The 120,541-nt window shown below is 40.7% G+C and overlaps 3 protein-coding genes and 1 non-coding gene across 6 annotated transcripts; all 4 read right to left on the bottom strand.

The window, feature by feature from the left end:
• Positions 1 to 1,703: 1,703 nt before the first annotated feature.
• On the bottom strand, positions 1,704 to 13,541 carry ecrg4 (ECRG4 augurin precursor). The gene is made up of 5 exons (XM_007885066.2): positions 13,342 to 13,541; positions 10,623 to 10,725; positions 5,578 to 5,625; positions 5,228 to 5,379; positions 1,704 to 2,442 (listed from the first exon to the last, which is right to left on the bottom strand). Exons 2-5 carry the CDS (start codon positions 10,690 to 10,692, stop codon positions 2,284 to 2,286), a joined length of 429 nt encoding a protein of 142 aa, XP_007883257.1. The 5' UTR covers positions 10,693 to 10,725; positions 13,342 to 13,541; the 3' UTR covers positions 1,704 to 2,283.
• A 6,853-nt stretch (positions 13,542 to 20,394) lies between these two features.
• Positions 20,395 to 25,552, bottom strand: otos2 (otospiralin 2). Its single transcript, XM_042334080.1, is given in 5 exon segments — positions 20,395 to 20,623; positions 20,625 to 20,686; positions 20,689 to 20,745; positions 23,925 to 23,954; positions 25,501 to 25,552. Coding segments are annotated over 5 exon segments (231 nt in total). The 5' UTR covers positions 25,505 to 25,552; the 3' UTR covers positions 20,395 to 20,545.
• Positions 25,553 to 36,648: 11,096 nt separating this feature from the next.
• nck2b (NCK adaptor protein 2b) lies at positions 36,649 to 107,455 on the bottom strand. Of its 3 annotated transcripts, none has more exons than XM_042334077.1 (5): positions 107,274 to 107,455; positions 57,801 to 58,043; positions 46,294 to 46,386; positions 43,101 to 43,822; positions 36,649 to 37,954 (listed from the first exon to the last, which is right to left on the bottom strand). In XM_042334077.1, exons 2-5 carry the CDS (start codon positions 58,024 to 58,026, stop codon positions 37,760 to 37,762), a joined length of 1,236 nt encoding a protein of 411 aa, XP_042190011.1. In that variant the 5' UTR covers positions 58,027 to 58,043; positions 107,274 to 107,455; the 3' UTR covers positions 36,649 to 37,759. The 3 variants fall into 3 exon arrangements, with proteins under 3 accessions (XP_042190011.1, XP_042190012.1, XP_042190013.1); XM_042334078.1 differs by lacking the exon at positions 107,274 to 107,455 and adding an exon at positions 72,326 to 72,336; XM_042334079.1 differs by lacking the exon at positions 46,294 to 46,386 and having other exon boundaries at positions 107,274 to 107,454.
• On the bottom strand, positions 74,515 to 74,698 carry LOC121848959. Its single transcript, XR_006085100.1, has one exon. It is a non-coding gene; the product is annotated as a U2 spliceosomal RNA (small nuclear RNA).
• Positions 107,456 to 120,541: the final 13,086 nt, after the last annotated feature.

Genomic DNA, 120,541 nt, shown 5'->3' with positions numbered 1-120,541 from the left:
CTGAGTGTAGACTTGCAGAATTTATTCTCAATTCTTAACAAAACGTCTCAGAATAAGTGAGCGTAGAAAAACAGTCATTGAATTAACAGGATAGAAGAGAATCCCATCACTACTGGTTTACTTTGCCTTAAATTAATTTCTTGATCATGTTTCTATTTTGCAATGGACCCCTTTTATAATTAAACTGGAGTCCTGTAGCTCAGTGGTTAGAGCACTCGCTTTGCAAGTGAGAGACCTGAGTTCAATTCCAGGCAGGGCGAAACCTTGGGCAAGTTTCCTTACTCCACACGCCTAATAATAATCCCTCCAAAACTAAAAACAATAATTAAATTGGTCATTTTCAATCTATGACTGTTTGTGGGACATTGCTGTGCGCAATTGGCTGCCGCGTTCGCCCACAAATATACAGTCAATTCACTTTACAGTGTGTTCTGTGAAGCGCTTTGGGACGTCCTCCTGACGTGAAAAGCGCTATATCAAATGCAAGGATTATTATTATTATTATTATTATTAAACACTAATTGCCTATCAGGGGTTTACTAGATCAAGAGCTGTTTGTGTCGCTGACTTTTTAAAAAAAATGAAATTAAAATGTAAGTCCTGCGATCGTTTATTAAATTAACTTTTGCTGAATTATTGTCTTCGTCCAGGTGACTATCAAATTTCCAGAATACATTTAGTTTTAAGCACTCCACTCTTAGTCCAGACATGGCTTGGAATGGAAGTTCCCTTTATTCTTTCCCCAATAATGTGCCTTAACCCCAAATTCAAATGGAGATTATCCACAGTATTTTTTTATTCCCCACATCAGCCTTATTGAAGGCTTCTCAACATATAATTGACAATTTAGTTTACCATATTGTGGACAGTTTTATGCTGTGGGTTCATACACAAAATGAAGCTGGGTTGCGACTGACAGATTGGACTTTTATCCCATCATTCTGGGCTGGATTTGAATCTGGTCCATAGCTGAAAGTTTAGTAATCTTACCTTTCTAAAGAAGCACAGTCTGTGTCAGGTCCCTATCCTGAACAAAACTGTATTCTTCAAAAGGTTGTGATGCACAACGATAGTCTTGTTTTCTGCAGGTAAACTGGAATTAATGCTTTTTTAAAAAGTGTAACAGATGAACAAAGCAGAAAAATTAAACTCTGCAACGAGAGTTGGTTTCTATTGATCGCTGAGTTACATTCTACTGTTCCTTATGAGCTGAATTATGGATGATTAGTGGTTAGAATTTCAGTAAATGTGCATTGTGTTTCAATTATGACAGGATTTTTCCATGTGGCAAGCAAACTTGGAGTCGGAATTGTTTTTGTTGTAAACTGATTTCTTATTGAGTTTTCTATAAGTGGGTCCCACTGTTTGCTAGTTCTGTGGACACTAAAACAGGAACCTTTCTTTCTGATCTTCAGATTGTATTTTAATTGACAATAAATTATAATAATGAAATTACAAAATGAAGCTGTATTTTTTTATTATTACTATTAGTTGAATTGTCTGCCAAGCATAAATTTGAGTACTTTTTAAGTTTTAATAAAAACAGTTTGCTGATCTATATTGAAAGCTTCTATAATTCCTTGCCATTATCTCCTTAGTTAAAGATCAGTTTTAGTGCCATTCTAGAATTATTCTATCTCAAGGTTTGATTACAATACTAATCCATATAAATTAATGTTAAAAAAACACAGCATGTGTGCAAATTGCTTGCTATCCATTTAATAGAAGATTGCATATTAACATTTGAAGCCATGGTACAGTAATTGGATTGCATTAACAGGAAATGTAATCAATAGCATTCAGTTTAATCAAAACATTCAGAATACCTGCACCATTCTCCACAGCACATCATGAGGAAAATCATTTTTAAAATTACAAGAAGTTAATCCAACATTTAGTAACTTTCATCTTATCCTGTGATTTTCTGCTTTTCTAAATGGGTCTTGCAATACCCAGAGTAAAATTTAAAATAAAAAGATATAAAAAAAAGACATTAAGACATTCAATCTCATCAGTCTTTGAATTTTAAAAAGCACCTTAACAAATCCTTCAAGAAAGTTATAGGATATTAAAAATACAATAGATTTTAGTGGAATGTAAAGATAAATTAGTCTTAGGATTTGAGAAAATATTAGCATTTATGATTTGTTATAATGTAAGTATAAAGGAAATCAAATTCCTGCAATGCAACTTTAAGGGAAATACGTCAACACTCAGGAAACACACCCACATGCAGTGTGCTGACAGATGAGGAGCTGTACTGATAGATTCTAACAGGTTGCTTTAATAATCGTCGTAGTTAACATCAGCACCATAGCGCATGCTCCGAGAATAGTGTGGACCCATTGGAGCATTCTCATCATAGTGGTGGTAATAGCGAGATTGATCGTGACCACCGCTGCGTTGTACATTCATCCAATATTCAATGTCATCTTCAAATCTCTAGAATCATTTGAAAATAAATATTAGTCGATCCTTCTTCCACCAGAATTTGTTACAGTAATTGCAGAGGTTTTTATTCCACAATTAAATGAAATATCAAGACCGAACTCTCTTCTCACAAAATGCAGTCCACATGCCATAGAACTGTTCAGTTTGAGTAGGGAAGAGAGTAATTGATTATGAAACACTTTTACCATGATAAGGTGCATTAAAAAGGGAAAAAAATCTCTTCTAAGTTGATGTTCTCTTTGACCGTGCCTTCAGCTCCCCTCTCGACTCTCTTCCCCCTCCTCGCTCCCTCCCTTCCCTCCCCTCACCCTGACCATTTCCCCGCTCCTCGATCCCTCCCTTCCCTCCCCTCACCCTGACCATTTCCCCCCTCCTCGCTCCCTCCCTTCCCTCCCCTCACCCTGACCATTTCCCCCCTCCTCGCTCCCTCCCTTCCCTCCCCTCACCCTGACCATTTCCCCCCTGCTCGGGTCATGACCCAACTGTGCAGTGCCTTGGGACGTCCTCCTGACGTGAAAGGCGCTTTATAAATGGAATCTTGTTGTTGTTGTTGTTGATGTGTTTCTCATTCTAGCCTATCAGAATTTGCTACATAAAAGAACATCCTGTCTCCCACAAGATTACAAAATTGGTCTGAGTGTAAAAGACCTATCGATCTCAACCCTCCAGGACACTCACTCTACCATCCCAACACTGCATCAAGCTGCTTTTCAAATTAGTCCAATGTCCTAGTTTCCTCCACCTTTACTGCAACCATGTGTTAATTACCCGTTGCATTGAAGAAAATCTTCCGGGTATTATCCCTGAAATTGCCCTTTCTAACTCTAAAGCTATATCCTCTTGTTCTGCTGTCATGATACATCCTAAAATAATGATCTGGGTTTACTTTTTAATCCCATTTAAAATGTTGTACACCTCTATGAGGTCCCCTCTGATTCTTGTTCTAACTTCAGTTGAATGTCAACAAGACCGAGGCTCTCCTCAGTCGCTGATAGCATCACCATCCATGGTTGCACACTCCACCTTGCTAAGCCAGTCCGGAACCTTGAGGTCTTGTTTGACCCTCAACTATCCTTTCTACCCCGCATCTGTGCCATGACCCTCTCTGCCTTCCCCCACCTCCACAACATCGCCCGGCTCTAACACTGTCTCACACCATAGGCCGCCAAAACCCTCATACACGCCTTCATTACATCGAGGCTTGACTATCCAAACTCACTGCTTGTCGGCCTCCCCAACTCCTCCCTCCACAGGCTGCAGATCATCCAGATCTCTGCAGCCCATGTCCTCTCCCGCACTAGGCTCTGCGACCCTAATACCCCCATCCTCACACGACTCCACTGGTTTCCATTCACACAGAGGATACAGTTCAAGATCCTGGTCCTCACCTTAAAAGCCTTCCACGGTCTTGCTCTCCCCTACCTCTTGACCTCCTAACCCTCGACTGCTCAGCGGGTTCTGGCGTGCTTCACGTCCCCAGCCTTGCTTGACCCACTATTGGCGGGCGGGCCTTCTGCCATTCTGCACCCACCCTCTGGAGCTCCATCCCGCAGTCTCTCCGTCTTGCCCCCTCCCTCACCACCTTCAAGTCCCACCTTAAGATCCTCCTCTTTGCCCATGCTTTCGATCTCCCCGCTTAACCCCCTGCCCTCCACCCTTCCCCACACCAACCCTTAGCTTGGATCCGTAACTCTTGTCTGTCCAGCCCCTTGGGACGTCCTCCTGACATTAAAGGAGCTATACAAATGTAATTTTGGTGGTGTTGTCATCGTTCTCTCAAGACTGCAGAGCCCTGTCTTATCTAATCATTGCTCACAGCTCATTCTTCTAACATTAGAAAATCATCCTCATTGCTCTCCGCTGCACTGCCTCTGGGGCCTGAGCAGAACCCTTATGTCACGGTGACCAGAACCATATGCAGTGTTTAAAAGAATGTGCTGCTATTGAGATGTTTGCAAATGAACACATGCTCAAAAAGACCTTGTCTTTATATAATACATAATATTATACAGGTAAAAATGAGAGATTATGTACAAATTCAGATGTGGCAACTTGAAAATTATAGGTCAAACTGCTGCCCTGCCTGAGATCAGCTAATTCAGCACAGGCAGGGATTTCAACTTACAGCCATCTGGTTTGTGTTGCCTGGTTCCTCCACTATTGGGAATCCATTGATATACAGGAGAAAAATACATATGAACAACCATTCCTTCCCCCTCCCCCAACCACCAACTCTGTTAAAATGCCTCTGAGTAAAGGTTGGTTTCTGCAGATATTGTGACAATCCTTCTGACTCCTTGGGTTATTTTAAACAGGAGGTATCAGAAACGTTGTCTCAGAGATACATAACTGGCTTTTGGCGATCAAGCGTTCATAGTGACGTCACTTTTTGATCCATTATGTCGGCGCTTTCTGCCATTGAGATTCAGAATTTACCAGGTTGGATTGTTCCTCCACTAATACAGAACGCGTGAGAACATGTCAGACCATCATGAGATAGGTTTTACCCCTCTGCTGCTGTATTGTTGCAGGAGTAATTTGAATCGGCTGCAACACCCATCCCAGTATTTCCCTGGGGGAATCAGCATTGAGACACTGCACCTCCAGAATCTGAGTCTCCCACAATTTGACAATAAGCACCACTGATAATTATCATAACACTTACCACATTTTTATACAACCCACTGTATTTAACAAGATTAAGTGGCAGTGATCATTTGTATCTGAGAACTAAAATGGCCAACAGGTTTGAAGGAAAAGTTCAGCCGTGACTTACCTTTTCATTGAATCCCATGTTAATAAACTGTTGGTACCACTGTTGGACGTCCTCACGGGATCTGTCCCACAATTGACGTTTTGGACGCTTCAGATCATTCAAAAACTCTTTGGCCTTGGATTCAGGCACTGAAAGAGTTGCTCTCTCTTCAGCTAGAACACAGCGCACAGTTAAAATGACTTTTTAAAAATAAATAAAATTATTGATTCCATAAATATTTGTCATCTTAAAAATCATTGATGAAATACTTTGTAAACTTAAGGAATCCATTGAAAGAAAGTTATTTGGATTTCTTTTTATCTCATGCAGAGAAATTAACTTAATTCCAGACCAAATTAGATTTGTCTCACCGCTTCTTTTTTGCATTATCTTGCGGAGTTTGTTTCCACTTGAACCATCTAAAAATAAAACAATAAAATATGATAAAGATTATTCTATTCAGATAAAGAAGTTTCATGTAGAATTAGGGTTCCTTCCATTAACCAGGCCGCAGCCTGCTTTGGCTGGTAACACTCTTACCTCTAAGTAAGAAGTTTGTAGGTTCAAGTCTTCCTTCAGGATACTAAGCTTCTACTGAGTCTAGGCTGACATCACATGCAGTGTTGGCAGTGTGCTGCAATGTCTGAGGTGCCATTCTTCTACAACAAATTACAGTTTAATGAGGCTTTAAACCATGTGTCATCTGTCTGTCCAGGTGGACGTTAAAGATCCTATGCATTACTTAGGATTACAAGAGAAGGGGTTTCTCCTGATGTCCTGGACAACAATCCTCCTGAAAAAAATTGGTTTCTTACACTACTGTTTGTAGGACATCGCTGTATATACATTTGGCTGCCATGTCATAGTCACTATACTTAGAGTAAAATTTTGTGGAGGAACTTTGAGATGTTTTGGCAATGTAAAACTATAAGCTGCAGTTCACCTCTAAATACACAGTCACTTTTCTACAATGTATATATTCTTAACTCGAGGGTTTACATTAGCACCTTCCTCAAGAGACTGAAAAGGCTGGACAGATTTCATTATAGGATAACGTTTAATGTTGCACTTTTATGTTCACTTTAAATCACTTGAAATTCATATTAGCTGAAAAAAACATGACTAGTGTTTTTTTTATTTTGTCAAAGCACAATTTCCACTGGGGAAAAACACACTGAAATTTAACATAGGATTGTGATCCACACTTCAGCCCCGTCACTGATTAAACCTAGAAAACACGTAGAACCAAACTTGGAGGATTTGAGAACATGTCTGTTGGGACACCAGACATTGCATTGTTTTAATAGACATTTTCACAAATCAGAGAGAAAGAATAGCCTTAAATATTTTTGACTGCATAAAGCAAAGCATTTCATAGAATCATAGATAACAGTTAAAATCAATTTGTCTTCTTGCCTAGCTTAGTCTTTTGTGCTTATTAATATCTCGGGATACAGTATATAGTTTGGGACATAACATGTAAAGAGACTTCCAGGGTAATGGAAGGCAAACTAGATGGACCTTGGTTTTCTTTTGCCTAGCTTACATAAAGACAGACTGCAAGAGTTTTTATAAATATATAAAGAGGAAGAGGCTGTCCAAGGTAAATGTGGGTCCGCTACAGGCAGAGATGGGGGGAATTACAGTAGGGGACAAAGACATGGCAGAGTCATTAAACAAGTACTTTGCTACTGTCTTCACATTAGAAGACACTGAAAACCTACCAAGAATAGAGGGGAACATTAGTGAGCAACTTGGGGGAATTAATATTAGTAAAGAAATGGTTTTAGGTAAATTGTCAGGTCTTAAAACTGATAAATCTCCTGGACCTGGTGGCCTACATCCTAGGGTTTTAAAAGAGGTGGCTACTGAGATAGTGGATGGCTTGTCTTTGATCTTCCGAAATTCTCTGGATTCTGGAACGGTTCCCATTGATTGGAAGATTGCAAACGTAACACCACTATTTAAGAAGGGTGGGAGAGAAAAGATGGGGAACTATAGACCAGTTAGTTTCTGGTAGGGAAAATTCTTGAGTCCTTAATTAAAGATGTTGTTATAGGATTCCTGGAAGACCATAACAAGATTAGGCAGAGTCAACATGGCTTTACAAAAGGGAAGTCATGCTTAACTAATCTTTTAGAGTTTTTTGAAGATGTATCTAGCAGGTTAGATAGGGGGGAACCAGTAGATGTAGTATATTTAGATTTTAAAAAAGCATTTGACAAAGTGCCACACAAAAGGCTATAGGTTAAGGCTCACAGGATTAACGAATGGGAACATATTAGCATGGATTGAAGAGTGGCTAACGGGTAGAAAACAGAGAGTAGGGATAAACGGGTCATTCTCGAATTGGCAGGATGTGACTAGTGGAGTGCCACAAGGATCAGTGCTTGGGCCTCAGCTATTTACAATTTACATCAATGATCTAGACGAGGACATTGAATGTAACGTATCTAAATTCGCGGATGACACTAAACTAGGTGGGAGAGTAAGCTCTGAGGATGATCCAAAAAGATTGCAATGGGATATAGATAGGCTAGGGGAGTGGGCGAGTAGGTGGCAGATGGAATTTAATGTGGGGAAGTGTGAAGTTATTCACCTAGTTAGAAAAACAGATTATTTTCTAGAGGGGGAGAGATTAGATAGTGATAGTGTTCAGAGGGATTTGGGTGTCCTTGTACACCAGTCTCAAAAAGTTAGTTTGCAGGTGCAGCAAGCAACTAAGAAGGCGAACGGCATGTTAGCGTTTATTGCAAAAGGTTTAGAGTACAAGAGTAGGGAAGTCTTGCTGCAACTGTATAAGGCCTTGGTGAGACCGCACCTAGAGTTTTGGTCTCCTTATTTAAAAAAGGGACATACTTGCCCTAGAGGGGGTGCAGCGTAGATTCACTCGGTTAGTTCCTGGGATGAGGAGACTGACCTATGAGGATAGGCTGAATAAACTAGGGCTGTATTCTCTAGAGTAAAGAAGAATTAGGGGAGATCTTATTGAAACATACAAGATTCTTAAAGGGCTGGATAAAGTAGACACTGAGGGTCTGTTTCCCCTGGTAGGAGAATCTATAACCAGGAGTCACAGTCTTAAAATTAAGGGTCAGCCTTTTAAAATAGAGTTGAGGAGACATTCCTTCACTCAGAGGGTAGTGAATTTATGGAATTCACTACCCCAGAAGGCTGTAGATGCTCAGTCCTTGAACATCTTCAACTGATAGATTTTTAAAAAATAGAGGGATGTGGGGATAGGGCAGGTAAGTAGAGTTAGGTCTGAAGATCAGCCATGATCTTATCGAATGGCGGGGCAGGCTCGAGGGGCCGAATGGCCTACTCCTGCTCCTAATTCTTATGTTCTTATGTTCTTATTCTTACATTCTTATGTCTTCATTTTGTTTAGCATGTTGCTGCTACAAATCAAAATCTGTCTTTTTCATCAATTACGTAGCACAGTGTTGGGCTGTTAAAGTACGCCTTCTCCACCGATAAGAGCATTCAAGTTTCTGGAAAATCTCAGACACTCTTGTATAATGGGCAAGTATTTGACACAGATGTGTTTATCTGATCAGCAAGGCCAGCAGAACATAAGATCATCATTGTTGCAAATTACAGGCCCCAGATGTTTTCCACAAGCCCAAAGGGAATATGCAATTCTAATTCTAGGAGCAAATACAGCAATGCAGCTGTCACCTCGGCATCAATTCATCACTTATCCACAGTGAAAACAACCTGATGTATAGAAAGATCTGAAATCTTTCCATGTAGTGTCAGCTCAATAAATTAATTGGAGATGTTATTACATTTTTTGCATCAAATCCCTCATGAAATGTTAGATATTTCTCCCCATAAACAGTCCTGAAGTAAAAGGGTGTGCAAAAAGGGTATCATGTATGACTGGGCCATATTCCTCTTGTTGAATGTTAGTCTCTGAAGGGTCAAAATCTAACTATAGACAGTCAGAAGCTTCTTTTAGGATAAGACTGATACCCTAGTTCAAGCACAATTAGGTTCTCTTATCAGTCTGGATGTGTCAGCCATATACAAACATTAATTTCAATGGGAAATGGAATTCATACACAATAGTGGAAGTAGCTAGAGCAATCTACAATAATAATTTTTCACAATATTATTTTACAATAATAATTATTTTACAATAATAATTATTTTACAATAATAATTATTTTAAATACAATTTTTCTTTCTTTTAGACAGCAAAGATCACAAACTTCAATGATTCGTGGATGCCAACCCCTCTCCTGACCCCATTCCTCCACCCAATCCCACTCCTTACCATATCTTCACTATCCCCTCTGACCTCCCACTCTCTGATCCCGAACAATCCGTCCTCAGGAAGGCCTCAATTTAATCTCCTTACGCCTCCACCTCAATGAATTTTTGATCCCGACATGATGCTGAGATCTTCTTCCACCGCCTCCGCGCCCAGTTTTTTTGGTCGTCTGGTGAAAGAACCTCTACCTGGTAGAGGCTGAACTCCAACTCTCTGACAACTCCTCCCACCTCCCCCTGGACCATGACCCCACAACTGAACACCAAGCCATCAGCACCGAGACAGTCAATGACCTCATCTGCTCTGGGGAGCTTGCTCCCACAGCCTCCAACTTCATAGACCCCAAACCCGCACAGCCCACCTCTACCTCCTCCCCAAGATCCATAAGCAGGACTGTCCTGGGAGACCTATGTTTCAGCCTGTTCCTGCCCCACCGAACTGATCTCCTCATATCTGGACTCCATTTTTGCTCCTCTTGTCCAGGCCCTACCAACCTACATTTGTGACTCTTCTGACTTCTTCCGCCACTTCAATAATTTCCAGTTCCCTGTAAGGCTGAGGAGTAGCAACACTTTACCATACATTTTATGGTAAATCTTTGTGAAGCTTGGAGACATCTTGACGACATGATAAGGAGTTAATATCAAAATGCAAGGGTTATTATTAGGATTTTATTTTCTATTACCGCTGAACAAATATACAAGATATTCCACAAATAATAATCTTTGCATTTGGCATAGCATGTTGGAGAGATGTTTCAAAGCACTTCACAGGATTATTGTGACTGTGTATTTGTAAACAAATGCAGCAGCCCATTTGCACATAGCAATGTTCCACAAACAGCCATGAAATGAATGACCAATTTTATTTGCAGGATTATTGGCCAGGACACTGGGAGAAATTCCCTTCTCTTTTCGAATTATCCATCTGATCAGGCAGATGGTACCTTCGTTTACCGTCTCATCTGAAAGATGGTACCGCTGACAATGCAATGCACCCCCAGCACTTCCTACATGAGTTCAAGTCATAATATTGAGCTTGAATCCACAATCTTCTGACCCAGAGGCGAGAGTGATACCACTGAGCCAGGCTTTACATGCATTAAATATGATACTCATGAGGTATACATTTACCCACCTGGGAATATGAAAGTCATCAAAAGCACAGAGAGAATCACAAAAGAAATCTGGAAGAGTTGAGAAGACATGTTGCTGCTTCCTGATGAGAGTTAGTGACCAGACTGTTGTGAAGAAATAATATTGAAAACTAATGAGAGACATAGCAAACATTGATTCAGGTCAATTTAGACATGTGTACATTCTGACCCAGCACCTGTGCTAGTCTTATTGCATCCTTCAAACCTAAAAGAACAGAGCTTTTCATACCATACCTTTTAAGCACATCGTAAAATTTATAGTAAAACACACTTAAGAATTTCACTGGTATATCCAAGCCGTGTAAAGATTTGTTAATTGCTTTGTTTTACGAGTCACTGTATCCAGCATCCAACTTTAGCTGTGCCGAAACCAGCTTTGGACCCAACCATTTGCATTAAGTCAAAGGCTGGGTGTTCACCAGCAGGTAGTTAATTCTGGTTCATCGCCATGAGCAGGATGTCAAACAGAGTGATAATTATTACATCAAAGATAGCATTTTACATCCCAATGGAAAGAGGCCACTCAACCCAGCATATGTGGCTGTTCTAATAATAATAATCCTTGCATTTCATGTAGCGTCTTAACACGCCTTCAAGATGTCTCAAAGCTCTTCACAGAATATACTGTAAAGTGAATTGACTGTATACTTCCGCAAAATACAGCCAATTGCACAAAGCAGTGTCCCACAAACAGGCATGGATTGAAGTGGATTTTCTTTTTTTTGAAGGAATTGTTAGCCACCGAAAAGCGACCCGCTAATCGACTAACAACCAAGTTCCTTCTTATTGCTGGGTAAACAGAGGCATGTGGAGTAAGGAAACTTGCCCAACATTTCACTCGAAGCTAAAGGCAATATTCCAATAGCCAATATCTTGTACAAAATTAACATTATCTCATTGATCTTAAATTCAATGCTTCTGTGCAGGATATAAAACCTAGAATTCCGTTTCCCTTCTTTTTCCACTTTTTTGGTTTTACTAATAGGCGGTTAAAGTTTCCATACAAATCTGAAGAAGGCCAGTGTTAAAAGAGTTTCTCCATTGCATTCAATCATTCACTCAGACAGGGGGAGTGTGAGCTGCAACACATCTGTGTGCTATGTATAACTTCAGAAGTTTCCTAATGTATTCATCTTCATATATACCATTTATATCAGTTAAATTTAATATTACAAATAGGGCAAAACAAAACCTAAATTAATAATACAGTGAATTGCAGGGGAAAATCTATCCTGTCTAAGAAATAGTTAATTATTCATTGTTTTATTTCTCCACTCCTGATTTAACAAAGTAGTTTTCACCACCACTGTGTAGTGTTCCAAAATATTTCCCCTTGATCTTTGTAGCTACTAGTCCATAGTTAACACATAACAAATTACAGTATCTATTTTTCTTACATAACAGTGTTACACGATGCAACTTTGTCTCACTGATCTGTATTAAAATTATTTGCTGAATACACATTACAGCAAAATCTATCCTCAGTCATTTTGGGCTACAGCTGAGGTTACATTGAATATAATCAGAAGTTCGAAGGGAATAGCTGACATTACATCATGGTGCTATTATCTTGATGAGATCTTTCCTGGGTTGTCCAGTGGGAAGACTTGCCATAAATTCAATAGAACTAATAGATTCCAACTTAGAGATTCACAGCTATGGACTTTTTTAAAAGAAAATCCAAATACCTACTTGACTAAATAAATACAACTATTTATCCTCCTTGATGGGGAGGTAAGGGAGCTGGACAAGCAGTGGGAAAGCTTGCCAGGCAGCAATATCAATGACAAGCTATATGGTTTTAGCTGGTTAGATTCCAGCATTACCTCACCCGCACAATCTGGGGTCCCTAAGCCTTGGCTCTTGCTAACCTGTGCCTAATCCTTTCCTGAAGCAGGAAGAGAGAGTGCATTCCATTCCAATAATCTACCTCTGGGATTTCCATGTGTAGGTGGGATACATGGAAATCTCAGTTTGGTTTGGATACTCTTTAGCATGGTGATGGGTTTCCACACGTGTCAGACACCCAACTGACCCAAAAAAAAGATTGGGGGCAAGACCATGTTATACAATAATTTGATAATTGACTTGGAAATCAATTGCAAAACTAATACTTTCTTTTTTTTTTGCACATTGGCAAACAACAATAACAACTTGCATTTATATAGCACCACTCAGGCAGGGGAGCATCCCAGAGCACAAAATCAGCCGTGGGAAATTATAAAACAGAAAACAATTTATTTAACTTTCAATGAATATACTAAGCCTATTCCCAGCATATTTAAAAAACACTGTAATTGTCTTTTCGGTCAGTTTAAATTCCCAAAAAAATAAGTATCAGAGAAATAAAAGGCTGTAAGAGTAAAAAGTATTAAATGCTATAAAAGAGAAAATCGAGGCAACACAACATATATAATACTGCAGTAACCACAACACAGCCCAAACTATGACAAGCTTTGACTCTTATCAAACTACTCGAGGCTGTCAATGACATTTCTATAAATATTGCCCTATACACTTTAAACGACTCTATTACATTTGTTAAAACAGCTTGTTTAGAAAAATACCCTTTGTCAGCTGAAAATAAAAATATTTTACCACTTCCGTGGCAAACGTTTGACTAGTTTAGCTTGCAATCTATACATCTTAAACTTTCTTCTGTTCCTCCTCCCAGTGGTTTGCAATGCATTGAAAGTTTACCTTTCACACAACAGATTTCCTTTTTCCCTTCTGTCTGTAGAAAAAACAAGTTTTCAGTGTGCAGCGATACAGAACAAACTGTTCCTTATTCTCTTCAGCACAGGTTGGCTCTAGAATGACCATCAGCTAGAGGCAGAAAAACTGTTGAAGCAGTCAGCTTGTTGGTGAGTCATAAGAAAAGAACTTTTGTTAGTCATCTCTCAATTCCTGGATTTGCAGTCTGATAAAAAGTTGAGAACTGGGCTGGGAATACTAATAATTTGAAACAGAGCACTGTTTCAAGCGATAGATTGCAAACAGATGTTTTTATGATGGATATCCCTAAGCATTTGACCTATGGTTTCAATTAAATAAAATTCAAAACATATTTGGAGCCTGAAATGAACATTCTCAAGAAAGATGAATTAAGTTACAATAATTTACTCTGTTTTTGATTTTTCTAGTTAAAGCGTGTTTGTTAAACCATGATTTTTTTAACATTAAGTACGCTCATAGTTGCATGCAAAGATTTAGTAAAATGCATGCTTGATCAAGTCAATATAGATATCGTTCATGTGCATAGAGTTTCAATTTAGCAGAATCTGCATGACTTTAGTAAAATAATAACAATTCTTGTATTGGTATAACCCCTTTCATGTCAGGAGGTCGTCTCAAAGCACTTCACAGGATTTACTGTAAAGTGTACTGGCTGTGTAGGCTAAGACACAGCCAATGTGCCACAGGAATGTCCCGCAAATAGCCTTGAAAGTATTAAAACGATTAATGTGAAACATAAGGACAGCTCATTAAATAACAATTGCCCCATTTGTTAGCATTTTATTGTACTGCAAATGTCTGGAAAGGGTCGATTCGACATTCATTGAAATACTGTATTGCCTTTGTACGGTAATATATTGTAATGCCATTTCCCCAAGTGAAATAATATTTTTTTTAAATGTTTCAGTTGTTACTTTGTTTAAAAATATTTTTTTTAGAGGTTTACAAATGTGCTCAAGGGATATTTTAAAGCTGATCTCCATAGCAAACTCCAACTAGTTATCCCTCCTTACATCTCAGGGAAGACTTGTTAAAATTGTATTTCAAAAGTTGTATTTTTTCAAAGCATCAACAATCTTCAACAGCCTTGTCTTGGAGCAGAACTTCAATCCTATTGAAGAATCCCATTCTACAGAAACAATGGCATAAAATGGGGACTGGAGTAAATCATTGGAACTAGCAAGTCTGTTCCATGATTTACAAAAAAATTCTTGAGCACAGAACGATGACTACAGGTTTTTGTTTGGTGAGCCAGGTGTCGGACATCAGCACTCTGCTTCAGAGTATCCATTCCAGTTCCACATATACTGTACATGAATAATCAACGTCATCTGGAATGCAATCTCTCCATGGAGGGATACACCGTGCTCAATATCACAAGATTGGTTTGGATTAAGAAAGCCCTTTGGCGCACTTGATCTCATTCTTCCAGAATACCCTCCACACTGACTTCCCATCACAGCATCAAGCTGTTTTTAAAATGAATCGAGTGTCCTGCCTCAATCACCCTTCCTTGCAATCTGTTTCACTTACCTATCCCAGAAATTATTAAGCACAGGTTGGCAAGAACCATACTTTGGGGACTGCTGGAGTTAAACCTACTGCAACTATGCAACTCATCATTGCAAATCCTATCTGTCAAGCTTTTGGCTGCTTGTTCAGCAAGGACCACCTTACCCATTTGGGCTTTGCCTTTTAAACAGCCAAGTAAGAAGAATTCCTGCTCCCAGTGACTCCTCCTCCAAGTCATACCAATGAGCCAGGTTGGTCTGGTCTGTCACAGTGCCTTGGTGTACTGTGCACTTACCTAGTTCAGTGCAGTCTACTGGGACTGCCACAGAAAATTGACTTGATTCTAATATTTCATTGCCAACCAATTCACTTTGGAGCCAGCTCAGCCCCAAAAGATACCCTTAATTCTTCATAAACAGAAAATTCAGCATTTGACTGCAGTTGACTGTTTGTAGGATAGTGCTATGCACCAATTGGCTGCTGTAGGTGAGTACAAATACAGTCACTACACTTTACAGTAAATCCTGTAAAGCATTTTGAGATGTTCTGATAAGGCACTAAATCAAACGCAAGTTATTATTATTAATTTCACTTCCCAAGCGTCCATCTCTCTTTCGCTTAAACATCCCAGTTAATTCTGCACCTATGACTTTCTGGAGCAGTAAATCGTACATTTTCACAATCCTTTTGTGTGTCCTAGTCCCAGCTGCTCTCCAGGGAATGTGTGCTGCAATAACTCACTCCTGACCTTTGCTGTCACTCACATTATTGTGTTGGGAAGCTTGAACATATCCTTTGTGTACGGATTGCTTTCATTTTACTTGGAATTTGCCTTCTTCACCCCCATGTCAGGCTCTCTTTCGCTCTCACTCTGTCCATCTAATTCTTGGATTGGACAAAGGGGGAAACACACAGACCAAAATGAAAAGAAGAGTGAATAAAACACTGGAACTGGAAGCCTGATGCACATTACTTAAAATAATAAATGCTGCTTGTCCCTCTGCATAAAAGAATACTTTGCACTTGGTACTTTTAACAGCTTTTAACCACAAAGCTACCATTACATACTAGCGGTGAATTATCTACTGGATTTTCTGAGGGACTGTCTGTTTCCAAATGATGAAATGAGAGCATTGAGTCTGTCTGTGCTTATTTTTCCCCAAGTCAGGCCAGATTCAACAAAGCACTACACATTTTTCCAATGGCACAATATGACTTCTAGAAAAAAATGATTTTGTTCCTCTAGATTTTAGTTTGGTTCATTCAGATTTTGTTTTACTGATAACTCAATAAACATTTATGCAAAATATAAGATCAATTGAAGGTCTTACTGTGGATACATTTACTACAACTATAACAACTTGCTTCTTTATATAGGCACGGTCGAAGAGGAAGGTCTTTAGGTGCGACCTGAAGATGGGGAAGGAGGGGATAAGGTGGCCGGATCGAGGAAGAGTTCCAGTTTCAGGGAGTAGTGGCTGCGGCCACTGATGATGGAAACGAGGGACAAGTAGGAGGCCGGAGCCAGTCAAGCGGATTAGTGTTGAGAGTTTCTTGACATACTCAGGGCTGTGTACAATAAGTTTGAGTTTCTGCCTTGAGTTGATATCTCAACATCCTTGTGTTGAGTTTCATATTGCATTGAAGGCTTGGATCAGACTTGAATCAGTTGTTGCCTTTTATGCCACTCACATAGAACTACACACCATTGAACATATTTTCTTGTTAAACTCTCTCAATTTAATTGCCTAACTTGAGGCTCATTTATAAATCCATTCAGTCCCCATAACTATGATTGAATTAATAGACATTATCATCTACTACCTCCAGGCTCATAGTGACTTTACATATAATTTACACTTAGCAGTTCTGAAAAGCACAGAAGCAGGGAATGTAGTTTTATAACATATGGAGAAAGGTAAGGTCAATTGTCTGCATGAATGAAACTGTAAACTAATATTTGTGGTGAAGGTGGTCAGTGTTGGAACACATACTTTTCTAACTTCCAGGGCTCAGTGTCTCTCAGATAATCTGAAATCAAGTACAAATACAAATTTACATTTCTACAGGGCCTTTATATAGCTGCACAAACCTCAGAAATCCGTTTCTTTGAACCAGTGTAAATGTTTACATTCCCTACACTTGGCATTCAGAATCTCTACAACGTCACCCTCTTGCTCTGAGACGCTACCCCATATGAAGACGCTATATAAATGTATTGTTGTTGCTCTTTCTGTTGGATTCACAAGAGAGTTATCTAGAGATTGAGTCAGGAGTTCTTTGCTTATTGCTGGGAATGAATTCCATGTATCAGCAGATTACAATTGTGCAGCCTCAGCTAAATGTGTGTTTAGTAAAATTGTTAAAATTTTAATTTTAAAAAGGAGTCAATTTCAGTCTCCTGTGCTCCCTATGAAACTATCTGCCAAACTCTGGTTTGTATTTAAAAAGAATGTGCCCATATGTTTCTCATTACTTAAACACCATCTGAGTGATCTTAAGTGAACTGCAAGTTGGTTTACGTTTGTCTACTAATGTGTGATTTGATTTCTGAAAGAGGTTGCAATCAGTAACCCAAGGCTTGAGGGATAGTAAATGACCAGTTTCTTTGTTCATCTACTTAATTTGTCCAAATTTTTTTCAATATCCATCAGTATAGCCTGTGTTACATTCTCAACAAACAATGTGTAGTGCACTCTTTCATTTTTGGTCTCTAGTTACACAATCCAACAGTCACATCCAACACCCTCAACTCAGTTTTCTCTGCTTCCTGCTTTTCTCTCCCTCCTGATCTCCCTCCATTGGTCCTAATTGATTGGTTCTTATTTATTAATTAGTATCCAACATCCTGCAGTGAACACATAGCTGTGCGTTTTCAAGAATTCTGATATCTTGTTTTACATCAGCTGTGTTACATTGTTGGAGATGCTGTTGCTTAGATGAGACATTAAACCTCAGCTGTTTATCTGGTTGTGTCATTAAACAATTCCAAGATTTGTAAAGCATCTTGTATTTTTTCCAGATGTCAATGTCAAATGCTCCCCAGTGTTAATGAAGCTCCTCTGATTTACTTCAATAAAAATTTAGTATTCATTTTTTGATGAAAATTTTTTGTGGAGTCCTGTAGCTCAGTGGTTAGAGCACTCGCTTTGCAAGTGAGAGACCTGAGTTCAATTCCAGGCAGGGCGAAACCTTGGGCAAGTTTCCTTACTCCACACGCCTAATAATAATCCCTCCACAACAAAAAACAATAATTAAAATTGATCATTTTCAATCTACGACTGTTTGTGGGACATTGCTGTGCGCAATTGGCTGCCGCGTTCGCCCACAAATATACAGTCAATTCACTTTACAGTGTCTTCTGTGAAGCGCTTTGGGACGTCCTCCCGACGTGAAAAGCGCTATATCAAATGCAAGGATTATTATTATTATTATTATTGATCATGGCCCCTCTTCCTTGGGTACAGTTCCCTCCCCAAGTGATTATCGTTCATGGATGAGTGGTGGCAGTGAGTGCTGGGAGGCTACTTGAATGTAGAGGGTGTCACGACTGAGCCTGACTCCTCCTATGGGCTGCCATACTCACACATAAACAGGAGAGGGTGCTGAAGAGGGTCCAGGAGCAGAAACCCTGACTGGTTTTCCCCTCCCTATCCCTACCAAGGGCCAATTTAGCTTTTCATGCAACCCCAGCTGAGATCAGCAAACTCGGCATGGACCAGGATTCAAATCAGTGAGTATTTAGTCCAAAAGCTGCCGCTCTATGGACTAACTACATCATCGGGACTGTCCTTCTTGGGGCATCCGCGTAACTACCTCCTCCTCTCCCCTACCATGTCGCCTATCACCTCCATTCCCACCTCCTCCCCCCATATACCCCCTTCATCACCCTTTTCCCCACCATCACCCAGATGAAGCCCTGCTGCCTCAACCCCTCCCCTGGCTCTGGTCACTCAACTCCCGCTTCTCACTGCTGGCTGACACAATCAACCAGTCCCTCTCCTCAGGTGCTGTCCGACTGCCCCTCAAAACCGCTATCATCACTCCTCTTCTTAAAGATCCCTCCAACATCATAGACTTCAGACCCATCTCAAACCTGCCATTTCTGGCCCAAACCTCTCCCTCCACTCCCTATTCGAACGCCTCCAGTCTGGTTTTCTCTCTGCCCACAGCACAATGCTCATCAAAGTAACACATTATTTTCTCTCTCTGTGTGACTAGGACTCCCTCATTCTTTACCTCTCCACTGCGTTCCCTACAGTCGATCACACCATCCTCCTCCAGCGCCTCTACTCCCTCATCCATCTTAGTGGGACCTTACTCGCATGATTCAAGTCCTACTTAACAAACCGACAACAATATATCTCAGCAAATGTTTTTTCCTCACACCCCCGCCTGGTCAGCTGTGGGGTACTCCAAGACTCCACCCTTCTTTTTCTTATCTACACCCTCCCTCTGGGTGACGTCATCTGCAGACTCGGGATCAACTTCCACATGTATGAGGATGACACACAAATCTACTTCTCCTCCAGCTGTAACTCCCAGTCCACTGATTTCCTGTCAGCTTGTTTAACGAACATCAAGACCTGGATGAACGCAAACTAACCCTAAAGCTGAATGTCAGCAAGACGAAAGCCATACTGATTGGCTCCCGTCAATGTCTTCTCTCCTGCAGTTCTAAACTCCTCAATCTCCCTAGGCTCTCTCTCAGACTCACTGAACCCGTGTGAAATTAAGGCGTCAGGTCCGATCCACAGTTTTCCTTTCTCCCCCACATCTGTTCCATGACCAGGAACGCTTCTTTTCCGCACTTACGCCACATTGCCCACCTCCGTCTATACCTCACACCCACTGCAGCCGAAACCCTCGTCTACGCCTTCATCAATTCCTGGCTGGACTTGACAATGCTCTCCTCACTGGTCTGCCCAGCTCCACCATATACAAGCTTCAACTAATTAAAAACTCCACCGTCCACACAAAACTCTGTAGCCCCATCACACCAGTCCGTGCCAGGCTCCCCGGGCTCCTAATTATCGGAAGGATCGATTTCAAGATTCTCTCACTTGTTTTCAAATCCGTTCATTTCCGCGCACCCTCCACTTCCCCACCTGCTGCCTCAGGCTCCGGCCTTCTGTTTGTCCCTCGTCCCCTCCGCTCCACCATCGGTGGCCATGCCTTCAGTCACTATGCCCCGTAACTCTGGAACTCTCTCCGTCAATCACTCCACCTTTTCCCTCCCTCCCCACCTTCAAATCCCACCTAAAGACTTCCCTTTTTGATTGTGCTTACAGTCACCTCCACCTTCCCTCTCCCCCTGGCTCGGTGTCGGATTCCGCCATTGTCAAGCATTCCGGGACCCTACCCCATATGAAGGGCTCTATATAACTGCAAGTTGTTGTTAATGCACTTATTACTTTGTCAGGAAATGAAAAGTTTAAGTCACCTTAATATTACAAGATTGGTGAATCAAACCGCTATGTAAATGCATTTAATTTACATCATTCCTTAAGTGTCTGAATGTTTTAATTACACAGTACATCTGTAAAACATTACAATATTTGTAGCAACATGTGCAGATTTCCAATGCACTTGCGCTTTCAGAAGAGTTTGTGCTAATTTCACAGTTATTTCTGGATAAGAAGTCAGAATACAAGGCCTATTCTTCGTGATCAGGAACTTTGTAACCCAGTTTGCTGGCAGATGGGAAGTGAGCCCAGAATTTCCAGAAAGCCCAGAGTGCGACTAATTTCATCAATCTTCACAAGCCCAGCCAGTCTGCGGAGATGTTCAACCCAGCAAAGAAATCCAAAACAGATCCGCTCCAGTAAGGCAAGGTGTGTCTTTCTCCAGCCTCAGCTGCAAAACAAAGCAAATTCACATTAATGTAAAATCTTTCTAGGGAACAAACACTAAAGATTCAGTACAGAATTAGAGGGCAGGGAATTGATTAAAGCTCTCTGAGGAGGGGCTGATAGTGAAATTAAAGATTGGTTACTTTATCTTGGTTGGTTCCCTACAAAACCTAACAATTGTGTATTTGTCAGCAAACAATGCAACAGTAGCAGCAATTTGCATTTATATCAGGCCCTTAAAATGGGGTACCATCTCACAGCACTTTGCAGCAGGCAATTTGCATAGAGCAATTTCCCACAAACAGCCAAAACGTGAATGACCAATTGTATCCAGAGGATTGTTGGCCAGAACACCAGGAGAAACTCTCTTCTCTTTTCGAACAGAATGTGGGATCTTTAAAATCAGAAGCAACAGAAGACTAAAAGTCTATAAACTAGACTCAATATTCAATAATGAGGCTTGAACCCACAACTTTATTCAGAGTCCTACCAATTAAACCAGAGATCTCATTACAGTGCATAATGTTATAGTAACACCACAGACTAGTTGAATTTCACCCAATCTATTCCAGATTAGAGCCAATTTATCCAAAGAATAGTTAATTGTCATTCCTTTATACAGTTACATTTTTGAAATGTGAATCAACCTCAAAACAATTTATTAATCATGTATTCATTTATACAAGCTTGATGATTTTAGTGCCCCCCAGAGATTAACTCATGTGCAACTCAGATTTCCTGGTTAGACACATGTTTCATGGGAAAGATTAACCTGGCCATCATAACAGATATGATCATATCAGTCTGCAGTATCTGGCATTTTCAAAGGATGTAAAACTGACCTGTAATTAGAGTGCTACAGTCAAGGAAAACCAAGTGCCAATATAGTGATGGGTTTTAAAATGACATAGAAATGAGTTAGAAAATATTTTTAGTTAAAAGAAAACAGAGCAGTAAAGACAAAAAATAGGGAAAATAAAACGAAAATAAAATAAAACAGAACAATCTAAAAATGTTTTACTTCTATTTTAAATTGTATTCCACAGTTACTTATTATCAGTGGTCTGTGTTTACCATTGTAGTAATAAATCTACACCAATGTTTGAAAAGCCTTACTGCAACAATGTTAGTTCTTCACAGTGATTTAGTTAAAATTTAGATAAGCATTTTACTTGCGGACTGGACTTTATTTACTAGCTAACTATCTAGGATTAACTTCTAATCCTGTGGAAGTATCACAGATTAATCCATTGTATTTAACAAGCTCAAACACTTTTTAAATACACTGAATCTTTCTGTGGAAAAAAACCCATATACCTTTATTGCAGAGATTTTTAAAAAAAAAATCTGAAGAGCAATGTTAATTCTCCTGCTATAATAATGGCAAAAGCACAAGATGTTTTGGGTAACCTCAGTGAAGATACTATAAAACATCCATGATTTAACAACAGTCAGCATTAAATGGTTCTGAACTAGGCTACAGAGGATGGTAAGCATTGGGAACCATTCCTGGGGCACTAGAGAAATTTTCTGATTGCCTGTGCATGGAATTGTACTCCGGCTCTGCTGGGGTTGGATGCTGTATAGTGCTGGGGTTGGGTGATGTACAGTGGTGGGATTTACGCTGTATGGTGGTGAGGTTGGATGCTGAGCAAGGAAGAAGAGAGAGCAAAAGGTGAGGGATCAAAGAGGTAGGTTTTGAGTCAAGATTTAAAGATAGATAGAGTGAGCGAGACAGACGGATTGAGGCAGGGAATTCGGGAAATGAGAGGTGTAGTGGATGAAGACTTGGCCATCAGTGGGGGAGCGGAGAGGCCGGGGGACGCACAGGGGTGGGGGGGTGGTCTGTGTTAGCTGAGCGGGTGGGCAGAGGAATGGGGTACTAGCACAAAGATTAGTACATAGTACTGTTATGTTTAAAATATATGCTGTATAATCCCATAGTAGTTAAAGCAGTCCCATGAGTAAATACAATCAAAGCAGATGTAAGATGTTAATTGTAAAAGCTGTTATCACTCTTATGAGTAAGTTTGTTGATTGAAGAACAATAAGGAGGGTACGGGATGCTGATTATGGAGAAGGAATGTGGTATTCAGAGACCTTGGCTACACAAAAGTGGGAAGATAGCTGAATGATGGTTTGGGGGCAACCGAGTCTGAACAACAGAACCAAGGTCGCAGTGCGGAGTGCAAAGCAGAAGGATGAGTGGAAAACAGGAAGCGGTTGCGTCCTGCACGAAGAAGAACCTTATATGGAGGACAATGGGACACTTAATTATAAATAAGGGTGAGACTGGAACTTTGGACTTGTCTTCGTTGGTGGGTTAAGCTGTGAACGTGCTGACCATAGAAGGGAAGTCCTCCAGTCATCTGGTAGTATTGTTTCATTACGCGTCTTTTACTATTGCGGTTACTCGGGTTGCCCAGCAGGGAAACTGACTTATGAGCTTTTTGTATTAAATAGAATTAGACTTTAGCTTTTGTCTAGTCTGAATTCTTTACAGTACATTCAGTCTACACCGCAATGTGAGCATGTCCTAACCAATGGATTGCACTTGTAATTTAGTTAATGGGTAATTATGTGAATTTAAACTGCAGTGGGTTTCTAAGAAATAACACTCATCTGTACATTGTTTAAAAATAAACAGACACTGCTGAAAAGCACTGCCCAGTTCATTTGAAAGCTCGCTTAATAGATTCACTATGCTATACAGATAAGGAAGTCTCAAAAATAAAAACAGAAGTTGCTGGGAAAACTCAGCAGGTCAGGCAGCATCTATGGAGAGAGGAAAGTGACTTAACGTTTCAGGTCGATGACCTTTTGTCAACTCTGTCAGAAAGGTCAGCGACCTTGAGGTACATTGGTTTTGAGGTAATGATCAGTACAGATGATTTTTATAGAATGGCGGAACAGGCTCGAGGAGCTGAATGGCCTACTCCTGTTTCTACGTTTCTATATTTCTAAATAGTCTGATTCTGTGCTGTAACATTCTAAGATTCTAACATCAGTGCCTTCAGGAAAGGAGAAAATTGGAAGGGAAAAAAATATTATTTTACACATAAAGGGGTATTACATTATTTGAAAGCACTAATCTCTTATGCTGTACTGTTCTCTGGCGTACACCAAATTATTTTACTTGGTAGCACACTTTATTGCAGAATGTTGCAAATTGTCAAAACGTACCACCTTCTTCATCTTTCTGATCAGCAGCTCCTGGGTGGGAAAGGAAAGACGCACTGGTTAATCCTCATTTAAGCATTACTCATCCATATGATTGATGGATAAGGTATTCACAATGCCTGCATTTAGAGTTTCCATTTAGACTAAAGAGAATCGGTTCGTGTTGTGAAACAATATACTGTGTCACTTGCACAGTGATGTCTTCAGGATGACACTTAACCGGTTTATCTTCTTTTTCCAAACCTGAGAATCGCTATTGAACATGCACATTACTCATACTACATATGTGCGTTATAAATAGTAACTTACATACACCTCTACATCTACACAATTAATGGAAAATAACCTGTGACCAATATAGAAATTAGAGGTGCTTCTTTTTGCTCCTATTATTTTCAAGATGGACCTGCGACTAAGAAAAGTAGCTCTCACCACAAGTAAAACAGTAAGTATTTAATATCAATGTCAATGGTAGCATTTAAAGTAAACCAAATGTGTAAAGTTCAACCACTCTCTAAGTGGTTAATTTTCTAAGTGCTTAATTTTTTTGATTATACTTTGTCTGAATACAAAGCACCAATGGATATTTACTATTTCCTTTTAACTTGAACACACATGCACATTGTTAAAATAAATAAAATAGCATAGGTTATTACTGACGTGTCCAGCTTAAGGACTGCCTTTCCCTTTAGGGTTTGGGCTTGCGGTATTGAGGACATGTATCTACTTCCAAGTCTCATTGATAATAATAATAATCCTTGCATTGATATAGTGCTTTTCATGACTTCTAGACGTCTCAAAGTGTTTCACAGAATAGACTGCAAAGTGAATTGACTGTATATTTGTGGGCAAAATGCGGCAGCCAATTGCGCACAGCAGTGTCCCACAAACAGTCGTGGATTGAAGTGACCAATTTATTATTGTTTTTTTTCTTGAGGGATTATTATCAGGCGTGTGGAGTAAGGAAACTTGCCCAAGGTTTCACCCTGCCGGGAATTGAATCCAGGTCTCTCGCTTGCAAAGCAAGTGCTCTAACCACTGAGCTACAGGACTCCATATTTGATGAACAAGACATACTGGTTATTGATCACCAATAATACCTTTGCTGCGGACCTGCCCAATGTTGCCAAGTGTATCAGAAAGTCAATTAAACCCCAACAAACATTGTATGTTTCTCTTCTCTTTTTCCTACACTGCAGAAGATATCCCTGAGTGGAAGATTATTAAACAGCAGAAGTCTGACAATAACTATTAGATTGAAGGTTGAATGCTCTATTACACAACACGCACTTTCTCTAACAGATATAGACAGCCAGAGTGACAGGTATCTGTTTTAATTTGGGAGATGCCTTTTTATGGCCTTTTTCCAAGCAGATGTCTAGCTTACTAGCATCACCTTTTAAATCAATCTCAAATTAATTGGAAGCTTTTCACTAATGATCACTACATCTGAAATACATCTAACTCTCATAGTCACCTACCCCTCTAAGGAGATTTGCATTATCTTGTTAAGGTCAGGAACACAGAAATATGAGTTATATAACCTGGGTTGCCTGCCAAACGATTTGAAGGTACATACCCATTATGGCTAGGAAAACAATCCAAACCTGTGCCCATTCATGGCTCCAAACTGACCTGAATCAATTCCAGGAAAATACCGGGTTTATGTGTTGGGTAATGTCATGCTTATTGTGGTCCTGCCAAGAAAATAGATGTTTACAAGTTATTCAAATCCAGACTGATGTGGCACTGGAATAAACAAAGCTAGAATTTGCATTAGAATACAACTGCAAAAACTACAGGCAGAAAGTTTTTTTTACTTCGCTGCTTTCACTTACCTCAGCTGGGAGGTTTGCAATTCATGTCCAGGGATACAATGAGAGTATTGAGGACATCTGAGTTTACATTTTACATCTTCCATCCAGATATATCACAGGATGATGAGATTTGCCAGGGACGTGATACAATTTTGACACATTTAAAATTCCAAAGATCTTCTCTCCTGCTCCCAATTTTACTTGAATTGTACCATTAAGATTGTGCTTTACTAATGTATCTGAACGCACCTTATATAGTATAACTAATTAAGGAATAACTAATTAAGTTAATTGTATAGTATAACTATAATTAGCCAAAAGTTTTAATGGAAATAAATATGAAAACATTAAGCTCAAATCTTTAGCAAATGAGTCTTGCAACCAACATACAGGGGATAAATGGAGAGAGATGAGGGTGTCAAAATTACAGGTTGTATTAACCACATGTAAATGCATATATACAGAAGTAATAACAGGAGACCTTACTAATGTAAAGAACTAATCAAAAAGAATACAGGCAATTTTGAAATCCTTTTCAATTTGAAGTAAGAGCCACCTGTAACTCCTTCCATACACCTGCATTTACTTATATTTACCTATAGTTAAATATTGCCTGGAGTTCAACTTCACCCTCATCTATCTGAGTTTGATTTCCAAGATATCAAATTCCTTGGAAGAATTACACCTGTTTATTACTGCTTGCACTATTACTATCTCAGTCACATTGCAAGGACAGCATATTTGGTGGTGAAACTCTGATGTTGGGAGTGGGGAGGTTGAGAGAATGTAAATACTACTGGAGCCACAGCACCTATTAAAGGTGATTTCAGAAGCAGTGAAATTCACCCACTCGAGTATAAACAGAGAGGGTGAGAATTCTTCTGGGCTCACACCGTTGTTCTCTTTTGAAAGCTCTCAGGTTTTTACAGCAAACAGTAATGGATTGAGCGATCAATTTATTATTATTTTTGAAGGAACTATTACACCCCAGAAAAGTGGTTTTTCAGGACAGCTGTCCTTCAGATGATATGTTAAACTGAGCCATGGAGTGAGTGATTACATTTTACTCAGGAGATTGTTCACCTGAGAGAAACTCCCTTCTCTTTTCAAATAGTGCCATGGGATCTTTTATGTCCACCTGAACAGGTAGATGGGTCCTCAGTTTAGCATCTCATCCAAAGGACGAGGATGTTTGTGGGATCGCTGCTAAAAACAATCACTGCACTTAACAATTGCTATAAAATGCTTTGAGATATTGTTCATATGATAAAAGCAAAAAGTTGCAAGTTCTTCAGCCAATTTGTCAGGCAATCTCCCTTGCTTTGTAATATCAATTGTGACCAACAGAGGGAGACAGTCACTAAAATTATTTTGTGAATCGCACGACTTTGCTGCCACAAGAGTTTTCTCCCAATCAATTATTCAAATCTCTAGAAATCACAAGGAGAAAGTGCTGGAAATACACAGCAAGTGAATGTAAAAATAATACACTTTACTTTTCTGGGAAACGTGTGATTTTTCCCAGGGTTCTGACCAACAAATAAAATTGATCATTCACTTCATGTCTATTTGTGGCCCATTGTTGTGCTCAAATTGGTTGCCACATTTGCTAGCAAAATATAGTCACTACACTTTACAGTAATTCCTGTGAAGCGCTTTGAGGGATCTCCCAATGTAAAAACATTAAATGCAAGGATCATTAATATTACAACAACTTGGATTCAGAGTCCTGTAGCTCAGTGGTTAGAGCACTCGCTTTGCAAGCGAGAGACCTGAGTTCAATTCCAGGCAGAGGGTGAAACCTTGGGCAAGTTTCCTTACTCCACACACCTAATAATAATACCTTCAAAACCAAAAACAATAATAAATTGGTCATTTTCAATCTACGACTGTTTGTGGGACATTGCTGTGCGCAATTGGCTGCCGTGTTCGCCCACAAATATACAGTCAATTCACTTTACAGTATATTCTGTGCAGCGCTTTGGGACATCCTCCCGACGTGAAAAGCGCTATATCAAATGCAAGGATTATTATTATTATTCATATAGCGCCCTCCACGCCGGATGGCATCTCAGAGCGCTTTACAGTAACGGATCCCGGGGCCGAGCCAGGGGAAGGGGGAAGAAGGTGACCAAAGGCACAGTCGAAAAGAAAGGTCTTCAGCAGAGACCTGAAAATAGGAAGAGAGGGCGCGAGGTGAAGGGGGTGAGGTGAAGGGCATGAGGAAAGCAGTTCCGAGCTTCGGGGCATAGTGGCTGAAGACACAGCCACCGATGGTGGAGCGGAGGATTCGGGGGAAAAGGAGGAGACCAGACCCGGTGGAACGAAGGCAGCGGACACTGTTGTGAGGAGAGAGGGGTTCAGAGAAGTAGGGGGTGTAGAGTGGAGGGATTTGAAGACAAGGGTGAGGATCTTGAAGTCGATCCTCTCTGGGATAGGTACCCAGTGCAGTCTGGCAAGGACTGGGATAATCGGGGAACGGAGTTTGATGTGGATAAGAATGTGGGCAGCAGAGTTTTGGATGACCTGGATTTTATGAAAGGTAGTGGAGGGGGAACCGGCGAGGAGGGCATTTGATCAGTCCAGCCGAGACTCATTAGCAGCCATAGAGGTAGACTACATTATCAGAGATGCCGTCCTTTGGATGAGACAATACACCAAAGTCCTGTTTGCGGGTTCAGATGGGAAAGAACTGAGGCAAGTCAGGTACATCAAATATGTTGTGCACAAGCACTCAATATTAGTTGATGCTAATCTGGATTCAGCAAACAGATTCTAAACTACCGATTAAAGACTTCAAAGGGTTCGGGACGAGAAAACACAATGTGTTGATATGTGCAGAAGTTTCTAAATATTTGACATGTACAATACAACTTTCCTAAACGAGTCACATTGTACATGGGCTGCGATTAAAGCCCCAGTGTAACAATATGCGTACAGAGGAACATTGTATCCACGTGCCAACTCTGTGTGTGCCCATATCGGCATTACAATCCAATAGAGGAATGCGATCTTGGCAAAAAAGAATGAATTGTGTTCTTGCATACAAGAGGCCCCGAACACAACCTTTACCACACACTACAAGTGAAGCAGTGGCGTAATTTCTTTAGTCACCCGGGACACAAATAGAAACCCTTCACAACGCTAAAAAGTATGCAAAACCAAACTGAGAGTTCCATGCATCCCACCTACACATGCAAATGTCCAGCTTGGAATGGAATGTGCAGCCTCTCCCTGGATGGCTTGGTTTACTTCATTCCACAGGTGTTAGGCACAGGTTGGCAAGAGCCGAAGCTTGGGAACCCCAGAGTATGCATTGTGACACTGCTGGAATTTAACCAGCAAAAAAACATATAATTTGCCATTGATAGCACTGCCTAGCAAACTCCCTCTGCTTGACCACCTTCAGGGCTTTGGCTAAGACCCACAGATACTGATAAGAATCAACATTTGGGTCTACTGCCACTTTCTCTTCCGTTCAATACCTTCAAGGTTCCCATGATCATGTCCCACTGAGTGTCCCAGTGCTCAAGATGGTAAGTGCAAAGTGGTAAGACTCCCAAATGATGTGCATATAGATTTTAACAACTTGATCTTTGCACAAAAAGGTTGAGTGATGTATTTGGGTCCTGATAAAGGGTCGTAGACCCGAAACCTTGACTCACTTTTCTTTCTCCATAGATGCTGCCGAACCTGCTGAGTGTTCCCAACGACTTCTGTTTTTGTTTCAAATTTCCAGCTTCTGCAGTATTTTGTGTTTTGAGAGATGTATTTTAAAGTTTTCAAGATATGTATACACATTAGCAAATATTATACAGAGCGCTCCATCAATCAGCAGATTCTATAAACAGTAAGAGACATCACTGGGGTTTAGAAGCCCAGTGGGGGCTATAGTTGCTGTGCCAAAGCAAGTCTATGGAAAACAGAAGACAATACTGATCCGGATAACACCAAATTGCTACCAAAGTATGCTCCAAGCCATTTTCAATGAAAGAACCAAGTAAAGCAAGTTGGTGATTAAACACACACCGAAACATCATTTGTGCTCCCAATGTTAGCAAAATTGGTCAATTGGGAGTTAAAACAAATTACATAATGTATTTACATAACATGTCTAGACAGATTTAAATCTTCTTAGACATTTTTGCTTGTTAAGCAGACAAAAAACAGGCCAAAAATGACCCAAGGTTCTGGAAATTGACATGAGTTCCTGCTCTAATGCATAATCGCCATAAAATACTGCCTGGTGAAAATTCACAACTAAAGGAAAAAGTGTGATATTTGCAATTAACTTCAAGTAGACCTTAATTATGAAGGCAATGTAACTAATTTGCTAAAATAAGTTAAATTTAGATTAGAGGTGTTATGAATCTCAGTTTGAAATATCCAATTTAAAAGTCTGTATTGCATCTATTAATTCACTAGAACTTCAATCGAAAGGGGAAAACAACTTCACATTTAATTCACACATAACTGATCAGACTTTTAAAAGGTGCTATTCTCTCTAGAGGTAGTTTGATAAATTGAGCATCACACAAACAAAACAATGTGGGTCTTCACATCAGAGGACTATGTACTTGTATCATTGGTCAGATACATGTTCATTTAGAATCAGTCGAGGCTAGATAAAATTAAAACAAAGCAGTAATGTTATACTAAAAGATAAAATCATTAGATTTAACATAGCATCTTATAACATCATTGAAATAAGAATAATAATCCTTGCATTTGAAATAGTACCTTATCACATCGGTGAGACGTCTCAAAGTGCTTCACAGAATATATTGTAAACTGCAGTGACTGTGTATTTTGTGGGTGAAACGCAGCAGCCAATTGTGCACAACAGTGTCCTACAAACAGTCGTGGATTGAGTGACCAAATAATTATTTTTTGGAGGCATTATTACTCCAGGAAAGCGATCTGCCAATCGACTCACAAGCGGGTTCAATATATCTCAAGTGTTTTTTTTTAAAAAATCAATATGTCTCAAAGTGTTTCACAGCATTTTACTGTAAAGAGTATTTTGTAGTAGGAGTCCTGTAGTGTAGTGGCTAGTGCAATGGTCTCGCACGTGTGAGAATCCGGATCCGATTTCAAGGTGGGGAGAAACCTTAGGCAAATTTCCTTGCTCCACATGCCTCTGATTACGTTACATTAAGTAGGAACCAGTTGTTAGTTGATTGGTGAATTGCTTTCCAGGGTTAATAAGCCCTCCAAAAAAATAATAAATTGGTCACTATTCATGACCGTTTGTGGAACATTGCCATGAGCAATTGGCTGTCGTATTTCGCCCACAAAATATAGTCAATTCACCTTACGTCAGGAGGACGTCCCAAGGTGCTGGACAATCAGGGATTTGCACTCAAGCAGGGGTTTGGGATCAGGACTGGAGGAGGGTATTGACCAGTGTTATTATTAGGTTATCAAGTGAGCTAGCTCCAAATGGCTGTTTTTAATCTAAAGCGCAAAAATTTGAAATATTCATAAGTTGCTCTAATATTAAATTTTAGGATTTATCCTTGTTATTTTGTGTCCTATCCTGATTTGTTGTACATCCACCTAATGTGAGATGTATTATACCAAATATAGATTATTATATCTGCATTCATTTTCTGTGTAGAATACACACACTTTATTGAAGATAGGATATGTGATGTGCATGCTGAATTGCACCTTTAAATATTAAAGATAAGTGAACAATTGGAGCAAGATCAATAAGGAACATGAAATGAAATTATTCACATCTTAAAAATTAGCAGAAAATAAGTGTTTGAATTATAATAGTATATTTCCAAGTGACACATGGAAACATTCTGTTGAATCCTTGCTACCTAACATTTCAAAGTCCCCCAACATAAGAACAGCATTCGCTCATGCTCATAATTTCCCTTGTGGTTTTGTAGCTTCAAATAGTGATCTACTAATGTCTAACTGAGACGACAGAGGAGCTCATTTATCTAGTTGTGTCAGGAAAGTGATCCATCAATCGGCAACTAACAGCGAGTTTCATTTGTTGAAATCTATTCTGAGGAATGCGCTGCGAGATCCCTTCATGGTTGCAATCAGTCAGATGCTCCCATTTATTTTATTTTTTTTACTAGTGAGGGTGGGAATACTTCCTGGGATCATTTATGCTCTTGCATACTGCACATCTGATTGAATCTATCAAGAGTCCATACAGATGTTTAACTCATAACACTCCTTTAAGTTCATGAAAATGAGTCAAACAAGACTCATTCGTCTGACAGCCAAAATGTGTGAAAGGTTTCTTAAAAATGGCTAGATCTGCTGCCAATTGTGTATTTGTCCAGAACTGACCAGGACTGCTTTCCTCCAGATTGCCTGGCTCCGTCTACCTGTGTGGGTGAGTACCCCAAATACAGCCGAAACATTCGTCCATGCGTTTGTCACCTCCTGCCCCTAGTCACCCTAGCTCCCCTATCCATAAAATCCAGTTGAGAAAAAATTCTGTTGCTCACATACTCAACAACAACTTGCATTTATATAGCAGCCTCACGCAGGATAGAAGAGCACTTGTCAGTGGCGGAGCACGATATCAAGCCGGGAAAAGTGACCCTAGGCATGGTCAAAGAGGAAGGTCTTCAGGTGCGATTTGAAGATGGGGGAGGAAGAAGCAAGGCAGAGGGATAGAGAAAGTGTTCCAGAGTTCTGGGTGTAGTACGTGAAAATGTGAAACCTGGAAGGAGAAGCTATTAGCGGATTCAAAGTGGAATAATGGTCAGGTGTAAAAGGCAGCAGAGAGATTGAGAAGGATGAGGAGACAGAAAGATCTCTAGTCACAGATAAAAGAAAACCATTTATAACTTTTGCTAAGGTTGTCTCTGTATTGTGGGCAGCAGGGAAACTAGATTTGAGGGGTTCACACAGGGAGGGTCAAGAGAGGAAAGTGCAAAGCAAACACTTGTTCCAGGACCTTGAAAAGAAAAGGAAGGTTGGAGATTGGACAGTAGATAAGAGAATGGCGATGGGTCAAGGGAAGCCTGAGTTTGGGAGAAGGGTGGGTGTAGGGTGGCTGAAATCACGGTTGAAGAGAGGTTTTAAAGCTGGTTTTGAAAGCAGGGAGACGGGGCAAGGTTCCAAATCGCAACATGTTGCAAGACAGCAGTGTGTGCACGAGAGGCGGGCGGGGAAAGCGAATCAGTTTGTCTGTGTTTTGAAAACAGCCTATTTTGATTAGAGCACGTTCCTCAGAAGATGTCAGCAGATGTCAGTTGCCTTTATTTGGACAATTAATGGATCACTGTAAGTACTGGTAATTGTTTGGTTTCTTTTAAATTTCTCATCTATGCCTCACATTCCAGGTCCACTGATGATCTGTCTACTTGCCTGTTAGACATTAAGACTTGAGCCAAAATTTCTTGCAAGAAAGGTGGATAAGACAGGAGCCACTCCCCTCAACACCATCAACGTCTCCTCAATTTTGGTTCTGACCTCAATCTCCCAGGTTCTCCCTCTCAAACGCACCAAACCACTGCACAAGGCACAACCTTGGCTTCCAGTTCAATCCTTGGCATTCCTTTCTCCCTCACATCTAGTCTCTGACTTTGACTGCTTTTCTTCATCTCCACCTCATCATCACCCGCCTGCAGCTCTACCTCACTTTGAACGCTATTGAAACTCTTATCCATACTTCATCCTCTCCTGGCTGGATTTCTGTAACGTGCTCCTCACTGTTCTCCTGAGCTCAATTCATAATATTCAACTTATCCAAAACTGCCGCCCTATACCCATCTGCATTAATCTCCATATGTCCATCACCACAGTCCTCTCCAGGTTCCACTGGCTTCCTGTCTCTCAGTTGACCGAATTCAAAATTTCACCTTCACCTACAAATCCTTTCATGCACCAACATCTCCGCTTCTATCCCACTCCTCCACTCCGATTGACTAAGTCAGGCTTGCTGCACATCCCCTATTCTACTTCTGCCACGATCGGTGGCTGAGGTTTCCAATTCTGCACCTCTAACTTCTGAAACTCTTAATCAACACCTCTGTCTCACCCCCACTCCCATCTTCAAGATGTCTGATGGTTAAACAGGTCACAATATGTGGGCATTTCCAAACAAAAGGCGCAATGTAAAACTCATACTTCAGAAGATAACCAGACGCTCAGTCCGATTCAATCTTACTCATAGAAAGCAGAAGTCAGGAAGTGGTCAAAGATTCTTCTTAGTCCACAACTGAGTCATTTGGAGAGTTAATTACATGGGTTACGCAACTGCAATAGTTATGTATTTTAAAAGCTGCAAGGTTTCAAGAGAAATGCTGAAAATATACAGCAGGTTAATCGTGCCTGAAAGGGAAATAGTTGAATGTTCTAAAGGAACAATCTCTACGGTTATCAGTTATCAAATTCAAACAAAGGTTCAACTTTTTTTAAACCTTTGGATCTTGGGTTTGAGTCCATCCTAGAATGTTGGGGGTGAAGGTTTTCATGCCCTGATGTTCATAAGTGTCCTGACATTAGGCACTCTCAGCGAAGTTCCTAGTGAACACAAGCCCACAGCACAAACCACAATTCAGCAGTTAGGATATTGATGAGAGGACCTTCATTGTGCACCCCACCTCATACCTGATTTTATAGTGCATGACATTGACTAGATTTGTTAAAAATAATCCTTTTTTCCCCACATTTTCACCATAGTAAAAACAAAATATTAGCATTTAACAGACCCTCACCGGATCAGAAAATAATTATTAATTTATCTTTAAAGCTAAAATGTACACATTATAAAGGATTTGAAAGACCATCTAAAGAGAAGCTACATTCACTATACTGTCTCCAACATTTAATGGCTTTGTTTCCCCGACACCGCATTTCCATAAAAACTAAATTCAACACTTCTGAGTTATTACATTAGTGGACATGAACAGCATTTCCAATGCCACCAACAATTATTTAATAATTTGTAAAAAGCAAATGGATATTGAAAATGAGATTTGTGATTATTACAGAATATTACACAGTGCCAAACAAAGTCAAGTTCCTAAACCTAACTTCACCCCCAGAAACATCTTTCAAGCTGAAATCAAACAAATTTGATTTCTGTAATACTGCATCTTAGCAGCTTACCTGAACCTGCTGTTGGTTTAACATAGGGAAGCGGATACTCATATCTAACCCCCTACCATCCTGCTCGCTCCCTCTGCTCAGCGGGCTCCAGTCTGCTTCACGTCCCTCGCCTTGCTCGCCCCACTATTGGTGGATGGGCCTTCTGCCACTCTGCTCCCCCCTCTGGAACTCTATCTGCAGTCCCTTTGCCTCGCCCCCTCCCATGCCTGCTGCAAGACACATCTCAAGATCCTCCTCTTCGATCTCTTTGCTTACCCCCCGCCCTCTCCGATACAGACCCCTAGTTCGGGTCTGAAACTCTGTCCAGTGCCTTGGGACGTCTATTCGATGTGAAAGGCTCTATAAAAATGTAATTTTGTTGTTGTATGCATCAATTGTGCTATTTCTGTCTATATAGGTATTGTAGTAGCATCCAACCTCAAAACAACTTTGAAAATTAAAAGCAAAAACATATATATATATATATAGAGAGAGAGAGAGAGCGAGAGAGAGAGCACAGCCAGTGCTGGACTACAGGTTAAATCACTCTTTGTGGAATTTCCAAGCTTGGGTCCAGAACTACGGATTTTTTTTAAAAAAGCTCCGCATCAACATCGTTTTATAATTTGATTCTCAAGAGATATTGGAACTGCGAAACAAGCAAATCTATAGTATGTGCAAATTTGTTTTACTTTAAACTAAATCAAAGGGAAAGTGTATTTTCCTCTCCCAAAAATACTGAAAGCCAAGGCTAATTGTTATTTCTGGAATATTCTCATAAAAAATGAAGGGTAACAAAATGATTTTATATTTCAACACAGTTGTTTCAAGTAAATCTAAAAAAAGTCATAGTACCATAGTCCCAGTGCATTGGGGCATCCTCCCAACGTGAAGAGCACTATACAAATGTAATTTTGTATTGTATTGTATTTCAAACGTCTTCTGCACCTGCAGCTTTAATTCTACTATTCAAGAAACCATAGCAACGTTTACAGAAACTATCAGTCACCTAATGGGGAAAAAAATATTTTATTTCACTGAAAATCCCCATTAAGATAATTTATTAAATTTATTTGATGGGTAGATCAGGTATTCTTAGAAAAATATCAGTATACATAAATAGAGTCTTTGAAACCAATTCTCCTAATAAATTAAAGGAAATGGATAAAAGGCAGAAGCACTTTGTAAAGATCAACTATTACCTGTATCAAAAGATTTGCTCCCAATTTTAAGCAAGGCTGTTTGTTTATGAACGTTTCAGAAGGATTTAGTTCCCAGAAACGGTATAAAAACATTAGCTAGTTAACAAGATGTGGGACGAAACAATTCCTTTTCCGAAAGAAAAGCAATTTTGTAGCACTAATATATAACACTTGCAGCAGTGAAAATGACTTACAGCAAATGTATTATCCATTATGACCTTGTCTTTTTTGCTTCATCTGCAAGTCCAGAGTTGAACTAAAAAGTTTTGCACTTTATAAATCAAACCGCACAAAGACATCTTATAGCAGAAATGGTAACTGCTGTTTGAATGATGCATCTTACAACATGTGAAAAGTGAGACCAAGTATCTTCAAATGATTTTAAAAGGCAAGTGGATGAGCAATTGAAAAGTAAAAACAAACATGGGGAAAAAGAAGGAAAGTCGGATTAATAAAAAAAGGTAATTTAGCAAAGACAAACTGCTCTGCCAGATCTGATGGGCTGAGTGGCTACTTTTTTGCTGAACATTTTCATGTTTAAATCAGAGTAATGTTCAAGTAAGTCAACCAATGTGTGTGTGTATGTGTGTTTGTGAATGGCAATGCAAACTACATACCCTATAATACTGTAGCAGATAAACTGAATTTTTTTTTATTGACAATCATTTAACGAGACGTGTGCATAAGGTTGACCTCGGCCATTATACATGTGGGGTTTATGGAGTCAAAAGGGGATTTTTTCCCCTTTGTTACACAATAAAGTACAAAAATAATATTCTTGCGCCCGCTTGCAGTGTAGACAGTGTAGACAATACATACATTGCACGTCTATTGCTAGTAACCCCCAAAAAGGATAGCTTTATTAATCTCATGTATTAATGTCAACAATTTGCTACATATTATGTCGAGAATTAAATATGTGTTGTTTACTTGAAACAACATAAGGGCGCGAGAAACAAGCATAATGTGAGTGGTACATCTGGGTGTACAGGTACATTGCCAAACATTTAATCTCATAAAGTACGCACATCTGATTTCCACTGATTCGATAAGAAAATGTGTACTCTTCGTCAGCTGCAATTACAGACCAAACTTCACTCTAGTTTTATTTCTACGATCTTACCATAGTAATCTAGAAAGTTAAATGTTAACAGTTTCATTAGTGCACTCTACACAAAATTTAGAGAAGGCGTAATATAGCAGAGAATAGAGTGCTTCTAGATTCTAGGAAATTGCATTAACTATTCGGTAAGCAAAAGCTACAGTATTCACTGCCACATTTTGTTATATCTACTTTTTTTTTGTAATTAGATGCAGCTTCAGTGCATTCAAACTGTGCCCAATGTCTTTCTCAAGAGGAAAATCATTTAGTGTGAGCATTTTTTTTAAAAAACTGATTAATTAACACTGCAATTTCAAGGAAGATGTTCCCCAATTCTAGCTAATTAAATGTACATTGGGGGAAATCTGAGCCCAGGCAAGAAGTGAGTGCTAAAGTGACCATCACTTAAAAAGTGAAGAGGTTCAACCTAACCTTTGGAAGGTAAATGCAAGTTCAACAGAATTAAGGACATACAGGCAAATAAACAGAAGGACGAAGACAAAAAAAATATAGCAGAGCATGATCCATAACAGCCCAGAAGGTGTTGAAATCTCATTGTTACAATCGGCTCTGCTCTGTGTAATCGTTCAGATCTAAGGCTTTTATCCATGACAAGCCTGGCCATGGCCAGGTGAGCAGTCTGCATCACTGCAAGGGTTTGATTAGATACAACTTCTCCCCATGTTCACTTGTGAAAATGGGTGCCTTTTTGTAGTGTTCCACTAACTCATCCATGGTGTTAAATCGACGCTGCCCGATACAGTACACGCCATCTGAATGCTGGACTTTGAAATGCTTGTTCTTTCCTGATGCTTTTAGCGAAATTGAGAAGTCACTTGGCTGCAAGAAAAAATAATTTATATTATAATTATAGATAACAGACACATTAATCTTTATAACAAAACTAAAAACTTTGCGCTAGTAATAGACGATTTTAGTGACTCAATTCTATAAGGATAAATTAATAAAACAAATATTGATTCTTTCAAAATAGGTTTGAAAGTAAAGATTTTATATTACTGTATATAAATGTAAACAGTCTTTTTAACATTTGGTCACTAAAGGGCTCACCACTGATCTTCAGTCTCTGAACAGTACAGTTAGTTCTCAAAGAGTAACAGAAGATTTATGTTGCTGACATTAAGTTAAATAAGTAAAAAAGCATAACCTATTGAATGAACGCTCCTTGGTCAATAAATAAAAATTCTTAATGCAGAAGAAAAAGTGAATGCAATGAAACTCGTTCTGGAAAGAAAAGTAACAAAAGAAATAACCATTTGTATAAACCGTTAATATGCCTTAGGACCACTTGCAGCTCGCCTCTTACAAAGAAAGGGCAGTATGGAAACAGGCCACTCAGCCCAACCACTCTTTTTACTCCGCACAAGTCCTCACCCATTCCTTACTCCTTCCCACACCCTTCTATTATTCCACTCTCCTTGTGAAAAGATTTACAAAGAATGTTCAGTCTTACACATCTCTTGCCAATAGTGGCCTTCACATCTGCTGCTCCAGGTGTTTCTGCATCAACACTGAAACCTACCTAGGCCGTGGTAAGATTGACGTATGGGGATTCAACACTGCTCAAAACAATTTTTGGGAAAGGTTTAAGCCACTTTACCCCCCCACCCCTTCCATTCTCTGGAACTCTCTTCTGAAATTCCTCTACCTCATCCATTCCTGTGCTGTCAAAACCCTTCTACAAATCTGTGACTGTGCCTTTAGTTACCTCTCCCCACCTTCATGTTCCACAACCTGTCCTCCCCCATCCACTTCAGTCCCCATTCTTCATCCCTCCCAAACCTCCCTTCATCTCCAACCCCATCTGTAATGTGCTTTGAAAAATTCTCGTAGGCGAAAAGCACTATGCAAGTACAATTTGTTGTTGCTCATTGGAGATAAAAGCACAGAAACATCTGGCAAGGCTCAGTCACCAGAGCACTACTCAATAACTATGATAAATGCAAAACCAGTTCTCTGTAGAGAATAGGCACTTCAACATCACAATGTCAATTTTGTAGTGGCAGAAGAAATCCTAAATACACGTCATTCTAGTGAAACAAAGTTCAAATGCTACAGAAACTATTCCATGGAGAATCATGGGCAAGAAACACATTTGATGAAGTGGAGGCACAAAACTGGACAAATCTGAAAACACTTGCATACAGTTATGCCACTTTATATAACATGTACAGCACCTTTCACATTCTCGATTTCTTTGCACGATTCGTTTTAATCACCGCCTAACTCATAACGCGGCTCCTCTACCCTCCATTACTCCCGCACTTATCGGCTGCACTGAACCACGGGAAACGTAGTATTGACTCGTTGCTGTGTGCGCAGAAGAACTTCATTTTCCACGACGCAATGTGATCACAACTCTCAAGGTGCACTGAATCGCAGGAAACGTAGCCTTGACCCATCACCAAATACATACCTACCGGCTGACTTGAATTGTGCGTGCGCAGTGCAGATTATTGATTAAATCAGATTTTATACAGATTGCCTAAAATCAGATTTTGCTCAAGTTATACTAAATGTTCTAGTCCCACACTAATTCAACTTACATGAAGTTTACTGTATCTTTAATTGGCTTTCAATTGGCTGCCGCATTTCGCCCACAAATATACAGTCAATTCACTTTACAGTATATTCTGTGAAGCTCTTTGAGACGTCTCGAAGACGTGAAAAGCGCTATATCAAATGTAAGGATTATTATTATCTTTAAGCTCTTGATTAAGGCAATATCTTCTCTGAAAGGCATCGATACGGCTTTATCAGAAGGGCTAGTCCTAAGTCTAGATCATCATGTACAGTACAAAAAGGTTAATTTACTCCAAAGCAGCAAGAACTTTGAGTACATAAATTAAATTCCACGAAGCAAGACTACCTACACATACATAAAACTTCCTGATGTAAGGCAAACTACACCTTTAGTGTAAAGTGAAGGCAACTATAAATTTGAAAGGCCCACGATAAAATAGAAGTAATTCTTGTCCTTGAATTCTTGTATATGATAAAGATACCCCTACAAATTATTGGAACTATCACTAAGCACTACTATTTAAATTTAATTAAGAAAGAAAGAATGCTTGGTGTCTGAGGGTAGTCGAAATACCATTCCCGCCCAGCAGAGGAGCTGTGCCGGTGCGTAAATAATATATAATAATTTTGTTTCACTTGAAGCAATGTTAACTAACCAGTTAAAGTTAAAATATTCTCATAAAATTCAGTAAAATATATTTATCTTTCTTTGGCTGCAAAATACAGTCAAGGACTTTCCCGCCCAGCAGAGGAGCAGCGTGGCTACCTCCCTCCCTCCCATTTCCATTTGCATTGGACGGATTAACTGTATTTCTGTCTGAATTAACTGGCATATTTGCAACAGGTAAGATTTGAAAGAATCGGGGCTGGGCAATTTGTTCGGTTTACCTGATGTCTGGGGTTAACCAGCAAAAGCAGATTCCCCTGTATTATTATTATTATGAATATGAGCCATCGCTAATTAAGCTGTATTCAACAGAGATTTATCAATTAATAATAATAACAACTGTAATAACTGCTCCTCTGCTGGCCGGGAAAGTCCTTGACTGTATTTTATCAATTATATGAGACTCTACCAACTCTTCAACATACTAGCAGAGAAACAGGCACAAATCTTTCTATTCAGTTTTTAAAAAAACTGCAACTGTTGGGGGATATTAAACAAGATTATTTAAACATTAAACATTTAATTACCTAGATATTCTGAGATCTTTGCATCCTCTGAATCATTGCCATACAAAAAAAAATTAATTTTGTAGGTGATAAAGAAAAAAGTCCCTTTTTCACAGGTTTCACTCAATCTGGAAATCTACCAGGCTTTCATAATTTAAGATGAATGAAGTTTAATATGTACCATCAGACCTAAGATGTCACAGTTGCTTCTTAACTTGGAAAAGTAAAGAATTTGGAAAAAAACAGATCATAAAGATATTTTACTAAACTCAAATATGAGTTTTCACATTTAGCAATAAGAATGTTGCCCTTCCCCTCAAAGAAGGTGGTTGTGCTTTCAGTGTATCTGCCCCACTCTCTGGACCTCCATCCCAGAGTCCGTTTAACTTGCTACTTCCCACACCTCCTTCAAGGTCTGTCTTAACACCTTCTTTGACTGCACTTTCAGCTATCTTTCCCCTACCCCTCTCGGGTGAAAACGTTGGATTGACCGGTGCCTTGGGACATCCTCTATACGTAAAAGGTACTATATAAATGTAAATTTTTATGCAAACACTAATCAGCTTTGTTTTTTTATTAAGTAAATAATCGCATAAGCCATAATATGTATATTTTCTGGTTGGGAAGTTTATCCATAGAATTTGATCAAAACTCTCACAAGAAGTTCAATCCTAACAGATAATTCATCAATGAATCCAGTTATTGTGGAGTCCTGTAGCTCAGTGGTTAGAGCACTCGCTTTGCAAGCGAGAGACCTGAGTTCAATTCCAGGCAGGTCAGGGCGAAACCTTGGGCAAGTTTCCTTACTCCACACAGAGCCTAATAATAATACCTCCAAAACCAAAAACAATAATAAATTGGCCATTTTCAATCTACGACTGTTTGTGGGACATTGCTGTGCGCAATTGGCTGCCGCGTTCGCCCACAAATATACAGTCAATTCACTTTACAGTGTGTTCTGTGCAGCGCTTTGGGACATCCTCCCGCCTTGAAAAGCACTATATCAAATGCAAGGATTATTATTATTATTATTGCACAATTGAGACTCCAGTTAAATTAGCCATTTAAATATAACAAAAATAATGTGGCTTAATTTTCATGTGTGATATTACTAGTTTAAAACTCAGTAGGAGGTAGAAGCTGCTTTTAACCAAAATGGATGCACGTTTGAACTCTTAACATTAAGGAATGGCCCATTCAATGTTTTCAGGCAATGACCAGATCCAATAGAAAATTGCAGAAATATTTCCCCCAAATTGTGTGGAAATTTGATTTTCTGAAAAATTGCATGGAATTGGTTGGTGCTGCCAGGAGTGCTTTCTGTCAAACTCGGGGGCGGGGGGAGAGAATGCAGGTCCGAAGGGTCAAATGGTCCGTTGTCAGCACTGAATGCAGCGGGTCACAACTTCCTGCCACTCAGGGCCGCCACCACACGCACACACGCAAACACACTCACACCAGGAAAAGCTGCTTTGTCTTTTTGAATAATACAATGGGATCTTTAACGACCGCTTGAATAATACAGTAGTGCTCTGAGATACTACCCTGCATGGAGGGTGCTATATAAATGCAAGTTGTTGTTGTACAGTAAACACCATCAAGGGAGAAGGGAATAGAAGAGTATGGGAGGAAGTAAGGATTGGCGGAAGACGTGTGTGGAGAATAAATAGAGGTTGGGCTGAGTGACTATTTTCTGTGCTGTACATTCTTTGTAAATCTTTATAAACCAACTTTTAAAATGATTAAAAGAAAATTTCAATCATTACTTGAGCACGTTTTGTCTAAATCAGTAGAGGTCTAGAGTAAACGCTTTAGTTCAATTTCAACATTTAAAACAAGCAATATATATATACACAGAGAAGGTAAGATGAGGCATTGCCAAATCATAAGCAACATACAGTATTTTAATATGGACACCATTAAAGCATTTGTCAATGTAAGAATAAATATGTTTGTAAAATAAAATAAACATACATAGGACATACATCAGAAAAGAGTATTTTGTACAACTGCAAATTTATTTCCCCCCCCACCCCGATAACCAAAAATATATCATTTGGGGTTACGTTAACATCATCTACAATTTTCGAACTTAATGCATCTTGTCTCTTTCTACTAAATATTCTCTCAATATAACAAGTTTTCATTTAAGCTGCTAAGTTATCCCTTGGAAAACACAAGACAAAAACAATTCAGTGACATTAAACAAATTGTGTAATGCAAATGTCAACATGTAGTAAAACCGAAAAGCAGAATAAATGGTACTTACCGATGATTCACTATCTCTAACAAGGAAGTCACCATCCATGCCCCGCTCATTTAGAACCATTTCAGCCTGGTGCCGCGTGACACTGCCATAATACCATTCTTTTCCAGCAAATTTTCCTGTAGAGGATGGCCCAGTGAGGCATATCTGAGGAGCATGTAAACTGCTCAGAGGAGGTCCATCGTTTAAGATTACTACGTAGTTTTTGGGGACAAGGCCAATTTGCCCTTTCGAATTTTGACACTTCCACCATTCTGGGTCATTCTCTGGTTTCTCAATCACATCCATGATTTCCCCCTTTTCAAAGTTCAGCTCCTCCTCAGTCACCGAGCTAAATGGGTAAAGTGTCTGCACCATATGAAGGACTTTCGTGGTTTGTCCGTTACTCACGGATGCTCCAAGTCTGGAAGTGAAGAAATTAGGGGAATCTGCAATGGCTTCATCACCTTCCTCTACAACATAGTTTGACGGAAACCAACCGACTTGTCCATTGTAGCCACCTCTCCACCAACCATCACTACATTTCTCCATAACAGTGACGCGTGTCCCCTTCACAAGCGACAGTTCATCATCTCTCTCGGCCACATAAGCAAACTTGACATTTGCTGGGATATTTAGATCGTATATACGGTCAGCACCTCCACCATTTGATGGGTATTCTGCATCCGTGCTTGGTGTGGGGGAAGCATCTCTTGCACTTGTCTTCCTTTTTGTTTTACCCAAACCTGTATGATAATAATGAGGGGGAAGAGGAGAAAAAAAAGTAACAAATTGCAACAAACTACAGTTGTGCATGTTATTCTGTTAGAGGTTTTTACGTGCTCGGTTTAAAAATAAACATCTACATTTGTCAGAAAATATCTGAAAACCAAAGGATTTTATGGTGCACTCTGGATTGTGGGCACCTCAGCAGGTATGAAAGCAATCAAATTAATCAAGTTATTGCTCAACATAGACCGATCTTCCAAAACAACATCCAGGTTAGGCTGTAGGTCGTTGGAAGAATTAGTTTTAAAAGCATTGCAGTCACCAAATGCTTTATTAGTACATCAGTTTGGGGGTTGACAAATACACAGCAATTTAATAAATATTTTAGAAGCATCTAACTGGTGACGAGATTTAATATTTCAGATACAGAGTTGCCAAGGCAAAAAAANTATTTTTATATTAATTGCTAGAGAACCAGCAATAATTAAATATTGTTCTATTTGAATTAGCTGAACAACAACAACAAATGACATTTGTATAGTAAAAACGGAAGTCGCTGCAAACACTCAGCAGGTCAGGCAGCATCTATGGAAAGGAAAGTGAGTGTACGCTTCAGGTCAATGACCTTTCGTCAGAACTTGACCTGCCTGGTGTTCTCAGCGACTTCGGTTTTTATTTCGGATTTCCAGCATCTGCAGTATTTTGCCTTTTGTACATTTTTATAGTGCCTTTCACATCGGGAGGACATCCCAAGGCGCTGGACAATCAGGGATTTGGACCCGAGCTGGGGGATGGGATCAGGAGGGGTGGAGGGCGGGGAGAGTAGGGGTGGGGGGGGGGCTACCAAAAAAGCAGTTGAAGTTTAAAGACACTTGGCGGGCATAGCATTATTTCATACAAAAATCAAGAAGAGGGCTAACATTTCCTTTTTGTGAGTATTGCAAAGCTGTTGTCTGTTGGCCATGGCGGGTACAATGTTATTTCTAGACACACTGCTGCGGAGAAACATGCGAGCTGTGCCACGACTGCATCCCAGTCAAAATCATTTGCAGCTTTTTTCCCCACCTGCTGGGTCAAAAATGAGTGAGAGCATAACCAAAGCTGAATTTTTATTTACAGGATTTCTTGTGGACCATAACATCCCTCTTGTTAGCAGTGATCATATTGGATCTTCATTCAGGAAAATATTCAGACTCAGAAATTACTGAAAGCTACGAGCGTGCTTTCACAAAAATGACCACATTTTACAAGGGGTACCTAAAGCAGTTGAAAATGCATGAAGTGTGATTGAAGACTGTGAACGATATTCGGTTTGGCATTGGATGTTGGTTCGAATAGGTTCGAGAAGTATTTTTCAATCTTGTTACATATGAACCAGAAACCGCTTTACAGTTAATGAGTTTTTAGATATGGTTTCTTGCACAACAAATAGATCTCAGGATCAACAACAAATTACATTTGTATAGTGCCTTTCAAGTCAGGACGACGTCCCAAGGCGCTGGGCAGTCAGGGATTTGGACCCCAGCAGGGTTTGGGATCAGGAAGGGTGGAGGGCAGGGAGGGTGGCCCAAGGCGCAGTAGAAGAGGAGGGTCTTGAGACCCGCCTTGAAGAAGGTAAAGGAGGGGGCAAGGTGAAGGGACTGCGGGATGGAGTTCCAAAGGGTGGGGCATAGAGGCTGAAGTGCCCTATAGTCGATGCTGATGCGGTCCATTCCTGATGTATTTAATGAATTAATAATAATCTTTGTAATATCATAATTTGAAAAAATTATCAATACACCAAAATAATTGGTTAAAACACAATGTAAACTCCGCAGTTTGAAAACCTATAAGAATCTAGTAAAGTTTTGCATTATACATAATTAGGATTCTGAATTTTAATGGTTTAATTTCTGCTGCAATTTCTTGCAAGATTTTGCCGAGGAAGACAAGCCAAAATGTTTAAGGCTTCCTTTGCTCATTACCTGCAACTTCCTGTAATGTAGGCAATGAATAAAAATATTGTTGAAATAACAGAAATAATGTAATAAACAACTATACATAACTTGGGATGCTGACAATGGTAACAGAAAAACTGGAGAAAAAGAAATCACTTAAGCAGAGGAACAACTGACATGGTTCAGAAACATTAGAGAATACAACAGATTTATATAGAAAATGTCTAAAATTCTTAAGTGTCACTTTTCACCTAGTGTGAGACTAAGTTGCAAGAACCTAATAGGTCAGAGATTCGGTTGCCACACAGTGCTTGTTTAACTGTCATCAATCGTCTTGCCTGGCAGTGTTATAACTGGTGTCAATAATTCTGGGCTGGAAGGGAGAGGGAGAAATTAAACCAAAACAGGCAGAGATTCTGGTCTTAGTGGCTATCCAGTGATTGCTCTGGAAAGAGTGTTTCGAATGTGAAGATTATCATTTGCTGAGGATAGGATCAGACTTGGCTGTGATTCTTCCCCCCACCACAGTTGAATAACCTGCTGACACTCACTGTCTTGGCTCATACATGAAGAATGGCCACTTGGGATCAGGTAATGGAGGGCACTTGACGCCCGTAGAACTATACCCCAGCATGAATCAGCGCCTTCAGAGAGGAGGAGAGAAAATTGAAGGGAGGAGAAGAAACACAATGGGTTACTTTTCAGGTATTCCCTCAAAGCGGTAGTTTCATGAATTATGATCGGAGAGTTTTTATTCATTAGTAAACACACAGTAATAATGTGAATATTAAATCCATCAAGCCTTTTGACAGAAATACCAACAAAATAAGGCTTCCCAATCACTAATGATGAAATACTGCTTCTTTGAGTAGAGGCAATCATATATTAATTCTAATACTTGATACTTGATGATCTACATCAGGGATGGCCAACGTGCAGCCTGCGGACTATTTTACACATGTACAATGCAGGCCACAAGTTGGCCATGCCTGATCTACAATACTAGTTTAGTTTTAAAACTTTCTGTTTTTAACAGTATGTGGTAAGTTCTCATTCAAAACAACAATGTCCCACAACAATGTGCCACAAACAGCCATGGAGTGAATAACCATTTTTTATCTGGAGGACACTGGGAAAAGCTCCCTTCTCTTTTTGAATAGTATCATGGTATCTTTCATGTTCACTGAAAAAGCATAAGGGACCTTGTTTAACAGCTCATCCAAAGGACAGCACCTCCGACAATGCAGCACTCCTCCAGTATTGCAATGAATGGCAGCCTAGACTATGAGCTCAAAATCTTGAGACCATATGAGAAATGCAAAACCAAAATTACTCTTTGCCTTGAGTTGAGGGAAAAACAAAGAACTTATGTTGAACGTGTAGGCTGATGGAAGCTTCCAATAATTTAATTTGCAATTTAAATTTTGTGACCAAACAGCAGAACTCGAACAATATTACCGCAAAAGGCTTTCCATGTGACAGAATTGCTGAATTTGCCCTACTGCTGAATCCACAATGCACTTTGTTACATACTACTGGAGAATATACCATACAATACCATTCATATTTGAATATGGAATGCAATGGCAACACATTACATTCCATATTCAAAAGTATGGAAATACAATTTGCATTGATACAGCACCTTTCACATTAGAAGAACATCTCAGAGCACTCGACACTGCTAGCTAAGGGTGAGATTACTATTGGCACAGTCGAAGATATAAGTCTTGAACGGCAGAAACCCAGCTATACAATAATTCTTTTAAAAAAAAAGTTTGGCTGTGTAAAAGGGATAAATATACTGTTACAATTGTAAGATTAAATGCTAAGATCAAATATTCAACAGTCTGGAGGTCTACAAGCACTCAATCTCAAAAGAGGGAAGGTGAATAGTTAAAACATACATTTAACTACTTTATGCAGAAGGTAGTTAACTTCTACATTTCCAGATAGATAGCAGAGGCAAACTGTGTGGGCAGTTTCATGAGGGAATTGTGGAAGTCTTTAATGGCAAAGGAGATTGGGCAAGTATGTGAGACAGTAAAAGCTGTATTTAAATTTTGACTAGCCAGGATTACTGTGTTTTTTTCTGCTCCAGCATATTCCTATGTTCTCATAAGCAGAAACCTATCAGGGTTATTACAGTTTGCTGTTGACTTGCTGGTAGTAAATCTTTGCAGGAATGGCACCTCAAGGCCCATGTATTTCTCAAAAGGTGTGTAATTATCTATTAAGATGTAATCTGTCATTGCACAGTAACCCAATTTTCCACTTAAAGGGAAAGCTGTTATTTCACTGTTTTTTAAAATCATAGTCTACTGTCTGGATACTGCATTGTATCATCTGTTGGCAAAGTGACAACATAAAAAACATTGTTATTCCAGTTTCTGAAACAAAGACCGGAAAATGAGCTATAAGTCTTTAAATACAATCTCAAAAGAAACTGGCAGAAATCAACTTGGGAATGGGGAAAGAGAAGCAATCAATGTTAACACAACTGTTAAGTTAAAGCTTCCATATGTGTATGTAATGCATTAGTGCTACAGAAATAATATCTTACCCTTCATAATTAAACTCCTAGCTAATGCTACCATCACATACCTCTCACAGTACCATGCTATTCTTCCACATCAGTTTGCTATAAATATAAAAGGAATGAAAATATTTGCATAATTGGACTATTTTTGGGGCTTATTTTATTTTTGGCACTTATTTTATTTTTGGCACCATTATTGCTTGGGTTATTAATTCTTTGTGTTTCAGGTGGACATAAAGACCACATTACGGGTAGCTTGTGTTTGTATCCACTCGGATGTGGTTTGAGCGTGTCTAACCTAATATTGTAGCATGTAGAATTCTTACAATGAAAAGGATTAGGCATTTTTCATTCAATTAGACTGAGCTGGGTCAGTTTTGTGAAGTGAAGGACTGTATTCGAGCCCACATTTATTCCTATACCTACGAGCTCTGTATTTTAATATTAAGTGATGAGCAATATTAAAATTTCTATAGATCTCTGAAATGTTATTATCATTTGACTCAGCGTTCTTTTCCATCCATCAAGCCCATTCCTTCAGTATGGTTAAGACAGAAGCCACCCTGCTTGTCTCCCACCATCATCTTCCATTGTGTGCCTCAAACTTAATGAGCCAGTACACAACCAAGAAGGTAGGTTTGATCTTTAGCTTTCCTTTCTTCCTCCCATCTTTGGAGTCCTGTAGCTCAGTGGTTAGAGCACTCGCTTTGCAAGTGAGGGACCTGGGTTCAATTCCAGACAGGTCAGGGCGAAACCTTGGGCAAGTTTCCTTACTCCACACAGAGCCTAATAATAATTCCTCCAAAACAAAACAATAATAAATTGGTCATTTTCAATCTACGACTGTTTCTGGGACATTGCTGTGCGCAATTGGCTGCCGCGTTCGCCCACAAATATACAGTCAATTCACTTTACAGTGTGTTCTGTGAAGCACTTTGGGACGTCCTCCCGACGTGAAAAGCGCTATATTAAATGCAAGGATTATTATTATTGTCTGGTACCTTCACCTCTGGCACATTGCCTGCCTCACCCCTATCTTACACCAAATGCTACGTAAACCTTTATTCACACCTTTGTTACCTCCTGCCTGGACTTTTCAAATGAACTACTGACTGGTCTCCAACATCCATAAGCTCCAACTTATCTAAACCTTCTGGTGCCCGCATCCCCACCTGCACAAAGCTTCGCTAATACATTACCCCAGCCTTCACCAAGCTCCAAGGGCTCCCTGTGTCTCAGTGTATCAGTTTCAATATCCTCATTCTCACCGATAAAACCCAACACATCCCTACTTCTGGGATCTTATCTGCTTGTCCTTTGAACTTAGATAACTTGGACTTGCTGTGTATACCCCACCTGCTCCTCCTTATCAATGGTGGGCCAAGCCTTCAGATTCTACGCCTTTGGAGCTTCACCCTCTGTTTCAACTACCCTCTTTATATCTGACTTTATGTCCCACCTTATAACATACCTCTCCGACCCGTGTAATGGTTACCTCCCCCTTCCCCTGCTCAGCACATCTTTGTAAAGTGCTCAGAGATGTTACACTAGGTGAGGGATGCTATATAAATGCATGTTGTTGTTACACATTCATTAGTTTGCGCAACAAAAATCAACATGAAATTTTGTTACATGCGCTAGCATATAGATGAGTTACAGAACAGGTCCTTCACAAATAATCGCTGCTACGGTTCTGAGAAGGAAAGATTTTATTTAGGGGATACATTTATCACGCACACAATAAATCTGTTATATGAACTCAATTTATTCAACAAGCTGAAATTTCTAGCACATACCTAAGCCTCTTATCAGCCTCATGCATTATTAAAGTAATTAAATTAAAGTACATTCATATCTTTAGATTTACAGCCAGATCACTAATGCATTGAATCCTGCTTTAAAAGGCATACTTGAAAATGGACTGTTCCTGGTGTCGTGCGATCAGACATTTCCTCTCAGTGTTGGTTAATATTAGGTTTTAAATAATGCTGACCATCAAAAATATTAAGCAGAATTTTTAATAGTTGAGGAGAGTATGCGTAAATTTCAATTGGAATGAGTCCATTGCATGGAATAATCAAACCGACACAGATTACGTTTTTTAATCAAAATGGTCACAGTAAATTTACCAGGTCAACCTGTGAACAAGCTGCTGTGCAGTAGCTCCCATGTCAAACAGAGTGCACAAACAGCCCATTAGAAAGGACACTGTTTATGAGCATAGAGCAGAAAAACAAATCGCAGAACAAATGGCGAGCTCATCTGAAACTGTGAAAATCCACATGAGAAAATAGACGTAGTTCGGGAGTTGATGGATGATTCACTGTACACAGCAATTAATTGTAATTTCATATTACTTACTTTTGAGAACAAGAATATTGGCCAAAACAAAACAGCATAAAACATTTTCATGACAGAGGTTCAAAGTCTCCATACCAAATTATCTGAATAGAGGGAAGCAAATGCTCAGCAAATTGTTTTCTGGAGATTTCATCCATTTGTCACAAAGCATTACAAGACAGTGCTAAGAGGATTTTCTGTATCTCATTTTAAAAAAATGTGTCCCATGTATTCCAGCCATGCAACAGCTAGCAGATTCCATCTTAATTTGCTTGTGTCCAGATTATGTGGAATAGTCCAGTGCAAGATTCACTTCACCAAAAAAAAATGATGCCCACAGAAATTGGCTCCCTTCCTTGCCAAATGTTAAATGTTTGATAAACGCAGGGCAATCATGACCACAAACAAATCTCCTCGATATCCTTCCAAAGGTCAATCTTTTTGGCCTCTGGATCAGATTTTACCCACCAAGAGGGCATACAACACCCAATCTGAAGCCTTTTCCCCCTTGTTGTTGATTTGCTCATTTTTCATTATCCTTTCGTCCAGAGAATATTTTTCTTCAAAGTCATTAACCAAACTGCAACAGTGAACAAACAGCTTTACTCACAAAGTAACTCAATAAGCAATTCCTGAATAACAGTCTGCATCAAATAATCATGCTCTACAATATAAAGATAGCTATCAATAGGATTCAAATGTCTAGGTTAGCTCCAAGGTGATGTGCCATTTGAATCCTAGTGATAGCTAACTTTATATTCTCATTATAGTTGCAGCCAAAATAATCAAAGTGCTAGCAATAAACTAAGCCTATCTATCTTTTGAATGGAATGTGAAAGGCAAAATAAATAAGTTTAATCCCTGTTGTGTGGATCGACCTTTGCATTCCAGTACCACATTCAAATCTACATTTGCCTCAGACTCTTCAAATTAAGATTTCTCAGCTAGTTACTTTTAACTAATTAAGCAGTCATTCTTCACTTAAAAAACTTTTAAAAATCAAAGCATATCAAAGGATTGCTACAGCTTTTTCTGGGTACAACTATCATCAAGAAATAATGACATGAGGATTTCATGCATATTTTAATTGCTGTAAACTGGGAAATAAGAAAATGTATTTATTTAAGTTATTCCCAGAGCACAGCCTTTGAGTTAGGAGGATAGTGGGGAAATCAGGCAATATTTTCATTCCTGAATTCTATCCAATGGCTCGTGATAGTGCTTCGGTATAGACTCAGCACAAGAAGAGGCCATTTGACTCATTATGTTGGCTCTCCTGAAAGAGGTTAGGCGAGTGCAGGGGAGGCATGAAAGATGATGCAAACATGTCTTTCTCCCTTTCCCCCCCGTATTCAAATGAGCTGCAGACTTAATGAAGAATTCACAAATGGAACAATACCCAACAAAGAGGAAGTGCTTTAAAAAGGAAAGATAATTGTATAAAAGTTAACATACCTAGGAATAATATTGGAGGTTACCAATACTCCATTAAACGCAATGTACTGCTAGAATGGATGGAGTTTTATTCAGCTACCTTAAAAAAATCAATTTATTATTTTCTGAGTTTTATTCAACTATCTTAAATACGAGATATAAATCTATATATGTACAAAATATTCCCCCAAATTTTATATATGGAGTCTACCACACTTAGTGCACGGCTAATGGCAGACTGCCAGATCTTGTTGGTTGAGCTCGGTATTCAATTTAAGGATCGTATTGATACCCATTTTAGACTTTAATGAAACTGCATAAAAGGATTAGCTGGACTAGCTGGATAGCACCTTATTGGTTTATGTTTGCTTTCAGGATTCCTGGAACATTCAAATAGCTTCAAGTTTTCAATCAGTCTTCAACAGAGTTTCGGAAAACTTCCCTAAGTAAGTTAGGGGCCTTCCATTCCAAGCTATACATCATAATGGTTATCATCCACGGAAATATGGCTATTATCAAGATCACTGAGCACTTGTTTTTGGGCAGTGTGCTTTCAGACGTTTTAGTTTATAGCAAATAGGTAGCCATCCAGCTCGTCATGCCTTTGTTGGTGTTTGAAGTGTGCGTAATTGGCTACCGTGTTTCGCCAACAAAACATGCAGTCAATTCACTTTACAGTATATTTTGTGATGTGCTTTGAGTCATCTAGAAGACATGATAAGGCACTATAACATGTAAGGATAATGCAAGGATTATTATTACAAGTCCAACTAACGTTTTCTATTCTAATTCTAATGCTCCTTCCCTAAACCCATTCATATTTCTCTTAAAGTATTTATCCAATTCCCTTATACAATCTCTTAAGTACCCTGTTTCTGAGTCACTCATCCTGCTTTTGTACTGAGTCTACACTGAGATAATCTATACTCTGTATTTGTTAACATCTATAAAGTAATTTTTACAATAATCCTTGCATTTGATATTCTCTTTTCGAATAGTGCCATGGGATCTTTAACATCCACCTAAACAGACACACAGGCCTTGGTTTGATGTTTCATCTGAAGGACTGCACCTTTACAATATAGTGCTGCCCCAGTACTGAACTGGATTGTCAACCTGGACTACAGGCTTGATCCTTCCGACTGCAACAAGCTGTTTGCCAGTGAAATTTACTGAGCAGTGAATTTTTTTTACAGTTCTCAGTCACACCAGTAGGGGGAGCAGTTCATGACAGCAGGAAACAATAGATTTGCAATTTGATTACTAAATGCTTATGTAGCAAATTTGAGGCCATTTTAATTTTCCATACTGCTATGGAAATACTCACAATGCTGCACTATTCTTACTGCAATAATAATAATCCTTGCATTTGATATAGTACCTTATCATGTCTTCAAGACGTCTCAAACCTTCACAGAATATACTGTAAAGTGAATTGACTGTATATTTTGTGGGCGAAACGGGGCATCCAATTGAGCAGTATCCCACAAACAGTCGTGGATTGAAGTGACCAATTTTTAAGGCATCATAGTGCATCAACAATAATGTATCAATTTTACAACAAATTTTTCATTGAAAGATGACATTTTTTTCTTTTGTGATGTTATAGTTATTGGAAGATTCACGACAGAGCGATGATCATATTTTAGTTACTCTGGTTGTAATGAATGGGAAAAGCTGACCACAAAATATTTATCAACGGTTCAAATTGCACGAGTAGAAACAACATATCATGCCACATGCAGTAAAACTCACATAAGGCATATTGGTTGGGAGCATTACATTGAATGTGACAAAGTCCAAGTTACAGGCAAATTTTAAATCATAGAAAATAATCTACACTGCACATGCATTATTTAATGCAGCCAATAAGCATGCATGCAATGACGGGTCTAGCCTACACTGCCTGCAATTGAAAGCGTCTTGACTCATCACCGCATGCACACTTACCAGCAAGAGCTGCCATCACATTAAATCACGGGAAATAGTAATAATTCTTGCATATGATATTGCGCCTTATCACGTCTTTGTGACACTTCAAAGCGCTTCACAGAATATACTGTAAAATGAATTGACTATTTTGGGGGAGAAACACGGCAGCCAATCGCACACAGCAGTGTCCCACAAACAGTTGTGGATTGAGTGACCAATTATTATTTTTCTTTTAAAAGCGATTATTACCCCCGGAAAAGCGATCCCCCAATCGACTGACAATCGGGTTCCTACTTACTGCTAGGTAAACAGAGGCGTGTGGAGCAAGGAAACTTGCCTAATATTTCCCCAACTTGGGAATCGAAACCGGATCCTCTTGCTTGCGAGGCGAGCGCTCTAAGCAATACGCTACAGGACTCCACCAAACTTCATTTTATTTGGGTAAATATATATTTACCTAATAAAATGAAGTTCTTCTGCACATGTGTCAACGGATCGAGACTATATTTTCCATGATTCACTACAGCTGTCTGGTAGGTGCACATGTTGACGGGTTAGGACGTCATTTCCCGCGATTCAAGATAGCTGTTAAATGCAGTAATAATGGAGGGTAGGGGAGCAGAGTTCCCAGTTAGAAGGTCATCAATACAGGTCGTGCAAAGAAATCTAAGTGGCTTTGAAACTGAATCGGACTCAGATGAATGTACGACTTAGTCGATTATATGATTTATAAAGAGGAGATTTATGTGAGGTTTACTGTATTAACATATAGAATACACATATATATTATATATGAAATAAAAAAATAAGAGGGCTATTTTCAGGTTTTGTAATCTGGCTTCTGAAGGGAAAAAAAGGTGCTCTCTTCTGCAGTCTATTTAGGGAATTGACATTCCCCATCAAAAAGACACTTAAGGACTCTTTCCATTAAGAATAGCCGCCCCCTCATACCTTCTATAACTGGCATGCTTGTGCTAGTCTTCAATTCCCAAGTCTGGCCATCTTTACCTTGCTGCTGGCAGGACTGGCAGTTGCTTAATTGTGAGTGAATTGCATGCGATATCCTGTATTCCCTCAGGCCAGATAGGAAGATTCAATTTTCTCTGCCACCTTCTTCCAAAATTATCAGTAACTATCATACAAGATAAAAGGTTATCATGTGCACTAGTATTGGTCCAATCCATTCAACGGGATGTATTAATTGATTATTTAAATACGGAAAGCACCATGGTTCAAGGCCTACTTTGGGTCTTTAACCTCATAGGATAAACTGACACTTCAGTGCAGTGCTGGGGGATTGCTGCATGTCAGCAGTGCCATCAATCAGATGAGACATAAAATCAAGGTCCAGTCTGCTTGCTCACATAAATAATCCCATGAAACTACAGTGGAAGCCGGTCAAGACGGACACATCGGAGATGTCCGTTTTGTCCAGCTTAAGAGGTGTCTGAGGGAAAATGAAATACCATTCCCGCCCAGCAGAGGAGCCCTGCCAACACCATATTAAAATATGTAATATTTTTTGTATAATTTGAAGTAATGTTAACTAACCAAACAGGTCACCAAGTGTTTTAACCTAGGAGTTAAAGTTACAATCCTTTACCTCACAGAATTCAGTAAAATATATTTACCTTTCTTTGGTGCAAAATACCGGCAGAGAGTGGCAGTGCTTTCTCCCTCCCATTGCCATTCCCACTGGACGGGAAGGGGACCAATTGGCAGTGGGTTAGAGGTGATTGACAGCCTGCAGCCGCTTGCGAATGGGTGGGCTCCATTCATTCACAAACTGCTCAGCTGTCAATCAATTGTGATTTGACTCCTCCCTTCCTCTCACTTGTTCTGCCTGTTTTTCCGCCCTTCATTGATTGACAGCCCAACTCCAGCTGCTTGTGAATGGCTGGAGTCTGTTATCAATCAATCTTAGACTCCTCCTATTTACATCCTGGAGCTCCTCGTGGCTGAATGGACACAGAAGGCCCAGGTGAGTAGATTTATTGGCAACCAGAGCAGCATTTTGCCTGGAATAACCAGATTTTTGTCTGAATCAACTGCCATACTTAATACAGGTAAGAATACAATTGATTCGGGACGGGCGATTTCTTCAAGTTACCTAACATTCAGGGTTAACTGACATCCGGCACTGTATTTGAAGAGAGATATGAGTTTGCCCTGGTCACCAATCGGATAAAAAAAACTGGTCACTCAATTCATAGCTACTTGTTATGCACAAATTGGCTGCCACATTCACCTACAATTACAGTCTATACTGAAAACTTGGATACTATATCAAATGCAAGGATTTTACTATTCCTTCCCTTCTGCCTGTCAACATTTGTATACAAGTGTTAAGTTAAAGTATCTGTCTCTCACCTTCAAACTTTATTGTTCCAAAAAAAATTTATTTGGTTTCGGTAACATGGGCGATGTATTGAAGTATTCAGAAAATATAATTTGATGCCATGTGTCAGTAGTCCAGTTTCTGAACCTGGCAGGTCAACAGTGCTCCAGGCTAATAGACCAGCCAGCCTGGCTCATAAACAAGACTTTGAGAGGTTTACCAGTCACTGAGAACTAAGCGCTGTCTCACTTGGCTCCTCTTCACCCTGCAAGTCAAAGCCCTAATGGAAAGAATGGCCTTAGCTGGACAAGCAGCAGGAACCTTGCCTGTGTTCAGAATAGTAAAACTGGACAGTTTTAGCTGGTTAAACTTCAGCAGTACCTCCAATGCACATTTTAGATTCCCCAAGCTTTGGCTCTTGCGTGTCTGCACCTAAACTCTATGGGTTCAATACAGGACATACAGAAACCATGTATTTATAGTTTGGTTTGGAGATTCTCAGCTTGCTTGGGCTTCCATGCGTATCAAACAGTTCTCTATTAAAGTATGGAGGGAAGAGAAGGAAAAGAAAACAAAAAGAACCTTTAACAGAAACTAGAGTCTAGAAATACATCAGAGTAAGCTTCCAATTAATACTGTAGCAGAAAAACAAGGCAAGATTGATTACATTAGACTGTTCAAGCTAAATGCCCCAAAGAGAATTTTGTTTAATGAATCCCAACCTCCACTTGAACTGAATTTTCCTTTGTAAGAAACAAGCAGCAACCTATTCAACTCAAAAACATCACATACTTGAATGCAAGATGATCTAAGGCAGAACTGAAATATTATACATGAAGTCATTTTAATATGCTCTCCAAGGAGTTAATTTTTTCGGATGAAATGTAAAACTTAACATGGTAGAAAACCTATGAAGGAATAAAAACAGAAAAAAGACTCCTAAGGTCACTTGTGAAAGGATAAACTATTATAGTAATCATGACATTAATTATTACTTCAATTATTTTCATCATGAGAGTCTGTCTAAGGCAAACATACTCGCGTAGTTCATACATCACAGCATTTGATAGAGGAGCATGAAACCTGATCAGCCTCTCAGATACTTTGGAATAATTTATGATTTAGCCGTTACAATTTATTTTAGTGTATTTGAATACAGCATGTAATGTAATTTTGCATAGTATTTGAGTAAGTTTTTTTTTATTTAGTGGAAGGGAAGTTTACTTCTGTTAAAAAAGTGCCCAAGGAGAGCCTTTTGATGAAAGATGTACATTTTGCCCCTTTCATTCCACCAATATTTGAAAAACTTTTTTTTTTAAAAAGTGTATCTTTCACTTCTATACCTGCAATGTTTTACTATAATCAGAGATGGATTATACAATGCTTTGACAGATCAAAGGCCAATATGAAATATTGTGCTTGCCATTGTTTCAAAAAGCAGGTTAAAGAGTCCTTAACTAAACTCTTATACTTGCCTAGGGTGTCTTTGATGTTCTTTACAAGTGACCCCTTCTTTAAGCTGTTCTTTCTCTCCACGTAGTTTGATGGTACATATCCAGTTTTGTTCGATGTATTTCTTACTCTCCACCAAGTTTTAGAGTCATCCAGCAGCCACAATCGTTCATTTTTCCTGATGTCAAGTTCTTGATCCTGTTGTGCTGTGTAGTCCCACTTTGCTATAACAATAACCTCTTCTGTCATCTTTCATGGAGTCTTTCCTGTCAGAGACAACATTATTCAGTTCTTGTTACACCAGTAAAACAGTGCGTCAGTCAGTACAGTAAATCACATTCAACAACTGAAAACTATAAACCCATGAGCTAATTAATAATAGCATTATTTTACCAGGAACTTTACTCATCTGCAAAAAAAAAAAATCAAACCAGGGTTGGATAATTTAATAAGGAAGCTTGAGAAATTTTCATCCAATCTGGATTCTAATAATAGGTTACAGGAATCGTGTGTAAAAAGCTTTGAGAGATTTAAAACCACTTCCTCATGCATACAACACCCAAAACTATCTACACTTCTGAACCAAACCTGCAAGTATTTCCAAAAAAGGCCACAAGAATGGCCGAATTGGGAAATGGGAGCATGGTATTTGATGATCAAAAATAATAGCTTCTCTTGCCCTAAATAGAATCTAAACCTAGCTGTAGGGTCCTTTGAGAGAGATGAAATTACAGATGAAAATTAAAGTACTGTATTGTTTATAGATCTTACCAAATTGTGAGACATGTATATATACTAAAATAAACTCTCAATGAGGTCAAAGTTAAACAATATGATTTCTAAAATGGAATCTGTATAAAACAACAAAGTTTTGCATTACCTACTTTTATCAACCCGCATATTAATAGGCAGTGAATATTTAACCTGTGTCTGCAGCTTTTATTCTCCTCTCCCAACTTTTTTTAATTTGATGCAGGTTAAGTTTCTTTGATTGCATCTTTCTCAAATATGACTACGCCTCATATTTTTACATGATTACAGAATTCTTCTGAAACTTTTTAAAAATTCAATTCTCGCCCGCCCCCAATAAACTTGGCAATTAACGGTTTTGATAAAGTTACCAATGCTAATATTGTTACTGTAGCAAATCAAATTGGTGCAGAGCTTTAAAGTTAACAAAAGCACAGTAATAAACTAATTTCTGTGTAACATTTTTAAATCTGAGTTCAGAGTGGTCAAACAGCTAATTTATAAGGAGAGCTTCATCCACGCATTTATTACATGTAGGCTCGACTACGCCAACTCGCTGTTTGTCGGCCTTCCCAACTCTTTCCTCCACAAGCTGCAGACACTTCTACAATCCATGAGTTTTACAGGGGTTGCAATCCCAGGAATCCTGATCCAAGCAACGGCATTATCAGCCTTTATTATAATGGGAAGATCAGAGAGCTAAAGAGGTGCTAAGTCATGGTAATTTGGAGGCGAGGGCATGAATCTTGAAATTGATCTGCAAGGGAGCCAGTGGACTGGTGAGGCCTGGAGTGATGTGTGCATGGAGTTTGGTGCAGGTGGTGGAGTATTAAACCAGGAAATAGGTGGGGTTCTTTGGCAGACTAACATCTCATCTAAAATGTGAAACGTCATTATTTTGACACACAATTTAAATGTCAACTAAGTGAAATCATTTATCTATGAAAAAGATCACATCGTTGATAAATTCTAATCTTTCTAATGTCCTTATGTGTGAATGCCAAAAGATAAAATTAAGATAGCAGGGAAAAGCAGCAGACATCAATCAGGACATCAAAGAGGAGATTGTTTCAATTGAGCATGAACTGCAATCCCAACATGAATGGGGCCTCAAGAATTATGCTCACTTGAATTCACTTTGGACCAGATGAGAATCGATACATGAACTAGGTATATGAACAACTTAATAAAAAAAACAAAGCATTATGCTCACGGTCGTTCCTGAAATAGTTGATAGAAACTTATACATTATATGTTTAATGTACTAATCAACAAATCACTGTGTAATCAGAAAATTCAGTTATAATCAAAACACAAAATACTGCAGATGCCGTAATCTGAAACAAAAACAGGAGTCGCTGAGAACACTCAGCAGGTCAGGCAACATCTATGGAGAAAGGAAAGCGAGTCAACTTTTCAGGTCCACGGCCCTTTGTCAGAACTCTGGTGGATATAATGCTGTCATCTTTATATACAGCAATAATAGCAATTACTTGAAGAAGTTTGTGATGTTTTGGTAATATAGGTAGTGCATCAAATGCACAGATTAAGGTCAAGACTACGAGAAACTTCAAGCCTCTGAGAATAACATACTTGTGCTACAAAATAACCATAAAGTCACTGCCCTGATTCACAATAAGAATTGATATTTGGCTGAGGGGCCCATTCAACTACATTCGTATCACACGTCACCTTCTGCAGAAACAAAAATGATGACTTTAATAATTCCTACATGTCTTTCAATTTAAGGGGATGTATTCTTGCCTCTGGAGCAAATAGTAATCGCTTCAATGTTTTTTTTCCCATTTAATAGGTCCCAGACCACAGCCATAGCATAAAATCCTCTTTAAAACAAAGTGTAGGTTCTTGTGTGGCTTCTTGGGCAGACATCAGATCCCATGACATTGTGTTGTTAAAAGCATGGTCTAGAACACTGGATTTCTGCACTGCATACATTGCTAAAATGGGTTTGCTCATATAGGAACAGGAGTAGGTCATTCAGCCCCTCAAGCCTGTTCCGCCATGCTATCAGATCATGGCTGATCCGTACCTCAACTCCATTAACCCGCCTTTGCTCCATATCCCTTGATACGCTCACCCCACAAAAATCTATCAACCTCAGTCTTGAAAATTTCAATTGATCCAACATCCACAGCCTCAAATCACAGAATTACAATGGACGGGCTCTGGAAAATACATTCAAATACAGACCATTCCAATGTCCATGGCAACTCTTCATCTGAGGGTCTGTGGCTTTATAGTTGTTGCTGTCTCAAGTGCTTTCCTACTTAAGGTGAAATTGATGTATAAATATTTCATTAAAAGTTTAAGAAAAGGAAATTCTAATAGAAAGCGATTATAAATCTACATTGAGAATGCTCTTTTCATGCCTTGCTATTTTTCACAGAAATGCACTATATATTTTGTGACTTCAAGGATTTATTTTATATATAAATTGCAAATACAACAGCAAAGTTACATTTGTAAATCGCCCTTCACATCGGGATGACGTCGCGAGGCACTGAACAGCCACAGTTATGGACCCGAGTTGGGAGTCGGGGTGGGGGAGGGTGAAGGATGGTGGGGGGGGGGGGGGGCAGGAGGGAGATCGAAAGCATGGTAAAAGAGGAGGGTCTTGAGACAGGTCTTGAAGATGGCAAGGGAGGGGGCGAGGCGGAGGGACTGCGGGATGGAACAACAACTTGCACTTATATAGCACCCTCCACGCAGGGTAGTGTATTAGAGCTCTTAACAGTGGCGGAGCCTGAGTCCGAGCTGTGGGAGAGGCGAGGTGGCTGTAAGCATGGTCGAAGAGGAAAGTTTTCAGGCGGGTCATTGAAAGAGGAGAGAGAGGGGCAAGGCGGAGGGATTGAGGGAGAGTGTTCCAGAGTTTTGGGGGTCAGTGTCTGAAAGCACGACCTCCAATGGTGGAGCGGAGGGTGCGAGGGACGAGCAGGAGGCCAGTGACAGTCAAGCAGAGGCACCGGTTGGTGGATTGGGGAGTGAGGAGGTCGGAGAGGTAGGGAGGTGCCAGGGAGTGAATGGATTTGAGCACAAGTGTGAGGATCTTGAAATCGATCAGTCTGGTGATGGGGAGCCAGTGAAGCCTGGCCAGAACTGGTGAGATGAGGGTATACAGTTCGGTCCGGCTAAGTATGCGGGCAGCAGAGTTCTGAATGAGCTGGATTTTTTTTTAAATAGTGGAGCTGGGTAGACCGTCGAGGAGTGCGTTTGAGTAATCTAAGCGGGAGGTGACAAACGCACGCATGAGAGTTTTGGTTGCTTTGGGGTAAGGTATTATAGGAGGTGGGCAATGTGGCTGAGGTGGAGAAAGGCGATCCTGGATAGGGACCAGATGTGGAGAAGGAAGGACAGCTGGGGGTCAAACCGGACACATAGATTGCACACAAGAGGGAGTAGGTACAAAACCAAAATAGGTACAAAACCACTAGAGCTTGGGGCATAACACACAAAATATTATTCAGCAACAAGGCATGAAAGATTATATGCGCAAACACATAAATGCAAAATTTCAGCCGGGACTAACGAGCAAAACCCAACCTCTCATCTTTTTGCTGAAGAAAACCACTAATGGGAACTAAAAAGCAACAAGGATGAAACAGGGTTAGAAGGACTTGGGAACACTTTTTTTTAAAAAAAACTAAAATTAGCAGATATCATATGCCAGACTCATCTCTGTGACGAGCCACAAAAATGTCCATAATTAGATGATTCACATTCAAGATGTGACCCTTTGAATTTAATCTAGTACAACCCTCTGCTCTCCTTCAAACTCTATATTTGGCCCATGACGAATCCATTTCACTCGAATCCAGAATATAACTTGCCTCTGCCTTCTCACCCTTGCCGACCCTCCCACTGCAATCATCTCTTGGGGTCTGATTCATGCCCCTCACTCTATTGACAGTCGAGCTTTCAGACTCTCAGCCTCACTTTCTGGAACTGCCTCACAAAATCCTTCTCCCTCAAACCTGCTCTCTCAATCTTCACAACCCTTCTTAAAAAACCTATCTATTCAAGTGTCTTTAGTCATCTTCCCCTCTCCACGCCTTCCTCCTACATTGCTCAGTGTTCAATCACAACTATGTAAAACAGTCTGAGACTTCACTGTTGCAGCACAATGAGCCTCTGCAGATCTGCTTCTCTGAACTGTACATTTGTAGCCACGCAGCCATTTTTTTTGTATTCAGCAGTGGAAAAGGTGTAAACTTTGGTAAATAAGTGCCTTCTTTTGATACATATTTAGCCTGGCTTAGTAGTAGCACTCAGTCAGAAGGTTGTGGGTTCAAGACCCAAATTGGGACTTGGAATTATATAATGTAAGATGACGCTCTAATACAGCACTGGTGGGGTGTTGCATTGTTGGAGGTGCCATCCTTCGGATGCGATGCATTATAGATCACATGGCACTATTCAAAAAGAGAAAGGAGTTTCTTCCGGTATCCTGGCCAACAATCCCCCAAATAAAATTTGATCATTCATTCCATGCCTGCTATGCGTAAACTGGTTGCTGTGCATCACCCACAAAATAGTCAGTTCATTTTACATTGTATCCTGTGAAGCGCTGTAAATGTCTCGACGATGTGATAACGCACTATAATAATAATAATAATAATCCTTGCATTTGATATAGCGCTTTTCACGTCGGGAGGACGTCCCAAAGCGCTTCACAGAACACACTGTAAAGTGAATTGACTGTATATTTGTGGGTGAAACGCGGCAGCCAATTGCGCACAGCAATGTCCCACAAACAGTCGTAGATTGAAAATGACCAATTTATTATTGTTTTGTTTTTGGAGGGATTATTATTAGGCTCTGTGTGGAGTAAGGAAACTTGCCCAGGGTTTCGCCCTCTGCCTGAAATTGAACTCAGGTCTCTCACTTGCAAAGCGAGTGCTCTAACCACTGAGCTACAGGACTCCACTATATCAAATGCAAGGATTATTATTCTTAGCCACTGCTTCCTCGTTTGGGCTTTGCCCATGTCCAGACAGAGAAAGTTCATGGACTTCTTTCCCCCACACAGACCAGACTCACAACCCCCAACCCCTACCATGTAAATTCTCACAACTATGATGTTCCTTTGGCTACCTACACCAAACTGAGATGAGCAAAAAACTAATCTTTTGGATCTGTATGGTCCAGTGAAAATATCCCATGAGCCATCGAGCCACTGTAACTATAGAGTAACTATAGAACACAACGACTAAATAATTAACTAACCATTGTGTTCTATCAAGTATTCAATCATCTGGGTTTATCCTTATTAACCTTTAATCTAATCTTTAATAAGACATTCATCTTTTTTAGCTTAAAAAAGACGTTGGCAGATGTAAAATTAACTACTTTGTGTCTACCACGGGGGGGTGGGGGGAAGAGAGAAGAAACGTATGCTTGCCTTTTTCTTTGCTTTCTTGATGCTGTAGCCTGAAGATTGATTTTGCTTAAAAAGTGTTGACTAAGTGTTCACTGCTCTCACCCGCAGGTTCAAGTTTAGTCCCTGGTGGGAGTTATTTTACGCTTAGTCCTATTAACTAGCTTGGTTCATCGATGGTTTGCTTTTATATGTTTTTCTATGTTCACTGTCAAAGCATTTGATATTTCTATTGTATGAGATTACAATTTAAATTAAATTTAAACGTATTAATTTTGTACTTTCAAGTGTCAAAGTATGAAGATTACAGCCAGATTTCATACAAGTTAAATTAACTTGTTTACAACAAATGCTGTCATTTTATTTTGCCGCAATATTCAGAGAAACTAAGTGACGATGTACAAGTTACAGGTCTGGTGACACCATGATCGACAGATCTAAATTTTTGTTAACTGGCAAAAAAAGTTTTTAAAAAAACAAACTGCAAATTCCAAACGCACATATATTCAAAGCATCTTTGAAATAATGCACACAGCAAGTCTTGCTATAGACGTGAAAGCACTCAACAGTTTCCGAAAAGCAAACTCAAGGATTCTTTCAGTTTCCAGCCAAATTTGTGGAGTGCTGTAGCTCAGTGGTTAGAGCACTCGCTTTGCAAGCGAGAGACCTGAGTTCAATTCCAGGCAGGTCAAAACCTTGGGCAAGTTTCCTTACTCCACACGCCTAATAATCCCTCCACAACAAAAAAAATAAATTGGTTATTTTCAACCCATGACTGTTTGTGGGACACTGCTGTGCGCAATTGGCTGCCGCGTTTCGCCCACAAATATACGGTCAATTCACTTTACAGCATATTCTGTGAAGCGCTTTGAGCCGTCTAAAAGAAGTTTAAAAGCGCTATGTCAAATGCAAGGATTATTATTATTATTAATAAATAATACGTCAACAATGCAGTGAAACTGTAGGCAAGTATAGAATGAAGGTCATGAATTACATAGGCGAATTCTACAGTACGGAAGCTTCATGAATACAAAACACTGTATGAAGGGTCTTCATTGGTTAGACTGTGCAAGATATTTAATCTCATGGTCAGATGATTTGCTGTTACTTGAAGTACAGAAGGAGCTTCTTCTGATCAGGAGTGATCATGACCTTATCAACTCACTCGTGGTTTACAAAGCTTTAAAGAAAGGACTCAAATATATGCAAACTAATTAAAGAACAATGGAAAATGAGAACAGGAGACTATTCAGTCCATTAAATCTCGGCAGATCTTTTAATCCCAATTCTTTCACTTTTGCTAGATCACTCAATACTTTTACTACCCAAGTATCTGCCTATCCTTTAACAACAGCAACCAAATTACATTTGTATAGCGCCTTTCACATCGGGAGGGCATCCCAAGGCCTTGGACAGACAGAGTTACGGACTCGAACTGCGGGTTGGGGTGGGGTGGGGGGCAGGGGGGGGAAGCAGGGAGATCGAAAGCCTGGTCAAAAGAGGAGGGCCTTGAAGGTGGCGCGGGAGGGGGCGAGACGGAGGGACTGCAGGATGGAGTTTCAGAGGGTGGGTGCAGAGTGTCGGAAGGCCCGCCCGCTAATAGTGGGGCGAGCAAGGCGGGGGACGTGAAGCAGGCCGGAGCCCACTGAGCCGAGGGAGTGAACAGGATGGTAGGGGTTTAGGAGGTCGCAGAGGTAGGGGAGAGCAAGACCGTGGAGGGCTTTAAAGTTGAGGACCAGGATCTTGAACTGGATCCTCTGCGTGATGGGAAGCCAGTGGAGTTTGGGCAAGGATGGGGGTGGGGGTGATAGGGTTGCGGAGCCCAGTGTGGGAGAGGACACACGCTGCAGAGTTCTGGATGATGCAGCCTGTGGAGGGAGGAGTTGGGGAGGCCGACAAGCAATGAGTTTGCATAGTCGAGCCTCGATGTAATAAAAGCATGTATGAGGGTTTTCGCGGCCTGCGGTGTGAGACAATGTCGGAGCTGGGTGACGTTGCGGGGGTGGGGGAAGGCAGAGTGGGTCATGGCGCAGATGTGAGGTAGAAAGGATGATTGAGAGTCAAACAAGATCCCAAGGTTCCGGACTGGCTTAGGAAGGTGGAGTGTGCAACCATGGATGCGCACATCAATTCCGTGTCTGCAGATTTCACACCTTCAAAACTATGAATTTTTTTTCTGATCTCAGCTCTAGCCATCTTGGATCTGATTTTAAAGATATACACCCTTGTGGTCCACCTCATTAACCTGTATAGTTCTTGCATTATTTGGAATACCTCGATCAAATCCCTCCTTATCTTTCTGTGGTCTAACGAATATAACCCCAGTCTATCTAGCCTTTCATCACAGTTAAACCCCTTCAGCCGAGGTATTAGGGAGCATTGGCTCCCTATCCTTCAGAGGATCCAGTTCAAGATCCTGGTCCTTACCTACAAAGCCCTCCATGGCCTCACCCCACCCTACCTCTGTGACCTCCTAACCCAGTACCAACCTGTCCATTCCCTCTGCTCAGCCGGCTCTGGCCTGCTCCACGTCCCCCGACCCACCCGCCCCACCATTGGCGGGAGAGCCTTCAGCCACTCTGCCCCCAACCTCTGGAATTCCATCCCCCAATCACTCCGCCTCGCCCCCTCCTTAGTCTCCTTCAAGTACCGCCTCAAGACCTTCCTCTTCGACCATGCCATCGCCCCCCCCACCCCTTCCTTCTCCCCCGACCCCAGCTCGGGTCTGAAATGCTGTATACTGTTCAGCGCCTTGGGACGTCCTCCTGACGTGAAAGCCGCTATGCAAATCTAATCTTGTTGTATTAATCTACTGAAGCTTCAATAGATTCTCTCCAAGTCTAGTACAGTGGAATCTGCTTTTGCCAGACGGACCCCAAATGTTGGGTTAATCAAAACAAATGCCAGATCCCAACTATTTGTATCCTCAGCTGTTTTAATTATGCCTGTTAATACGGGTGAAAATCCACTTAATCTCGGCAAAACGCCACGCTGGTCACTGCTGCATGAGGTCTGACCAAAGCTTTTCATGAGTTGAAAGCGTTTCTAAATTGGTTTAAAATGAGAAACTAAACCTCCACCATATTTATACTAGACTCCACGCACCACTATAAGTGTATCAATCAGCACACTAAGAGTCCCAGACAGCTGCTTTGTTATCATTGCTGAACCGCAAGGACAGTTTGAGCTCAGTTTATCAGAGTACATTAACAGCCATCGTTTTATCTTTAACATTCATGTGCAGAAAAATCCATGACTATCTCTTTCAATACTAAAATTCTCTTTCCATCTTTTACAGTAGAGAAAGTACATTGTGTTCTCTACACGTGGATTTAAATGGCACGAAGGCTGATACATGCAATTTACTGCTTAATCACTTGTACAAATGCAATACTGATTTTCCAGAAGTAACAAAATCTATTGTATTTCGTTACTTCTAGAAAATCAATATTGCATTAACAAATGTTACTTTCTTATAAATTCACTTGAATAGAAACATTATCTTTCAAATATTTTATTCTTTTCAAAACATAAGGCATTTCTTAAAATAGTGTCAATAGCTCAAAGACCAACAATGAATGGCTGCTTCTCTGAAAGTTCCTGTGAACAACTGGCCATAGGTTTTCCATCTTTCACTTGGCTTTTAAGTGCTGTTTTAATGCAAGTTCATCCATACATTTTTACTGCAACTATCGTACTACTGTCTTTTCCCATTTCATCAGGAAAGTCAGAGTGACACGCTAAAACCTGAATATAGGAACATCAGTGGATTTTGAACGTCCCTGGTAATATTTTCCTGACAAGTGAAATGCTGACCAGCAAAAAAATCCAATAACTTCCAGGGTAAAAGTAGGTCATTATTGTGCCAGAACACCTTAAATAATAATGCCTTTCCAACGTTTTCTCTTCCAAATATCAATAAAATTTGATAGGGACAGTCTAAGAAGGCAGCTCGATTACCATAAGTAATTATTCATGGTTTTTACACAAGATAAGACTGAAATAATGGGCTTGCGGAAGTCTAAGTATTTTCAAAAACATTTACTTTTAAAAGACAATGTTTATTCTTATCTACCAGAGTGAAGAACAAATTTGTAACTTATATGCTTTGTGAGCAAGGTAATTTGTTGAACAAGTGAACTCAGCAAGCACATTCAACAACCAGTCTAGCTTAATATTAACCTTATTGAAACAGGCTAGATCTTCCCAGGGGATTGGAGAAATCTGAAATTTCCTCCAAAAATAAGCATTTTTGGAGGAAATGTTCTATACCACAGACGGCTGGTGAACGACTACACTGGACTCTTCGCCACAAGAAATCAATGTATACATTTGTTGTAAAGACAGCTGTTCTGAGTGAATTTTAAAATATGTTCTCCAGATAAGCTAAGAAGGAATATACACATGAAGTATTGTTGGATGAAATCACGAGGGAATACAGGCCAAAGAACCATCAATTGTAACCAGCAATAAGCCTAAAGACTATTTTAACTGTAGTACAATGAAGCCCCATTTTACTGTACCGGAATTTAATCCAGAATTCGAACACAGCCGTACTGGGCCAGAATTTTTTTTTTACATTTTCCACGAGCCCAATTGTAGATTCCCACCTTCCCAACTCTCCTAGCGAGTGCCAACTGAGCAGCTTCACCAGCCTTGCTAGCCTTCACAGTGGCCAGGGATATCAACTTTGACTCAGATCGTTTGAATCCTGTGAGCAGAAAATAACTTATTAGCTTTCTTCTGCTCATGCGATTCAAACAAGTACAATGTTGGCACCGGATTTTACCGGCAGTTTTCAAAATATCTCAATATACAATTTATAATAATAAATCCTTGCTTTAAAAACATAGTTTTCATGTCAATAGGATGTTTCAAAGCACTTCACAGGATATGCAGTAAAGTGAGTGAATGTGTAGTTTGTGGGCAAAATGTACTTAATGAGAATCTTCAAGTTCAAAACAACATTTTGGATTGAGAAACACTTTTCTGTTAACAAAGTAGAAACAAATTTAAGGCAGAGGTTTACTTGGTATTGTTGCAACCATTAACTGCTTTGGAGAGATAATTTTGCAGCTTTTTGACTCTGAATGACAGTGTTGTGACACTGTTTGCAACTGTTAGCTGAAATACAGGAGAAACTACCCATCAGCATAGGAGAGCTTTTTTTCCATTAAAAAATTGCTCTCTGCTGAAGGAACAAAGAGAGTGAAAAATAATGTTAATAATATTAATATTATCAAACTAAATCTTTAAAATTCAGCAGAAAGTTGTGTCATGACCCACTGAAGAATCCCACCAAAGCAATGGCCATAGCTATTAAAGTCAATTTGAGTGAATGCAAAATTGAAAAATCAAACTACAGTAATTTAAATATACTGGATTCACTTATAACTATCCAAATCATTCAAACAATGTAACGTTCACAGTTCAAATCACAACCCTATGTGTAAAACAGTATAATTTGTTTTTACTGTTGCAGTTTTCTCATGTCCAGGCACCACTTAAGGTCCTAAAAGTGCTGGCAAAGCATCGTATCTCACAGAAGTGGCTGAATTGCAAGTCCAAGCAAGTGGTCACTGGACGCCTATTTGATCCGGTCTTCATTGGCATACTTTCCAGCAGGAATCATTCAACAGCATGCAGCAGCAAACCTGATTTTCCCCTCCCTAGACCAGGGGCACTAAACCCAACTTCTGCAACCCCACTGTTGCCATAGCTCAGCACACACCAGGATTTGAACCTCAAACCTTTTAGCTATTTGTCCATCAAGCCATCATGAAACTCAAAACAGGTTTTGAATTTTTTTTACAAGGTAACTACTGTACATCATGATTTAAGAACAATTAAACTTTCTAATGACCAGAGCATGCAAAGATTCAAAACCGTGCAGTTTCATCAGATTTTTTTAAAAACAAAATTTGTACATGCTTTTGACTAATTTAATATAGTTGAGTAACAAGGCACAACTGCAATGCTGCACAACCACAATGCTGCATCGTGTATGAAGTAGCCTAAAAATCCTACCAGTTCCATAAACTGATCGCTTACTGGTGCTAATGTTGACTGGTGCTAATGCTGGTGCTGACAGCTGAGTAAGGTCTTCGCGCAGGTCATCTCCTCCAACCTTCACTGCGAGGAGATGCTGGATTTCCTCGAGTCCAAAATCAAGGGAATCCGCTCCGCGGTCACTGCCCCTCCAACATACACCCACCCGCCACCCCTTCCCTCCTACACGCCGACTCCTACCCATCCTCCCCTACACAGCTTCGAACCCATTTCCCCACCCTCTGTCACCAAACTCATCCTGTTCTTGAAACCCACCACCTGCTTCCTGGACCCCATCCCCACTCCACTCCTTATCTCCCAGTGCTGACAGCATCAGCATCCAAGGCTGCGCTCTCCACCTCTCAAAGCCAGTCAGGAACCTCGGTGTTCTGTTCGACCCTGAGCTGTCCTTTCTTCCCCATATCCGCACCACAACTGGCACCGCATTCCACCACCTCCGGAACATCGCCAGACTACGGCACTACCTCACCCCTCACGCTGCTGAAACTCTGGTCCACGCCTTTATCACCTCAAGGCTCGACGATGGGAACTCTCTCCTCGCCGGCCTTCCCGGCACCTCCCTCCACAAGCTACAGGTCATTCAGAACTCTGCAGCTCGTGTACTGTCCCGCACCAGGCTTCGGGAACACATCACTCCCACCCTCGCTCGCCTCCACTGGCTTCCCATCCCCCAGAGGATCGAATTCAAGATCCTCATCCTCACCTACAAGGCCATTCACGGCCTTGCTCCCTCCTACCTCTCTGATCTACTATCCCCCTACTTACCTGCCCATCCTCTGGCTCCGGTCTGCTCCACATTCCCCCGCCCTAACCGCCCTACCATAAGTGGCCGGGCCTTCAGCCTCTCAGCCCCGAGGCTCTGGAATTCCATCCCCCAGTGCCTTCACTTGCTTTCTCCCTTTCCTCCTTCAAGGCCGATCTCAAGACCTTTCTCTTCAACCGTGCCTTCAGCTTTCCTCTTGACTCTCTACCCCCTCCTCGCTACCTCCCTTCCCTCCCCTCACCCTGACGATTTTCCCCCTGCTCGTGTCCTGACCCCACTGTCCAGCGCCTTGGGACGTCCGCCCGACGTGAAAGGCGCTCTATAAATGCAATCTTGTTGTTGTTGTAAGCAGTTCCACTACTGCATTGACTACTGCAGTGTTAAAAATCTGCATGCAAAACCCTTTTATCCTGACAGAATAATTCAAAAACTTGTTGGAATAAGCATCAAGAAAGAATTGGCTAAGCTTGCTATGGCTCAAGCAAGACAAGCTTGATTCACCTTGCTATGTGCCAGCTTCAAAGAACTGTAGTACTGAGGCAAAAGGCAATGAAAAACTTCCTCTGCCTCATAAACTAATTGGAGGAATGGAGTCAGTGCTCAACTTCAAGTGGTTTAATTATATGACTTTTACTCTATTGAACTGAAGCTTCAGTTCAATAGTAGAATACAAATTTACATTTATATAGTGCCTTTCATGGGAGGGTGTCCCTAGGTGCTAAAAATTGGCTTGGCACCCAAGGTGGGGGTGGGAACTGAGGGGAATGGAGAGGTGACCAAAAGCACAGACATTATGACACATCTTTAAACAAGCTGAGGGAGGGAGGAAAGGATGGAGTTCCAGAGAGTGGGGACAGATAGGCTGAAAGCCTGCACGCCAATGGTGCAACACGTAGTGCAGCCGATAATGAAGCAGACCAGTGCCTGCTGAACTAAGGGAGCAGCCAGGTTGGTAGGGTGAAACATATTCAATATACACTGGTAGTGCTCAGCATCACCTCCAAAGCCTCCATTCATGTTTTTTTTGATGGCAGGCCTTTAGCATGCTCCATGATCAGCAAACAAGAACAACCCATACCCACTTTTCTCTCCAATATAGTGTGTTTCAGCATTGTGTAGAGCTTCACTTAGTAGCATGGCCAAATAACCATTCAGTCTATGAACCCTTGTGAGCTTTAGTCTCAAGATTTGAAATTGTTTACGAGTTAAAACAGATTCAGATATTCTTTAGAACTCCAAAAATCTATAACTAGTTCACGTTTGCCACCAAACAAAAAATACAAATGCATCAGTGCAAATATCTATGAAGCTGAAAAGTAGAACGCAGGTCCACACTGAATACATGTGCACCAAAAGTAGTTCATGTTTTATGAGATCACCTTTCAAAGGAAATGACTGCTTAAAAAAGTAACTTCAGGTAAAAACAATTAGAGAGTTGATTGAATTTCCTCTGGCTCCGAGCCTACTGAGAACATGGAAATACTATCTGTGAAATGCAATTAGTAATTTTTGTTGAAATTTGCATTAAAGAGAAAGATATTTGTGCTAGTAATTTTTCCACCCAACTTCACCTCCACTTCCAGGTTAACTACAACATCGGTAAAACTGTCTTTCCTCTGTCTCAATAATGAATCTTCAAAAAAAAGTATCCACTCCCACATTTCTCTCCTCAGCTACTTTAGTGGCTTTGGGCTTAGATTGTCAACAGTATGAATTAGTCAGTACTGAATAATGTAATTTGGAAAACTGGATTGAATATTCTAGAATACCAATTATCTTTGAGGAGGTGTGAAAGTAATTCATTATGCTCCCAAAAATATTACTTGCAATTATTTTTTCAGACATGGGTCAGGCTTAGTACTCTCACTTCCCTGTCATAAGAAGTGACTGAGTCACAAATCACCTCTTGTGCAGGAGTGAGAAATGTACTCCTTTAGGTCCCTCATCCAAAATCGTCCTCTAAAAACTGGTCATTCATTTCACTGCAGTTTCTAGACATTTCTGATGGTGTTTATATAATATAATAATAATAATAATCCTTGCATTTGATATAGCGCTTTTCACGTCAGGAGGACGTCCCAAAGCGCTTCACAGAACACACTGTAAAGTGAATTGACTGTATATTTGTGGGCGAACGCGGCAGCCAATTGCGCACAGCAATGTCCCACAAACAGTCATAGATTGAAAATGACCAATTTTAATATTGTTTTAGTTTTGGAGGGATTATTATTAGGCTCTGTGTGGAGTAAGGAAACTTGCCCAAGGTTTCGCCCTCTGCCTGGAATTGAACTCAGGTCTCTCACTTGCAAAGCGAGTGCTCTAACCACTGAGCTACAGGACTCCACGTTTACCTGCTGCATTGCCTACATAAGTAACAAATATAGTACTTTCACTCCACAACAAGTGCTCCCTGTACCTTTAAAGCAGTCTCTTTTCAACGGTGCCTTTGGTCACGTTTACCCCACCCCTCATCTTCCTCAGTGCCTCTCTTTTCCTCAACTACATGCTCCACCTTGGTGACATCATCTGCAAACATGCGTTAGTTTCCATATGTATGCTGATGCTACCTAAATCTCTCGCCAGTTCTACTCTTGGTTGCAGATGCACAATTTCTGACCACTTGCTTATCATACATCAAGTCCCAGAAGCTCAACCTTAGCATTCAGTTTGATTCTCAGCTATTTTTCTTCCTCAAAATCCAGTCCCTGACCAGCACCACCTTTCTGCAGTTTCACATCACCTATTTCTTATGCTTAGTGCAGTTGAAACCTTCTTTGATAGCTTCATCACCTCCAGACTCGACATTTCAAATGCCCTCCTCGCAGATTTCCTCACATCTACAAGTTCAAGCTCATCTACAACTCAGGACACCTGCATCCTTAACTGCTTCTCTAATTTCTTTCTCCTGTCTTGTTGCCTTTGCTATTTCCCATACCTGGAATTCCATTTATTTTTCTAGTTGCCTGTCCTTTTCGTTCGCCCTTTGACTGGTGCCTCAACTTAGTGTGTCTACCACATACAGTGTCCGAGGCTTGTACTGAAATTCAATTCTATATCTCAATTCTATTTCTATAGCCATGAAGGAGGCAGTGTGTAGTATATATAGTTCCTTAACACGTCTTTGAGACATGTCAAAGCGCCTCACAGAACACACTGCAAATTGGATTTACTGTATATTTTGTGGGCAAAATACATTAGCCAATTGCGCACAGCAGTGTCCCACAAACAGTCGTGGATTGGGTGACAAAATTATTATTATTATTTTTGAAGGAATGTTACCTCCAGAAAAGTAATCCGCCAATTGATTAACAATAATAACTTATCTATGATTCCTATCAATGCTTGTGTCACTGCGTATTTATTCATCAACCGACAAACGATAATAAATAATATTTATTATTATTTATCTGCCAATCAACTAACAATAATAAATAACAACTTGTCTACGATTCCATCAGCGTAGCTGCTCGGGACATCCTCCCAACATAAAAGGAGCTATACACATGTAATGTGTTGTTGATTAATAATAATCCTTGCATTTGATAAAGCTTATGTTTCGCACACAAAGTATACAGTCAATTCACTTTCCAGTCTATCCAGTGAGGTGCTTCGAGACGTCTCAACGACCTGCTAAGGAGTTATATCAAATTCAAGGATCATTATTATCAAACACACACAATATCCCAACAAAACAATCACTCAGCGGAGAGAGGAAAGGTGGTGAGAATTTGTCCGTTTGTCATTGATTGAGATCTCCCGAGGGAGGTGCCCCGAGCCTGGAGACACTGCAATACCAGGTGGATGTGCGGAGTGGCCGGAGCGAGCCCCAGCTCCAGCTCCAGACATCCATTTAATATATGGTTCCCAGATAGGGGATGTATCAGATATTAAACTGATAAGAACAGATACTACACTTGATCTTAGCCAAAAGGCCGAGAAGCAAAAACCCAATTAATCTCTGCCCCTCGACAACAGCCTCCTGTCCTCCCGTCAGCTTTCACATGTTTCTCTCCTGCAGACAAACAGACCTTCCCCCCCACCACCTGCCTATACTCTCTACACCTCCTGCCCTTCCCCCCTCGCCAGCCTCCGCACCCCTCCTTGCCCTATACCCTTCCTTTCTCGGCCCTCTTCGCCCGCACTTTGGCCGCCTGCCTGCCTGCCTGCCCCTCGCTTCCTTCCCTGCTGCCTCTCAGTTCATTTCCCTATGCCCTCCTTCACAGCACACATGTCAGTCATTTGATTGATCCTCGTTCCCTCCCTCACTCGCTCTGACTCACTGGCTTCGCTACACATTAACTCCTTCCTACTCTGCCTGCCAAGCCCTGCAGCTCACACAACTACTGCTGATAATCAGCCTTGCATCTCACACAGCACCTTATCATGTCATCCACACGGTCAATTCATTTTTACAGTAGATTCTGCAAAATGCTTTTCCATAACAACGACGTGATAAGGCGTTACGTCAAACAAAAGCATTATTTTGTCCTTCCTCTCAAAAGTTCTAGAACGCGTTGTTGCCAACCAACTCCGCGCTCATTGTGACAATGATCCTCAAGTCATCCCGGCAATTACATGACTCAAGCAAAACAAACTAGTAAATGTTAGAAAAAGAAAAGAGTGAGTCACTAACAAGCCAGAAACACAGGAGAATACACAGAAGGTTTTTTTTAAAACCCCATAGAGGAGATGCTAATCCATCTCTTTATTATAATTTACGAATAGCTTCAGTTTGCACATATATGGAATAGCTTCAGTCTGGAATGCATTGTTGCCAACCAACTTCGCGCACACCTCTCCCTCCACACCCTACTCAAACCCCTCCAGTCTGGTTTCCGCCCTGCCCACAGTACAGAGACAGTGCTCGTGAAAGTCACAAACGACATCCTCTCTATCTGTGACCAGGGCTCCCTCTGCCTCCTTGTCCTCCTGGACCTCTCCGCCGCGTTCGACACAGTCGATCACGCCATCCTCCTCCACCGCCTTTCCTCCATCATCCACCTCAGTGGTCCGCACTCGCCTGGTTCGAGTCCTACCTCACAAACCGCCAGCAGTACATCTGCACAAATGGCTTCTCCTCCCGCTCTCACCCGGTCACCTGTGGGGTACCCCAAGGATCCATCCTTGGCCCCCTCCTCTTTCTGATCTATATGCTCCCTCTTGGGGATGTCATCCGCAGACATGGGGTACATTTCCACATGTATGCAGACGACACCCAACTCTATTTTTCCACCTCACTTTGCGACCCCCAGTCCCCTGATGTTCTGTCAGCCTGCCTGTCAGATCTCAGGGGCTGGATGAGCGCAAATTTCCTTCAGCTGAACGTTGACAAGACAGAAGCCATACTCTTTGGCTCTCGTCAACATCTAAAATCTCACGGCACTCAACTCCTCCACCTACCCGACCTCCCCCTAAAACTCTCCGAACCCGTACGCAACCTAGGCGTCAGGTTCGACCCCCAATTATCCTTCCTTCCCCACATCTGGTCCCTCACCAACACTGCTTTCTTCCACCTCCGATGTATCGCCCGTCTCCGCCAATACCTCGTCCCAAAAGCTGCTGAAACCCTGGTCCATGCCTTTGTCACCTCTTGGCTGGACTATTTTAATGCCCTCCTCACCGGTCTCCTACCCACTACCATCCACAAAATCCAAATCATTCAAATCTCTGCCGCCCACATTCTCACCCGCACGAAATTCCGCTCCCCGATTACCCCAGTCCTTACCAGACTGCACTGGCTGCCTATCCCAGAGAGGATCGATTTCAAGATCCTCACCCTCGCATTCAAGTCCCTGCATTTCTCTGCACCCCCCTACCGCTCTGACCTCCTCTCTCCTCAAAACAGTACCCGTTGCCTTCTTTCCTCCGGGTCTGGCCTCCTTCTCGTCCCTCGGTCTACCCTCAGTGGCCGTACCTTCAGCCACTATGCCCCGAGGCTCTGGAACTCCCTTCCTCACTCCCTTCGCCTCGCTCCCTCCCTTCCTATTTTCAGGTCTCTGCTGAAGACCTTTCCTTTCGACCGCGCCTTTGGTCACCTTCCTCCCCCTCCCCCTGGCTCGGCCCCGGGATCCGTTGCTGTGAAGCGTTCTGAGACACCGTCCGGCGTGAAGGGCCAAGTTGTTGTTGTATTATTAGGGGGATTAGCGAATCGCTTTTCTTGGGTTAATAATTAATCCCTTCAAAATTAAAATCAAATAAAATTTAAAATTTGGTCATTCAATCCATTTATACTTTTGTATGTATTACTCCGAAGTGTGGGTGGTATCCTAAGGTTTGAGTGTTGGGGCCAAACCCTGTCCTTTCATGTTCTTATCTATGATTCCCATCAGTGCTTGTGTGGCTGCTATTTTGTCCTTTTTATCTGCCCTTTGTAACTTCTCACACCTTCTCAGGCAGTAGTTTTCTTGGCTACAGACTGTCAGGCACCCAAAATCTACATCTCAACATATCCCAACAGCAGTCAGCACCTTTAGAAAAGTTGGAAAGAAAACTGGAAGAAAATAGAACAAATACTGTACATAAGATGATAAAACATTTAGTTCCATATATTATTCTTACTCAGAAAAATGCATTTATAAATAACTTCTTGGAAAACTAGTGGAGCACAAATGTAAGCATAGAACTGTTTTAGCAAATTCAAAATCCGCTTGATGCGTTAAAAAAAACCCAACATAATTCAAAATTATGAGAGGTTTTGATAAGAGTAGATAATGCGAAACTGTTTCCACTGACATGTAGGTCAGTAACCAGGGGACATAGATTCAAAATAATTGGCAAAAGAACCAGAGGGGAGATGAGGAGAATCTTTTTTACATAGCAAGTTGTTATGGTCTGGAATGCACTGCCTGCAAGAGTGATGGAAACAGATTCAATAATAATCCTTGCATTTGATACAGTGCCTTATTACATCTTCGAGACATCTCAAAATGCTTCACAATAACAACTTTTAAAAGGGAATTAGATAGGTACTTGAAAAGCAAAAATTTGGGAAGATATGGAGAAAGAGCGGGGAGTGGGACTGATTGAGTAGCTCTTCCAAACAGCTGACACAGGCACAATAGGCCGAATGGCCTCCTTCTGTGCAGTAATATTCTACGATTTTACGATTCAAACATGTAGAAGTTCTCAATCGTGATTTTAAGTTTTTAGAAAAATACTTAAAATTACGTAATAAGTTGAATTTAATTCTCTCCATTTTATTTAGCTACACTGTGAATTGTTATATGGCCGTTTTAAATCATGATTTACAGGATACATCAGTCACAACTCAATAAAATTGATTTTCTATTTGTCACTTCTATGCTAAGGGCTAGGTCACTCAAAATTTCCTAGTACTGACGAACTTTCCCGGTATCGGTAATGCTAAAGAGACCTTTATCAGCATTCTCAAAGGAATTGGTCAGCATATTGCAGAAATCACATAATACCACTTTTACAACTCTGCTCCAGTGCCAAACCGGAAATTCTTACCCCCCCATCTTTTACTGTGTCGATGAGTGTTGTCACAGTTTATGTGAACTAAGTACAGAAGTACAGTATGAGAATATCATAAATCCCCCAGCTTTCCCCATGTTACACTTTACTGAAATAAGAGTGGATAAAATCAGCTATGTAACATTTAACAGATCTACCAGTGCACTTTGTTGAATCCTGAATCACAGTACTACTATATTTGCTATATTACAGAAGTATTGGTCACAAATCATAGAAGAATACTTTATTGTAAGCCATTTTAAGGCGTTGCTAGTATTTAGTGTCGACAGCGGTCAAAGTTCAGTTTGTCCTTGCATTTCTGTACTGTAAATTCCTACGCTGCTCTGATTAACAATTGCACGTTTAAATCGTGTCCACAGTATTAATACTGGCCTTGGGTCATATCCAGACATCTGTTGTGCAAACGCCTGCAAAAGGCAAGACATAAACTGAGGACTGAGTCGAAGTATGATGTTACAACCTAGGCTGTCAGAATTGTAACATTTAAAACAGAAACAGATGCTGAAAAAGTTCACCAAACCACATCTACTGAAGCAACATCACTAAGATTCTCAAGTTGCTTTTGTATCATTTAAATGGAATTAATCATTAATCATTTAATGGAATTAAATTTATAAGTGCTTACAACAAAGCACAACCTAGGGACAATTTGTGACCCACCTCACCTTCACCTGTAACCCTCAGCAGATTTGCTGCATCATGTCCCTCCAGGCTTCTACTCACTGTGCTGGAATTCAGTGCTTTCTCGTGCTCTTCAGCAAAGAGTAAGGAAAGGCTGTTAGGAAGCAAGGATTATCTCAGGCTTCTTTAAAGCAAGTGAAAAGGAGTTGCATTATAATAGAACTATTTAACTGAAAAAGATTGGTAATTTTTCCTCTCCCCATTTTTCCTGGGTTTAAGCACGAGGTGTCCACTTGGCAACTGCCTACAGTGGCCTGATCGAAATCAGGAGCTGTGTGTGCGGAAGTGCAGCACAGACCCACATCCCATCACTCCACAGATTTTGGAGCATTTCCAAGAGTGGCCCTCAAGCAAATCATTTTTGGGGATTGCAGCCCCCAACAAAGTTAATAGCACCAGTTTACAGAAATGAAAATAATATAGATGCATAAAATCAGTGGGATACATTCTCTAAAAATGTATTTATTCAGCAACAGCATGGTAACTATTTCAATATTTCTATGTTGTTTTTAAAACCCAGCAAATATTTTAGTGTATCAGCCTGGCTCAACTGGTAGCACTCTCACCACTAAATCAGAGGATTGTCAGTTCAAGACCCATACCAAAATCTGGAACTTTTAAATAGTTTATGCTCATACTTCAATGCAGTGCTGGGGATGTGCTGCATTGTTAGAGGTGTCGTCCTTCGGTTGAGACGTTAAACAAGGCCCTGTCTGCTTGTTCAGATGAACATTAAAGATCATGGTACTATTCAAAAAGAAAGTTTCTCCTATTGGTGGATTGTCCCTGCGAAGAATCCCCAAAATAAACTTGTCATTCACTTCATGGCTGTTTGTACGATATTCCTGTTTGCAAATTGTCTGCCATTTTTTGCCGACAAAATACGGAGACTCCAATTTACAGTGCATCTTGTAAAGGGTTTTGAGGTGGCCTCCCAACTATATCAAATGTAAGAATTATTATATTAATCATAATGTTACTCTGATTTAAAATTCATAGAATCATACGGCACAGAAGAGGTCATTCGGCCCATAGTGTCTGTGCTGGCTTTTTGAAAAGAGATATCCAACTCAATTCCACTCCCCGCTCTCTCCCCATAGCCCTGCAAACTAAAAAGAAAATGTTCAAATCTGCAGTAAGGCCTTTCTCCACCATCTTATTCTTTCATTAGACAATACTGATTTGCACACTATTTTGCCAACAGATGAACACACTTTTACAAAATGGGATAGAACAGTCTTTCCTGTTTGGTAAAGATTATCAAAAAATGCTGTACACTCATTGTACAAATGAAAAAGAGCAAAGTTCAGTTTAATGCTCTACTACTTCAGGTACCAAACCTCAGCTCTGCTGTAAATTACAGTATCCCGTGAAACTCTTTAAAATAATAAATTGTGGAAATGTTTATTATTTTAATACATTTTAAAAATAAACTCCTGAATAGAGGTAATCCTATTCCATAAATTCACAAAAATACTAAACCTCTATTTGGAGATCTGAATTTAAATTCAAGTCATCCATTTACATTCATTTTGAGTCATGCACTTGCTAAGGATAACTTTCTTCTCAATTTGGTGATCTAAACAGAAGATGGACAAAATGGGTGTATCCTTATGTACACTAGACAAGTACACTTCTTGAGATGAAGGTTTTTACAAAGGCAAAACATTGAATTGACTGTAGAATAATCCACTCTCACACATAGGCAACAAATAATGCTTCTGTTAATGCTGGGGGGAGGAAGGTCGACATGTACAGAAAATACTCAAGAAGCATCCACTTAACGAACATGCTCAGACTATCCCATGTGAAGAGCACTATATAAATCAAGTTGTTGTTGCTGAACAAAAGTAGGAGTCTCAAAAGTATCACTTGCAAAACACATTCATTACATGTCACAGTATATCCTATGAAGCATTTTGAGACGTCCTTTAGACGTGAGACGTACTGTATCAAATGTAAGGAATATTATTATAGTAAGATAGAAATACATGGAATTAATAAACAAAATTTTAAATAGCAAAAAGCCATTAATTCCTAGCCAGTGCCCATATTTGGTTTTGATAGCTACTGTGGCCATCAGTGACCCATTAACACAATTAAAAATAACAAGGAGGCAACAAAAATACTTTGTGCAAAAATAATCAGAATACATTTTATTTTGAGTTTTAATTCAGTAGCACATGGATTGTGCCTTTATTCAGCTGATCTCAGGATGAGGAAAACAGATTGGCAGCAAAGTGAATTGCCATGGTAAAACATTACCTGTTGTGAAGTTAACACCAGGAATAATATTGTCACAGAAATATCTTTCAATTCCTACCCGCGCATGTGTGCGTTAGTGGGTGTAATTTAATTACTGGGATAGCAACTCCAAACACTCGAACCATTATCCATTCAATCATTCATATGCCAGAGACCCACCATTTCCACACTTAGACAATATGTCACTAGTCAAAGTAATTACAGCCGGCTACAATGATCCAAATTTAGCAACTGATGTACAAATGTTGTTTTGTAGCAACATTCAGCAAGAGTCTGTTAACTATCACTTGACTAGGTGAGGGCATGACAAAACTAAAACAAAGTACCTGTACATTATTTCATCCAACATTTATAATACAGTACTGTAGTCCACTCCAAAATTGCACAAAACCAATTTTAATCTCACACAGCTGCACTTAATCAAAAACTTTTGATCGAGTGCAGCTGAATCAGATTTAAGGCACTTTCACAAATAGGGTCATCCAGCAAATTTTAAACATTTTGAATTACTGTAAAAATAGATATTTTCAGGGAGTAGCAATGGACTTCTGAATGACTGTTCGGAACTAAATGGTGACTGTTTAAACCAATATAAATGTCAGATTAAAATGTATGCAAAGTTGATGTCCCACAACAGTGCTGACTGCAACATAAACACACGTGAAAGGAGAAGAGGCAAAATGACAATCCCACGTTCAACAAAGGTAACATAACTTTCCTGTAAATTGTGTTGCCAAGATGAAAAAGTACATATTTTCTTTTTTACTTTAACAGTAATTAGCAATAATATTGCTACATGCCCTTCACATAAGGATAATATTTCAGTGCACCTCACAATGACTGGATGCTGAACAAGGGGATAGGTGGGGTAATCATAAGCACGGTTGAAGAAGTAGGTTTTAAGGTGGAAAAAACGATGGATAGAGCGAGCGGGATGAAAGAAGGAATCCCACCAAGGATGGATCTGCAACATGGTGTGAAAAGTTATATCATAAAAATCTAAGAGCCTTTACCTCTCAGAGATAAAGCCTTGGTTCTGTTACCCACCCACCCACCTACCACTATGACAGAGTAATATGTTTAATCCTGTTTTAAATTGTGTAACTGTATTAATTAATTTCTCTATATGTCTGTTACAATGCAAACTTTAAATAAGCAAAATAAACATTAAATTTTAAAACAATAACAAGGCCAGCCCTGAGGTATCTGTCTCTTTGTCTCTCTCTGTATGTGTGTGTGTCTCTCTGTCTCTGTATCTCTCCCTTTCTCTGTTTGTGTGCGTTTGTGAATCTCTCTCTGTGACTGTGTGTGCCTCTGCCTGTCTGATTGTGTCTTTGCATCTTTCTCTCTCTTCATCTTTCTGTGTGTGTATCTGTACCTCTCTCTGCGTCTACGTGTGGCTCTGCATCTCTCGTCTGTTGACAGGTTCTGCTGCCTAGCGTCGGATCAGACCAAGCCTGGGCTCTGGACACACAGTGCAACTGTGAGCAGGGGCTGGATTAAATTATTCTCTGGGTGCCATTTGGATCACCCCGCCCTTCATAATATTGCTCTAATAAAGATTGTCTTGCCGAGTGTTTAAGATAAGGGCAAAACCATTCCTCATTAGTGTCAATGAGGGCTCAAATCCTTGTTAAATAATGTAATTGTCATTACTGTATGGTTATTGCAATGCTCACTGAGTAACTGTACAGAAAACCTGTTGCAGTTCCAAATGAACCAAATGTACAGTACTTTGGGAGACTACGGAAAAACAATATGCATTGGTTATATAATGGCCCTTTACACATGGAATAATCCAGACTCATTTACAGTTAGTTGCACAGGTCAATATATTATTTACAAAGAAAGTATTCAGCTGGGATGTTCAAGTTAACCAGGACAGAATTTCATGCATGCATATTAACCAGACAGTGGCTTTCCTTTTTTGTTTTCGTAGTCAGGATATCAGTCAACAACAACAACAACAAGATTCCATTTATAGAGCGCCTTTCACGTCGGGAGGACGTCCCAAGGCGCTGGACAGTTGGGTCAGGACCCGAGCAGGGGGGAAATGGTCAGGGGGAGGGAAGAGAGGGAGCGAGGAGGGGGTAGAGAGTCGAGAGGGGAGCTGAAGGCACGGTCAAAGAGAAAGGTCTTGAGACCGGCCTTGAAGGAGGAAAGGGAGGAGGCGGCGAAGGCACTGGGGGATAGAGTTCCAGAGCCTCGGGGCTGAGAGGCTGAAGGCCCGGCCACCGATGGTAGGGCGGTTGGGGCGGGGGATGTGGAGCAGACCGGAGCCAGAGGAACGGAGGGTACGGGCAGGTAAGTAGGGGGATAGTAGGTCAGAGAGGTAGGAGGGAGCAAGGCCGTGAATGGCCTTGTAGGTGAGGATGAGGATCTTGAATTCGTCATTAGTAAAAGGGTAATATTCTTGTTGAAAACCACAGAACTTAGTATCTGTGCTGTATGTATCTCAGTACAGTATAGCATATTTATTTGTACATCAGACACCAAAAGTAATCTTGAATTACCACAAAATATACTCCACTTTACAGTGTATCCTGTGAAGCGCTTTGAGATGCCTCGAAGACGTGATAAGGCGCTATATCAAATGCAAGGATTATTATTAAATAAAGAATTAATTAGGACGTATATAAAATGGTCCAAGCATGACTCTCTGCTGCACTGAGGAACAATTTTCTAATTTGGGAATAATGAATTAGAAGTTGCACTGAAGAAATCCATTAGGCTGCCCCAAGTTCATTATTCCAATCAGATAATGGGTCTTTTAACATCTAGATATTAAGTACTGAAAAAGTACTAAGCAGACAGACAAACTGCATAAAGAAAATCAAGAGTGTGGCTAAAAACCCTCAATAGATTCTGATTCATTGTAACTATTAGATTCAGGATTCCAGTCAGTAATTCATAAGGAGGAAAAAAATCTATGAAGGTTTTAAATTGTATTATTTTAAAAGCTATAACAGTTTCAAAAATACGTTTAAAATGGCCCATTAATTATAATAATAGTGGCAACATTTGTCATACCAAGGCACATGAAGGAAATAAAAATTCTAAAAATCAATGCACTGTGTCAACATTGATAGCTTCATGGATTACTATCTCTCAGGCTTTCTTGAATCATTGATGATTCTAGTAAATTAAGTTAGATAATCACACAGTACCTGTGCATTTCCCTATTGCAACTTGCTAATATCTCATTACGAAACTCCTACTGTAGCCTGACAAACCTAAAAAACATAGAACTCAAATTAAAAACCTTGATGTGAGCAATTGAATACTCAGGCAAAGTGTTACAAACAATTCTGTGCTTGGCCCTTACCTCACAAGTTTAATACAGAAGGCTTGTCAGAATTTTGGTTGAAATTGTACTTCCACTATCCTATTTGCACTCTTGTAAAACTCACCCCTGAAGGCAAGAAATAAACTGCTACAGTAAAAGAACATCAGTTCAGGGAATGAACAAGTAATCCATCAAATTGTAAAAATGCAAACTGGGAGTACAGGTGGCACTGGCAACATGCTGATTTTTCACCTCTGGGACCTAGGATTTAAACTGAGCACAGACTGACTGGATGCCAAATAAGGTCTCTACATCAAATGGGTGTGGGTCATCTCAATCAATTTCCTAAGAATCAGAAATCCATTGCACAAAAAGAGGTTCAGCCTTTTTGATTTAAACTGTTTCACCCAAAAAATATAGTCAATTCATTTTACAGTTTATTCTGTGAAGCGCTTTGAGACGTCTAGAAGATGTGATAAGGCGCTATATTAAATGCAAGGATTATTATTGTTATCTAGAGCTGTCACCCTATGGCCTTCCATTACAGCATTAAAATAGTTCATAGCTTCCTGGCCTATTATCACCCTTCCTAGTAACCCATTTCAGCTGCTGACCATCTAGTATATAAAAAAAACACTTCCTGGTATCGGTCCTAAAATTGCCCTTCACAATCCTTAACTTGTACCCTCTTGTCCCGTTTCTCTGACATGTCAGAAAGTCTTTTCCTCTGTTTATTTTCTCTATCCCATTCAGCATCGTAAATCCCTCTGAGACGTCACTTTGAAAGATTGAAGAGCCGTAGCTTCTCCAGGTCTTCTTCGCAGGTCAGTCCTTCAACCAATAAAACACAAAGCAAAATGTTGCCCTCAACTCCCTTCCCTACCTCACACACACTTTACAAAACAGATGGTAGGAGTGGGAAAGGTAAAAATGAGATTCTAAAGTTGAAAAGGTAGAAAAACTAAAATATAAAAAAATTATAGAGAATTAGAAAGGAGAGAATAAAAAGGGGAAAAGTCATGACATGTATGGGCAGGTATTTAAAATATGTTTATATTTAAATAAACTGGCTGGCATGCAAATTTAGGATTAATTACAGCAATTAGGTTATCCTAATGTTTACAGTAATAACGCTAGCTCGCAGGAAGCTCCTGTTTCCTGCCATCCACCTAGTAAGTGCTCAAACCCGTGCTTGTCAATTGACCAACTCGTGAATATCCTCCTTGGGGGGGCTGGGGTAAGCAGAGTCTCCTTGGAGCTGAACTGGCATTTCGTATTTTCAGCATAACATAAGCAGAAAAATGTCTCCATGAGATCACTGGTTCTGACTATTAACTGCACCAAGAGTACTTGCTCAGTTTCTGCACGTCCCCCAATCCCTCCGCTCCACAAATGACAGCCATGCTTTCACTATGCCCCAAATCTCTGGAACTTCTTGCCTCAATCCTTCTGTCTTGACCTCTTTTTGTCTGCTTCAAATCACTACTTTCCTCATCAACTGTGCCTTTGGTCAATGCCCCTACCTTTCCACTTCAGTGTCAAACCACATCGGGTTTAAGCACTCCAAGACACAGCCCGCATGAAGGGCGCTATATAAATGCAAGTTGTTGTTGCTGCATTCCAGTCTACGCTGGAAGCAACCAGGTGACTTGGAAGCGGGACCGTAGCCTTTTTTTAACGTGGCCCAATCATAAACGTGGGTCTAATTTTATAAAGGGGTATAATTTTATGGACCCTAAACACCAAGTTATAACAGGGTCCTCCTGTATAGCTTCTAGGGTACTGAAGTCCCGGCTCTCATACATCTAGTTGTGACTGTTAATGCCTGAAATCTCTTCCCTTTTCTCTCCCCATCCCATTTAATTGAAAAGCAAGTGAAATTCCAGACAATAACTGCAAGAACTAAAATTCCCAGACGAGTCATTCCACACAGAGTGACTTTTGTATGACTACCGACTTTCTCTAATCTACATCGAACAGGGGCAAAGGCATACCAAAAGAAATTGCATTTATATTAGCCTTATAATCGAAGTTGTCTGAAAGTGCTTTACAGTAATTATTGTGAAATGTAGACTTGTTATTAAACATAGTAGCCATTTTGCAGACTAGATCCGACAAGATGAATGACCAATTAATCTGAAAAATGATTGACCAGGACGCTCGAGAAGTCTCTCCTCTATTTTGGAATAGATAGTCATGGGATCTTTAAAGTTCACCTGAAACAAGCGGTTGAGAATTGAGTTTAATGTCTGATCCAGTTTTCACCAATGACAAAGCAGCAATTCCTCAGTACTGTACTGGTGGGTCAACCTACACTATGAACTTTTAATTGATCTCCTGACAGAGTGTATTGATGGCTCGGCCTGCTCACAGCCACAAAACATGGTGGTCAACTACCCTGTAATGGATATTTATGTGCTATCAGTTGTCATCATCTCCAGGGTGGTATGAAAAATTTAGAGGCAACAACAGGTGTGGCCTAACTACAGAGGCAGTGCTGCAAACTAAATAGGCATCAAGTAAACCAGATTTGGTAAACTTGCAAACTTTAATTCATAACTGTTCCTAAATAGGAAGTACTATACTTAAAATATTTTGATGCATGCCCTCCTTTCACAGAATATACAAAACAAGTTCTACAACATTCAGACATTTGAAATAATATATAAGCAGTATTAAGGAAATGTCACAATAAAACTGATTGATTGCCATCAGCACCTTATAATCATAACTCATAGAAACCTGGAACAAAAATCAAAGATTAATAGCATTGTAATCTCTAATAGTTCAATCTAGTGATAGTAAACAAAGAGGCAGTCACAGATTTGTGAACAGGAGGTGGGGGAAATCACAGGAACAAGGTCTTAGCAATGAATGCGGCTTCATTAGACCAGGGATGTTAATAGACTATTACTCAGGATTTCCCTTGGCTACTACAGTTCACGCAAGCTTACCAAAAAACATGAACATATCCTCTCTAAACCTCTAAAGTGCTCGGTTTACACCCGTATCCAATTAAAAAATAATCACATTTTTTCCTGCACTAGGAGTAAGGAAAAGGTGTACAAGGAGACACTGGACCCAAGACCGAAAGCTTTTGAACTCTAATCTCAGTGGTTTTTGAGGTGTTCGCATATCCGTAACTGCCTAATGAGTAGTCCGGTCTGGACAAAGTCAATATTCAGCAATTACCATTAAATACAAATTAAGACACAATAGATAATATGTAGAATAGTAAAAAGTAAGAAGGTGGGCAGTGCAGTAGATGGTTATAGTAACAGTTAAACACGAGATACAAAAAACATAAAAGGCCATTTGTCCTTTGGAAATCAACCCTCTAGTACATACGTTAACAGCAAATTGCATTTATATAACACACTTAAATGCAGATAATGTCCGAGTGCTTCACAGTGGTGAGGTTGGACACCAAACAAAAAAGAATGGTATGCATGGTCGAAAAGGTACAATTTGGGAAACAGACACAGATGGAGAGGACCAAAGCAGAGGGATAGAGGTATGGAGTTCCACAGGTGAGATAAGAATGTTTTCCCAATATCTGTCTAAAGTTCCATTTGTCCTCTGGTCTTATTTTCTTACCTTGCTGAGTTACCTTATCTATGACATTAAATATTTTATGTTTTTCAGTAAGGTTATTCTTTCTTTTCTTGCTCTCTCTCTCTTCCCCCAACCCCAAAAAATCCAGAATATATCAGTTATTTTTCGAAACTTTTTTCAAAACTGACGCCTTTTACATTTGAGATAAGTTTTGTTGCCTCTTTTTGTACCGTTTCCAATATGTTTTTAAAGTGTGACCATCAAAACTGAAAGGCATCCTACATTGTCTGATCACTGCATTGTAAACTTCATGGCTGCTTGCGAGACACTGCTGCGCGCAAATTGGCTGCCATGTTTGCCATAAAATACAGTCATTCTACTTTCGGTATATCATGTCCTCCCATCGTGAAAAGGTGTTATATCAAATGTAAAGATTATTAAACATTTAGCATAGCTTGGGTGGATGTTTATTCTTACCATGTATCATGGCTATTAGCTATTTATTAACTTCACCACAAGGTCTCAACATGGTGTCTACTATTACTCCCCAGTGTCTTTCGAGGTCTCCTTGCTTGCTCTAATTTGAATCTATAATATTCCATATTTTTCTACATATGTATATTTATCATTGTTAAATATCACTTGTCTGTTTTCTGCCCATTTACAGAGCTGAAGTATTTTTCACTAAGTTAAATATTTGTTTCAAATATTTTGCCTCAATCTCTACTGTTCTCCATCATTTGATCAGCTTATTTCTTTTCTTTTTGCAGGTAATTTTTGTATCTGGTACAAAAAGGACGAACCATAGTGGGCTGAAATCACCCTCCTCCTTTCTTCCAAATGTCATTACATTTCTCAAACGTACTCTACATTCTACTTATCTAGTCCTAAGCTTTAACCTGTATTTTAAGTCTTTTGTGTGGATTTTGTCAAAAGCTTTCTGAAAGGCTAAGTCAATAACATAATAGGAAGTTCCATTATCTACTTTTAAGATCAAACAAGCCACCCTTGATTTTCACATCGACAAACATGTGGGCTATTTCCTGTAAACTTGTCACTAAACAGGTACTTCTTTGGTCTGCCCTTGGAACAGATTTCATAGTTTTATACGTTATCAAAGTGGCCCCATAACTGCATGTGGCCAGTGTTCTCACCATCTTTAAATGTGGTGTAGGATTGTTTGTGGCTTTCAATCCTTCAAAACCTAATTTAAGTAAAAGTGCCCCACATATTCCCTCCCTGGACCCTTTCAGCATCCTAGGATAGATTTCTGACAGGGCATTTTATTATTTTAATTCTCCAAATTTATCAAGTACCTCTGCAATACTAATTTCAAAATTCTCTTAGGGACTCAAATTACAGAAACTAGCAACAAGTTAGTCCTGTATTATTAAACTCTTGTGAACATTCACATCAATCCAGTTTTATCTTTCGCAATTGTAACTTTGTCTCCGACTTTCTAAAAATAAACTTTATAGCTTTATATTCTTCATCTTATCCTGTAATCCGCTCCTGAGTGCTCTTTGCACTTCTAATATTCCTTTAAACTTATTTTAGGAGACTCCTATAATCTTCCCAGTCTCTTCTTTTTCCCCACTCTAAGAGTCAAATATTTGTTCTTATTGGTTAATGTATACACTTTGGAGAATGATTACATTCCCTTTTCTTGGCTTTGCAGAAGAATTGTCCCATTTTTACCAGATATCTTTCCCAGTTCACTAAGTCCAGTTCTTTGCCCTTTATTTTAATGTTTTCCTTTTTTAAACAACATACCTTTAGACTTTGATCATGATCACTACTGATATTATTCCCAAACAAATTTAAAATACCAGTGTATAACTTTCACATTACAGACCCCCTATCCTTACCAATAGTAAGAATCAGATATCTTAGTGAACGCTACAACAAATGCTGAAAGATAGTACCAGGATAGAGGGTTTTGGTCACTTTTCTATATCCACCCTCCTTCCTCAGCCCCCCTCCCACCTCCACCATCCTCAGTTCAGCTTCCAGCTGGCTCGGTGAGGCGCTCGGAGATGTCTTCCCGAGGTGAAAGGCACTATATAAAAATGTGAAACTTTTATTGTTGCTGTTTTGGAGGTTCAAAGGATGAAATGTAAGAATGGATATGTAACAACTTGCATTATAACATATATACACAGAATATATTTTCACATGAAAGAACATCCCAAAGCAGATAACAATGGGAACAATGGGAGTAGTGGGCAGGCATCAAGCAAAAGTGGGAAGAATATGCAGCTTTTACATTTTATGTTCCGGAGGCTTGAAATGCACTACCCATACTGAAGATACAGACACATTTCAAGCCTCCAATCTTTTAACACTGCTTCTGCACTGATCTGTGCATGAGTGAATATCTTGTGTCGTTGTGCAAGTCGAACTTTTTTTTTAGAAATTTAGCAAGATTTGCTAACCAATTAACAATAATAGTGCCAGGGAAATGGCCACAAATTGCCCAACAAATTGAACATCAGATGACCTTGCACTCAGTTCTACTGCTGATTATCAGATGTCACAAAAATAAATTTAAGGATTTTGCAAATATGAGAACGTTTGCTATCAAGTCATTTACGCACGCACAAAAAGTCATGGGGTCTGTGCGAAGAGTCAGTGTGTGATTACTGACGACCACTCTTTTTATTATGGAATCAGGTGATCAGATAGTCCATTTTTCATTAATGGACCGCCTGCAGAAGTAAGCTCATAATATAAAAGCAGCATTATAAGTAACTGAAGGCAGATTCAAAGAGGTATTTTAGGAGCTTTTTTTGAAAAAAAGGTAGCAAGGCAAAGTGATTTTAGAATAGAGTTCCATAGAACAGAGTTGTAGCTGAAGGCACACTTTCCAGCAGCAAAGCAAAGCCAGCGAGTACGAACAGTGAACCAGATTCAGGACAATGCAAGTACAGACTGGGTAGTGGCACTTGGGAACATTGGCTGCCGTGTTTCAGCCACAAAATAGACAATCAATTCATTTTACAGTATATTCTGTGAAGCTCTTTGAGACGTCTCAAAGACATGATCAGGTGCTATATTAAATGCAAGGGTACTATCACTATTATTGACAGGGTAGGATGGAGTGAGGCTATGAAGGGATTTTAAAAACAATCAACAGGAAACCAATCCTCTTCAGTGCAGGGAGTCAATGCAGCTTGGCGCCTGTGTGTGTGTGTGTGGGGGGGGGGGGGGTTAAGAGAGAAGAGTAATAGCAATGGAGTATCTGTACCCTTGTTTCAACTATACAGAAAGAAAGTGGAAGTGAACTTAAAATTACTTGTAATCCTTAATCATTTACTAATATTCACACTTCTGTGTACCAACATAAGGACCGGGGCAGCAACAACATTAAGTGATATGGGGAGAGAATTTGGATTAATACAAAAATGGGGATTTTGAAATACAGGGAGTAGTTGCATTGAAATGATGGGTCATTGCGTCGACATGATGGGTCAAGCTGATCCCTTTTATGCTGAAATGTTCCATGTTTCTGTCACACAAAACAAAAACTTAGTGAAAGTGGTGGGACAATTCCTCAAACAGGACAGAGCCGAGTCTTCAAATGTGCTCCCACGAATTATTTAGCCACATCAAATGCATATTTCAATATCTTTTTAAAAAAATGAAATACTTTGCCTCAGTTTTTCCCTTAAAAATAGAGTGGGCGTATCCAAATTACATCTCTCGGAAAGATAACGCTACATTGGCGTCCCCAAATCAGCTTTGTTTTGAGAGAAAAAAAATAATTATTACCCAGGTTCAATTCTGTGGCTTCTCTGGATTCACAACAGCCGTGTGGGAAAACAAGCGATCAATTTGTCCCTCGAGTGTGATCACTGTCTCTGGATGATCAATAACCCCATTTAAATGGAAGCGAACCTTTGGTGATGGGGAAGGTCGATCTCGGCGACACCATCCCGGCTGTTCCCGCAACTTTCCAGCTCTCAGACCCCGTACACAGACAGCCGCCTCCAGCCCCGGGCGGAGGGACCCTGACTCCCCCGCTGGCCTGACCTCACCTCTGCCTCTCGCAGCTGCCGCCGATCACCAGCGTCAGGTCCTGTGCAGGAGCCGAGAGCACCACCGCCGCCGCCGCTCAGCACAGTCCCAGGCTCCGCTCAACTGGCCCCGCCTGCCGCCTGATGTCAGCGCTTCCTCCCTGGGGAGTAACTGCCCCACCCCACCACCGGGGGCTACACAAACCCCAACCGATGCCTCCGGATGTGTGGGATGGCGTTTCAATGCAAATAAAACCCACCAGCTGCTGTGCGGTCAGCGTCCTTCGCCTCCTCCAGATATCACGCGGATTAATAACGGCACGGGAAGAGAGATTCTCTGGATTTGATCGGTTAACATATGTGGAGACCCATCATCATGCTTAAGAGTATCCAAACCAAACTGAGCTTTCCGTGCATCCCACCTGCCACATAGAAATTCCGAAGATATTTATTGGAATGGAATGCAAACTCTCTCCCTGGAGGAACTCATCCTGCTTACCTAATTCCAAAAAGTATTAGGTGCAGGTTGTTGGGAGCCAAGGCTTGGGGATTCAGCATGTGAGTGACCGATACTGCTGGAGCCTAACCAGCTAAAACTGCAAGCTTACCGTTGAGCATTGCCTGGCAAGCTTTCCCACTGCTTATCCAGGTAGGACCACCCTACCAGTGAGGGCTTTGACATGCAAGGTTAACAGGAGCTGAGTAGAAAGAGTCCCTGCCCCCGTGACTGATCTGCCCTTCCAAGTCCTGCCAATGAGCCAAGCTGGCTGTGTGGTCATCACAGAGAGTGGGCTCGATTCAACCACTCCGTTGCCAAACATATTATATTGGAGCCAGTTCAGCTCCAAGGAAACCCTGTTTATCTCCGTCCCAAGGAAGGAAGTATTGCACCCACTAGTCTATAAATGGTGTTGAAAGTGTCATCACTCCCCAAGTCCACGTCAATCGTCAAATGCCCTACAGGTTTGACGATGTTGAAAATATACAAGACGCAATTTCACTCAGCAGAATTGTGCATACAATGCAGAAAACATTTTTACTACTGTATATAGAAATCTCACCAGAACAGTAAAGAACCCTAAAAATAAATCACAATGGTTGATGCTTCATAGCAGATTCCAGAATTTTAAAAATCCAAACAATAAATAAAACATTGCAATATTGCATGCGAAGACCTGTGTGCCAGTCACGAGAACTGAAGCAAGAAAGGAGTTTATGACGACAGTATCAACTCTGCACAAAATTCTAGTGAAATAATTCTCTCAACAGCGTTTATCACTGCCATCCATTTACATGATTTTACTACAACCCAAATCTTATACAATGGTATAAGTCACATTTAAATAACATGGAATATACTGATATTAACTGGGGTGCAAATCCCTAAGGTGGCTTTTCTGTATATTCACAAAGTTGTCAGCCTCCATTCCCATCTCATGCCCAATGCTGCCAAACCCTCATTCACACATTTTTATCACTGCTAGACACAGCTTTCAAATAACCTTCTCACCAGCCTCCCAAGCACCACCATCCACAAGCTCCAGGTTATTCACGACTTAACTGCCCACATCACATCCATACATGCATAAAGCAATGCATATCCATCACGCCCATCCACCTCAGGCTCCAATGGATCCCAGTGGATTGACTTTTCACCTGCAAATCCTTTCGCATCCTGGCAATTCTCTACCCCTGGGATCTTATCCAACCTCTCTCTTCTGTATCCGCCCCCTGTCCTCACTTAGCAAACCTAAGCGAATAGCTGCACATACCCTGTCCTCTCCACCCTGCATTGGTGGCCCAATCTTCATCCACCATCTGGAACTCCCTCTATACTTCAGTCTTGCCTCTTCTAAATGTGTTCAAAAGTAACCTCTAAAAACATATCTCTCCAATGTGCCTAAGTGTTACTCTCTCCTACCTACCTTGTCCGGTCTCCTACCTGCCAAGCACCATATCTGTAAAATGCCCAAGGTTGTTAGTCTGCAATAAAAGGTGCTATATAAATGTAAGTTGTTTTTGTTGTTGCAGTTAAGTATCCATGTCAACCGTTTTTATACAATACTTTATCTTGTTTAACTGCAATAGATTCAGAGCACACAAAACTTTAATGCACTACCGTCACAACAGTGAAAAGATTACAATAAATCACAGACTAACAAAAGGCAAAATATCTACAGTATAATTCCATTTACAATTATTATTATTAACAATTATTGTAGTGCATCCATGATAATACTAAAACAGCTTACACATGATAGCATCCTTTATGCAGGGTATCTTCTCAGAGTTCCTTACAAATCGGATTGGAATCCGAGCAAGGGAAGGGACAGGGTGGGGGGGAGCGAGAACAATCCTGAGTTATCTTTGGAGAAGTAGAGTAGGAGAAAATTGGAGAGATAAGAGATGCCTGTGTGTGGATAGATTTGTAAACAACGACTTTGAAATCGATCTGCTAAGAGACAGTGGAACTTAGCGAGGCCTTGGGTATTGAGCTTCACCAACGTTCCTCTCACCTGTATAAAAGGAGCATCACTGAAATATTATAATAATCCTTTAATTTGATATAGCACTTTTCACATTGGTAGGATGTCTCAAAACAGTTCAAAAATTATACTATAAAGTTTAATGGCTATGTATGTTTTGTGGGCAAACATGGTAAGCAACAAGTGCACAGCAATGTCTCACAAACAGCTGTGAAGTGAATGACCAATTTCATTTGGGGGAATTGTTGGCTAGGATGCTGGGAAACTCCATTCTTTTTTTTTGAACAGTGCTATGGCATCTTTAACATCTAGCTGAACAGATAAAACAGGTTATTATCTCATCCAAAGGACAGCACTTCCAACAATACAGCACAGCCCCAGCACTGTATTGGAGTGTCATCTTAGACTATATGAGTTTCAAGTCCTGACGTGGGGCTTAAATCCCAACAATCTGACTCAGAGGTGAAAATGCTACCAACTGAACCAGACTGACACCTGCTTAGAAACATTAAAACTACAAGGGGAACCCCTTTGATGACTCAATAGGTAAAGTGCTACGAGTGTTATGAGACATTGAGCAATATAGACAAAAATGATCTGTGGCTTGTGCTGATATTGTGGCTGCATTTCAACTACTTTAGTCTTTCAGTAACAGTGATTCCCTTCTGGAAAATACACACGGATGGATATAAATGAAGACTGGATCTGGCACATCTGTGATCTTTCCCTCTCTCCTTCCTTTCATCACACATACACAAAAACCTGTCAAATTCAATGTTGGCTCACACATTAAGAATGGCAAAGGAAGAGATTATGTCAGCTAATTCCTGAAGCCATACCCCAGACATAGGCCACCATCTTTATGAGAAGAAAGTTGGAAATACTAAAAAAAGTAGACCACTTGATCCAACTCATACGGAAGAATGCACAGGTGAGTTATAGTCCACAGTCAATTACATCCTCAACTGTAGACTTGTCCAAACTCAGACACGAGAGCAATTTACCCAATACCTATGCTGCAAGTTGGTCAGCCTGCCACACAGGATTGGAATGTTTATTGCAATATCAGGTTCACATTCATCCATCCAATATAAAGTACTAGAACAGCAAGCCAGCCAGCTACTGGAATACATCATAGTTCCATCGTACAGATCAATACATTTGCTGCAAATTCAATACCTACATTTTGAATACATTGTAGACTCTACTAAGTTATTTATTTTCAATTGCAGATAACCCCAAAAGTTCCACTTTAGGAAGCTAGTGTAAAATGATTGCAATGGAGCAGATCCAAATCAGTTTAAGGACTCAGAATTCAAACCAATATGGTTCCTTGATCCTAACAGCATTGCGTACCACGTGTTTTGAACAGTAATGTGATACCGTAGGAGTGAGATCCATGGCACTGCCTGACATAGGCCAAAGGCTTAAGAGCAATCCACTCAAGTAAGCTCCACTTAATAATAACAACTTGGCTCCATGTATTGATTTGACCCCATTCTTTCTGAGGCATTAAATTCCTGATCAGGTCAAGCTGTTCCATTTATTTATTCAAAAGTAAGGAAATGACGATGAAGAAACATTGGGTAGATCACAGTTGGGTATATTATTTGCAGTTTTGTGCACTGTACCATAATCTTGCGCTCCAGAAAGAATATCACAGCTATGGAGAGAATAATGTAGATTTACAAGAATTATACTGGTGGCAAGAGTATAGTAGTATAAAGAGATTGGAGTGGTTAGAATGTTCCATTGGAACAGAGTAGCTTTGAGGGGTGATATGATAAGAGGGTTTAAAATAATGAAAGGCTTTGAGAAGATAAATGATGAGTAACAGCAGAATTTCCACTGGTAAGTGATTCGAGGACAAGAAGGTATAAATTTAAGACTGTAAATAGGAGAATGATGTGGAGGGGAATTTGGGAGAACATTGTTCTAAAATGGATTCGATAGTCCTTGCATCCAGAGGCAGTGAATGGAGAAAATAAAACAGCAATTTGGCATTACAATAGATGGCTTAAATACAGGAGGGGAAACATCATCTGAAGCATGGTTAAAGAAACGGGTCTAAAGGAGATTTTGAAGGCAGAGAAAGAGGTTTTGAAGGCAGTGAGGTAGGGGGCAAGGTGAAATGCAGTTCCAGAGAGCAAGGCAATGTAGCTGAACACTTGCCCACCAATGGTGGCTGCAAAAAGGCAGAGGACATGCAGAGTGAGTAGTTGCGGCAGAGGTAGGGTATGGTAGGGCCATGGATGCTTTCAAACTCGAGGATGAGAATCTTGAATTCATTCCACTGAGTATAACTGAGAACCTCATACATTTCCAGATTTTATTCCATACAAAGTATATGCCATCTCACTGCTAAGCAGCACATTTTAAGCTAGATATGGCAAATGTAAACACTTTTTCTCTTTACCTATGGTCCTTATCTATGGCAACTTTCATAAACAACTTAAACATTGAACTGCAAAGCATCACAAGACCAGTGATCAGATAAAAACAAATCATTTGTTATCTTATAGTAATGAATGGCTAACATTTGTAGTTTCCAGATTCATGTGGGAATCTACACTGTTAATATACAAGTTGAAGAAGTATTCAAAGGTTATAATTTTTTCCCTCCTATGTTTCCTATAGAATCTGCTCACCCCAAGCATTTTGTAAAGCAAGAAGCAATTGCGCTGTACTACTTTTCTCCCACTTCATAATATATATTCACTCTCCCCCCAATAAGTCCATGAGAATCATTACGATCCAAACATTAGGATGACAGCTTGAAAAACTCCGGGGCTCAAAATGAGGCCACATGACTGTATTTCAGGAAATATAGTCCATGGTACAATCTTTCTAGATGCAATTTCAGATCACTACCAGCAGTAAAGTGATGAGTACCAGTATAAGCATTTACATCTCACTTTAGAATCACATTTGCCAGGGACTGAGAAAAGTCTGGGTCTGTTGGTAGCACTCTTACTTCTGGCTCAGATGCTTATGGGTTCTAGGATATCAGTACTTTAAGTTCACAATCTAGTCTGACACTGCAATGCAGTGCTGGGGGAATTCTGCATTGTCAAATTTGGCATCCTTCAGATCAGGCCTGGCTACCTGTTGAAGATCTGCAGCTGTATTCAAAAAGACAAGGGAGCTTGTCCCGATGATCTGGTTAATAGTCCCCTAAGTAAAAAAAAATTGGCCAAAAACATTTGAGGGTCAATCAAAGATCAGTCTTATTTGCGCTATCTGTACTTGTACCTCCGTGTTGCAAAGCCTTCCTAACAAAATCACCTGCTCAGAAGGTGGTCTCAACCATAGTCCTTTTCAAGACCACAAAACTTAAAAGGCAATAGTCATGCAATATTCATGTCAATTTGCTACCTTTTATCATTGAAATAATAAAACGTGAAGTAGAAATAAGGCTCGCAAATTGTATTAAAAGTATATCATCATTGTGCTTTCTTAGCCCATGATAAAGGAACCATAACAAGTGAGTTTATATTATAAGTCTGAGCATAGCAATAACACGGTATAAACAAATTTTAAATTTAAATTCAAAGTTTAAGTTTAAATTCAAAATCCATCCATCCTAATGGCCGGGGGTGGGGGGGGGGGGGGGGGGGGTAGGGGGGAGAGTGGGGCCGAGGGTGGTGGGGTAGAAAAGTGGGGCCGGGAGAGTGGGGCTGGGGGAGAGATTTGGTCCTGGAATTACAATGTACGAAACGAAACTAAAATCTTCATGGTATATATAAAAATTGGCACAAATCAACTTTATTTGGATTTCATTTTACTGACAGGCTATAAAGCTATAATTTTAAATTGTACTAATTTAAGAAAGATGAAAATAGCTTGATAGGCACCTGGTAGCGATTACAAGGCAATATCTAATGGAGGGTATCAGAAATAGACCAAAGGCTGGACAATACCGAAACCCACAAATTAGATTGCTGCTTGGAAGTCACTTAAGTATCAGTTGAGTATGTATAATATGGTTTTCAACAACAGCTGTTATAACACAGGAAACTCTGTTATAGTGGCAGCACTTGTGGCACAGGTTTACTGTGGACCTACATTAACTGGAAGTGTGGTACACCTGGCTGCCAGCATTGATCGACTCGCTTCCTGTGCTAAAATATGGCAAACCTCTGTATTGTCAGGTCACTGGTGATGTCACTTTCTACATGCAATATGCATGAAGTATCTCGGTGACACTTCCTGCAGGTGGTAGCGTGGTTCTCCCGACTCTGGGACGTCCTCCCGACGTGAAAGGCGCTCTATAAATGGAATCTTGTTGTTGTTCTGTTGATAGGGCTATCATCTGTGAATTTGGAGGTTGTGGGTTCAAATCCCACGTAGGGACTTTGAACTCACAGTACAAGTTCGGACATCCTCCCGACGTGAAAGGCGCTATACAAATGTAATCTTGTTGCTGTTGTAAGTGGACACTCCAATGCAGTGCTGGAGGTGCTAACCTTCAGATGAAACATTAAACAGAGGTCCCATCTGTCTGTTCAGGTGGACTTCAAACATCCCATGGTTCTCTTCAAAAAGGGAAGAGAGTTTCTCCCAGTGTCCCACCTAACAATCCCCCAGAAAAAATTGGGGATTTACTTCATGGCTGAATGTGGGACATTGATGGGCTCAAATTGACGCTTGTCTACAAAACATAGTAACTACATTCTACAGTAATAATAATAATACTTGCATTTGATATAGCGCTTTTCACGTCTTCTAGACGTCTCAAAGCGCTTCACAGAATATGCTGTAAAGTGAATTGACCGTATATTTGTGGGCAAAGCTACAGTAAATCTATGAAGTGCTTTGATACTTTGAGGCAGGCTATTCAACCTTGGAGGGTTCCACAATTGAACCAACCTCTACTTTCTCCCAACAGTCACACGCATACACATTTTGAAAACAGCAATTATGAATTGAACCTGGCCTGATTTTACTCTCCCTGGCCTAAGAATGCTAAAGGCTAATTGTAGTGTCATTTGCTGCCACTGCTGAGAGATGGGTCAAGTCAGCATAGACCAGAAATCAAGCTTGTGACCTTGGGAACGAGATAGTATTGTGCTGCAACAAGCAGTGCCTTGAATCTTTAGGCAATTGGAAAAGCTAATATTGCAATTAACACAATAGATATACAGTGATAGTAAAAGGTTCTTAGTCTAATGTGAAGAATATTCTAGAAGATTTTGTATTATTAAGCATTCCCTAGCCTAAAAAGCCAAGAAACAATACCAATGTGAAACTTCCCAAAATGGTCAGATTAAAGTTTTCCAACTGTCACAATTGCATAGCAATTCAAAGTTTTATTGAACTATTTGCAACTCAATGTGGCAATGATCTAAAAGGGAAAACAGAAATAACCATGCTAAATGCACATGGAAAATAATGTGGCCAGAATACAAGTTTATAATAGAGTTGATTTCTCTGAAATTCAAAAATAATAATACTGCATATCCTGTCATTTGCTCTCATATATACCTTCAGGTCTCTTATCACACAGTATAACTCAGAAATGTGTATGTCATAGGAGAATCTCTGTAAAAGATAGACAGTAATTGGTGCCTGAGAGTGATTACAAGACAGTAATCTCCTGGAGAGGTTCAGAAAATGTCAAACGCTGATAGAAAATCTCAAATGGTTTGTAACTATCATCTGAATTCCAAGCTAGCATTACTGTCAAGAACTCATTCCTGTCTATCAATTATATTGTTGTAAAACAATGTTGAGTTCATGGAAACAAATAAAATTGGTCATTCACTTCATGGTTTGTGGGACATTGCTGTGTGCAAATTGGCTGCTGCAATGGACCACAACACATAACCATTGCATTTTACAATATTTTGTGAAGCGCTTTGGGACTCATTATAAACCAGCTATATTCAGCTTTCAGGAGGGGGAGGGGGGAATTTTCTGGATGTTGATGCCAAAGTAGATATCAGCACCTAAGAGACTCAATGTAATTCACGTGTGATGATGTTTTCTCTTACGGATCAACAATTCTCATAAATCACAAAGGGTTTATCAAGTAAAAATCCACTATACATCAGATATACTATCAGTATGGATTATTTTTGTAATACTTATTAGTTTGTATCAATTTTAAAAGGTTTCCACTTGCACACAAGGTAATAATCTATAATCTAATTAGCCAAAAATATACAGTCAGCAACAACTTGCATTCATATAGCACCCGTCATGTTGGACAACATCTCAGAGCGGGTAACTTATAACATTTTACAGTATATTCTATGACGTGTTTTGACGTGAAAGGCACTATATCAAATGCTAGGTTGTTATTATCTAAATTTGTTAAAAGTAACGATACTAATCTACTTTCATTTTTCCATTCTTTGAGTTTATTGTTCTTTAATTCACCTTAATAGCATTTTTAGAAATTATTTAAGGAATTACTGGATAGCAATTAAGAGCAGGAGCCTTGCCCGAGCTTTCCCTCACTTACCCAAGGGCTACCCTGGCAGAGATCAGCTAACTCAGCAGACTGGAAAACAAAGTTTACAATCTTTGAAGCTGTATGGTTTAGTGTTACACTAGGCAGCGACTTTATCCACTTGGCCTTCAGAATACTAAATGTTTAATTCTAGAAAAGTTCTCATTTGTCAGATTAAGCTGCTACAAGTTTGATGAGCTAGGTGCGAAAGTTACTGGAGAAATTCAAAATTCATTCAGAGTGGAAAATATTTTATTATAGAATTAATCACGAAATTGATTGGAACATCCAAAGTAACTCATTGTGTGAAGCACCTTGAAACCTTCGGCGTGAGGAAGCACTATAACAAATAAAAAAAACACTATGTAATGGAAAATAGAAGTTAAGACATGTTCTTTGACTCCCATAGCTACAGTAAATGGGTTATCCTTTTTATAGAAATCCACTTTAGTTTAGCTGCAGGAAATAGTTCATCTCAGATCACAGCATTTCTTTGCAATATATGGGATGGAATGTTTCAAGTCAGGCTCATAACCTAATCAATATTAATTATTTTTTATACAGTCAAATGTGATAGACGGAAACCTATTACAGCTACGCTTGAGTTTGCATACCAAACTACTGAGAGTTTGCTAAACACATAGAAATTTCCATTTGGTTAGAGTGGATTCCACATTCTCTTCCCAAAGAGACGCTTAAATCCGGAAAGAATTACTACAACAACTTGCATTTATACAGGGCACCTTCAGGTATAGGGTAGAGTCTCGGAGCGCTACTAGGCACAGATCAGCAGGAGTCAAGGCTTGGGATATAGAATGTGCATTTCGGGTACTCCTGGAGCATAACCAGCTAAAACCACACGCTTTTCCATTACGAATACTGACAGGCATGCGTCCTGCTACTTGTCTAGCAACAATTCACCCGATCCATTGAGGTCCTAGCATACAGTTAAAAGGAGGCAGGTGGGAAGAATCCCTGTCCCCAGTGATTGGTCTGCTCCTCGAATTTCTGCCAAAAAGTCACAATGGCTGGTCTGTCATCCAACAGCGTCTTGGAGTACTGCAGATCTCCTGACTCAGGAAGAAGTACTTCCAAAAAGAGCTAATTCCTTATTTTCTCCATTACATCAAGCTGTCAGCTCAGCAACACTGAATTAGCTGATTCTAGATAAATGTCAATTTTCAACACAATTTCAATAAAAGAGGATACCACTGTAAGGATTTGTACTTGTTTAGTAATTTGTATAGCCCAATCACACCATCCTCGCCAAGTTCCTATCCAATTTAACTACCGGTATTTCAGAGAATTGATTCCAGAACCCATATCCTCGAAGGGGAGGGGTTAGGAGGAGGGTAACAGGGTCTTCTTGGATCGCAACTGGCTCCAAGGTAACATGTTTGGCAAAAGAACGTCAGAATCGAGCCACCTCTGTGGTGGTCTCAGTAGTCCAGTTCCTGAGCCAGGTAGGTCCACAGTACTCCAGGACACTGCTGACAACACAACCAGCCTGTCTCATCGGCAGGACTTTGAAGGGAAGACCAGTCACAGGGGGCACAAATTCATCCCCCTCAAACCCTGTAAGCAAAAACCCTTCTAGGAAGAGTGGTCCTAGCTGGATAGGCAGCAGGAAGCTTGTCAGGCATGCCTTTCAATGACAAAAATATGCAGATTTAGATGGTTAAGCTCTACCAGTACTCCAACACAACAATAACTTGCATTTCAGGCCGGGTAGCATCCCAGAGCGCTTAACAGTGGCAGAGTCTGATCACAGAGCCAAGGGAAGAGGAAAGGGGAAGTGACAGTAAGCACAATCAAAACGGAAGGTCTTCAGGCGGGATTTGAAAGTAGGGAGGGAAGGGGCAAGGCAGAGGGTTTCAGGGAAAAAGTTCCAGAGCTTCAGGGAGTAGTGACTGAAAGCACAGCTGCCGATCGTGGAGCAGAGGGTACGAGGGACAAACAGGAGACCAGAGCCGGCCGAGCGGAAGCAGCGGGTGGTGGGAGTGGGGGTGTGAGCAAGTCGGAAAGGTAGGGAGGTGTGAGGGCATGAAGGGATTTGAAAATGAGAGAGAGGATCTTGAAATCAATCCATTCGGAAATTGAGAACCAGAGCAGCCTGGCAAGGGCATTTGAAAAGTCCATCCGGGAAATGACAAAGGGGGAGAAAGGAAAGCTATGGATCAAACCTGACACCTAGATTGTGCACGGGTTCAGTGGGTCTGAGGGAGAGCCCAGGAGGTTGAGGAGTTCAGACCCGCAGGAAAGAAGACATTGACGGGAACCAAGGAGTATGGCCTCCTATGTGCAGATGTTCAGCTGCAGAAAATTTGTACTCATCCAGCTTTGATGTCCCTCAGGCAAGCTGACAGGATATCAGCGGACTGGGAGATGCAGCTGTAGGAGGAGAAGTAGACTGGGTGTCATCCGCATACATGTGGAAGTTGACCCCATGTCTGCAGATGACATCGCCGAGCAGGAGCATGTAAATGATGTGTAAAAACACGATCTGGCTCCAAACCTTGGCTCTTGCTGACCTGCATCTGATAGTCTCCGGAGAAGGTAAGAAGGGCAAGCTCTTTCCAGGGATAAAATGCATACTTCGTTCCACACAAGGAAATTTCCACTGGTAGGTGGCATACATATATGGAACTCTCAGTCTGGTTTGGATACTCTGCACAGCGTGCTGATGGATTTCTGCATGTGACAGACACCCAGCTGACCAAAAAATATATATAGAGTTCTGTTGGCCTACATTCCAACCCACACGTTTCCAATTTGGGTTTATTGCACACTCCCTTCACTCCATCATTGGTGGCTAAGCTTTCAGTCACCATGTCCTGTCCTCTGAAATTTTCTTCCAAAACCACTTTGACTCATTACCTCTCTCCTGTCTTCAAAAAATTCCTTAAAAAAATTCTATGCCTTTCGTCAAGATCTTTCAGTCTCTTATTTCCACACTGGTGGTGCATAACATTTGTCAAGCACTTTGAGACTTTCATTTACATGAAACGCTGTGTTAAATCTAGATGTTACAATATCAGATAAACAAAGATTTATGTTTTTATTATTTGATGCTTTAGCTCAGAAAGCAACCTATGTTAATACACCTCAAAACACTTCACAAGTAAAATTATAATAATAATTTGGTCACTCAATCCATGACTGTTTGTGGAACACTGCTGTGCGCAATTGGCTGCCACATTTTGCCCACAAAATATACAGTCAATTCACTTTAGAGTATATTCTGTGAAGCGCTTTGAAATGTCTTGAAGACATGATAAGGCATGTGCAAGAAATGCAATCCGCAAATGCAAGGATTATTATTATTAAGTAATACCTTTTTTTGTAGTCAAATTACTGCATTTCCTTCACAGATTACTGATACTTCACCCAGAACAAAACCTAGGTAATACCATCATTGACTTTCAGTACAAATCAGCTCCATATTCTCACTGCACATACAAACGTTTGGATCACATTGTGATAAAATATTTATTTCTAACCACTGCCACACTAAGAAAATATTTCCATACGAAATCTAAGATTGTCATTTAAAATGCCTCCAATTATAAAAGCAGCTACGAATATCATTCATTGTTCTGGTTTCAGCAACATACTTGAACCTAACGCTAAGCTCAAAAGTTGGAACGCAGCAGGTAAGGAGTGGTATTGCATACAAACGTATGACCTAAAAATCTACTTACTTTGACACAATTTTAAAACAGTAATAACCAAATATCCAATTATAACAAATTAATTGATTTTGATGTCTCATTAACACAAAATATTAAACTTCTCCACACAATTATACATTATAAATTTGTATGCCTTTTTTTTCCCTTGAAGACAATTTACAGCTGTAAGGAAAACACTTCCTCTAAAATACCAAAGGTTGCACGAGAAAAGGTGGCTCAAAAACAGCTCATTACTGATAGGGAAAGGAAGAATTAGATTCATTTCTATTCTGTACCTGTTTTCAACAGATTACTTGATTCGGAAAAAACAACATTGTAGGTTTATTATCCAGGTTAAGCAGCACATACCCATGACTTTAGATAATTGCATAGCCAGTCTGAAAGACAATTCTCAATCACTTTCATGAACACGGTGCTGATGTGGCCACCATTTATACACTTTGGTTGTATTGTACAGTACTGGGTGAAGACTCAAATTCATTCCTATCCAGTGAATTCCCACCCCCAGGCCGTTTGAAGTGCATGTGTGGACAGAATTAGACTCAGCTGCGATAGTACCAACAGTTGAAACACCTGCCAACACTCAGCTTGGGATGCAGAACGACCTTTTGGGACAGAGTACAGTACCAGACCCCCACCCACCCCCCTCCTCCATTATCATGACCATAAATCACCACCAAGAATCAAAGTAAGCAAAGAAAGTCGGAAAGACTTGAAGGTCTTGTGCATTTCAAGTGTTCAAGCGACTCAGCACCGCAGAAGCCTTTAAAAGAGACGTATACGTCCCGACCAGATCACTGACTCACTTTCCCTACCACAGAAGCAGCCCCTCTCCCCTCTCCCTCTCCCCCTCCCCTCTCCCCAATCATATTTTACACAACAATTGGGAAAGGCAACGTGTATTTGAGTTATACAACAGTACAGTGCAGCCCAGTCACACAGACAGCCACCAACCCCACCTCCTGTTGGGGAAAAATACGCGTAACTCGGCTTTGCTCTGGTATGAAAAGAATGAGGAAGGGGGAGCGGGGAGAGGGGGGGAGCGGGGAGAGGGGGAGAGAGGGAGCGGGGAGAGAGGGGAGAGAGGGAGCGGGGAGTGTGGGGAGAGAGGGAGCGGGGAGTGTGGGGGGAGAGGGAGCGGGGAGTGTGGGGAGAGAGGGAGCGGGGAGAGGGGGGGAGAGAGGGAGCGGGGAGAGGGGGAGCGGGGAGAGGGGGAGAGGGGGAGCGGGGAGAGGGGAGAGGGGGAGAGAGGGAGCGGGGGAGAGGGGGAGCGGGGAGAGGGGAGAGGGGGAGAGGGGGAGAGAGGGAGAGAGGGAGCGGGGAGAGGGGAGCGGGGAGAGGGGGAGCGGGGAGAGGGGAGAGGGGGAGAGAGGGAGCGGGGAGAGGGGGAGCGGGGAGAGGGGAGAGAGGGAGCGGGGAGAGAGGGAGCGAGAGGGGGAGAGAGGGAGCGAGAGGGGGAGAGAGGGAGCGAGAGGGGGAGAGAGGGAGCGAGAGGGGGAGCGGGGAGAGAGGGAGCGAGAGGGGGAGAGAGGGAGCGGGGAGAGGGGGAGCGAGGAGAGAGGGAGCGGGGAGTGTGGGGAGAGAGGGAGCGGGGAGAGGGGGGGAGCGGGGAGAGGGGGGGGAGCGGGGAGAGGGGGAGAGGGGGAGGGGAGAGGGGAGAGGGGGGAGGGAGGGGGAGAGGGGGAGAGGGGAGCGGGGAGAGGGGAGGGGGGAGGGGAGAGGGGGAGAGAAGGAGCGGGGAGAAGGGGAGAGGGGAGCGGGGAGAGGGAGCGGGGAGAGGGGAGAGAGGGAGCGGGGAGAGGGGGGGAGAGAGGAGCGGGGAGAGAGGGAGCGGGGAGAGGGGAGAGGAAGGGAGCGGGGAGAGGGGGAGGGGGGAGCGGGGAGAGGGGGGGAGGGAGCGGGGGGAGAGGGGAGCGGGGAGAGGGGGAGAGAGGGAGCGGGGAGAGGAAGGGGGAGGTAGCGGGGGGAGGAGAGGGGGAGCGGGGAGAGGGGGAGGAAGGGAGAGCGGGGGAGAGAGGGAGCGGGGAGAGGGGAGGGGGAGAGGGGAGAAGGGGGAGAGGAAGGGAGAGGGGGAGGAATGGGGGAGCGGGGAGAGGGGGAGAGGAAGGGAGAGGGGGAGGAATGGGGGAGCGGGGAGAGGGGGAGAGGAAGGGGGGGAGCGGGGAGAGGGGGAGAGGAATGGGGGAGCGGGGAGAGGGGGAGAGGAAGGGAGAGGGGGAGGAATGGGGGAGCGGGGAGAGGGGAGAGGAATGGGGGAGCGGGGAGAGGGGGAGAGGAAGGAGCACCACATCCATGTAGCTGTAATTTGTGGACAAAAAGTGTTGCTGGAGGAGAGAGCAGAGGAGGGGGTGAGGGCTCGGTGGCCGCCTGCGGCCCGAGAGCCGGTGGGTGGGTGGGTGGGTGAGGGAGGGAGGGAGGGGGCTCGGTGGCTTCCCAGGGACCCGCTCTCGGGCACTCCGAGCCCGGCTCCTATCGGGGTGGAGGTGCCGGGGGGCTGACAGAGGCCCTGCCCCGAGCCCGCCTCCACTGCCCGGCCCCGCGCTGGGCTGTGCCGCCCCCACCAGCCCCGACAGTTGGCACCGGCACTCACCTCCACCACCACCACCCGCCCGAGCCCGAGCCCGGCGCCCACTCAGCCGCCAGAGACCGCCGCTCCCCGGCACCACACGGCGCGTCCTCCTCTCTCGCTCTCCCCGCGGTCGGTCTGTGCCTCGGGCCGCGGCGACTTGAGCTCCCGCTCCCGCCCCGGGAGGAGGTCAGCCAGGGACTGCGCCAGGAACACCGCCAGTGCGCACGCGCCGACCGCTGGGAGCAGAGAGAGAGGGGAGAGAGAGAGAGAGAGAGGGATCCAGAACAAAGATAGAGAGAATGAGAGACTCCACAACAAAACCAGAGAGACTCCAGAACAAAGATAGAGAGAATGAGAGACTCCAGAACAAAGATAGAGAGAATGAGAGACTCCACAACAAAACCAGAGAGACTCCAGAACAAAGATAGAGAGAATGAGAGACTCCAGAACAAAGATAGAGAGAATGAGAGACTCCACAACAAAGATAGAGAGAATGAGAGACTCCAGAACAAAGATAGAGAGAATGAGAGACTCCACAACAAAGATAGAGAGAATGAGAGACTCCACAACAAAACCAGAGAGATTCCAGAACAAAGATAGAGAGAATGAGAGACTCCAGAACAAAGATAGAGAAAATGAGAGACTCCAGAACAAAGATTGAGAGACTCCAGAACAAAGATAGAGAGAATGAGAGACTCTACAACAAAACCAGAGAGACTCCACAATAAAGATAGAGAGAATGAGAGACTCCACAACAAAACCAGAGAGACTCCACAACAAAGATAGAGAGAATGAGAGACTCCAGAACAAAACCAGAGAGATTCCACAATAAAGATAGAGAGAATGAGAGACTCCAGAACAAAACCAGAGAGACTCCACAACAAAGATAGAGAGAATGAGAGACTCCACAACAAAACCAGAGAGACTCCACAACAAAGATAGAGAGAATGAGAGACTCCACAACAAAACCAGAGAGATTCCAGAACAAAGATAGAGAGAATGAGAGACTCCAGAACAAAGATAGAGAAAATGAGAGACTCCAGAACAAAGATTGAGAGACTCCAGAACAAAGATAGAGAGAATGAGAGACTCCACAACAAAACCAGAGAGACTCCACAATAAAGATAGAGAGAATGAGAGACTCCACAACAAAACCAGAGAGACTCCACAACAAAGATAGAGAGAATGAGAGACTCCAGAACAAAGATAGAGAGAATGAGAGACTCCACAACAAAGATAGAGAGAATGAAGACTCCAGAACAAAGATAGAAAAGAGACTCCAGAACAAAACCAGAGAGACTCCAGAAAAAAGATAGAGAGAATGAGAGACTCCAGAGCAAAGATAGAGAGACACTCCAGAATAAAGACATAGAGAAAGAAGCTCCAGAACAAAACCAGAGAGACTCCAGAACAAAGATAGAGAGAATGAGAGACTCCAGAACAAAGATGGAGAGAATGAGAGACTCCAGAGCAAAGATAGAGAGAGAGACACTCCAGAATAAAGACATAGAGAAAGAGGCTCCAGAACAAAACCAGAGAGACTCCACAACAAAGATAGAGAAAAGAAACTCCAGAACAAAACCAGAGAGACTCCAGAACAAATATAGAGAGAATGAGAGACTCCAGAACAAAGACAGAGAGAATGAGAGACTCCAGAGCAAAGATGGAGAGAGAGAGAGACTCCAGAATAAAGACATAGAGAAAGAGGCTCCAGAACAAAAAAGGAGAGAATCCAGAACAAAAAGAGAGAGAAAAGGAGACTCCGGAACAATGTTAAATGGCTCTAGTGCAAACACAGCGACTCCCGAAGAGACTCCAGAAGAAAGGGAGGGGGGTCTAGAACAAACCGATTAGAAACTGCAGAGCAAAGAGAGAGAGAGAGAGAGAAAAGGAGATCCCAGAAGAAAAATGGGGGAGGGGGTTTCAGAACAAAAAGATAGAGGCTCCACATAAAGATATTGAGAGAGACTCCAGAAGGGGGGGGGGCTCTAGAATAAATAGAGAAGGGGGAGAGATTCAATAACCTAAGATACACTCCAGAAATGAAAGATAGAGCCTCCAGAACAAAAAAGTGGAGAGAGACTCCGAACAAAAAGATGGAGAGAGTGACTCCAAAACAAAGATGGAGAGAGAGACTCCAGAACAAAACAATCTAGACCATACAACAATGAAAGGAGAAGACAGCTATGTACCATAGGGGGACAAAAATGGACACGATACAACCTGATCCTTTCATTGAGGCTTTCAACTGTGTGTGTGTATATATGTATATGTAATTGCATACTTTATCAAAATATTTTGTTTTAATTTTACACACATCTGTATTATCTGCTGTAAGTGAGTGGCACTTAAGTCCTGATCCTCCCTTTTCTATATTTACTGGAGACCGCTGATTTGATGTTTGTTTTGTTCTATTAAAAAGGACTGCTTCACTCTAAACTCACTGAATAGTCAAACCTCTGGGGATACAGTATAACGGTCCAGCACACGAGTATTCCGGGAGTTCGGGGGCACAATCCCTTTGGTACTTAACTAAGAAGCTCTTCTAGGAACTTTGGCAATGTAAATGTTTAGATTTAGAAATTTCTTCATTGAACAAAATTAGACACAGATGTGGACTGATATACAAACTATTTAAGACCATACAAGGTTTATAAAAATAAGGGGGCTGCACAAAGGTCTTGACAAAATTTGGAGATTCCAGAACATTTTTAAAGTCCTCAATGGTCTAGCTCCTCCCTACCTCTGCACCTACTAAAACATTACCAAACTGTCCACTCCCTCTGCTCGGTGGGCACTGGCTTGCTCCATGTCCCCTGTCCTGCCTGCTCTACCATTGGCGATCAGGCGTTCAGCCTTTCTTCTCCCACCCTCTAGAACGCCATCCTGGAGCCCCTCCACCTCACCCCCTTCCTTGCCTGCTTCAAGGCCCGTCTCAATATCTTCCTCTTCGGTCGTGCCTTTAGTCATCCTACCACCTCTAACCCCTTTGCCCTCACCCCTCCCCCTTTGACTCCAGACCACAGCTCAGGTTTCACACCTTTCACTGTCCAGCGTCTTGGGACATCCTCCTGACGTGAAATTTGTTGTTGTTATTGTTGTTCAAACAGAAGCTTGAGGGAGATTAACAAATCATTGGTACTAGTTTGCAGTGAAACACAGCCTGCACTCTAATACTGTAATTAGTACAGTTTTCTTTTAAAAAAGCATTAATAAACTTACTTTTTTGTTATTTTGCTTCGTTGTTTTTCTCTCCTCTTTCCTTGTTCTTTTCCCATTTGTGTCCTTTTGTTGCAGTCTGTTTGTATCCCTTTTCTCTATGACTCTAAAATGCTATGGAGGTTGGATTTTCCCACAATTCAGAACAAGAGTGCAAGCACCCTACCAGAAGTACAGGGTCTGTGTGTTCAACAGGACCTTTTCATTCCTGCTATGAATCCAGGGATGGCAGAACCTCCATAACAATGTCTTCTCACTGGAAAATGAGTGCCCCAGCCAGACAAGCAGCAAGCAAGCTCCCCAGACAGTGCTTTCAATTGCAGTGCATAGGTCACTGTACAATAGACATGTGCTGGTGAAGAACCTGAAACTTTAAAAGCTTTCCATTTCAATTTAAAAGCTATTCATGTTGTATGTAAAACCAACCTCGAAGCTCTTAATGACTAACTTAGCAGTTCTTTTCTAATGCTGAACATGTGCCATCCTCCACTCCTCTTGATTCCAACCCCCAGCTTGGGTGCAAACTCTTGACTATCCAGTGCCTTGGGACATCCTCCCAAAATCAAAGTTGCTATATAAATGCAATTTGTTGTTGTTGTGAGAAGAACTGAGGTGCATGCACAAACTAAAGTACAGAGTCCTGCCTTTAGAGTTTAAACCATATGTACCCACTTAAATTGCTGTGAGAAATATCCCCAATGCAGCATCATTTGAAATATAAATGCAGTTTTGTGACAATACAGATTGCCACTGTAAGGATTGGGCATAATCAAGCCCTTCTGTTATTCTATGCAGTAAATGACGTTAGTATAATGCATCCTGTTATTCTAGTAAGTGTTTTGAATCCAACAATAACAATTTCAAGAATCCCTCACCTTGTTTTGTATAAAAAAATTGAGCCAGGAATGCTTTGATTTGTTAAGTGATTAGTTGTTAAGATGATAAGGTGGCTCACATCAAGAAGGTGTTAAAAACAATGGGAGCATCGGTACATATGTCATCCTGTCTGGGACTGGATATATTTTTTCCTTGTACTCTTTGCTCCCATTGTTGGTTATTGGAAACACGTGAAAGGATGTGTTGGAATAGATTTTGTGACATGGTGGATTTATGCTGTGGAGCTACTTCCTGATGCAGTTCTGCAGTTCCTATTTTGCAACTTCCATTGGTGGAAAATGTTATATTACAGGACAGTTATCTGCAGCATCTAGATTAAAACAATCTTAATAATAATCCTTGTGCTTGATAGGATATCGTACCACATCAAAACACTTCACACAGTTTCTGTAAAGTACAGTGACCGTGTATTTGTGGGTGAACACGGCAGCTAATTTGCATACGGCAATGTCACACAAATAGTCATGAAGTGAATGAACAATTGTATCTTGTTGGCAGGAAACCAAAAGAAACACGGCTCTATTATCGAATAGTGCCATGGACTCTTTAACATCCACCTAAACAAATAAAAAGATTGCATTTATATAGTGCCTTTCACGTCGGGAAGATGTACCAAGGCACTGGACGGACAAGGTTTGCGCCCCAACTGGGGATTGGAATCAAGAGGGGTGGAGGACACGGGGAGTAGGGGTGGGAGGATGACTGAAGGCACAGTCAAAGAGGAAGGTCAAGGAAACAAGCAGGTGAGTTTAACGTCACAGCAAAGAATGGCATCTTCAAAAATGCAGCACTCTCCCCAGCACTACATTAGAGTGTCAGCCAACACTATGAGCTCAAAGACCTGACTTGGGCCTTGCACTCAGCACTTTCTGACTCAGAGAGGAGAGTGCTTCCATCTGAGCCAGGCTGACCTGCTGCTCAACCACCTTCTCCCTCTCCTCAGTTCCAATGCAGCTTGTGCTCTTGTGCTCTCAGTAATCAGCGTGAAGCAATTTGAGATATCCTCTTAATGTGAATGGGGCTATATAACGGGTGAAAGGGGCTTGTCACCTCCCCCTTTGATTACTCAAATGCCTTCATTGCCGGTCTTCCCAGCTCCACTGTCCACAAAATCCAGTTAATACAAAACTCCACCACCCATATATTCATCCGCAATAAACTCTGTATCCCCATCACACCAATTACCAATTCTAGCCAGCTCCGCTAGCTCTCTCTCGCCGACGGGTTAATTTTAAGATCCTCACACTCGTCTTCGAATCCCTTCATGCCCTGGAAGCTCCCTACTTCTCCGACCTGCTTAATCCCCAATCCACTTCACGTTCTCTGCTCCATTGGCTCTGACCTCCTTCTTGCCCCTCGTGCCCCCCATTCCACCATCGTTGTCCACGCTTTAGGTTGCTACTCCTCAAAACTCTGGAACACTCTCCCTCAATTCATCTGCCTTACCCAATCCTTCCCCATCTTCAGGTTGTGCCTGAAGACCTTCCTCTTCAATCTTGCCTATGGTCACCTCCCTTCGGCGAGGTGCTCCGTGCTCCGCCACCGTCAAGTGCTTTGGGATACCTTCCTGCATGAGGGGCATATATAAATACAAGTTGTTGTTGTATAAATTTAAATTGTTGTTGTTTTTCATTCATAGTTTCAACAGCAACAATAATTTACACTTGTATAGCACCCTTCACATCGGAAAGACATCCCAGGGTGCTGGACAATCAAGGGTTTTGGACCCAAGCTGGGAGTTGGGGTCAGAAGGGGAAGAGGGTAGGGAGGGGTAGGGATAGTAGGGTGGCCGAAGGCACAGTCACAGTCAAGAGGAAAGTATTCAGATGGGACTTGAAGGAGACAAGAGAAGGGATGAGGTGGAGGGATTGCGGGATAGAGTTCCAGAATGTGGAGGCAGAGATGTTAAATGCACGACCACCAACTGAAGGTGCCAATCTTTGAATGAGACCTCTAACCTGCTGCTAAAGTTCAAATTTTAATAGCAGGGCATGAGATTTGTAATGAATGATGCTGGTTAGTGCTAAATACTTCCAGTGCAGATAAGTCACTGCAATATTTCAAAACAACGTACACACCAGTGAAGAGTTTTATAAATCCTGTGAAAAATCCTGGTTTTTTTTAATGTATTTTACTGTGTGTAGCATACTATGCAATGTTTATGAGTTAGATATAGTTGGCTCATTCTGAGGAACAGCCAAATCCAAAATGTTTTTCCTATCTTTTGCTTTCAGATGCTGATCAGCTTCCTGTGAATATCCGGCAGTTTCTAGTTTTATTTCTGATATCCAGTGTTTAGTTTTTCTTTTTATCTCCAAAATAAAACCATGACAAGGTTGATTGTTTTAGGCAATTCAGTATAAATTATATGCTTACAATTATATGTATTAGTTATTAAAATGGCATGTACTTTACTCCAGTATTTATTCACTAGCTTCCATTTAAGTTGTTTGGACACGTGTCAGCCTGGGAGGTTGTGAAGTTCAAGTCCCACTTTGGAACTTGGAACTCATATCATCTCAGATAGCACTGCTGGGATTGTGCCGGGATTGTTGGAGGTGCCATCCTTCGGATGAGACGTTAACCGAGTCTGATTATGTGGATGAATGTTAAAAATCAATGGTACTGTTTGACAAGAGAAGGGAGTTTCTCCTGGTGTCCTGGCCAACAATCCCCCAATTAAAATTGGTCATTCACTTCACAGCTGTTTGTATGACATTGCTGCTTACAAATTGGCTGCAGAGTTTGTCCGCAAAACTCTGTCACTGCAATTTACAGCAAAACATACAGTGACTGCAATATCCTATAAAGACTCTTGGGACGTCCACCTAATGTGAAAGGCAGTATACCAAATTTTAGGATTATTATTATTATTATTATTATATACATTTTGACTTAGCTTCAAGCAATTCAATCTTCACGCTGGATTTTAAATTGCAATTGCTAATAGATGCTACAATTTGCTAGGAGGATATGAGGAGCATTTTCTTGTATCCAATTCTGGTTTGTATCAGGCAGACATTTTGTAATGTTAGTGGAGTTAACAGAGTGCTAAACCAAAACTACATTTTTTCAAAGGAATGTGTAATGAATGACCATTTGTGGTGAGCAGAGCAAATCATTTGCCTAGAGGTAAAGTTCAACATTTCTATTTTTATAAACAAAAGCCTTTTGTAAATTTCATTTAAAATGAGCAGTTTTGCATCTTCTAATCTTGGCTACAGAGCAAATTACATAAAACGCATACATTGTGTAATTAATTTAAGCTAGAAATAAATCAGAAGAAAAAATATATTAACCTTAATATTCTGCTTTACGATTGATCTGTCATTTCACTATGATTTATTAATAGTGTCAGGGGTCATATAGTAAGAATGTTAATTGGGACAAGATAAGGATTTCCTTGTTTTCTAAATGGCCTATTTTCTGTTAAATGGCCTGAGAAAATGAGCCCTTGATAATATTGTCTCCCCATTACCCACTTGCTCCATCCCATCAGTGGGTGAACTTTCAGTCATTCCACCCCCATTATCTCTAACTCCATCCCAGATCCTTACTCCCTCAGTCGCTACCTTCAAAACCCAACTTAAGACCCATCTTTTTATCGGCACTTTTTGCCACCTTTCCCCCTGACAGGTGGTTTACATACAGTATTTTTGAAAGTATAAAAAACTTTTAGAGATTACAATGAAAAAAGTGTTAACCCAAAATTGGCTGCATTTTGTGGGAACACTCTTAAGATATCCAAAACAAGATCCCACAGCTCAAAGGGCAAATGCACCAACTGAAACGATATTGAGCTGTACAAAATGAGAAGGTAAAGATTTATAATTAGAATAATAATGCTTGCCCTTGATATAACACCTTTTGTGTCCGGAGGATGTCTCAATCCAACAAGAATGAACACATTCTAAAAAAGAGTGAGAAAATTGCTAAACATAGTTTAGCAAAATAAATCTTCGCTTAGCACTTATTGGCAAGAAATCTAAACATAGATTAAAAAAAGGAGGATCAATTCTGAGGCTGTTGCTTTTAAACACTGTATCAAACTGTGGAGTCTTGTAGAGTATTTGTTAGAGCACTCGTCTCGCAAACAAGAGGAACTAGGTTTGATTCCCGGGCAGGGTGAAACATTATGCAAGTCTCCTTACTCAATACCCTTCTGTTTACCTAGTAGTAAGTAAGAATTCAGTTGTTAATGGATTGGCGGATCACTTTTCTGGGTTTAATAATCCCTTCAAAAATAGAATAATAAAAAAATGTTGGTCATTCAATCCACAACTGTTTGTGGGACACTGCTGTGCACAATTGGCTGTTGCATTTCACCCACAAAATATACAGGTCAATTCACTTTACAGTATATTCTGTAAAGCACTTTAAGAATGTCTTGAAGATATGATATGGTGCTATATCAAATGCAAGGATTATTATTATTATTATATTATTATTATTAGAATAACCAAGTGCTTTTCAAGAGTGCCTCAACTACAGCATTTTTTTTCAGCAAAGCAGGCACAATAGCTGGCCCAAAAGCAACAAAGCATAGCCCCAGGAAAGCTGAAGCCCAGCTGCCTTGGAAAAGCTCTATTTCACCATCAACCATTGACATTTTCAATTAAAGATATCTTTCAGGTTAGTGGGAGACTCAAATTTCTTCTGATTAGAAAATGAAAGAATCTGTTAATAGACACCCTCCCATTCAAAGAATCATAACTGAGAGTAGAGAGAGGTCAAACAAAGTTATTGGTCTATTTTGGATTGCAAGTTTCATATCTTTCAAGATACTATGTGAAGTGTTGCAGTTTCTTCAGAGACACTGTGGTTAACGCCAACTTCAACTCTTGGATGCATCTTTCTCCAAGCTATATTTCTGTTACTGATCACCAAACAGTGGGAATACATAGACAAGTAGATTTCAGAAAGATGCAAAACCGATAGAGAAGTGATAATGGGGACTGTTTCCAGCCAACTAGGAAGGAGGCAGTGCTGGATCTGGTTCTGGGGAATGAAGTGGGGCAAGTGAAGCAGGTTTCAGTAGTAGAACATCTCTCAACAGTGATCACAACATCATTAGGTTAAGAGTACTTATGGAAAGGGACAAGGAACAATCAAAGGTGAAGATACTCAACTGGAAGAGGACTAATTTCAGTGAGTTAAAAAGGGACCTAGCCAAGGTGGACTAGAAATATTGGCAGGTAAAATAATGGGAAGCCTTCAAGGAGGAGATAGTTTGGGGACAGAACAAATACATTCCCACAAATAGGAAAGGTAGGGCATCCAAACCTCCCTGGAGATGACTAAGGAATTTGGGATTAAAATAAAACAGAAAAAGGAGGCTTATGATAAATGTCAGGTCCAAAATACAGAAGATAATCAAATAGAATATAGAAAGTACAGAGGAGAACTGAAAAAGGAAATAAGAGGGGCAAAGAGATTGTATGAGAAAAGATTAGCAGGTAATGTAAAAGGGAATCCTAAGGTATCTTATAAGCATATAAAAAATAAAAGGTTAAATTGGTGGGTCCAAATAGGAAATCTTCTTGTGGAGTTACAGGGCATGGCTGACTCAGTGAATGAGTACTTTGCATCTGCCTTCACAAAAGAAGAAGATGCCGCCAACGCCACAGTATCAGAGGAAAGGTTAGAGAAATTGGGTAAGTGGTACAGCCAGGGCATTAGGGTCACAGGAGAATGCAGATGTAAGGTGAAGTAAGACCATGGAGCCATTTGAAACTAGGGTGAGAATCTTGAATCCACTAGGCTTGGGAAGCCAAGTGAGGATGGGATGATGGATCCGCAGAGCCTGGTGCATGAGACAACATGGGCTGCAGAGTTATGCATAGTCTGCATTGTGCAAAGAGAAGAACTAGGGAGTCTGTGAGCAGGGCGGTGGAGTAATCAAGCCTGAAGATGGTGAAGTCATGGAAAAGGGTCCCAGGAGCCTGGGGAGCGAAATAGTGGTGCAAGTAGGTAATGTTGCAGAGGTGAGGGAAAGCAGAGGGAGTGGAAGCCCAGATGTAGGGTTTGAAAGACAGTTCAAGAGCATTGGAGTCAGTGGAAAGATTGCAGCCCTTGGAGAATACTGGAGTCAGTGGAGAGTGCTGGAGCTTGTTGAAGCATAGGAGTCTGTGGGGAACACTAGAACCTATGGAGTACATGGGAGCAAGTGGAGAACATAGGAGCCAATGAGAACACTGGAGCCCATAAAGACCATTGGCCACACACTCGGTCTGGTAAGGGTGGGATTGAAGGCCAGACAGAGCGGCTATGTCCAAGCATCCATTGATACTATTTAAAATACTGTTGATGCAATTTGTTTTTGCAATCGTCCTATGATATATTTCATTGTACTTATTCTGATTTTTTGGAGTGTCTACCTGAACCGGGATTTTCATTGTGTTGCAGCAATTTTTAAACATTTTTTAAAAAAGTTGTTTGTGCTACCAATTGTCTAATTCATGTACGTCATTCATACTCATCCAAAAACATACTTCAGTTTTCAAATTAATAGTTTAAAAGCAAAATTTATAGATTACTGTATGTGGTACTTTTGAACTTGGCACAAGCCCTAATTAAATGCAAGAAATGCTAGCTGCATAATTTTATAATGTGGATACTACAGTAAAGATTAGAAATCCTTGACATTTACAATCTGGCTATAAGACAGGGTGGACATTGCACTTTGGAGATTGAGAGGCATTTAGCCAGACGAGCTTTGACAGGGGAGATTCCCTCCCTGTGTCCATTTATTTCAGGAAAGATCTGTCTGTGTAAAGTCAATTTGCTTGACTATTTGTCTCTAAATGTCTCATGCACAGACATTTAGCTGCGCAGCACCTGCAAGTCAAAACAAACCTTGAGAGTCCAACATACAGCCTTCAGGAAACAAACTGGAGCGAAGGTTCGATACAAAATAAAACAAAAATGAACAAAGAAATGTATTCCAAAAGTTTACACACCAGAAGTCGTTGTATCATCTGCAATGCCCAAGAGAACCCTGGTTCGATCCCTGGAAGGGTGAAATGTTAGGCAAGTTTCCTTACTCGACACGACTCTGCTTACCTAGCAGTAAGTAGGAACCCAGTTGTTAGTCACTTGGCAGATTGCTTTGCTGGGGTTAATAATCCCTTCAAAAAATAATAATAATAATTTGGTTACTCAATCCACGACTGTTTGTGGGACACTGCTGTGCCCAATTGGCTGCTGCGTTTCACCCACAAAATATAGAGTCAATTCACTTTACAGTATACTTCTCAAAGCCATAATAAGGCGATATATCAAATGCAAGGATTATTAATGTAATGGGCCACATAAAAAATGTTGCAGCTGAGTATTCCTGGGCTTTTTTGATACTGTACTTGCTGAAAACTTACTCAAATGGTAATATTGATTTGTAAAAGATTAGCCTGACTGATAACAGAAAGGGATTCTTTGGCAATGGTAGAAGTAAGTGGGAGGTGAGAGCTGAGTCAGGGATGTGAGTAGGAGTCAATAAATGAGTCATGAGGCAAATTATTTTTTGTGATCACAGTCTCAGATACTCATAAACACTAAGTCCATAAGAAATTTTAGGCCTCGGATGAATTAGTACTAAAATATGATACATGTTTGTAAAGCATTGTTTTTCCCTGTTGTTATGGTGTGTTCATTTTGCTTAGTTGCATTGTTAAACACTGCTATCAACATACTTTACTGCATTTCTAAAGAAAATGCGAATTTCTAAAGAATCTGGATGATAAAAGAACATATGGATAATTGCTGATAAGTGAGCCCTGAAACATATTCTGTCCAGTTTGTGCTTACAGTTTTACATTCCAGACTTTAAGTTAAAAGGTTGTGAATCTAGAATTTTGACTATGTTTCCCCCCCAAGTACAAGTCAACAATCTGCATTTCCTTCAGAGTTCTATACACACAATGGCAAACTTCAACAGCAGTACAGCAACATGTGGTAATGGAATTTTTTTTAGCATGATCACCATCATAACAACAGGCAAAAACAATAATGTATTCATGTGGATCAGCTACCCATGTAGCCCTCTCCCTTGGGATACGGAGATCCTTATTCATGCCTTCATCACCTCCAGACTCAATTATTCAAATTTCCTATCTTCTGGAATTCCGAGCTCTTCCCTGCACAAGCTACCTCTGTGACCTCCTGCCCTCCTACCATCCTAGATGCTCTCTTCACTCTGCAAACAATGACCTGCTTTATGTCCCCTGCTGGATTCATCCCAATGTTGATGAGCGAGCTTTTAGCCATTCTGTCCCTGTCCTCCCAACATCCCTCTACCTTGCCTCCTCCCCACTTTCAAAACTGGCCTTAAGATGTATCATTTGAACTGTGTTTTCCCATAGTTTTTCTCTAACTTGTCGCTCTACCTTATCTCTCAAAGTCCCTCTACCTTATCTCTCAAAGTCCCTCTATCTTGCTCTCTCCACTTTCAAAACTAGCCTAAAGACCAATCTGTTGGATTGCACATCCCACCCCCCCCCACACACACACATATCCTATCACCCCAACTTGGGTGCCCGGTCGGCTGTGTGAAACACATTGAGACTTCCTCCCAATGTGGAATGCCCTATAAATTTTGGTCATTAGCACATTTTCGGGCCATTGATAGATTTTAGGCATTACAATGGAGTTCAACATTCACTCTGCAAAAATAAATTCTTCTGCATCAAACTCATCAATCAAATTATACATTTGATTAGAATTTTACATTTAATTTCTTTAAAAAGATGTTTATTAATGGCTGGTGATCTTTTTTGTCACAATAAAAACAGTGAAAGAAAGGAATGGTGTTGTAAGCACATCACTCAGAAGCCAACAATGTTGTTCCTGCCTTTTCAAAATTCCCATTAGTTTGAAATAAAAAGTGATAAATGGAATGTGTTCAAAAAAATCAATGCTCAATTCAAGTATAAGATGCAAGACCATCACTGGTGGACTAAATAAATATGCAGAATGGAAAGAGGTGAAAATTGCAATGTTACTGAATGCATTTGTGTTAAATAATATGACAATATTATATGATTATACAATAATATGAAACACAATTTCTAGTTTCTAGTTTATAACCGCAAAACTGGCCATGGATGTGAAACCTCACCCCAATTTTGGCACAATGGTTGACCCTAAAGCCAGTTCAAGGAATTCAATGTCACCATTGT

Source organism: Callorhinchus milii, unplaced genomic scaffold (assembly GCF_018977255.1).
Source record: "Callorhinchus milii isolate IMCB2004 unplaced genomic scaffold, IMCB_Cmil_1.0 Scaffold4, whole genome shotgun sequence".
Classification (NCBI taxonomy): domain Eukaryota; kingdom Metazoa; phylum Chordata; class Chondrichthyes; order Chimaeriformes; family Callorhinchidae; genus Callorhinchus; species Callorhinchus milii.
This window is presented reverse-complemented; position numbering and strand designations above follow the sequence as displayed.

Coding starts and splice junctions, on each gene's coding strand:
- ecrg4 (XM_007885066.2), bottom strand. CDS start 10,692: ATGTCTTCTCAACTCTTCCAGATTTCTTTTGTGATTCTCTCTGTGCTT. Junction 5,380..5,577: donor GATAATGCAAAAAAGAAGCG/GTGAGACAAATC, acceptor GCTGTGTTCTAG/CTGAAGAGAGAGCAACTCTT. Junction 2,443..5,227: donor ACATGGGATTCAATGAAAAG/GTAAGTCACGGC, acceptor AAATGATTCTAG/AGATTTGAAGATGACATTGA.
- nck2b (XM_042334077.1), bottom strand. CDS start 58,026: ATGACAGAAGAGGTTATTGTTATAGCAAAGTGGGACTACACAGCACAA. Junction 46,387..57,800: donor GAACATCAAAGACACCCTAG/GCAAGTATAAGA, acceptor TCCTCTCTGAAG/GCGCTGATTCATGCTGGGGT. Junction 43,823..46,293: donor TTCATGTATGAGCCAAGACA/GTGAGTGTCAGC, acceptor ATTATCATACAG/GTTTGGGTAAAACAAAAAGG.